The sequence below is a fragment of the Thunnus albacares genome, chromosome 3 (genome assembly GCF_914725855.1).
Source record: "Thunnus albacares chromosome 3, fThuAlb1.1, whole genome shotgun sequence".
Taxonomy (NCBI): Eukaryota; Metazoa; Chordata; class Actinopteri; order Scombriformes; family Scombridae; genus Thunnus; species Thunnus albacares.
Genome location: NC_058108.1, coordinates 4,704,692 through 4,839,295, shown reverse-complemented (window position 1 = coordinate 4,839,295; position 134,604 = coordinate 4,704,692). Strand labels below are relative to the sequence as shown.

At 41.2% G+C, this 134,604-nt stretch overlaps 1 protein-coding gene across 6 annotated transcripts; it reads right to left on the bottom strand.

The window, feature by feature from the left end:
* Positions 1–27,189: 27,189 nt before the first annotated feature.
* On the bottom strand, positions 27,190–133,492 carry add3a (adducin 3 (gamma) a). Of its 6 annotated transcripts, XM_044345912.1 has the most exons (17): positions 133,340–133,492; positions 112,546–112,583; positions 60,318–60,564; positions 50,741–50,879; positions 49,946–50,097; positions 49,249–49,329; positions 43,840–43,989; positions 43,556–43,699; positions 42,795–42,893; positions 41,240–41,416; positions 39,597–39,854; positions 38,817–38,921; positions 38,351–38,437; positions 37,673–37,696; positions 36,324–36,447; positions 32,685–32,777; positions 27,190–30,244 (listed from the first exon to the last, which is right to left on the bottom strand). In XM_044345912.1, the coding sequence occupies exons 3-17, from the start codon at positions 60,510–60,512 to the stop codon at positions 29,994–29,996; spliced, it is 2,079 nt and encodes a 692-aa protein (XP_044201847.1). In that variant the 5' UTR covers positions 60,513–60,564; positions 112,546–112,583; positions 133,340–133,492; the 3' UTR covers positions 27,190–29,993. The 6 variants fall into 6 exon arrangements, with proteins under 6 accessions (XP_044201847.1, XP_044201845.1, XP_044201846.1 ...); XM_044345910.1 differs by lacking the exons at positions 112,546–112,583; positions 133,340–133,492 and adding an exon at positions 98,838–99,227; XM_044345911.1 differs by lacking the exons at positions 112,546–112,583; positions 133,340–133,492 and adding an exon at positions 67,692–68,111.
* Between the last annotated feature and the right edge of the window lie 1,112 nt (positions 133,493–134,604).

Below are 134,604 nucleotides of genomic sequence, written 5' to 3'. Positions count from 1 at the left end.
GGCCAGCTTCTCCATTTCAGGTTACAGGGTGCAGTTTTGTAGACTGTGCCTTTTAGATCGCATTCATCTCCTGCAGTGCATAACCTCAGAGCAAGATTCCCCCCAATGCACACACACTTTACGTACCAGCAGCGATTAAAAGTATACCATGAAAAGCTGTTGAGGCTTCATAACGTTTTCAACTTCAGGAAGGGTCACAGGGGGTCACAAGCCCAACAGGTCACAAGCAAGCGTTGAACCCATCAGGTCACGTGCTGCAGGAAGGGAATCGAGGAATGCTGCAAAGCAGGAGTCATGTGTCGGTAGGCAGCAGTGGTCACAGTGTGAGGGTAAAGAGTTGTGAGACACTATAGCTCAGGGGTATGGATGTCCTACAGACACATTGTTTGTCGCCTCCCCCGTACACAGACAGGTCAAACAATTTCTCTTCACGCTATCATTCTGATTACAGGCCGCCCCATGCTCTTTTAATTAAAAGGCAACACCCATGTCAAAACAAGGGGACAAGCTTAGTCATAAAGCCACAGAGAGCTCAGACTTCAAGAGGAGAGACGGGAACAAAGGTCAAACATTTTCAATAAGACAAGCTCATTTTTTCCAAGCCTAAGGGGCAAACCGCAACAACAACAAGTTAATCCATAAATTAAATGGGGAAAAGGGGTTGAATGGCAAAACTAATGTTGAATGTCTCCCAAGTTGAAATGAAATGGTATGCTGCAACAAGGGTTCTCCTTTAACTGATATGTCCCTTTATCATCTGTTTAATTTGTTGATTATTTTTTGATTAATTGTGTGTGAAGAAAATAGTAAAATATGCCCGCACCAAGTTCCCAGAGGCTTGGGTGATGTCTTCAAATTCTCTTTTTTGTCCAGCCAAAGCTCTAAAACCCAGAAGCATTTGTGAAACACAATAGAGAAAAGCAGTGAATTGGAACTTGAAATGTTTGGCATTTTTAGCTACACTAGCGCTGCAGCTCAATATTTGACAGTGTCAGTTGGTCTATCTAACACTTTGGCCCAGACTGAAATATCTCAACAACTATTAGATGGATTGACATAAAATGTTGTACAGGCATTCATGGTCCTCACGGGATGAATCATAATCACTATGGTGATCCCCTAACTTTCCTTCTAGCACTACCAGCAGGTCAAAGGTTCCAGTCGGTCAGTCCATTACTTTGGTCCAGACTGAAATATCTCAACATCTTCTCGATGGATTGGCACAAACATTCATGGTTCCAGATGATGTATCTACATGACTTTGGTGATCCTCTTTTCTTTTCCTTTAGTGCCGACATGGAGTTGACATTTGTGGTTTTGAGTGTAATGCCTTGACAGATGGATTACACTCAAAAAAATATCAGATGGATTGCCACGAAATTTGGTATGGACACTCATGTTCCTCTCAGGATGAATTGTAATAATTTTGGTGGTCCTCTGACTTTTCATCTAACACCATCATCACAAGGTCAAAATTTTAATTTTTCCAACAGTTTGGTTTGTGATCAAATACCTGCAAAGCTAATGACATTCCCATCAGCCTGGAGTGTAGTTTGTATTCAGTGCTAATTAACAAATGTTAGCATGCTACTGTACTATACTAAGATGGTGAAAATGCTGAATATTACTCCTTGAAAACATCAGCATGTGAACAACACACCACCGTACCTCAATGCAGCCTCACAGAGCTGCTAAACTGGCAGCAGACTTTTGTTGTGTCAGTGACTTACTTAAACAGTTATTTTATCATCAAAATTGCTGCAGATTAATATTTAGGTGATGGACTAATCATCTCAGCGTAGCTAAAATGACCTCTGGAGAGTTTCAATGGAGAGCAGTAGTGGAAATGCAGCTGACAATGATGAGGATCATAATGTGATGATGACGACAATGCAAGCCCATTACTTATCATATGTTTTCAGAGGATGTAAAAACATTTTAAGGCTTATTGAAAACTGATCTAATTGCATTTTGCCCAGGAGAAATTGTTTCACTGGAGCCATTTTGCATCATCCCTGAGTCAACATCATCCATCCAGTCTCTGCGGATTGAGGACGTATTACAGAACCCGGCAAAATGAAACTCTCAAATCTTCTGAAGGCGGTATCGTAGGGACGGGAGAAACATTGACACAATAAAAACGCTCAGCTATAATGGGTCTCTCTTGCCCGTTATTGCTTCCTCTGAAAACTCACTGACATTTTCGTAAATGTCACCGATTTACATCATTCTCAGAGGACCACTTCAGCTGGTGGTGTTCATGGGTAATTAGGCAATGTCCACGTGAACCTCCGCACTCATTGAGTCAGAGTGGGAAGACAGGAAAGAAACAAAGTGGGACTGAGTGATATAAAGAGGAGGAAAGAGGGGTTTAAAGAAAGGGAGTGATAGTTGAGAGAATGTCATCAAATCTCTTAACAATAAACATGCGCAGCTCTCCAGTATGACACCTTTGTCCTGGCAGCGGGGCGTAAGAGATTTGAAGAGTGGCCATTCATACAACTGACCTTTTTACAGCCTTGTATTCCTGTCTGTTTAGCTTTCCAAAACACCAGAAGCACCCTTCTGCCTCCCATTCACCCAGTCGGCCTTTTGACCTCGGCCTGCACTTTGTCCACAAGGTGAATGCATAAAAAAAGTATGAACTTTAATTGTAATGGATGAAATCAGAGATAAAGACAAACAGCAGCAGTAAAATGTAAAATACTGTAAGCATGTCATATTAAAAGATGCATATTAAAGGACGTTATAAATGATGATTTCCAGAGAGTAAAGATTGAGCGTGTGAGTGTCAGCTACAGGGCCCTAAATCAACCCTCTTCTTTTGTTTTGGCCTCTGTCCACTGGTGTAGTTAACAAGACCTCTGAAAGAAACCTTCATCCTTAACCTTTATGTCCTCTCCTCATCAGCGACAATAGGTATTTGTTCTCAGTGGGAGGTCAAGCCTAAACACACAAACACTGTATACATGTCCTGCCTGCTGTTTTTCCCTCCACAGATCAATTACTGTAATTCCTTGGTTCACATGTGAACCGGCGGCCGTGGTGGTTCTTTGCATTGACTCACACACATCTGCAATTCTCAGGGTGGATAGTCCTAGCTACATAACAAATAGCTACCACCTTGTTTCAGTTACATCTTATTTACAAAACTCACTGTGCAAACTGACGGCAAGCTAACACAGGTGCCTGTGCGTAATTGCTGCCTCCTCAAAACACCGTCCATCAGATAGTGTGAACGCTTGTTCAAGGAAAATGACTGGGTGAGAGTGACGAAGCATTTTTTTTCGTGAGAGCCTTCTCAACTGACCTCATGTTGACACCATGGACTACGCTACTGTCAGTGTGTGCTTATTTTCCCAAGGGCCCCTTAGCTGTGTGGTTCTCTGCTTTGTCAGGGCTTTCTAGCCAAGATACTAATCTGTCTTCCATCAAGATTGCAGTCAGGCTTTTCTTTTGTTTGGCTCAAACCGTGCGGCCGCTGGGGAAAGGCTTCCTGGGTATTATCTCCATTTCAGGATATTCTCAGCCCTTCCTTGTGATACAGTATCAAAACAACACATTATACAGCTGCACCCCACCCTGTCCCTCAACTCGGTGCTGCTGATGCGGCTACTATTGCACCTCTCAATCTCAATTCTCACTTCCTGTCTCAACATTCTCGCCATTTTTTAAAATTTCGCTTTGGCGTCCTACTGTTAGAGAAGACGTTCAAAACACTCAGAGCAGCCATTTGCTCACAAACGCTCTGATGAGATGACAGGGTGGGTGAAACATAAACCTGTTAGACGACAGACTGATGTCGCCCCTCCTCAGGCGCTTGCCCTTTGGCTCTCAGTGACCATTGTTCGCCCGTGTTCCCAGGCACTGACATCTGGTGACAATGGCCACGGTGGGAAAAGAGGGAAGAGAGCCTGCGAGTGCACACATGCAGAAATGCATACATACAAACACACACACAAAGAAACACACAAACACACTTGCTGACATTACAGAAACAAACAAACTTGATATGATAAATATACAGAGCTGAAACAAAGGGCGTAAACTCAGTGATTACACACACACACACACACACACAAATGCACACGTGTACAAATTTATGAAAACACACAGAAGAGGAAACAAAAATCTCTGCGCATGAACTCAGAGCTGAACCAAAAATAAATACACATAACACACATAAACACACTCATATTTGTAGATGTTTACACAGTCCTCTAAGCATGGGAGTGGCTGAGAATGACACACACACACATACACACCCTTATATGGGTACATGCAGACTAATCAGACGTGTAAATGTATATTAAGAGTTTAAGGGATTACACAAAATCAGTACACACACACACACATAATACACATGTTTCTTCCAGTTAAAGGGGAAAGTTTGGCAGAGTGGGGGAAACACACACATGTCCTTTCTCTGCTGTCAGTGGAGTCAACGACGACGCACAGTCAGAATATTGTTTGCTTCAGGTCCCTTGCTAGCCCATCATTTAGTCACGGGGGCCTCAGACTGCTGTCTCTGTGTCTCCGGAGCTCCACTGGAGGTGTGGCACCGCTCTCCCCTAAAACATTAAAACAACTCCCCCCCCTCCAGCCACCCGCCTCTTCCCTGTGCCTCTGATGTGGGATGCTGCCAAATTAGCCAGGAGGGCCTTGGGGCAGTGTGTCTCCACTGCAAATTAGAGAGGAGAGAGAGCAGAGAGAGAGAGAGAGAGGGCGTACGCAGGACAGAGAGAGAGGAAGACAGAGAGGAGAGAGGGACTGCAGGTTCAAAGGCTTAATGACCTGCATAGGAGGGGAGCAGTAATGGGGGTCTTGTAAAGGGAGTCGGTGGAGGGATGGAGAAATAGGACGAGAAAGACACATGATGTCATCCACTGCTGGTTGTTTAGCCTGGTCGTGCCAGAAAGTGGTAGGACACGATTCATTTGCGTATCCTTGCAAAATAGGTGGGGCTGGAAGCTCGGTTTCATGGTGACCGCTAGCTCACGGTCAACAGTTAGTTACAGTAAGTTAACACAGTTATTCAAGGGAACATATTCGCACCATCCAGTCCTGTCTCACACCGGACTGCAAACCACCCCACACCTCTTTTGTGGAGCAGGTTATACTCCGGGAGAGCAGGGTTGCACAGCTAATATGATAGCTTCTCCCATTTTGGACTTTCCGGTTCCCTCTGTTCCTGGTATTAATCTGGTTGAATATTTTAATGATAGTTAGCCGTCCAAATTAACTGCTGCTCAACAGGGAAACACCGTCTACACAAACACACAGAGGGAATCAAACTGAAACTTGAAAGATATACAATTGATTTGACTGATTTGGGTGGCGAGCGCCTTAAATAAGCTTCAGAAAAAACCTTTCAACATATTTTTGCACAAAAACGATGACTGTGGATTTTGTCACCCAACACTTACATTGAAAGCGCATCAGGAAGGGATGTTATAATGACCAGTATGAACAAGAGGAATGATTACAGCCAGCAAAACCTGTTCCAATGTTCATTTGGGCTCCTGATTATTGTTTTAGTACAGACTTGAAAAGTTGTGAACCTATGCTTTAAATTTGGGTGGACATTTGACAGTTCAAAACCTCTGAGACTGAGTTGCATTTGGCTAGTAAATAATCATGCAGAGTTGATCTGCATGACAAATGTCTCACTTTGCTCTAAAGTGGACTTGCTGGAATATTGTCTAAAAAATGCCTGTCAACCAGAAAACTTAGATGCTTCCAGTGTAACTTGCCAGTTGTGGTTGCATAGTCATTACTTTGCACATTAAAGTACTGCCAAGTGCATTTCTTTGTTTTGTGTCAGCAGCTGAAAGTATATAACATGGCCAGTATTAGCTGATCCTCAAAAAAAACAAAAAAAAAACCAAAACTCAGCGCTAACACACAAACATGGTTGTGGTCGCCAACACATGCACACACAAGCATGATAATTACACTCTCGCTCTCATTTTTCTTCTAGTTGTAGACGAGACCCCTGGAGACGTCACGGTGTGATATTGTGTGCACTCAGAGAAGATGAAGAGGAGGTGAGAAGAGGAGCCAGAGGAGAGGAAGAAACCAACGAGGAAATAGAGAAGAGGAGATGCTGTGAGAATCCTTCCTCTGTTGTTTTCACACTGGCTTCCTGTTGTCATTGCTCCCATTTCCTGTCCCAGAGGAACTCCTCTAGTCCTCTATTGCTCACACATCCCACAACTCTCCTTTTTGTTTATGTACATTTCCACACCTGGTCTGCTAAAAACATTTTTATTTTCAGGGGTGAACACCTCCTTTTTTTATTTATATCTTGATTCATGTGATGCAAAAAATAGAGGATTTTCAGTTTCTGTGTCAGTAGGCTGTGCCTTGAAGGAGCTTCGCTGATCACAAGATGCATATGTTAAGTCTGACCTTTCTCTTGTTAAAATCCTTCTCATGTTTACCAATCCAAAGGCCTGGCCATGCAGGATCGAACAAATGACTGATCTGATTGGGTCAACACACTCAACCATGCACACCCCCCCCCCCCCCCCCCCCCCCGTATCTTAGTTTCCCTTTGGCTACCTACCTTTGTCTATCCACCCTTTTCTGTTTTTTGTTTTCCCAGTTACTTCTTCCTTTAGCACTCCTTCACCTTCCTCCCCCCGGGGTCTGTCTGCGAATCTCCTCCACTCCCTCCCCTCCGTCTCCCCTCTGTGGTTTTCTGTCTGTTTTCTGAGGCGGAGGGGAGGGGGAGAGCGTGCAGTCTGGCTGGGGATGCTGCCTGCGAGAGAAGCAGTAACCTTTCTTTGGGTCCTTGCTGATTTCATTATTTTCATTACTGGGAGACTTCCACCGTGGCAATCCCATTAGGATAAGACGGGGGCCCAGCAGGAGAGGGCGCGCTGCCTGGGTGTCGGGTGTGTGTATGTGTGTGTATGTGTGTGTGTGTGCGTGTGCATGAGTATATAGCGTGGGTGTCCCACAGGATAAGAGACTAAACTTAAGTATGGCTGCATTTACCCGGATTGTCAGGGGGTCTAAATTGCAAATGTCTGTTTTGATATTTGCCTGCTCAACTGTAACACCGCTGAGTCGAAAAGAGAAACATTTTACGTCGTTGATCAAAATAATCTGTGATAACTTAATTAACATTACTTTTTCAGAGTTTAGTCGAGCACCACAAGCCTGACACATATGTGTAAAATTAGCTGACAATCCAAAGATTTTCCATAAACTACAACAAGCAGTAATAAGTAATAAAGCTGATTAATTGACCATATGTGCTATCATTCAGTAATACCCCTCAGATGCATAAAAAGAAATCTGTATATCTGTATATAATCTGTCTGTAACGACTTTGCACCTGATGTGTTTTATTTGCCTTCAAGAAAATAAAACTTTTACATCTTGGGGCATCAATCTTATTCACTTTTAGAGTGTACGTGAAGTTGCAACCATTACTTCTCTGCCATTTTCACACTCGTCTCCGTCCTCTTTCTGTGTCTGGTAAGGTCAATTGAGAGCACTGTGGAGCGTAATCGTCCATCAGCCTTTGCAGACTGGCCTGTTGGTCACCCTGCTTTCACACTACGAGCTACATAGGTTATGGGTAATCTCTACTGCATTCATTTATATTTATTTTATTTATTCCACGATATATGCAAAGTCAGATTTCCGTTAATGAATATAATATATAATATAATGTTCAGATATCTGCCCCTACACACCCATATCCACTCACACAGGTGTTTTCATATGTTGCCTGACCAGACCTGTGGGCGGGTTCTGACTGGGCTTGACTCTCCTGTTAGGGTGGGACAACATTATCATTCTTATTAGTACATAGAGTTTTGTGACATTGTGTAATACCCACCATAGCGCCATCAAACTTTAACCTGACGAGAGCCTTTAAAGGGGGTGTGTCATGCACATGTCCAGGTCTATATTAATATTCTGGGGCTGTGCTGGAACATCTTTGCATAATTTACAGTTTAAATACTCTCAAACTCCTTATTTATCTTCAGTTTTGTGCAAGTTACTGAAAATTAGTAAATAGTTACAGTTATTAGTTACTTCTCTCAAAAAGTAATTGAATTACTTTACCAATTACCTGGAAAGCAGTCTGTTTAGTTCTGGCTGGCTTACAAACTGGGCAGACCAATTTTTCAGTTTAAAATCATCCTTGGCTGTTTCGATGGAGTGGCTCCTCCTTGGTCAGAAAAGGCCCCGGCGCTAATGCTACCATTAGCGCCGGGGCCTTTCTGTGATTAGCTTTGTAGAAGCACAATGTTTAGCTAGATGCTTCAGAAGAATGCTAGTCTTTGATGTGAAGTTCTCACACCTGCACATAGACGACAGCTCACCTTTATCCTTGATCTCGAGGAGGGAAGAATGATGTCTGTATTTCCAGGGCAGCGAGCTCACATTGCCTGAACTGTCAGCTATTTTCTGGGCTAAGTTATCACACTAGTATTGATTGATTGATTGATAAATTTCAGTATTTGTAATTGTGTCATTTAATTTGAAAAGTAATTAGTTATATTATAAGTTACTGCCAAAAGTAGTGAAATTACACTGTTTATCTTATACTGGCTCTTTCTGAAACAGGCCTTTTTAGCTTCTGTTTCTTTAAGGCCCCCCTCCCAAGGAGCCCACTCTATTCTGATTGGTCAGCTTCCAACTTCTGGGAGGCTACGTAAACAAACAATAACAGTAGGCTTTCACTTCTTTTTCTCGTTCTTTTCTTGAACTTCTTAGATACATCTGTACATGTTCAAGGCTGAATGCTTTCCAAAATAAGTGAGTGGACAACCCATGGAAAAACCTTAGCAACAGAGGCTGCGGAATAGACAGCCGTTTGTGGGCATGAGCGAACAATCTTATGTCATCACAAGGAGGAGGTAAAGATAACTTTGCAAATGAAGCATTCAAAGCAGGTTGAAGCCCTGTGTTTTGACTTTCATGGAGCATTTTTACGTACATTCAGTTTTTACTATTTTTATCATAGACATCCGACATCATAACAGTATCAAAATAACAGAAAATTACCAAAAGCATGATATGTCCCCATTAAAAGAGAGTCCATAGCTTCTGTTCCTTTCAGCTTAACTTGTGCATTTGATGAAGCCCGTTGAAAAACGGTGAGGATCATGTATACTTTTCTTTAGTGGTTGTCTGAATTACTGCAGGCAGGCACAGTGACTGAAGCATGACTTGAGGTTTACCGGCTCCAGGTGAAAGGCATCGAGGTTAATTGGATAAGACTTACACCTGGTTGTATATATCCTTACTTCCTCTCTCCTGATTGAGAAGAACTACGGTCTCAATGTATGCGAACAGGTGTGAGTCTAATCCAATTAACATGAATGAACTTTTGCCTGGAGCTGTACAAGAAAGTGCATGTGCCTTCTTGTCTGTCATCTGATAAGTAAAAAAAACGTTTTAGCTAATAAACAGAGCTATATATTTATACATCACAAGTGTTTCGCCTCCTTTTATCTTCCTGCTGGCCCATATTTCTTGGCAGCGCCTTAATGTCTCTTGCTGTTTGAGCCCAGACTTTTTGAATCTTTTACTGAAGGAAAGCAAATTTCACAGTGCTGCACTTTCATAAGACAACTGAAGTTCTCTAAATTAATCTGGGAGCGTTGTTTTTACCATTTTCAGACAAACAATGTTAATTCCTCACTTAGCTATTATTTATGGTCACATCCTTAAGCTCACTTGTATCTCTGATGAGCCTCAGAGGGAGCCGGGGAGCATAATAGTCAATGAATCATCATGAAAGTGAGGGGGTTGAACCTCAGCGGCCTCCTTACATCATCATCTGGAGCTGAACTCCCGCCATGCACTCATCAACATGACAGCTTAAACGCCCCATTTAGCGCCATTCTTGTAGAATGTGCGTGTGTGAGCGTAAAAGGGGAGCAAGAGGGGGCGAAGGGCTGAGGGGCCTTGTTTATACCAAAAGGGAATGTGGTCACATATGCATATACATTCATACAAATATACACATTCACATACTACACAGCCACCCGACCCTTTGGCACAAACAGACCCCAGCCCCCCTAAACTCATGACTGCAGCTGCTAAATCCTTATAAGTCTAATGCTTTGATGTTTCTGTCAGCAAAATAAATTCTCTCCAAAAACCCTCCTGCCCATGAATTTGGTATTACAGGGTGTCTGGGTCATGCAAGTTCTGATCAGAGGAGATGTACTGTACGTACAGCGGTGCTCAATCTCTAATCTGATATTTGACGGAGAATCTGAGAGAAAATACAAATATAATAGAGAACAACTTAGAACTTGCATGCAGATAAAAGCTAAATAATGAAATTAGAGTTGAGACTGCAACATGCTGTTTCTTATCCTCTTGGTAACCACGGAGATTAAGATCAAGTGTCATCGATGCATGTGCAGACACACACACACACACACACACACACATCTATCCTTCTGAGGACCCCCCGCTGACATTCATTCCTGAAATCCCCTAACCTAACCGAAACCATCAGCACTATATGTAAAATCCAAAGCCTTCCTCAAACCTTAATTTAATCCTTACTCCAAACCTCACCATAAACACTGGTTCTAATTGTAGAATAATTATTGAAGAAGTGAGCCACAGCGATGAGCAGAGTGTCACTTTCAACAACGTCATTTAAAATATCTCCTAACTCTGTACTTCCCCTCAGCTCTACAGAGCATTTTATTGTCTTTCAGCCAATTGTTTTGGTTTTGGTCTGAAACTTTACTGTTGGTTCACTCTCTTCAATGTCATCTCCAGCAGCAGCAGCAGGCGACCATTTTTCAGCAAAAAGCTGTTATAAACCAACTGCTACCTGCCCAGCACCAAACAGCAGACAGACAAAGTTAGTGACTAGCTGGTGAACAAAGTGGAGCATTTGGCAGCTAAAGAGCTACAGCAGATATTTCCTTCAGGAATTGGAGGAGACTAAAACAGAGCTAATAGTTTTTTTGGACTTGCATTCATCAGGTGGACAGTGCTCCATGTCTACAGGATATGTAGGCAACTGCTTTAAAATGTTACAGTGATAATATGTCAATGTTTTCTGCACCCATTCAACCAAAACAACAACTGATGCTGCTTTAAACAATTGTGACTTTTGGACTGCAGGTTGATCATGACATGATGTCCAATGTGAGACTTTTTGGTTGTTCAGTCTGTGAGGTGAACAAATACAATGTAAAAGTTTTAAGTAGAGAAAACCCTAACCCACAAACTAAAATAAGCCATTTAAATATTAGCATTCATGTAATTTATTATTTACTTCAATTATTAGTAAATCAATTGTGTTACAATAAAAGCTACAGCCAATGGTCCTTATTAATGGGCCAAAATGGCTACAGGAAGCTACAGGACCATATAAAGTTACACCTAACATGTAAACTAAGGTTATGTAAAACATTTCAAGAGCATTAGCTGTATTTCTATCACTGTACATTGCTGGCATGTTTCAAAATTCTGTGAAATCTCCTTCAGGACTAAGATACATTCTGCTCTAACACTGACCTACAGTGGAAATAGGGTGACCTTAGCAGTTGGCTGTTTCTGGGTAAGTAGGTCTGGGATCGGCCTCCAGCGAGGCGGAGGCCCAGCCAAACAATAGGAGCCGAAAGGGGAAAGAGTGGCGGAGAGGGTCCTTCAACCTCTCCAGCCAAAACTAGGTCTTCCATTCACTGAGCCGTCATACACAGACAATGGGGCTGGATGGGGGTGAGTGACTGAGTGAGTGACTGAGTGAGCGAATGAGTGAGTGACTGAATGAGTGAGTGAGGAGTTTATGGATATGCTGAGATTGCTGGTGATATAGGCAAGCACAAGTATAAGTGTGTAACGTGTGTGTTCTGCCTTCTTTCAAAGAAACCGATCTACATGAAGTACACACACAAACACAGGCAGAAGGAGCCCCTATAGCCATGCCTTGCAACCCAGTTATGGGTCCTCTGCAGTCTAAATATGTCTCCCTATTGAACATCTGTGCCTTATCAAAAGCAAAGGGCTCTCCTCTATTCATCTCCCACTCTTATAGCCCCTGAATGGTGATTTGATGTGTATTGTTCAACCCTCTGGTCATGAACCCTGCTCTGTGATATTTTACTCCCAGGGAGGTTTTTTTTCAAAAAATTGGAATGGGCCTCTAGCATCCCATTTCCATGGCTGATTACATGTCAGATGTCACTTTTTCACCCTATTTCATCCATTCTGCTTCTCACCGGACATTAAAATGAGTTATGAGTTAAGCTGCGTCTGTCGCTGAGGAGGCGTTTCTTTCTTCTTCTTTTTTTTTTTTTGCCTTTGCATCACGTTTGAAATTCAAATGTACAAATCTTAATCCACTGTTTGGTGAAAATGACTTTTGTGAGAAGTTATTGCTCCGTTGAATTATTCAAACATTATCTTTTAGGGGGGTGTCTGGTCTTTTTCCCCAAAAAAAAGTCTGGGCAGAGACAATGAGCTATGTGAACAACTTCGGCGAGTCAATCGGCAACTCCCAGGCAAACACAGCCGCTCATTGTGTGCCAGTGCGATGGGAGAGACTGAAGAGAAGAAAGACGAGGGAAAAGTTGATATTTCATACTGAGTGAGTAAGAGGAGGGGCAGAGCTGAACAGAGCCAGCTGCAGAGGAAAAGAAATGACTCTCAATATTCTTTTTCTTCTCTTTCTTTCTTTCCAAGATGGAGAAGGATGTTGGAAAACAGATAGATAGACAGAGAGGGGTGGGATCTCTTCCACCTTGAAGAAAATCGTTAATTCTACCCCGCTCATGTGGGCTGTCCTTCTCGTAGATGTGTATGGGGTTGTGTAGGGGTGTGTAGAAAAGAAATGGGGTAGCTATCCCCCTCCTTAGACAAAGGGCGCAGATGGCTGGCCCTTCTCAGCTTTGGGGTGGGGTGGTGTGAGCAGACGCCTGCGACGGAGCGCTGTGCCCTCCCATGGAGCTCATTTCAGTTCCTCACTGAAAGAGACGGCAGACAGGGGGGCCCTGCTTATAACAAGAAGGGCTTAGAGACCCTGAATTCGCCCCCCCTCCCCTCTTCAACACCCCAATGCCCCCTCACTACTGGCCCATGACCCCTGCTCCTCACCAGGTCACATGCACAGTAACGAAGGTGGGAAGAATGCCAAGGCAGAGGAGGGGGTGAAGGAGTGACTGGGAGACAGACAGAGAACACAACCTGCCATAAAACAGGAGAACAGAAACTCATTTTAACTGTACTGCTAGAGACATATGAGCCTGACAAAATGCATAAAACATACTGTAAGTTTCATTACCTCCCCCAGTCTTTAAGAGGTTCCTTATTTATGTACCAAGGTAGCAAAACTTTCTGATTGTTATTAGAATAATCTATTGTCTGCTTCAATATAGGGTTAATGTAAAGAATAGGGGTACACAAAATAACATAAATATGTTTTGGAAATTGACTTTAATTCTGATGTAACTTCATCACAACAATAAATGGTGGACACATTTTCTTGAAATAGTGTCATTACTCAGCTTTAAAATAAGTCTAGCAGTTAGACAACTAGCATGAGACATGAGACAACTAGCAAAGCTCCATAGAGGCTATTTGTAGGTGCATCACTTTAAAGTAATAGTTTGACTTTCAGGGAAATGAAGTTAGATTAAAGTTAGAGTTAGGAAGTTAGATAAGCGGTATCAGTCATCTTATCTAACTCACCAACTCTCTCTGTACCCTAAATATAAAGCTACAGCTAGCAGGTGGTTAGCTACCAGCTTAGCAGCGCAGGCCTAGAAACAGTTCTAGCACAAACATCCTGTAGAAACCATAAATTGTCATTTTTACATTTTGATTTTTGTGTGGATTAAACAAACAAGATATAATGGGTTATTTAGTGAGCTTTAGATTTTGGACAGAGCCTGGCTAGCTGTTTTCCCCTGTTTCCAATCTGTTGCATGGATGTATAAAGAGAACTGGATACAGCATTGGAAGTGGAGCCTCGTTCATTCCCATAAAAGTTGCTCAGCGGCCTATGAAGCCAAAAAAGCCACTTCCCGCTGTAAAGAAATTGCCTGGATGAAAACATACTGCGCATGCTCTATGGGCCCTATGTGCCCATAGAACGCGCTCACTACAGACTTCCGCCAACTGAAACAGGTCATTTCCAGTTTAGCCCTCCAGCTTACTTGAATGGGGATAAAACAATTCATTTGTGTGGCTCTTCTATACTTTCAAAATATGATCAGATCAAATTCTGATAGTGAAACGAGTCATTTTGCGGGGTTGTGATGCTCAAAAAAATGTATCTGCTGATTTACAGACATCACTTGCACAATGTAAGTCTATGGGAAAAAGTCTTTTTGAGCCAGTGTGCATCACGTGATGGACACAGAAGTTGTAATTACACAGTTTGGCCACTATGTCAAATTGGTTTCAAAGCCTGTTGCTGTCCCCAGGGGCTTGGTCTGTCGCCTCAGCTGTCTGTAGCCTACACTAAGCTAAGCTAACCATCTGCTGGCCGTGGCTACATACATATCCACCATACTGACATGAGAGTGGTATCCATCTTCTCATCTAACTCTCAGCAAGAAAGTGAACAAGTGTATTTACCGAAATGTTAAACTATTAGCCAACATTTCAAGAGGAAAAGTCTCAGAAATGAATGAATGAACAGCATCAAAAAAGAGCAACACCAGCCACCAGTTGACAGAGAAAAAAGCAGAGACAATAGGCAGAAAGACACAAAGATGATGATTATACTGACCCAGAATTATCAGTCTCCTCTACTATTTTATCTTTAGAGGAGGTGGTTTGCATGTGTGGTCACGTTCTCTGTGGTCAAGACTTTGTTGCACAGTCATCCTCCCATAACTTGACCTAGACTAAACTTGGCTGCCTTGTTTTGTTAGTTTAACCCACTTCAGATAGCTTGTTCTTGTTTTGGGAGATCTCCCAGGTCCACTGGGATAACACGGTCAAACTGTTTCAACATGGCTGATTAGCGGTGAGCCAATCCCACTCATGTTTAGGCTACACCAAAACATGTCAACATACATCATCTACTTTCCCTAAGAGGAGTTTGATTAAGGGCAGCATTCGATGAAGGATAATCTGCAGGTGATTATCTGTGGTAGATACGGAAGAAGAGAGGGAGGCGGATTCATAATTCCTATGTAATACACAGCACTTAGTCCCTTTGACCCAATGACCCATATCCTGTCTTGTAGAGGGGGGAGGCTATATTGTGATACTGAAAGGCTTACAATGGCTTATCTGGAGGGACCTCGGGCACAGTGAGACGCTTGTCAGCCCACTCCAGATCCAGGGGGATTTGACCACAATGTGTGCATTATAATGGGCAGTGGGATGTATGTAGGCACTCTGGCAGCTGCCCCATACACTGTACAAAAAGTATAGTCGTTGTGTGTGTGTGCTTATGGAGAAAGAAAAGGGAGGGATGGAGGGAGGGAGGACTGTTTGCAAGTCTAAGTGTGTGTGTGTAATAAAGACAGAAAAGGCAGGCATATTGTTTGTCAGTTGGGGCATGGGTTGTGTAGCATATTGTGTAAGTGTGTGCCTGTGGGCATCTGTGTGAGTCTGAATATGTGTGTGTGTGTGTGTGAAATGTAAAGAAGTCCTAAGTGTACACGTGTGCATCGTGTGATTTCTGAGAACATGTCTAAAAGCTTAAGTATGCATGTGGAAAGAGTGTGTGTGTGTGTACATGTGTGAAGCTTGTTTAAACCAGTTCCTGCTGAGGCGAGAGTAGGACATGCACATACATATTAAACATTTATGCATATGTAGACTCAGCAATTGCAGTTCTGCGTATGTACAGTATCTGTGCATTGGTGTGTGTGTGTGTGTGTGCTGTAGAGTGAGAGAGATAAAGGACGGATTGTTTTCACGGTTGTATGCATAAAAACATTGTGTGTGATTGGAACGAGACAGAAGAAGTGCATAAGAAAAGGTTTTGTGTTGTAGTTTTGCAGTGCGTATGTGTGTGTGTGTGTGTTTGTGTGTGTGTGTGTGTGTGTAGAGTGTAGCATTACAGTGAGTAGGGGTGGAGTCCTTGTTAGTAGCTGTTGAATGGAGGTCAGTGTGACTCTTGAATAGAAGGGAAGAGAGAGGAAAACATGACAGATAGAGGATGAATCAACAACTACTCCTCGTCTCTCACTTTCTCTCTCCCCCTCCCTTTTCGCTTCTCCACCCTTCCTCCTTTCAAATCCCTCCGTTCCCAGCTGTAACCACCATGTTTTGAAGCAGCGTAGAGTGGAACTAAAGTTATTACTACCATTCACATTGCAAATCTGCTATGATAATGGTGCATCCCCAACAAAAGACTCAGCCCAGCCATCAACACTGGTTATCTCTGGTTTGCAAATGACCACACAGTCACCGTAGGGATGATATCTTTGGTCAGCGTTGCTATGAAGCTGTCTCTCAATAAACTCACTGTTGTCAGAGCTTGGAACATATCCTGGTTGACGTTACATATATGCACATGCCTAATCAAAGTCCTGCAGACTCTCATACCATTTTCTGGCCAGTGCAGTTACCCAGGATTGTTTAAGTTTGTGTGAATGAGTCAACATCTAAACTGACTCATGCTCCACACCTGGGTTTGTTGGGGGTCAGAAACAGCTCAGCTTTGGTATGAAAGGGTGAACAGATATGGGGATTAGTTAGACGTGGGTTAATATGTAGCTTGTGCATTATGTTACATCAAACACAGTGTTTTTGTGCTAAAGTGGTATTAGTCTCATCAGCAAATGAAGATGATTTCCCCTGTGGGAAGCATGAAATTGGGCAAATTCTGCCAGCAAATGTGATTACCATCCCCCCCCCCCCCCCCCCCCCCCCCCCCCCCCCCCCCCCCCTTTTTTTTTCCAATCTACAATAAATCAGACATGAAGCTTTCCTTCTATTTTATATATTGGACAACAGTAAACCTTTTTACCTCTCTTTTTAGTTTTCATATCATAATATATTTTTTTGTTTTATATATTTTGTTAAATGCCTATATTCTATGTATTTGTATTGCTGTTGAGATGTCAGCCTGCATATTTATTATATCATGAGTCTCTATATTGAGCTCGATGTCAGGTTAATATACATGCAAATATACTGGACAGGAAAATTGATTGTGACACATTAACATATGTTTTTCAGCGTTTGGCTGACAAATCCACTATTTGAAAAGTGGCAATCACAAAAATCAATTAATTAATTTATATAAACACAAAAAAACATTATTTGCCTTGGATGGAAATCTATATCTTTGAACTTCTCAAGTGCTGTTTTCCCCAGAAAATAGAAATCATCCTTCATCTTGCTGTCTCTCTCCGTCCTGTCTCTTTATTTCTAAACCATACTCTGTCATAACGCCTCTCACATTACGAGTAGGAGTTCAAATTCCTTGATAGCATGGAGATATAACTGAGCAGAAAGTTATATCCTGATCCATATTCTCAACATCTCACATCTCTCCTCTATCTGCTACCTTTCCTCCCCCGTACCCTTCACCCACGTCTCCCTCCTCTTTTTCCCTTTCTCACCTCAGCAGAGGGACGGTCGCTGGGGAGTCACACTTCTGTCTCTCCTCCCTCCTCCCTTCACAATCCCCCCTGTTGTTGTTGTTGTTGCCCTCCAAATCTCTGCTGGCAGACTATGGAGAGAGCAAGAGAGGCACCCAGGAAGAAATAGACTTCTGTGTCTCCCCCCCCAACCCTCCTCACCTCGCCATCCCCCACTGTTGTTGTTGTTGTTGTCACCCCTCCAAATCTCTGCTGGCAGGCTAATGAAAGATAGAGAGAGAGAGAGAGAGAGAGAAGGTAGGAGTGGGAAAGAGAGGTTTGGGAGTCTTCTCAACAGGGGTATAGTTCTCAGGATGGCAGGAAATTACCCATGTTGTTTTTTGGTAATCCTTTTTTAATATCAGGTTTTGGGACAAGGGGGGGGGGGAGGAGGATACGAAGGCAGGAATGGGGAGAGAGAGGAGAAGAAGAGAGACAAAAGAGGGATCCAGGCCAGACAAAACGATTGGCGGCTCCCGGGGGGACGATATGGTGTCTGTGTGTACATAACACACATCTCAAGTGGTGGAAATGAATAGCATTATGAGACTCACACAGCATGTCTTTGCTTCTGAGTAATGCCATCGCTATCTGCTGCAATGAATAACATGAATGAGCTTTTAAGTTTTTCTCTGAGAAGATTTTTTCCCCTCTTTTTTTTTTTTACATTTATAAAGCTCCGTTCACATTGCTTTGACTCCAACAGGACAAACACACTACTGAATGAAATACAGCCTATACTGCATACCCAAATAATTTTGCGTGAAAATCCACTCAGAGGGATGGCTTGAAATTTTCATTATTGTTGGCTTTGCTCATGAGGCAAGAATATCATAGACATAGTGTGTATTTACTGTTATTTCCTTCGATTTACTAGTTTGCGTTCCACATTTTGCTGCATAAAATCTTTTTTTTTTACCTTAACAATACATCAAATGGCCATGTATAATGTAAAAGTTGTTCACAGTGAGAAACGCAGGAGTTATCACCTGTCTCTGCAATGTGCCTTAGCTATGTGGAGTTTTTCAGCCTCCTTTCGCTCATTGTTCTGTTTTTTCCGGCCTGTGAACTCCAATCTCATCAACCTCATTTTCAGCAGCACAACCAGCAGCCCAGAATCATATGGCAGACACTTAATTAGCATCAAATCTGCGAAAAAGTTCAACAATTTGCCTTGCTAAAAGATTGCATTAAGGGGTAACGGCGTAGCAACAAAGTTAAAACACAGTAGTGGTGTCGTAGCAGTCGTGCACCTCCTCAAAAATGTAACAGCTACAGTTGGGGCTACAGCAGCTACAGAGATTACACATGTAGACTGCAAGAATTGTGATTGATCAGCTCTGACGGCGTGTGTTTTCTCATTCAAGTGTCTGATGCAGGTGGAGATGTTGATAGTGAAGACATTAAGTAAGTTGCATAAGGCTCAGTCGGTCATGACAACTTTACAAGGTGATAGTTAATATGCCAGTTGTTCCACAGCTCCCAAGTAGCCAACACAACAGTTAATGCAACAACATGCTAAAAGGCTAAAAACAAATCTTGCGATCATGGTTTCCTTTCATTAAAATAATTCCTTTTTTTCCAGAACTTTAAATAAAATTAACTTCCAAAAAGTCAAAACATTCCACCAAAGGCGCACTTCACTTCAGACTTCAAGGCTCGATAAGTATGGGCTCGTACTGATAAGGGAAGAAGGATCTGCCGACATTCTCATCCCATTAATCAGTGTCACTTAGGGAAATCCAAGCCTCCCATTAGCGTTCCATTGTAGAGATAGTGGCTGACACAAAAGAAGAGGATCAGCCCACAAGACACAACTCACAGTAGCCTGGTTGTACCTTATTGACCCCCTTTATGACAGACGCACCCCTTTCGCAAGGGAGTTTGGCGTCTGTCTTAGCCGTCTTCCCCTTCCCCCCTATACCCCTTTCTTCAGTGGGGTGTGGTGGATAGAGAAAAAAAGGAAGGACGGGAGAATAGGAAGAAAAAAGAAAACGATACAGTGTCTCTATTAAGGCATTGTCAGCAAACATGTACATCACCCTCTTTTCAGGATGCTTCGTGACCCTGGTATTTAGCACAGGGGTGATATATAGCCTACCCCATGCAACACACACACACACACACATACACACCACATGTGCACATTATTTATCTAGCAGGAGTCGGACAATTGCTGCCGTTCCTGCAGGTCAGGGTATAGGAAGAGAGAAAGGGGGTATTTGACACAACTCAGTGCAACACCGGTCAAAAGAGGTTTTAGAAGTCAAATCCAATTCATCCCTGTTCACCCTGCGGGCCTAGTTGGTTCGTAAATCTGCCTCTTAACAACCAGGTGCAGTGATGACTTCTTGCCTTATCTGATGTGTCCACTTGAAGGGTCTTTGTTGACGGAAGAGCAGCCAACTTTCCCTTAACTGTGACTTTTCTCAACTGAAATGCAAAAGGTTTAGGAGGGTTGTAGATGAAGTGATATTTTCAGTAGTATTAGGGCAGAAGTGTCTGGTATATATATTCAGGTTGTGCTTAGATCTTAGGCTTTATGGTCTAGATCCAGTTTAGATGGTTTACCGATTTCACAGCTAGAAAAAAAGTGACTTGAGTAACAAGCAATCCCAGTATTTCCTTAGTAGGTGAAATGCAATACACCAGGATTTTGATCTAACAATGTGTCTGAGAGTGGATAATTCCTTTAAAGGTAGCAGACCCCAAATTAGCTAAACCTAAATTACCACCTAAGCACATTTCAGCTCAGTCAAACTCATTTTAAATCAGCTTTTTCCATCAAAGTTGTGTCTAGTCCAACCCAGTCAATTTCAGCTCAGCCTAGTCCAATCCAACATTCTTTGGTTAAATTTCATCCAGCAGAGTCATGCCCAGTGTAATCACACCCTGTGCTATTTAGCCTACTTTAGCCAAGTGCAACCTGGCAGTGTGGCCCAGTTCATCCCATCAACTTAACCTGCGTGACAAAACAAGCCCAGCTTAGATCAACACACTTCAGGCCCTTCTCTGTCTCTTCCTTCCTGGATCCCTGGTTTCTGGTGATAAGGAGGTTAAAGAGTGGCGTGTGTGTGTGTGTGAAGGAGCTGACATTGGACTATACAACACAATGAGTACCCAACGTTCTTCCACTTTCTGCTGAGAGTACACAAACAAACCCTTCCATCATCCCCTCTGTGAAGCAATATTGATCCCTAAAACAGTTTATGGTAATATTAACAAATGATCAGGTAAGGTTTAGGTTTGCACTTAAAAGGAGGTTAACACATCTACTAAATGACACATGTGCTTTAAGATTGCTCTGTTTATCTAATACAGTAAATCATCATATACGGTTTGGTATCCAATAAATCCTGCATTTTTAAAATATGGAGCAGAGGTCCAGCCCACGCCAGTATTCTATTGAATCCTTGACAAGCAATGAGGAAATAGGATGCTATTGATCTCCAATGGAGGATTAGATTTCCAATAGCAAAAGGATACAGGTCTCATTGTGCAATGGGGGGAGCATGTGACAGAGTGGCCTATATATAACCCATAGCAGAGAGTCAATAGCCAGGAGAACAAATGATACTGTGGCAATAGGCAATCTATGCCTCTAATTCCTCTCTGCAGTCACTGCATTTGTCACATGGATCTCTTGATCGTAAGAGACTATAAAGCAGGTAAAGCAGTCAGTGGGAGCTCCTGCATGGTTTTTCTTTAAAGGCACTTCAAATCCATCACTATTGGTTAGCTCTAATGTACAACCACTATTCCTCTTAATTGGTTTGTTGGGTGCTGTTACTCTGTTATTTTATATTCTTGGTGCTTTGCACCATTGTGCATTCTTGATTGTATTTGTATTCTTGATTGTCATTACTATTTTTCTACTACTGTAATTCTATTATTGCTACTCCTGTCTATACTATACAAGCAGAAGATATTACATATCAATCTGTTTTGTTGCTCATCCTGAGGTTTCTCCCAATTTCTTATTTTACAATTTTACAAATTTTATTTTTAAATCGTACCTCAAAGGATAGCGGGTGTAGTATGCTGCACAAACTGTTTTGGGTTTATATTAAAAAAACTTGACCCCTGTTATTGTCAAAAAATACTTGATATGTGTTCTTATATTATCAGTCACACACCTTTGTGTTCTGTGTAGGCAGAAATAAACCAAGATATTTTTTGTAATGCAATTTGGCCAGTTTCTGCTGTGTTGTAGGTACATTGTGAGGAGTAGATCTAATCAGTTGTGTTGTTTTTATCAGTCTGTAGTTATGAAGTGTTCTCCACAAGTGTTTTCTTCACATTGCATTGTTTTAAAGTAAGGAGTTTGACAAACACACAGAGAATTATCTCCAGACTCTGCAGTTCCCCTCAGCTCGACAGAACATTTGAGTGTCTTTCAACTCATTGTTTTATTATGACCCGCAGCTTTTCTGTTTGGTTCACACTCACATCTCACATCAAACACCATCTCCAGATGCAACTGGCAGCAGTTTTCAGTGAAAAAAACTCTCATAAATCAATGGTACCCTTTCTACCCAGCATCAAACAGCCAATAGACAAATTTAGTGGAGCATTTTGTTCTTAATGTGTAATGTGACCTTGTGTCTATGTTTGTTATACTGACTGCTTCGCTATTTCTTTCTTGTAAGAATCATGCACAGTGTGTCTTCATGTTTTGGTGAGCCAAAGACAATTTTTCATCCTGGTGGACAATTAAGTTCTTTTCTATTCTATTCTATTTCACAGCTAAAAAAGACATGCAACCTGGCAGATATTATAAGATATTTCCCAGAGGAGTTGGTGGAGACCGAAGAAGGGGGTAAAAGGAGAGTGAATATTGAACTTACATTTGTTAGATGGCCAGGAACATGACTCCAGGTGATTGCTAATGTTGCTCCTTGTCTGCTGGATGTGTAGGCAACTGTTGGCTAACACAACTTCATATCAACTTATAAGCTAATAATATACAAATGTTGTGTTTGCAGCTTCTTCTGCTGCCTTCAAATGTCAAAAATATCAATGAATATTGCTTTATGGAATCAACACAGTTTCTGTAGATAAATGACTATTGTACACTGAAGAGGACATGGCCCGAACATATGTACATTTTATTCCCCTGTGGTGAAGATATAAACTGAAAGAATTAAAAGAGAATTTTATTGATTTGGATGTGGAAACTCTATCTGGAACTTGCTGAACCACTACTTATTCATGAAACTAAATCATATCAGAAAATCATGGAAATGTTTAGCTATACTCAACAACTCTAACAAACTTTGTTCAAGTGTGTAATAAATGAAAATAATACAATTTTTTCATCATGTTGCTCTATTTAAATGCAGAGTCTGACTTTCTTGGCCAATTTAAGCATTCAGACCACTGACATATCAATCATAAGCTTGTTTCTCTCGCTAACACGCAATTGTTGAGGACTCCATTGTTTCCCTGCCCTTGAATGTCGATGCTAAAAATGGAACTGGCTTGCCTGTTGCAAAAACAGATCTTACTTGTTAATTTAACACTATAACAGGCCTTTGTGGCAAAAGGGACTGGGTAAAACTAAGATGGTAAGATGGTTTTAAAGGAATATTTTGACATTTTTAGAAATTAGTGCTAATTGGCTATCTTGCTGAGAATTAGATGAGAGGATAAACACTACTGTCAGATAAATATGATGTTACAGCCAATAGCCGAATAGCTTAGCTTAGCATGAAGACTCATAACTGAGGGGAAAACAGCTAGCCTGGCTCTGTGCAAAGACAACAAAATCCACCTACCAGCACCTTTAAAGCTCACTATCTGATACATGATATCGTGTATGTTTAATCTGTATGAAGTCTAAGTGTAAAAATGTCAATTTGTTGTTTTACAGGAGGTTATATGCCAGACTATTTCTTGACTGGGAGCAATGACTTGCTGGAGTCTTGTTGTCACAGTGCTATGAGCTAAGCTAGGCTAATTGGCTGTTGGCTGCAGCCTTGTGTTGAACAGACACATAGTATTATAAAAGTGGTATCGTTATTCTCATCTAACTCTTGGCAAGAAGGTGAATAAGCATAATTTCCCCAAATTTCAAAATACTGCTTTAAAGAGGACATATCATGATTTTGTGATGTTCTGTTATTTTTATACTGTTATGATGTAGGATGTCTATGTTAAACAGGGTCAAAGTTCCAAAACTTGAGGTGAACAAATGTAAAAATGATCCCAACAAGTCAAAAGCCCAGGCTTCAGCCTGCTTAAACACTTTGTTTGCAATATTGTTCAATGGGTTAATCACGTTGTCCACTTGCAAATTTCAGCTCAGATTCAGGCTTGAACATGTATGGATGTATTTGAGAAGTTTCCATTTCGAGTAAAGAACAAGAAAAAGAAGTGAAATTCTTCCACTATTGTTTGTTTACATAGCCTCCGGAGCTGGTGGAAGTCTGACAAGAAGTAATGTCCATAAGCTAACCAATCAGATCACACTTTGGGACAGGGACCTTAAAGAGACAGGAGCTAAAACAGCCTGTTTTAGACAGAGGCTGAACTGAGGGGCTGCATAAAGGGCCAGTATGAGATAAATAAGGAGTTTTTTTAGACATTATATCATGCAAACATATTCCAGTAGAGCCCCAGAATAAAAATATAGACCTGGAAGACCTGGAAATATGCATAATATGTCCCCTTTAATTCACATAGACACCACCCTGCTACAAACACATGTACTCGGTGTACTGCATGTTGGACAAAGTGCATCTACAACAAACAACTTACGTCAGCAAAAACGGATAAAATGATACAGAATCCAAGAAGAGCAATCTTTTGTTGGTGATGACAACCTGATGACATGTTCTCTCTCACACAGAATGTACCTCAGAAGAAGAAACTGTACCAGCAGCTTGTGTGTGTGTGTGTATGTGTGTGTGTGTGTGTCTGTGTGTGGGTGGTCCCATGGGGTGTGCATTTGGGCTCAGACCTAACTGACCCCTTATGTTGTTTATCAGTCCTTAATTCATCCCAGTGGCATCTGGGCATCACTGCGGTCTCTGGTAGCTGTGAAGCTTGTGGAGTGGAGGGGTGTCCAGAGGGTGGGGTGGGGGTGCTAGTGTGTGTGTGTGTATGTGTGTGTGTGTGTGTGGAGGTGTGGGGGTTGCCCCGAAAAAAAGGCCTATCATGGTTTCCACACTAGCAGAGCATCCATCTGGACACAAGTAGGCTCATTGTTTTGACACTCCCAGCGTGGTGCTGTCTGGAGGAGAGGAGAAACTCTCCACCTTCTTAATTGTACTGAATATGATGCAATAGGACATATCTGTGTGTAATGAACGAGTTTGTCATCGTGGTTGGTTCGTGATCAATTTGAAGTGATTCAGCCAAAAACTTGAAAGAAAAAATTGGAAAGAAATCAGACATTGTCTTACAAAGTTCCAAAATTGAAATGTATGAATAATCCTCTGTGTCTGATTGCATACTGAACCATTAATTTCATTTTTATGAACTAATAGATAGTTTGGAAGTAAACTAATGAATACACATTTTCCATTTCTCTTACGTTCCCTTGTCCTGCTATAAGGAAAGAAGGGTACATAATGAGAAGTGAAGCATTATAGATCCCCAACCTAATTTCACCAAGGTGATCAATATTAAATTGTTATTTGTCTTTCCAGATACCAGAGTTAAAGAATGGATACAAACAAATCAAATGACCTCAGAATCAGCGCTTCGCTTCAGCTGTAAGTCCAGCGAATGTTTGCACACAATCAACACACACACACATAAAATGCACCGAGTCACAGGATCACTCATACGCTTTTATTGTTCATATCAGGAACGCTGCCAAATAAAGTGCTGTATACTGATATCACATTCACTGACGCCAGGACAGGATTACAGTGTTGAAAATGCTATATATGGAAGCCACACTAGCAATATGTAAAACATAAACGATCCTAGATAAAAACATGGAAGTGAGGAGAGAAAAAAATAAAATGGGGCCAGTCCAGTTTCTTTCTCGTTCTCTCCGTTCACTAACACACTCCCTGATGTGTCTCTAATCTGGCTTCAGTGGAGACAAAGATCCAGTCAAACAGTACTCGATGATTAGTGTTTGTGTTAACATGGATGTCATAAGTTTCCTTTCACTAAAAATTTCAGTGAAAAAAGTTGAGTTTGACAATTTAATGAATGCTCGAATGCTTGGAGGGAAAGTAATTTCAGTGTCAGGGCATTCATTAAACTGTCAGACTCGAGTATATCTGGTGTGTAAGTAGCCTAAAAATACAGATTTTGCTTGTAGTGGTGGAAGATGAGTTGTATTGTTTTTCTCAGAGGAGTTGTAGTGGCTGCTATCGAATCAGTGAAGTGTTAATAGAGTGGAAATAGGCCAAAATGACAAAGAGGCGTCATTACTGTTTAAATTTCAAATCTTATCTAGAAACAGACATCGTAAGAAGTGATGAGGTGTTATCTCCGCCACTAATGTGAGTAGCAGCTTGGTCTCGTAAAGCTGAAAAATCTAGAAAAAAGAAAATCTAATTGTTTTGAGGTCAAAAGGGCAAGGACGAGTTTGGGGGGAAAAGTACTGTAGAACAAAAAAACTAGATCTACGTCAGAATATAAATATTCAGTCGATTGGTAGATACTGAAAGACCAGTGACAGAGTTAGACATCTTACAGGGAAGCTAGCACACCATATCATGAGGTGGGTTTTGCATATTTTGTTTTGCATCTGAGGATATAAATGCAGTCAAGGCACATTGGCTGCTCACACCAACACAAAGTCCCCCCAGTTACTTGGATATTGGACAGTTTGTGCTCACTGTGCAATACAGAGGCCATGTTGTGTCCGGCGGTGACGGGGTTTGCACCAACAAGAGATAGTTGTCCCTGTTATGGCGGTACAGGGTTGATTTGTATATTAAGAGCGAGACAGACTCCAAAAGTCACACCTACTCATACAAAAAGCTACAGCGCGTAACCACTGATTAAAGGATACTCTGAAACAGGAATTGGCAGGTTTGAAGGGTAAATTTCAGGTCATGTGTACTTTCTGAATGGATATACAATGTTTTTAAGGAAAGGGAACCTCTCATATACAACTCTCTGTACATTCCAAAGGCAAAAAAAAAAACCTCTTCTCATGGCTTTAGGGTCAATTTGCTCACACAAAGCAATGCATATCTTTATATGTGAAAGGAAGCGTCAATGTGCTCCACTTGACAGCAATTCTGTCAAGTACTTCCGCATTTCCTGTGCCTCTGTTACACTGTCACATTCTCACTTGCATTTACTCAATCATTACCACAAATGTGCCATAACGCTCTGATTAAGCTATTCACACACATAGTATATTCATTCTCATCTTTAAAACATCATAAATAAAGATTTAATAAAAGGCACCAGTTACTGTTATTTCCTGCTCATATTGCACCGAAGCGCTTTAGCATAGATCCTTCTATTTGCTTTTCTGCAATACTGTAAAATGATCATTATGGATGCAGCATTAAGTGTTTCAAACTTTTGAATATGTACACTTTGTCTATGATAATGGTTTAAAGTAAAATGAATGTGTATGGATTATGCTGAACACAAAAAACCAATCTGGAGAAGGATGTGGATTATAATGCACAAAGATGAAAAAAAAAATGAGCTTCCGTTTCTTAAAATACAGTTTATTTGTGAATTTACACTGATTAGCAATACATCTAAAAGCAACTCCATTAGATAACCATTTATATAGGATTTCACAGGTCACAAAGTAGCTTGGCTCATTCTGGCATGCCAAAGCAAAACTCGTTCTCTTTTAAAAACAGAAAAAAAAAAAAAAAAAAAAAAAAAAAAAAGTTGGATAAAGAGGCATTAGTAAAGCAAGGTGCAAACAGTCAGAAACAGAAGAGGAAAAATAAAAAGGATGCAATGCACATTCAGTTCATCTGGGAGCAATTTATGCTCATAAAATGGTTAATAAAAAAAAGCCTAGTGCTCTCTGCAAACTAAAAGAGAAAAAAAAAGAAAGCATACTGCGATACAAATGAAGGATGAAAAAAAAAAAAAGAACTTTTCAGGAGGAGAGATGGTATGAAAGAGTGATAAAAACATGGTGCGTTAATGTCAGGTTGTCTTTACCCCCCCTGTCCCTCTCTGCTACACACATATGCACTTTCATTTCCAAACTCACACCTCCCCTTCTCCATCTTTCAGTTGTGTGACCTCAGCTCTTTGCCCAGAGCCAAAAGCTATCGTTTAACACAGCTAAAGATGTGTCCTAAACCCTCCCCCCTCCCTCCAAATCCAATACTTCACATTGCTAGCTGGGATATTGGTACATCTGGTTAAACTGCAGGGGGAGGATATATGGTAACCCATCCCACTTTGGCTTTGCAGAGTTCAACTGTGGGTCATCTGACAGTTACGACACGATCGCGTTTACGAGAGAATATTACATGAGGGAGGCTTTAGAAACTGAAATGACGACCGGGCTCGCAGAGTGATCAAATAAAAATAAAACGTCCATATGACCTCCTTATAATGTTCCAGTTCGAGGAGGAAATACACGGCAAATTAAGCGAGGAAGCGTAGCTGCAGTGAATGTAGCTACTGAAAATAAAGTTTTTTGGGAGCCTGAGGGGTGTCGATGCAGTCACTGGGGTGATTTAACAGAGGTCTTGTTAGGGTCCTTGATGCCCGAGCAGGCAGACGAGAATCGCAACCCTTGTCTCATCATTAAAATAATGGAGGAAAAAAAAAAAATTACAATATGGCTTTAAAAAACACACACATAAACACACCAAACAAAGACGTCACCGCTCCAACACTCCAAGAGCCATGATTCTCATTTCAGCTGGCGACTGCAGATAGTTTGACTTAGTATTTTGGCACTACACCTCCTGGTTTTTGTTTTGTTTTTTTTTTAGTTTAGCTGAGTAGAGATAGTTTCTCATGTGTGACACCAATGAAAGACGTTTCTTTCTTCGTACGACTCACTTTCTGGGTCCTGACCGCTCTCCGACACCATGCCTCGCTTGCTACTTGCACAACTTTTACCGAATACTTCACAATCTCCTTCACTGGTGAAACCACCTGCAACTAAAATGTGTTATATACCACAAGAAAAGTGCAGCACAATAAAAATAAAAAATATATAGTTAAAAATCTATAGCCAACATATCCAGTTTCCATATATCTGTGTTATATAGTAAATTTGTGTACTCTGAAGATTAGCAATCAGGCATCACGTCAGCCATATAAATTCACTTCTTGCAAAGAGAGAAAACATGCGTAACATCTGTATTCTCTGTAAAAGCTTAGAAATGAGTACAAAACAGAGTTGACTAACACCAAATTTGTGTTCAATAAAAAAAAAAAAAGATCAAATTTCATGAGATGACATAAACTAGACACAGTGACACATCACTAAAATGAGATTGTTTCTTTCTTTCTTCCTTTTAGTTTGGCAAAAAAAAGAAATTGAGATGAGGAGGAGAAGACAGGAAAATGCTACATAAATATTCAGAGTGGGTTGACGGCTCTTTGAGTTTATGTCAACTTAGTCGTGATAGACCGCCAGCCTTCTTCCTCGCTATCTACTCCAGTCTAGTAACCCTTTAACTCGTCTGTGGTGCGGAGATTCGACCACGACCAGCTGAAGAGAAGGTTTGTATCAGAAGCCTGCGCTTAAAGAAGCTTGAAGAGTGTGAGAGAGCGAGGCAGAGAGGAAAAACTCTCTCACAGTAAATAAATCGACACAGACCCTGCGGCTGTTTTGTCTGAGACCGGTTTTCCAGTGTGACTTCAAATTTCATGTGGCCTCTTAGTTCCCTATGCAGAGTCAGGTGACCAAAAATGTAAAAACAAAACCTTAAAAGACCGGGGAGTCTCGGCAGAGTAAAAAAGGTTTAGTTTCAACTTGTGCAGCTTTACAACGCTCACGTTGTGATCCAATCATTGAATAAAATTGGATTTTTGCAGCAAGAAATACGCAAGGTGGTTTCAAGTTCTGTTTTCAGCTTGGGGAACAACACAGGAGGATCCAGTTATTCAGGATCTAAATGGCCTCAACTGACTCTTAAGGGCTTGTAAGGAGCCCTGTTACAGTACTGCATACTGGTGAGCAGGTGTGTAGACGACATACACCATGTCACCTCATATCTGCTGCAATGTTAATTTATGGACCCACATATCTACCCCAAAATTTCCCAAAACATTCCTGTCTTTTTGCAGAATGAGAGACTTTTTTTTCTTTTGTTACAAACCAATTCATTTTTTTTTTTGTTAAATCCTTTCTTCTGCCTTTTGCACATAAAACCTTCTGTTAAAAACTTAAAATAAAATAAAAAAACAGAAATCATAAAAGGACATTTAAAACAGGACAAAATAAAAACACGGACATTAAACAGAAAAGGTGGCTGCCGCCCCTCTCTCTTCTTCTACGCCTGCCTCGACCCTGCCGCCCATTCGCCCTCAGGCCTCCGTCTTCTCTTTCTTTTTGTTCTTCTTGAGGAAGGAGGGGGTGCGGAACTTCTTCTTCTTCTTGGTGTTGGGTGATTTGGAGGGCGAGCTCTCTGGGGAAAGCGCCTCCTCGATTTTCTCGCCAGGGCGCACCGTGATCTCCACGCTCTCCACGCTGGTGGTCAGCTGGCTGACGCGCTTGCACAGCTCCCCGTCCACGTCGCCGTGGTCGTCTTTACCGTTCATCAGGCCTGTGTGGTTCTCTGAGGGAGGAGGAGAAGCGAGAGACGGGTTAGGTGAGGACAGGAAGCGAAAAACATGAGGTAGATATATCACTTAATTCTGCAAGACACACCCTGATAACACCCAAAACTAATACACAACCACACGGCTTGCAGTATGCTTAATGAGTGCAAAGTACAACATGTACTCATTTCATTTCTTACTCATCTGGAAGAGTGAATAATTAGGGAAACAATAAAGTCTGCAGTCCTGTGCTTAAGATAAACCACTGATGGAACCAATAACACATTATCTAATAAATAATAAATTCTTATGTTGGCACTATATTATTAACTATTTAGAAACAGTACTAATTTGAAAAATGACTCCATAAATAAGCATTTTATATAATATTCTTTAATATGGTAACATTCATAATGATGTATGTTATAAATGTGAAAAGCTGTAAAAACTTATTTAGACCTGGTGATAAATAAATTTAAATATCTAATAAAGCTCTGCCTATTTGTCACTAATTTTAACTAATGTGTCTTTTTATAATCCATAATAAAAATTAGGCTTATGTCCATTATACAAAGGGTGGGTGTGCCAAAATGTCAACACTACAGCCTCAAAGAGCACCATAAAGTTGTATCAACGCCTCTCTGATACAGTCTCAATATGTTAGTATGTATGTATTTATTGCAGGAACTTTATGTTTGACTTCCTTATATCTTACAGGTGTTTATTTTGTCAGCTGTCTGATTGTCTCATATTATCCTCTTGTAAATATGAGACTCTGCCGTCTCTCACACACTAATTCCATGTTGAACTGTGTGTTGAACTTCCACTTCACACATAGAGACACACTGTCCCTGTGCTCTACATATTTCGTAATATCCCTGCGTAAAACCCCAGTGACCTGAGTCTGTCCTCCTTTCACCTTTAAAAAAAAAAAAAACAGGCTTTGAAGAGTGAACAACACCCACTCTCTTAATGACTGTTCACGTAACAGGCCTGCTAGTGTCACATCTCTTTCTCCGGGCTGCAAATACAGGTTAGGGAATGCAGGGCAGCGGCTTCATGTTACTACAATGAAACACTAAAAACAGTGGTGACCTCCCATGTTATTTTCATCTTTGCACAGAAAACACAGAGGGCGACATGTAAGTGAAGCTCGAACAACAATTGACCTGATTTCAGCACAACTGGCTGACCTCAAAGCCGTGGCGTCAGAAAATATGGGTCCCCTGAGCCAATGTGCTGTCGCGGGTTAATTGTTACTCATTGTGTGGTTTTGCGTGTTTGTGCTGGAGGGAAGCTGACAGGAAGTCAATCCCATAGTGACATTATTTACAACGCTCTGATCTTTGTCTCTCTTGGAGGTGCACCAACTGGCTTCAAATGTCAAGAGACAGGAATAATTTCTGTGTTAATAAATGAAATACTTTGACAAATATAGATCCAAAGAGCGAGCGAGAGGCAATATTTCAATACCCAGAAATCATGTGATGTGACGTCACAGCACGCTCATGTTTCCAAACCAGAAGTTATACAACAAATGGGAAGAGAGAGGGAAAAGGTCCCCAAGAACCAGGGTCTTTTAAAGGAAGAGTTGACATTTTAGGAAAAATGTTTTCTTGCCAAGAGTTAGACGAGGAGGTTGACACCACTCTCATGTCTGTACTATATCAATAAAGCATTCAGCTAGAGCTAGGAAGAGATTAGCTTAGCTTAGCAAGAAGACATAAGTGCTGGGTGGACGGATATACTATTTGTCATTAAATATATTTATGTTTTTGTAAAGATGAAACAAACCAGATTTAATATGTTAGTGAGCTTAACAGGTGTTGATAGATGGATGTTTGAACTTCAGACACAACCAGGCTAGCTGCTAAGCTAGGCTAACTGTCTCCTGGCTCTAGCTCCATAATCAACACACACAAACATGAGCGTGGCATTGATCTTCTTATCGTACTCATGGCAAGAAGGCATATTTCCTAAAATGTTGAACTATTATCAAACCCAGAAGACAGCGATAAGCAAAAACAGTCCGCAATGCAACTGAATAGTCACTGTGATGGATTACATTTCTCAAAAATGTCCCAACAACTTGATTCTCACAAAAAATAATTAGAAAACAGTGACAATCTGGAAGATAAATAAAAAAATCTAAATCGTTTCTGTTGGGTGGGGAGTCTCTTTAACCAACTCCAGAATTTAACTTGTGCAAATAAGCCTAATTGGGTCTCAAATGGGGGAGGAGGCAGGTGAGTTTTCATATTAAAGATCATCAGTGCAGCATAAATTTACAGCGCAGATCAGTACTTTAAGCACCGCATATGGACCTCAGTAAATTTCAGTTAAATTTCCACCAACATGCATACACACAGAAACACGTATGTGATATTAAAGACACACAGCAAGGCAGCGAAGATCACTGTGAAAAAGTCTCTCTCTCTCTCTCTGAGTGAGTGATACCTTCTTTAGCTGGAGTGCTTTGCGGGGACTGGGTGAGAGACAGAGACTGAGAGAGAGTGGAGCCGTCGTCGGAAGTTAGCTCGTGCTCGCCATCTGCGGGGAGGGTGGGGAGGAGGTCGGGGTGGGGGGGGGGGGGGGGGGTTGTGAGGGATGGATGAGAGGATTGCAGGGTGGTGTAGGGGATTGAAGTAGTGGGACGACAGCAGTGGTTTGAGAGGTTGGGGAGGGGGGGATTGGGATGGAGGGTCAGAGGGGGGTCAGGGAGTGGAGGGGGGGGGGGGTTCGAGAGATTAGTGGTAATACACACATGTTAGAATCAGGCCATGCACAGCTGCTTTTACACACAATTTCCAAAATCCTTGTCTGTTGATCATCAGGCTCTCGGATTGCCATCACTCATTTGTTCTCCTGGTGGCTGAGCGTGCACTGTAACATTATGTTGTGCCTTAATATCCTGTGGACAGGACAAATGTCCTGTAGGGCCACTGGTTGGATCCCCAAACTCAACCGGCTAAAAATAAGGTGAACATTCATAGATTTTGAATTATATGAGAGGAAGAGATTCTGCTAAAATTCTTAAGCCACTGTTATGAAGAGCACGATAAATTCAAATCTACAGCCATGACTGGGCAATATTATGTAAAAAAATAATGTATAAATAAATATAAATACATACCAATACAATTTCACAGAGTGGTGAAAAATGGCTTTATATATATGTATATATATTGTTTTGTCCAAACAGTCCAAAACTAAAGATATTCAGTTTCCAATTACATAAACGCAGCAAACGTTTTGGTATTTTTCCTCAATAAATGACTTCAACAAATACATTATTATCAAAATTTTTGTTGCTTCATTTTCTCACAATTGACTAAATTGATAAATCACTAATTGTTTTGGCCCATATATCAACCAGATGTTATCTTCTATCATTGTAACCATAATCATGCCTACAAAATAAGAGCTTTTAATGCTCTTCATCTTCTTGCTCTAGGTGACTTTAGAATTTTTTTTTTGTATCTCACTTCCTGTCATCAATTCTTTTCTGCTTAAAGAGCAATTTACGGTTCCTGAATCTTAAAGCAGAAAAAAATGATGCACTCTGCTTTTCATATCTCTTAGTTCATAAAAAATATCGTTTGCAGCAGCTTTTAAAACAATTTTTGTAAGTACAGTAAATGTTGTAGTCCAGCTCAGCATTAGTAGCTTCATTAGTGTTAAACACTGATAAGTGTGAATGAATTCCCATATAACGTTAACACATTCATTAGCACATTCAGAGTTACACATTCAGTGGCGTCATTCACAACTCGTTCATGCACGGTCTATAGAAACGTGGTTGTATAACAGCCTGTTCGTGCAGTGAAAGTGCTCCTATGTTCTGGGATTATACGCAGATAAAAACTGTACAAGCACAAATCATCAGGAACGAACTGCTGTTGTCAGTCTAAGGCCTGTGTTTTTATTTCAAAATGTAGAGAAGGTTGCATAAGCTTGTCATCCTAAAAAAAAAAAAAAAGATTCACCTCATTAAAAGTGGATCTTCACCACATGCAAATAAAGTAGGTTGGTGGCACTTTATACTTTTCAACTGCTCTTCAGTTCAATCAGCTTTGACATATTTAACATTTTTTGTAAAACATTAAACAAACTTAAATTAAAATGAATTAACATTAAAATTATAATATCAACCATAAATCTGCACAGTGGACTGGACACCACTAATCACAGGCTAAACCTTTAATTGTGTGTGTGTGTGTGTGTGTGTGTGTGTGTGCAGCCCAGGCATGTATCAGGCCATTCCAGACGGTCTCCAGCTTGCATCCAGATTGGTCACCGGGGATTCATGGGGCTGTGGGGGCAACAGTGTCATAGCAACAAGCTCTGCTCATGCGGCGGGCGTGAAGACCTGCTGTCTGTTCGGTCTGCCATCTTAGTCATACCGGCCTCTCACACATGTGCACACACACACACACACATACACATTAACACTTGCACCATGTTTATGCACATAAGAACATTTGGAGGATCCTATTGACATGCATGAACACATGTGCATGCTGATGCACACATGCATGTGAACCAATACACACATTAATCTGGTCCAGCGTGGCCTGAGTGGAGCCCCCTTCACTATCTGTTCACTATTGATTTTTCCCCCTGCCTCTCAGAAAGGCAGTGGGACAGAGGGCTAATATGATTAGCATCGACTATCCTGTGTGTATGTGTGTGTGTGTGTGTGTGCAGACACAAGGTTAATGCAGATGAAGGCAGCAGCCGAGCCCATGGGGACAAGTCCTCATGTTGAAAGGTATATAGGTGTGTGTGTGCGTGCATGTGTGCGTGCGTGTGTGTGTGTGTTGATACTCCAGGCAGTGTGTAAGAATATGGCGACGTCTCCTGGGACTGCCACTAAGGAGACGGTGCTACAGACTGGGATAATATGGACGCTTATTGACGACAAATCGGCTGAGAGAGCACTGAGTGATGATCGAGACCCACTGTAATCAATTTCAAAGTCGAGATTTGAGGAAGAGGAGGGAGAGAGATTAGTAAAGGCAGAGCATGTTTTTCAGAAAACTCAGATTTGCTTCGAGCTCAGTTTGAAATCTGCTCCAGCTGTTTTTCGCCAATTCTGAATACTTGAGAATGTCAGACGGTGCTTGTTAACAACTTTAACAGGCTTCGGTAGGACGTGACCATATCTGGTTGTTAGGGTCATATCTTTTTCACAGACAGAGAAATGAAAAAGCTGATGGAGCACACTGGGGAAGCAGCCTGACACTAGTGAGAAGGCGAGGAAGATCAGACTTCACTCGCGAGTCAAATTCAACAGATTCTACTCTGCTCTCGATGCACGTTTTAGGCTGATACTGATATCTGATAATAAAAGTCAGATAAGCAAAGATCCCTGGTTATTAAAGGGTTGTAATGAAGATATATCTAGGGCAGTATATATATATATATATATATATATATATATATATATATATATATATATATATATATATATATATATATATATATATATATATATATATATATATATATATATATATATATATATACACATATATATTTATTTATAACAGATATACTAGATGCAGCCTTAAAAACCTGCCTTGCTGAAAGTTACTGAGCTGCATATCAGTCGACATCTACGCCAGTATATGTGTTTGGCTGATAGACTCTGCCCTGCTGATACATCAGTTGGTCTATAGTGAAAACTGCCAAAATTGAGAGCGTGCAGCTAAGATACCAAAGCCCTGCTACCTGCTAAAATGTAGTGCCAGCAAAAACTAATCTCTCCCCATGTGCTCTCATATTGTGACTTAAAGCTTGATTATTGATCAGATTTGTTTTAAACCTGCTCAATAATTTAGTTGAATGGCAGGGCTGTTTACGGCTAACACTAAGGGACAAGAGTTTGGCTTTGAGCACATGTCACTATGTGTGTGTGTGTGTGTCCATATGTCTCTCAGTGTGACTGAGCTCTTGGTGTTTGCAAGTTGAGCGTGAACAAGTTCAGGATCCAGTCCACACACCTATGAACATTCATGAATTTACAAATTGGTGTGTGTGTGTGTATGTGTTTGTTTGTTTAAGAGTGTGTGTGTGTGTGTGTGTTTGTCGTACCGTTGGGGCCCAGTTGCCTCCTCTCCACGTTCTTGCGGTACTCCTCCAGCTCTTTTTCTGACAGCTCACTGAAGGGGTTGGGAGGCAGGGGAGCCATCTGCTCCTCCTCTGTGGGCACGTATGGCTGTTGTAGGAGACGGGGAGAGAGGTGAGCATGGGAACACACACACATACACACACACACACACACACACACACACACAGATCATGGTCACTTTTGGGGACATTACATAGACTTACATTAATTTCCTGAAAACTTACCCTCACCCTAACCTTAACCACTGACCCAAAAATCAGCTTTTGCCCCCAATTGGACAAGCTGTCCCCAATTAACTGGTCCTAAGTCTGAAATTTGTCCTCAAAAGTAGCTTATGACAGACAACACACACACACACACACACACACACATTTACTTAAGTCACTTTTGGGGTATTTAAATAGACATGCATTCATTTCCTGGAGACTTACCCTAAACCTAACCATAACCACTACTTGCTTAAACCTAACCTTAACCACTGACCCAAGAATCAGCATTTTACTGATTGGGGACAGTTTTTGTTGATTTGTCCCAATCAACTGGTCTTGAGTGTGGTCTGTGTCCCTGAAAGTGACATAAACAAAATCTCTCTCTGTCTCTCTCTCTCTCTCTCTCTCTCTCTCTCACACACACACACACAAATACCGTGCACACTCACTGACTGAATGAAACACTCAAATGAAAAAAAAAAACTAAACAAAGCAGAATTCATATACACACTCCTAAAGGCAGACTCACACACCCACTGTGTCTGAGAAGGACAATCATTCATTATAGCATAACCGAGGCTGCTCATATAAAGATAAAAACAGAGCGTCCACCACATCACACAAAACTCATCTAATCACCGACTCTACACAGAAATTCGCATCCAATTAGTCTGCAAACCCCAACATCTTTATGACAGACTGGGGAAAATAAACACTGCACAAACAAGGAGACACACACACACTAATGCAATTTACATTACGAGCATCATCGTATCCACAAAACAAGACACACACATGCACACGAGACACGTGTGAGATAATAAATCTTCTCAGGTTTGTGTGTAAAATTACATCTCAAAGGCCGTCATGCTCCAACACGCCATCAAACTTCGACATCTCATAGAAAAAGGGAATGAAACTTAGAAATAAAACTGATGGAAATGAATATAATTCTGTGTCAATCTTAAAAGACAACACTAACAAAAACATGCAGTTTTGTGCTCTGAACAGGCAAAAACTGTCAAAAAACAAAATTATAAAAAAAATAAAATTAAACCATCACTGCAAACAGAAACAATTAGCATACACTTGTGTATATTTACCAGAACTTTTATCTGCACCACATCCTTCAAGACAAGATACCAACCACAAGAAAGTCAGCATCAAAATGTCTATATATATAATTTTTTTTTAACTAACTATGTCTGTATTATTTTCTGTTTAATTCTGTCTTGCTGAATAAAAATATCAAACACACTGAAATTAAGACTCATTTGGCATTTGCAGCATCATGTGTTCACATGTCTCCACCTTGTGGTCAAACAGTGTAATAACTGCCTGGTACATTAATAAAATGAACGGGTCATTATTAAAACCCAATAACATCCACAGTTCACCCACACAGGTGTGTTTATTTCACTGATTAGACCTCTTATCAGGACTGTGTGGGTGTGTGCAAACTGTGCCTGTGACTTTTTTTTTTTTTTATTGCACCTGCTGGGTTGCGACAACGTACAACTTCATGATTCATATTAGTTCATGGAGTTTGGTGACATCACATAGTGAACCTTTCACAGCAGGCTTTCTGACTTGTAATTGCATGAAAAGCTTAAAGGTGACACTAATAGTATGAATGATGGCTGCATTCAGAGTAGGTGTACCAGTTCCAGGTCTCTTGTACCGTGTTTGAACAGGAAGATTTAAGGCTATTATGCCAGAGAATCAAGTGAATCCGGACATTTCCATAAATTCTGAATATCATCGAGAGCTCTCAGTCTCACCCGTCGTGGTTCGTCGACAGGGATGCCAGCGAGGTGTTGAGAGCGGGGTCCTGACGTCATCACATCAAACCGGTTCTGCTCTCTGATCTGTAACAGGACAAAACACACGATCATATAAACCTTTTGCTAATCCAAGCGTCTCCTCTTTATACCAGCGTGAAGAATAAACAACGTCTCAGTTCAGTTCAGATTTACTCTTCTAGTGTTTCTATCAAAGAATTCATATAACAAAAGAAAACCCTCCCTCTGTTTCTTTACTCATATCTAATTCCTGATCATTCACCTGATCCCTAACCTAATAATATAACACTTTAAGATGCTCATCATCTTGATGATCTAACAACTTTAGAAGCTGATATAATGTTTGTCACTAGTGAGAAACTGCAGTTCAAGAAGATGAAACTTCATCCAGCTTCCGGACTGTAACATGAGTCATGCAGAGCGAGAGCAAAAAGTCAAGACTCACTTGGTTCCTCTTCTGCAGCACCTCGCTGGGGTCTGTGTTGAGAGGGACAAACTGATTGGGGTCCTCAATCCGGATCGGGGTTCCTGTCTCCTCCGCCTTCATCCACTGTATCAGGAAAGCAGGTGAGATCAAAACAGTCCACTCATAAGAACAACAAAGCAGGAAAAACACAGGTGGAACCAATGACATTAATGATGGCTGCGTTGCATTTAGGTGAGCTAGTTCCAGCGCTGTGGTATTGTGCATGCTTACTTACTGCCATGGCATACTGGGACAATTAATGGAACGGAGGTATCGTTCAAATGAGCGTCAAATGATAGTTTTGCGTTCTACTTACTGACGTGTATCACAGTATCTCATCTATTCTCTAGTCTATATAGTCTCTATATCGTCTTCATATTTGTTATCATAAAGCCTAGCATACAACTTACACTGCATCACTGGAGTACTCTTTGAAGGTTTGATAAATTATTAATCACTAAGCTAAATGCCTCAACACTAAATAAAGTCAAATAGTGCGACTGAATCAAAATGAATGTAGTTCTCAGTTCAGCCAATAGATGGCGATCTAGTACCAAGTTGGGAAACGGCTCCAGTCAAAACAAAGCACTCAGCATCAACTGTACATGAACTGCATGACAGTTCAAGCCATGAAATATACTTTGTCACTTCATGTTTAGCTTTATTATATTAAATATATTTTTTACTTCATAAATACATACTCAATTTGTTGTGTTCCTTTATATTATCACAACACACACACACAGATACTCTGCTCACCATGGTTGTCCTGCTGTTGTAGCGCTCCTCTCCGACCTCCACGTTGACCTTGGTGTAGCTGTTGGGTGAGTTGAGCCAGCGCGTCTTCTCCCTCTGCTGCCGCTGCTGCAGGAACTTGAAGGGCAGACGTGTGGCGCCACCGTCCCCGTCCTCCTCGAACATGAACGCTGTGACGGTGGCGGGGATCTCCACGTCGCTCTTGTGCCTCGGCTTCTCCCGCACGATGGGGTGCCGGTAGGCATAACCTGTCCTGTAGCCCTGCAGCAGGACACAAGATCACACAAGTTCACACTGACTGATTACAAGAAAAACCGGGCCTGTTAACATAAACCACATGTGCTCACATAGAAGCAAAGTCATGTGTCTGTACTTGTTTGTTGTATGTTTATTTAGTCCCCATTTGTCTTCTATTCCAACTTTTACTTCCTGTTTAACCCATGAGGATCATTAAATGGCCTTAGATCATAGCTCACATCATCATACATACTGTACATAAAGTGAATGTTAGACTATAACTGAAATGAGCATTTATTCCGTGACTTTTCCTTCCTGTAACGCTAGCAGACCTGCCAGTTCCACACTTAGTCAAACAGAGAAGAGAGACAGAAACAGCGCTGTGACCACAGGGTTTCTGGCAGCACAGAGGAGAGTCATTCAGAGTCAGTCAGAGAGCCATTTCCTGTCTGACCCTTTCTCTTTCGCCTCTCTCCTCTTTATCCTCATCTATCCCTTTCTTTCACACTCCCATTTCCCCCTCTCTCTGTCGCTGCCCTCTCACAAATGTTTTTCAGACATTTTTTCCATACTCGACTTGACGCTTAAGTTCCGTTCTTGTCTGCTTTTTCCTTTAACTTTTCATCTCAGCCCACGTGGTTAAAGCTGACCTTTCCAGTTGACTTGATCCCCCAAATGGCGTACTCTTTTCATGCTTCGCTTTCAGACATTTATACGCATTCACAGCTGGAAGCTTGGCATGTTTCTACATGTGGAGAGTGACCGGTTTATTATCTTCCCGCTCATTCTCATTACTGTTTCTGGGTTTTAAACTAAAGAGCTTATCTGATACAAATGCTGTGTTTATGAGGTGTGAGAGAAGAGAAAGATGGTGGGAAAGGAAGGAGGGGGGTTGAGATGTTCAGAGTCTCGACAGGCTGAGAGGCGATGACTCATCGAGAGGGGGAGAGAGCTGAAGACCTAGAGGATAGGAGGGAGGGAGGGAGGATGAAAAGTGTGGGGTGTGAGAGCTGAGATAGGGAGACAGACATGGTGATACAAGGAAAACAGATACAGACGATAAGAGCAGCTCAGACAGAAAACGAGCAGAGGAAAAACCTCTACATTTACCAGATCTCCTGCACTTGATAGTCGTAAACAGTAGCCGGCTGCTTTATGCTGTGATTCAAAAGGCTTATTTTTTTTAATGCCTGCTCCATTGCTATCTTTTGCCCCAAATTTCTGAGAATCCCTCCTTGAACTGTTGCAGGGATCAGTGCAGGGATTTTCAAAATGGCAAACGTGAAACCTAAATAAAATGCTTATAGGTTGCGTCACTGTTGTGTTTTTATTAATCAATGACAAAGAAAAGCCAAAGAGACGTTTGGGTATATTAAAATGTTGCATATCATTGACGTGTGTGCGCTCACCAGGTTATCCAGCATCCTCATCAGAGACTCGAACTCCAGCTCGCCAACCTTCCACTTGTATTGACTGGCCATGTTGACAGCAGCCGCTGCAGCCACGCCATGCACTCGTGACTTGTACTTCTCTTGGTCCAGCACTATCAGGTTGTCCACGCCGCCGGCGCACGAGATGGCATTCACCTAAAACCACAAATAAACACAGAGGGAGAAGTGTGTAAGCTTTCACTGACATCTGATGACTTATGCAACAGAACATAGACATTACTAAACATCTGTGTTTGGCATTTTGTCACTAAAATCATCCTTAAAAATATTTCTGCTTGTGTGCGGGAACAGTTTCTCCCCACGTGGGAGAAAAACATCATTTAGCAAAACCTAGCTAAAGCTATTACAACACCAAGGAATATACTGTACATGACATACAACAAACATGGTTGGGGGATTTATTTATAGAAATTAAGCTGGGCTTTGCAGGATGGATTAATGTTTTCTTTTGCTCGACCGGGGAGAGTCAATCAGGAGATTTGTATGCCTGTTACAGCGGGGGAGACAACAACATCTCTAAAATCCACCGTACAAGTGAACACAAAGACACGCAAGAACCCGAGAATAAAACACCAGAGAAATCCAACATGTAGCACCGACTTCAACCATTTATACACCTAAAAGTTTCCTGAGCTCACACACATGCACACATACCGTATATACACTGTTTTTTTTTCCTCGGAGAGTCTATAAAACTGACATGTCAAATTTAAAAACTCAATATATCAGATGATCGTATGATAGTTCCCAGCCTGGGAGATAAATCTGGGGAGTAACAAGATGATTAAAGACATAAAAAGGCAAAAATATTTCTGTTACACATAATGGTATTTATTCTGTTCTCTAAGTTTTGCTTTTTTATGTGAGATACTCGATACTTTCACCTCTTCAGGCCTCTGAAAATCCTTAAAATGAAACAGGCTCTAGACAATATGTGTGACGTCAAACTAGAGAATACAGATATTCTAGATAATATAATTTGTTGCGGTCTTCTCAGGTAAGATTTTGCTGATACAACACACCTACTAGCTGCTACTTAACGCACAATCAATAATCAGTCTAACACTAATTTCTCCTGGCTGGTCCGGATCTCATGGTTTCCCCTCTTCAGCTTTCTTCTTGACTCAATTTAAAAAAAAAAAAAAAAAGAAAGAAAAGAAGGAACACCACCCTTCTCTAAATGCTGCTTTGGACCGACATCAACAACAACACATCAGCTTGTCACTCCCCTCATTAAATTCCTAATAGCCTGGCTGCGAGACGGTGTTTAGCCAACATATTCCACAAGGTAAGAGATTATGATTTACAGAGTGTTGTTAAAATAGGGTGGGGGAAATGTGAAACTACTGTAGAAAGATCGGAATTATCGGGAAAGCTGCTGCCGTTCTGGTCTAATAAATGAGTAGAGAAGCTGAGTGCTGCTGGAATGTGCTGGGTACCCAAAACAACAGCAGTTAGCTGGCGCTGGCGTGTGTGTGTGTGTGTGTGTATGTGTGAGTGTGTGTGTGTGTACCTGGATTTCGCAGGCATACTGGGCATTGTAGATGTAATGAAAGGCCTCTTCGATGGTCTCCCCGAGAGCAACCACACCATGATTCCTCAACACCAAAACCTGCAACACACACATTAGGAGCAGCCGAACAGCACAATGAAACACTTTGGGAGTATTCAAAAGGTCCGCTTGTCTAACTTTATTTACTTGTGACTATATAATTAAGTGACAGGTCCTTTGATGAATAAATAACAAATGAAAACATGTTTGATTTCATGTATTAATAAGGGTTGGGCCGCTGGATGATGACAGCAGGATGTGGCAACAAACCAGTGGTGGAAATTCCCTCAAGTTCCCTGAATTTTTGCCAGTTTAAATTCTGTTGATCTCAAACAAAGCTCAGTGCAAGAAACATTGGGAAGCACATAACGGGGATAAAAAATGACAGCAAAGTACATTTAAATGATCTAAAACTTGAAGGTAACCTAAACACAGCTAGATATTTCAACAGGATGTGCTGCTTTGACTGTCTTGCTACTGTTTCCTATTTAAAATACACCACACCCTGATAATTAGCTCATTTCTCTTTCTTGACTGCAAAGTCAAATATAAAAATAGCTCTTCCTTGTGGACTTTAGAACAACCTCAAGTCATTGTGTCTACACCTCAGGGGTTAATTGTTCTGAGCTTTCAGAAATATTTGTTTTACTTCTTTTTCATATTTTTGCGTGCCGTCGGGGGTCAGGGTGTGGCTCAGTGCCTCGTTTTCTTGGTTGTCGTACCTTCGCTGTAGGGCCCAGGGCCTTCTGCAGCTCTCTGCGCTCCTCCTGATCGTCTAGGCTGCCCTGGTAGTTGTAGTACGCGATATCACCCAGGATCAGTGCCTCCTGGGAAATGGGCAGGATGCCACACTTCATAGATGACACCTGAAGCAGGAGAGAGGGAGAAGACACGTTAGAGATAAGAAGCCTGGACAGGTTGTTTCATTCATCCCTGTCGGCAGCTGATATTTTCCCAAGATGTTTCCTTGCGGGTTTGAAAGCTTTCTGGTGTGAAGTGAACTTACAGCAGCCATGGCAGGAGTGTGCACGTGTATGACGCAGCGGATGTCCGGACGCATGGAGTAGATGGCGGCGTGGGGGCTGAAACCGGCGGGGTCAATCCTCAGGTTGGTGGAGCCCTGGTCGATCACATCCCCGATGATGTTGACCTTCACCTGAGGAAGCATAGAGAGGAGCTGGAGTCAGTGGAAGGTTCACTGGGTTTGGATCTGAAACTGGTAAATGTGAAGCTCCCAAACTTTCTTTTTTTTTTAATTTAATGGTACAAAAACACTCAGACACAAGCTGGAGGAGAGCACAGGGAGACGTATTGTTAAACTAACCACGCCAAGATCAGTGAAATCAAATATGTGCAGGCCTTAAAGCACATCCAGAGACTGACACACATAACCAGATCCACCCACCTCACCCGCACAAACACAGAGCTGATAAACCACCAGCATTACTCAGAAGACATAAACACAAGTCAAAATCAATGGGCGTGATGACAGACATCACATTATCAACGATTACCTCTCTCTGTCCTGCTCCTCTCCAGGAAATGAATTGGACCATTACTAGGAAACATATAATATAATAATAATATAGATAATATAGTCGGAGACTGGACATGACGTCCCTCGCTATGACAACTTCATTACCAGCCAGTTAGCAGTTATTAGATTACAGGACGGGGGAGAGGAGAGATGGAGGGGAAGATGGAGGTATAGACCTGGAGGGAGGAGAGTCAAATAACCAGTAAAAAAAGAGAGAATAAAGACAGATAACTGGTTAGAGAGAGATCGAGGCATAAAAAACGGAAGGAAGAGCAACGACAAAAACGACTGCAGATGTCAGAGCTCGCAGTAAAAGCTAATAACAAACAGAAAACACATCTTCGCCTGCAGACCTTGTACGCTGCCATCACCGTAACCGCATGTTGTTCTTGGATACAAACCAGAACCTGCGAGCGCACATTTCTCTTTCCAACACAAAGTACAAGCGTGTGTTATCACAACAGGAAAGGGCATCCATCATCCAGTCTGAGACTAATGAAATACACCCATTTCAGCTGGAGCCTGCTGAATACTGACTGAGCCTTATTTTCTACTTGTGCTTCTGCTGCAGTTTGAGAAAAGTTGAGTGTTACAGGAGTTTTTTTTTTTTTTTTAAAGAAAAGAGGCACTAGGGAGGGAGTGCTGCAGTGAATAACAATAGAAAACAGTGTATGACTCTGATACCTTCATCCTAACCTTGCCAAAAAACTTCTACGAGTGCAGTAAAGGAAACTATAAACCTGTATAAAAAGTAATTGGTGAGTAAAGAAAATAAAAAAGGTTGACAAACAAAACATTTTACATCCAGGCTGCTTCGGGCCTTCACACCCAAAACAAAGTTGAGAACCAACTTTTTTGTATTGAATTGTCATTTTTGATACATTATTAGTGTATTTAACCATGATTCAGATATCAGCCTCTCTAAAACAAAATAATTCATCGATGTTCAGCCCCACTTAGGACTGATCTTGATTTAAAATGGTCCGCGTGAGGTCGACAGCTTGCCGAGTCAACTCAGGCTGAAAATCCTGAGACCTGTCCTGAGTGGTGCTCAGCCTTTTGTTTAGATGAATGACCGTCTATTGATCTTTCACCCAGCAGCAGAGGAAAGTGAATAGCACCATCCGAGCGTAACTAACCACCTCCATCTTTGTCTACACACACACAGCAATCGCCAGCTGTCAGACGATCGAACATCGATTAGGTTACATCACATGTCCAGTACAGTATCAGTTCGCCCTCGCATGTCCTTCAATTCGCGGCTCCCTCGCTTTGAGGCGGCCTGTCAGTCAGACGGCTCTACGGCTGAGAGGCCTCTCTGATGAATGCGCGCGCTTCGACGACCACAGACGCTAGAGTACGGCGGGGCCTCCTGAGAAGGTGCAGCTGAGACTTGAACATGAATTCCCAGAATCCTTTCAAGGATCATTCAAGTTAAGCTAATTTTAACCTCTGATTTGAAGTCGATAATGGCCCGGATTACATTTAGAGCCGTCAAACCTCAAACTCTGCAGCAAAACCCTGATAGATAGACCAATTCCTCTCTGAACTGAAATGACCCCTCCTTCATCTCAGAGCTTAGAAACAGACATCGAGACGTTGAGGCCGATGGAAACTGACCAAAGCTAACTAAACCTCAGCCTTTTCTCTGATGCCAGAACCTCCACCCAGCTCGACCCCTAACAAGACCTCTCACACTCATTCATCCTGGATGACTTCCTCTTAATCAATCTCTTCATGTCTGTAAACACTCAGCTGTGTAACTATAGAGATCAGTGGATCAACAACAGACCGAGGGAGAAGAAAGGGAAGACTAGAAATCTGAAAGTGGCAGACTACATCATTTTGTTCCATGTCCTGACATCTGACGTGCTGTGGTCTCAGCTCTCATACAGACAAACTTTACCGCATGACCTCAACAAATATGGACGCGGTCTAGACACAAACTAAAAATATTCCATTTTAAATGATGCTGCTTTATATACTTCTAAGGCTACAAGCTATCCTCTAAAGCTACTGAGTCTGCACTTTACTCTGCTGTCTTCTAAACTACACTATTAGTATAAAGTGGCAAAGTTTTGCAATAGCTCAACACTACTTCAGCTAACACATTCAGACAGCCTTTTCATATGTGAGTTCGACTTTTGAGAGCATCGGGGTTCATGATGTGGTCAAATCATTTTGGCAGTGGTGCAGTTCTTTAACTAAAACAGTGCTCTCACTTACACTATTTTCACTTCCTGGACTTGACATTTGTAGAAGCTTTGCAAATGTTGTGAATAATCTAGAAATGACAACTATATTATAACATTTAGTTAAAAGTAGAATAAGCTAGAAAGCAGCTGTGTGAATCAGTGGTGGATTGTATTTCACACCAAAAGTCAGCGGATATATGCGAGTGTGCGATTACAGCTCAGATCTGTTTGTCTTTGCAATATATTTTGTGAATAAAATATTTAATCTTTCTATGCATGCTGCACACAGAGAGCTAAGCACTTACAGAAGGGAGTATACAGCATCTGGACATGTTTGTCATTCGGAGGCAGCTAACTACTGCAACTACAGCTATTTGGTGCTGTAAAGTTAAACCATGTTACACAGACAATTCATTGTTTTCTGAATGTATTTAACAGAGTGACCCATCTCACTATTCTGTGAAGAAACGAAATGAGGTAATTTAGCTTCAGAAATGTTGAACTTAAAATAACTTTGTACGTCTCAGACAAGGTCATTTGTTTTGTGCTCAACATGTAGATCTTGGCGTCATATTTTCTGCGCTTTATGTTACATTAGAATAAAATTTAACAACATTTTCTTCTGCCAGATGAACCTCTGTAGTGTACTTTCTGGAAACAAATGCAGCTATGTTTCCTTTGAGAATAGCTTGTAAAAGATACTGCTCTGAATGTAGCTTTGGTAAATGAAACCACTAAATAAACCACTCAGAAATGCCAACAAGGTGAAGCAAGAAAAAAAAAGTTTAAAACAGGTTTGGGGAGTAATAAAGATTAAAATAAGTTATCAATTAATTTGCCTCAAGGTCATTGCAAACACTGGTAATTTAACTCAGGCGTTGCTATCAGGCACCAGCAGAAATCAGGTTACCAGCTGGAACTGAACTTCAGCCCAGTTTTATTCGATCCCTCAGCCTGCCAACCACTCCAGCAGGTCAAACAGTGAAATCTGCCTGTCAGCAGTACGGCTACTTTTAATCTTTATTCTTCATTAAATACATGCATGTTAGGGTTTATAATCCTGTCAGTGCCCCTGACCAAAGCACTGGCAAAAACAACCGGACTTGGTCCCGGGGCGCTGCACTGCAGCTGCCCACTGCTCCTAGTGTATGTATATAAGATGTGAAGGATCAACTTCCCCTCCGGGTATCAATAAAAACGACTTCTTCTTTTTCTTCTACTACATCCAGCTGACAATCCTCACCTGCAGCCACATTACACAGGTGTGTGTGTGTGTAATGTTTGCACAGGTGTTGAAGAGAGGTACACCAAAGCCAGAAAAGACAGAAGATATGATTCAAGCGTCAAGTGCGTTTTAAGCAAAACTTTTGCAATGTCACAAAACATAAAAAGCTAATGTAAGTGGGGAGTTATGTGGATTAGTTTTGTTAACAAAAATAAGTAATGCTTCATAAAAATCAAACAAACCGCATCCACTAGAAACCTGAAGAACATTCCAGAAATGTATTATCTCTGGTCAAGTTGATATTCTTGTTCTTCAGTGTCAGTTAATGTTTTCCATGTTTTATATTTGATGGATTAAAGCAGAGACAATGTCCTAAAAGCACAAATGGCCACACAAACATGACTCCTGTTCTAAATACGGAAACAACTGAGAGTTTTATAAATCTCAGAAGTTGTGGTGGACAGATGCTTTTTAAGGAAGTTGTTAATGCTGAAGTGCTTTTTGTGTATAGAAGGTAAAGCTTTCACCTGGCTGATCATACCAAGCATCAGCTGTCATTTTATCCAGGTTATTCAGTATCTCTGAATCACTATTTGTCACATACATTCACCAAATATCTGAGTCTCAAGTGTGTAAAATCATAGTTTTCAACACTGAGAAAACCTAATAATTTGTTTTTTTACATTGGAATAAGAAGAAATAAATGCTCGGATGGAAACGAGAGCAAGAAAAAAAGAGGGAAACAGAGACACAGACAAACAGACGGAAATAGACACTGAATTAGAGGGAGTTTAAACGTAAGGCGGGAAGAAAAAGGGTTGCCAACAGATTATTACACACATTATTACACATCTATTGACAGGACACGCCCAGCACTTTGACAACATGTCCACTCTTTGAACCGAAACTAGGCGGACAAACAACCTGTACCACTATATTTGCTGACTAGAAACAGGCAAGCCTGGAGGCAGACAGAAGAGGACTAGTGTCAATACGAGAGGAGCTGATGAAACAAAACATGAACGAGGAGCGAGAGAGAGAGGGAAGGTGATTGTTGTGTCAACACTGACATGGAGTTCATCAACTAGTTTTCCCGCTCATGCAATTCAAGGAAGTAAATTAAAGGTGATAAATGGCTGATGATGCAAAGTGGGAAAACATTGGGCTCTGTTAATACTCAGAGCGATGTTAGCACACACGCAGCATCACATTTACAACCTATTTTATTAGTTTCAGTCCAACCACGGGATTGTTAAAGTCAAAGCTTAAAATAGACGTCTTTGTGTTTCTCTTACGAAACTACAAATAAAAATGTCAACTGGTTTTATTTTTTTTAACTACGTCTCTCTAATCTTTCACTGTTTAAATAAATAAAACAATTATATTTTTATCCAGTTAAATGAGATTAATCTAAAAAAACCATGTTGGGACGAGGCCACGGTGGTTCACGCTTCTCACCAGGTTTGCTGCGGACGCCTCGGCGAACGACAGTCCTCTCGGGATGATGAGGATGTGGTCTTGCTCTTTACTGACTCGGCCCTAGAAAGAAGAAAGACAAATAAAATCACTTCTGTTGTTCCGATATCAAATGAATTCCAATATTTGTTTTTTATTCTTCTTGCTACCTTGAATATTGAACAATGAAACTTTAGTGATCAAAGGTCAAGCGTGCGATATTTTAAAAGAAATACTGCCTTGTGTTTTTTGGCATGCTCCTTTGTATCAAAGTAACATGAGAATACGGACAATTCACTGATTAAATCTCAGCAAAAGAAACAGTATATCCACTCTTACTGCAGTCAGCAACCGTGGCTATGTCTGAAATCTCTCCCTTTTCCAACCAGTCACTACTCCCTACATAGTGAGCACTAAACTGACAATCTCACACTTATGAATCCTCATCATTTTGTGGCATCTTTCACAGGCGTAGTGTCACACCACTGTAATTTTCACATCTATAAAATTGGACACATTGCATCGTGGGATTGTTAGAAGAAAGTATGTGCAGGGACGCTATTTCTGTTCCATTGTGTGAGTTTTTTAGAGGGAACTTTGTGGAGCGTAACGCTCAGAATAGAGAGCGATTTCAGACACAGCCCATAACTGTCAACACTTCGACTCTAAATACAGTGCTTCTCTTTTTGTGGCGTCTTACTGTGATGTAGGAGCTGGCAAAGTGGGCCCAGCTAAACAGGTCCACCAGTCTGTAAAGGCTGGCCAGTTTACAGCGTGTCAGCTTCTCTCCTTTCACCATGGTGGTGGATTCGACTCCGTACATGTCGTTAATGGGAGTGACCATCCCCAGACCTGGAAAAAAAAAGAGTTTTTGTTGATTAGTTTGGATTAAAAAGATAAGATGTCCTTTACATTTAAGTCTACAACAACAAATTCAGTTCAATCACTTTAGTATGTATGCCACACTCTGCCATTTAGCCACTAATGACAGCCGAGACAGTCACACAGGACCACGACCCAACATCTGTCTTTTTATCTAATGATGTATCTGACACATCTGGCTCAAACACTCCATCCTGCAATACTTTGTTTACCGCCAAAGACTACATGCACGTATACATTACAGGTATATTTTAAGGAAGAGCTGAACTGAACTGCTGTTTTGCCTTTGACGTGTAATTCAGCATTAGTTGTGCATTCCACTGCTGTGATTGGAAGCAGACTTCACATATGGACTTCTGGACAGAACTCTAGGATCAAAACCCAGTGAAATATGCACGGCTCTTCCGGAGTCTGGGGGTAGAGTCGGTATTTACGCCCCTAAGCGAACAAAGCTCGTGTTTGGGTATGGATCTCCTGTCTTCAAATACCGATGCCGTGTTTTGTTTTTGAGAGCGGTTCAGAGTGGTTGCACCCCAGGCAGGGATGGCATGTCCTGCTGAATGTTAGTGTCTGGTTGCCCGGGGTAACGGGCCACGGCGCTGCGAGTACTCACTCAGGGGGGAAGTGTTGAAACCGGCCACTGAACTGGCCATGAAGAAGTCAGCGATCTGTCTGAGGGCCAGCAGGCCGGTGGGGTTGTTCCCCTTCCGCTGCTGCTCTTGGATCAGACTCTCCAACTCCTCTTTGAAGGCCTGAGAAAGAAGAGGAGACAGAGAGACAGAAAGAATTAAGAAAGGAAACATTTGACCGAGCGGCAATGTGCTAAACGCTTATATTTATGGTTTAAGGTTATAAATGTAACCTTCAGATTTCCCTAAAAAGGCTATGTGGTAATAACCCTTTACCATCATTCAAATCAACACACAAGCCTTTGACAATTTTACTTTGACTTATAAGATTGGACATTTCAGTTATGTATAATGCAACAATAACAGTGAAGCTGGATTGATTTATCTCACTTCGCCGACATCATAAACTTTCTTGAACTGCAGTGAAATCACAAAAATGAAAAGACAAGAGAGTGATGATGATGATGATGATGAGGTGATGAGGTTACAGTAGAGGGAAAGAGAGAGAGAGAGGGATGACTGTAAGAGTAAAAGAATGTGGAAACATCAATAGAGACAGGAAGAGCGGGAATAAAGAGAGGAAGAATGAAGGAGACGTGCTAATCACAGATTAGACGTGCTCCTCGTGTGTCCATCCGAGTCGTTCTATAGGCGCTCTATGAAGCTGAATCCCCATAGGTTGTCTACTTAACAACATTAATCAGGATTGGCTGGCTGTCTTGTGTTACGATTGGCTGCTTGGTGTGACTGGGAGAGAGTGTGTGTGTGTGGCTAATCCTCATATCCAGACATACAGTCATCTGTTGAATCCACAGACACCATATAGTATATGCTAACATGCTTTAATGCAATACCACATACACACACAGCTGTCCGGATTACATCACATTGAGTACAGTATGATGTTATGCTTTTATTCGCCTTCATCTCGCAACAGCTCGTAAATCAAATGTTCAAACAGAAATCACAAGACTTCTTGGTAAACATGAACATCACAACAGAAAAGTATCAGATCAGGACAGCTACAAGTTGCAGGATATGTAACTTCTCCAGACATGTCACATTCCTCAAGCAGTCAAACTCAGGCTGGAGATGATGAGGAGGATTTAATACTGTATGTGTAGCTGCTGATTATCTTAATAAGGTTGTTGACCTCTCAGGGGGCACGCTCACCTTTCTCTACCGGCTAATGTTATTAAAGCTGTGACCAGTACAGAGGATTGTCGACACCCAAGCAGACGACGTGAATACATAGTGTACAAGTCGTGGTCCTGCTTTTTGAGAGTTTGTGATGTATCTGTCTGTTTGATCTCACTACAGCCAGAAACAATGGTTTTTAGTTGTCATAGCTTCATCTGTCATCAAATTAGCCCTATTAATAAACCTGACATGGCTACATCAGTCGAGTTTTACCTGTGGAACTTAAATGGTATTAACACATGAAGAAGAAGTACTGTTGCTGTGGTTATCTGTAGTTTAATAATGATGTACTGGGATATCTTTACAGCTGCCTACTAACCAATTACAAATTAGTATTTTTTTCTCATGTTTATGATGTGAAACCTAATATACAACGGCAAAATGAAGTATCAAACAGCTCCGAGCTTGACTAACATCTTATAACATCTTATCATCTATAAAGGATGTATGACATGAATGTTTTCTAGGAGTGTCTTCTATCATGCACAACAAAGAATATCTATGAAAAGCCCTTGTATCTCTATGAACTGACTCCTGAATCCTGTGCATTCATGTATTTGATGTTTAAGCGTGTGATGTGAATCTTCTGCTGGTATCTATATTGGCGCTTGAAAATCTCCTTAACGATTCATGTAAAAGGTTTGTACACTTCTGCCTGTTCTGGTTGTACGATCTGGATCTGATCTTGGCTGTGAAAAAAAAAAAAAAAAATCAGCACACTGTGAGAGTGAAAATAGGTCATGACATTTCCACATGATGACTCTCCTCTAGTAGGGCAAACATTCAATATTAATGCCTTTATTTCATCTCGGTGCTTATGCAACAGTCAACACACTCCCAAATCGAGCACACAAACATCTGACACTTAGCTTCCCCTTGTCTCTGCCCCCCCACATCCCCTCATGTCACCCCATGGGATGATCCATTAGTGTCCGTCCATTAGTGTCTTTCCATTCTCCATTAGGGCCTTTGGTTTTATGCTCATGTGGGGGTGTTTTTGTTAAAAGTGGAGCAGCCCCCTCTGTCAGGACACATACAGTCCCGGAGCACCGCTGGTTCTGAACCCTGGCCAGACATTCCTCTGTCCCTGGTGGCGAGGTTGCTGTGGCAACCGGCTTGTTGCGGATGTCTGACAGTGGTGGATCAGAGGGTTTTTTTTTTTTTTTTTTTCAGTTGTTGTTGTTGTTGTTGTTGTGCTGGGCATTTCTGTTTCAGAGACTGTTGTGCCATCACATTGACATTGGAGTCACAGTGCTTAAGGCACAGTTTACTGGAGCCAGAGCTGGATCAGGCGATCAGACAGATCCCAGTCAACTACAGAGGTCTTTGTTTTGGGTCTGTGCTGAAAGATTCTTGCTAGCTTGACACTGTCTCTCTGTTTTTGGTGTCCGCTAACCACTGAGGGAAATATCTGGGCCTTTAGCTTTCCAATGCTCCACTGTGTTCACCAGCTAGTTGTTAACTTTGTCTGCTGTTTGGTGCTGGACAGCGTACAGTCAGTTTATCAGAGCTTTTTAACTGAAAACATCTGCCTGCTGCTGTCGCAAACAAAGCTAGTGAGAGTTAACCAACTGTACAGTCGATGGTCAAAAAAAGGAAAACCTCCCTTGTTAATAAACAAATATTGAATATAGACACTTTGAAATCATTCATTTTTTGCTAGAATTCACCATCCAGGTGCCGAATCACCTGTGTTTTTTTTTTAAAATACCGTCAAATTCGTTTCAGATGACAAACTTTCTCCACACTGAACTCGGAGTATTTTTGAGATGAAACCTTTTAAAAAGCACATGCACACACACACACAAACACACACATCCAGGAGCCACAAACCAGCAGGCATCTGCTCTACAATTTGTGTATGTGCATTCCCAAGAAGATTATGACAGCAGGGATTTGATTCCCATCATCTAAACAGATTAATCCCTGGGGGCCTAAAGTGGATCGTATCATTAATATTTCGGCAAAACCCCCCCCCCCACATCTGCAGCGACAAAAATAACATCACATCAAGTATGTTTTTTAGCTGCTGTGGCATGCCTGCTCGCCTTATGAACACAATCCCTCCTTAAGCAAATGACAGGAAGTTAAGTGAACCTTGAAAACTACGTTACATCATTAAAGTTACCTCACATTCACCTCTGGAGTGCACAATAACACAAATATCCATCATCGACCCTGCCAGATTAAAATCACAAACAGACAGCTGGGATAAGCAGGTTCTCCACTTACTGGAGGAAAAATGTGATCCAATCAGAGAAATGAGGAAGTGTTTCCGTGACTACTTCAAAATGAGCAAAAGCTAATCTTTCAAAATGGGACTGCAGTGGTCTTGAGAGTATTAAGTCGACATGCGGATTGGAGCTCGTCCAACTCTTCGTCAAAGCCTGTAGCGGACGAAGTAGTAAAACATGGCCACTTACGTAAAGTGAGAAAAAGCTAATTTGAGAAATCTAACGCAGGTCAGTCAAGCTCCACCGTCAAGCACGCCACATCAGGGCAGATGCTTCCTGAAAAGGGCACTTTATTCCCAGTTTACTGTTGGGTGGATGGTGGACAAAAATACATTGTCACTTTAGACCATCTGGGTCAAACTCTCCAAGTAACAAAAGGTTTTCTTCAAACTCTTACTGTCACAGGAAGTTTCTAGTCTTCCAAGAGATTGTGTCATCAGACTTCCAGTTGTTGTGATTCTCTCGTTTCTGCTGCACTTATTGTTTCAGATACAGGTGACACTGTTGAAACTTGTTGTACGTCATCCTGTGGGAAAGGAAGACAACTCCTTTTATGACTTTGTTGGAGGCCGATCCTGCACATCTGCGCTTGTGGCCTGATCTAAGAAGTGCGCGTCACTCCCGATGGTTTCAGCATTACCTCACACGCTTGTGAAATGAAACTATTGTGTTTGATTAAGTGCATTTTAAAAAATCTGGTCGTTGTTTAGGCTTGAAAATAAGTCACTACGGGCTCACAAATATCTTTTTATTGGACGGAGCTTAAGCTAGGCTATTGTACTAAACATCAAATGTCAACTTTCCTTTTCCTATACCCATAAACACTGTGTTTCCAGGTCATTTCCTGCAGCTGGATAAGATTATGTTCACCTGGAAGACGTCTTGGTGATGCCCTCTAAGCTCAAATCCCATTAAACAAACTAAACCAGATTTTGAGCAAAACACTCCAAACATACTTGATGTGAAAAGACTTAGGACGCTACCCAAACAGGCAAACACACACACACACACACCTAAAAGCTTGCAGACACACGCAGAGACCAGGTGAGGTCTGTAATTTCAGCCAAACACTCAAATAGCCTCTGCCCGTTATGTTAGCACAATGCTGTTCTTTCAAGCCGCCAACGTGACAGTGCTGCAAAGCAGGAGAGTGCCTGCCTGCAAGCTTGCCAGCGCTATTGATTCCCCCCCATCTAACCTCAGAGTGTGTGTCAGTGAGACCGGTCCCCCCACTGCGGCTATGATGTCTCACTACTGTGCATAAACTCTCTGCCCTTTTTCTTGAGAGATGCACTTGTTCACCCCGACACAAAATGCAGCACAAGAGGAAGTGTGCCGATACAAACGACCAATCTGATACCAGAGCTCTAGTTTTCCCCTAAATTTAAAATCTGTGCAACGCTACCACAATGATTCCTCACTGGAGTGAGGGCTGGGCAATATGTTGATATTATATTGATATTGTGATATGAGACTAGATGTTGTCTTAGATTTTGGATATAATAATATGGCGTTAGTGTTAATCTTATCCTGGTTTTAAAGGCTGCATTACAGTAAAGTGATGTCATTTTCTGAACTTACCAGACCAGTTCTAGCTGTTCTATTATAAACCTTCACCCACGTAGTCATTATAACCACATTACTGATGATTATTTATCAAAAATCTATCTTTTGTGAAAGCACCAGTAGTCATCCCTACAATAATATTACAATATCAAGGTATTTGGTCAAAAATATTGTGATTTTTCCCATATTGCCCAGCCTTAACTGGTTAATTTTATTGTTGGTTAACAAGAGGCCAGAGATCGCTGTGGTACTAAAAGTTACTGTGAGTCAGCGGCTCATTGTGGCTGAATGAATGTAATGGATTTCATGACAGTAACAAAGAATCACAATCAGTATTTAATGTGGATTGATCATATCATGGCTGATACTCGATCGGCTTAATAAGGTCAGTATCTGCGCCGATATCGATCTGGCATATTGGATTGGTGCATCACCGGTTGAAAATGTTCATGCACCAGTTTCAACACACACAAAAAAAAATCTTAACAGTCATTTTGCTTAGAGACAAAAACATTTCTGTCTGAGCTTCCAGAGAGAGAAACTAGTGTAAAGCTTCTGCTCTAAGTGCCAAGAGGATTCTTTTGATTTTTGGCCTATCCCCTTTGAGGTTGCACATTATCTAAAGTGGACTTGGTAACATTTCACTATGTTACCCTCTAATCCTGAGGGCACCGCTCCACTGTTAAGCACCCAAGAGATGATGCGAAATGCCAAAGTGAAACACATCTGCTGAGACATGGCTCTGAGGGGAGAGGCGGCGGTTTAAAAAAAAAAAAAAAAAAAAAAAGAATCTCTGGAGTGAGTTCAACCACTAATGTTCTATCAAATGAGACCTTCGGGACTTTAAAAAAGAAAAAAACATAATAGAGAGCAGCCGTGACATTTGCCTCACACGAGGGGGGTTCTCGACAGAACCGGCCAAAGCACCATAAATTATCCACTTGTGTTTTCTGGCAAGTGGCGGAGGAAGAGGAGAAAATGTGTACTTCCTCTTAAAACCACAGAACTAGCGCAAATGAGGCTGAGTAAATTTACCACAAGGTATTGGTAAATCATCTCTATGAATGATGAGCAAACTGTGCCACATGCTGGAAAAGCGCAGAGGAGAGGAGCAGAGAGCCTAATCTCGGAGGCGAGATGAGAGAGCGAGATGAGCCGTAGAAGACGCAGAAAATAGAAGCAGCATGTGCAAGTACGACTCAAATTCAATTTCATCTGATTTAATCAAGTGCTTCTGAGAGCTTTTGACCTTTTGACTTTCTGGGTCGCACACAAAGTCACGAAAACCTTCCGAGGCAGCCGCAGAGAGTCAGAGAGAACCGCAGAATTTAACACTATAATAAATTAATATCATCCTTTACCCACCATGACATCATGAGACTTGGATTAGCTGCCAAAATCTGTATCCAAATGCCTTCTTGCAGATGGAATGCAACAAAAAAACCCACCTCAGTGTGGCTCACAAATCACCTCGAGGCAAATTTCAATCCTTGCATGTCAACTGACATAACCACCAGAAGCCTCCTTTAAAATTCTTCTCTTCCTCTTTGTTCTTCCTTCATCATGTGACTTTTAATAATCAAATAAATCAAGTAATGTCTAAAACAAAGCAGGATGCGTTAACCAGATGTTTATTGCACTGTGTTTTTCCTGCATGTTTAACGTGACATGAAACAGCATGAATTTACACATCCATGCAATACCCTCCATCTCTTGTTTTACATCGCCCGTATGCATAATGTTGTTGTATACAGACAGTATACTGTAAGTGTTCATATTGCTGTAAATCCAGACCTAACTACCTGGTAAAAAAAAAAAGCTGTAGGCTTTGACTTCCAAAGGTAAACACAGATGCATGAATGAGACGGGTGGATGAAGTCAGCTGAGTTGATTCAGTCCCGCCTGGTCTATATTGGTCCGACTTTAAATACAACCTACCATCTGAGTGCTAGAAACATGTAATCTGGTGCTGCCACTAGGGCCCATAACACTGGAATCAAAAACAAACAGAGAGAGGAGAGGAAAAGAGGGAAGGAAGACAACAAAGTGAGACAGAGAGGCGGTGACACACATGTTGTTTGTTCAGGCTCAACATGAGAGAGAGAAAGAGCGACGGACTGAGGAAGACGGAGAGAAGAAATGTGGACGATAGGAGAAAGAGAGTGCACGTGTCCGCGTCCAGCTGGTGACACACACACACTTGTTATTGTTGTTGTAGTTGACTAAGAGTAAAGCAGAGCTGAGAGGCCGACCGTCCCTGATGTAAGAGCTGGAAACACTCTGCGGCTCACGGGGAGACCACCTGTTACTGCTGACTGAGAGCCGGTTGGCTCGCGTTCAAAACCACATGAAGCGGGAATAATATACATACCGCTGCATGACCACAAGTGTGACACAGGCATGCTCAGTGTGATGTAGTGGTAAATAATGATGGTGGGTTTAACCTATGACGTCCGGCCTGTGAAATCAGCTATCACTGGTGATAACAAACAGCTTTTACAAGTCATAAAACAACAAGGTGCTCAACGTAGAATGGTTTGAAAGAAAGAAATTACAGATAAAAATGATTTTTAAGGCGGTATTAATTGATTTTGCTACTTTGGAGCAGCGGGATAAGCTGTAAATTTTATTGTATTTTACTATGATATTCATGATGAGTTGAGGCCATGAAAACCAACCAAGAAGGGCTGACAAAAAACTAGAGCATGTCTTAAAAGTGGCATTAAACCAAACTAAACAAGACTTTAGCCGATGGTCAGCTGGTCATCGACATAAGCGTGTGTTTGTGCAACTATCTCAGAGGAAATAACTGGTCAGTAGTTCGTGTTTCCAACAAAAACATCCCGAAAGGACAAACAAAACAATCTAGCCGATCCTCTAATTACACAGATACACATACACTTATCTACGCTCATAATAACAATTGAAAATATGTGATAAAACATTGAAGCTGGTAAAGTTTTGCTTTTCAAGGGAGTTATCAGCCTGTAGTCCTGATTTCTATACACACACACACACACACACACACACACACACACACACACACACACACACACACACTCACACACAGAGTATCAAGTGGAAACCTGCATCAGCAGCACTATGCTCCTGCCCTTCCAGACATCTGCCACAAAACACGGGATGCCAAGAAAACCACACTGGGCATGTGCAGAATGCGAATCACATTTAAAGCTTAAAAAAAGAACGGGCCAAACCACCGCAGCCACTACCCAATATCAATCTCACACACTTCCAGGCTTGTGTTACTCTACTTGTGAAGAACATTCATTCATGACATTCACTACCCGAGCGACATCTAACCTTATCCGTTACCTTACTTTACCATAAATCTGCTGCCTCTAAAGCCGACAAAGTGTCCTCGCTTCAAAAGTAATTCAAAGTACAAACGCAAACGTCTAAAAATGTAAAATCCTATTGTAAACAGTCAGGAGCACTTCAGTCAGAGACTAGCCTTGAGTCAATAGAGCAGAACAAATATTCCTAATACTATGCGGGCTGAACTGAAAGACAGGGGGCTTGTTGTACAATCTCCACACGAAGTGATGCAACTGTTCAAAGGGCACGATTCAAACAATGTGTCGTCTCTACATGCGCCTGTGAGCTTGACTTTGTCTCCAGTTAAATTAAAGGTTTGGTGTTGAGTTCCTGTCAGGGAAGCAAATTTATTTTGGGGTCAAAGAGGAGACAAACCAATCCAGAAACATGATTTATATTCAATACATCGAAAATACTATGGTATAAGATGTTTTTGCTCTCTTTGCACAGGACTCTGATCCTGGCCGAGGTTGCGGCCTACGGCAAAGTCCAGATACAGTATCCTCATGCATTGTCTTTCCTAAATATTTAACACGTGTGGTCCCAAATGGGCTCAAACCTCTAACTGTTCCTCCAGCACTTGAGTCAAGTTTGGCTAGCGGAGCAAAAAGTAATGCTCAACAATCCAAACCTCCAAAGACAGAAAATCAAAGAACGACATTATGTGTGTTGGCTGAAATATGCCTTGTGCTCACTGAGTTGTTTACTTCAGCAAAACCTGACCCAACATAAGAGCGGCTGGCCTGGAGGGAACTTGGAGAGCCGCAGCAGTTAGCCTGAGCGAGGGTGTGGCGGCTGGTGGTTATATTAGGGTTTTAGCGGGTCGCTGACTGCTGTGATTCTGTTACCGGTGTCACAACATCAGTAACCGGGGACACAAGCAACAACACACGTACACATACTGATGTAACTTCATTAGAAATCACGGGGTTGAGGAATAGTAACTAACAGCCAGAGAAAATGGGAACTGACCACCCAAAGTATTAGTCAGTGAGGTGAGAAGGTCTTTGCGTGCAGCAAGTTCTCCCTTGGGTGTTCTATTAATACTCAGCTCTGATTTTAATAAGCAACTTCTTTCTATTTTGGCAAATGATTATGCTCCATCTTATAATTTTATACAAATGTGGTATGCAAATTATGCAGACCTCTCTTGAAGGCCAGCAGGAAGTCTTGCCATGTATAAACACATATTCTCTGAATGGGACATTTCTCTATTTTAACTTACAGGGCTTTGTAAGATCTGTGTGACACGTTTCTTCTGCTCCAGAACGTTGAAGTCCTGCCGGAGGTCGGGCGACATGTTCCTGGCTCTGATGTACTCCGGGTCGTTGACGTTGACCCTGTCGAAGTAGCGCTCCTTGGTCCCGCCGCCGGGTGGGGGAGGGGTGGTCACAACCCCCTGATGGTTGTCCGCACTCATGCCTGCTTCACCTCAGTTGCACGCTCTATGGCTGCCGCTCTGACTCTCTCACCTGAGAAGTGGAAAATCAGAGAGAGAGAGAGAGAGAGAGAGAGGTGGATCGGTTAGAGTACAAATCATATCCTTCAAAAGGCAAGTGGGAAAGGTTTAATATTTACATTTGCACTCAGATGTTTTGCGGTATTTCACAGCACGAAAAACTGGAGTGTGGAGAACAGAACAGCATGTACCAGTATTCAAACTAAAGCGCTTGTGACAATGTGGTATGCAAATAATGCAGCCATCAGGATGCAAAACAGATTCGCCTGTAGAAGGTAAAATGCATGTGGGAAAATTTAAGAGTTTCACGATGCCTATTTTACTCAATTAAATTTTTATGATGCATTATTCTGAATTAATATCACAGGAACAACAAAGCCTTCGCTAATGGACACCACTGATGTTTAAAAGGCTGGTTCAGATCAATGATTCGCAATGAGACTGAACTTGCAAAAAAATCCAAGATGTCTGATCGTTCTAAAACTGGGCCGTTCACATCAAAGCAACACACATAGACACGATGACCGTTTCCATAGCGACGGCGCCTCGGCATACCCCTCTACTTCTGCGTTGATACGTCGTATTAAGTCGATTTGTTTGATTATCTGTTTGTGTTTACTTGGCGAGAAAAAAGAAAGAAATGGATGACAGCGACTTGCTCGCAGTGTTCGCAGTAACACTTATCAATAAACGGCGAAGACGGCGAGCTAGAAAACCGAGGATCTGGAGCTGTCTTTGGCTACCGCAGCGGCAGAGATAAGGTGCCTACGCCCATCTATGTAAGGAGTTGGAGCTGGTCCTCCCTCTCCTCTGTCCATGAAATCCGACATGTTTTCGTACTGGCCTGTACTGTTCTGTGATTGGCTGAAGGGAAATAGCGATGTCCTAATGTTCTAAAACTGTACTGACAAGGTAGGTCATTTGATACCCCGGGCAACGGCTTCAGACGCTCTGCAACAAACCAGTTCACGCTGCTGCAGTTTTCTCTGATCTGAACTAGGCTTAATACGTACAGTATTTCTCCCCCTTGCACAGGGTTGAGTTAAATTGTTATTGTCATTCTTTCAATGCAAGTAGTTATTCAATAGGACAAACAAAAAGTTATTTATTACTTTCACTGATGTGAAATGTCTGGCATGAGGCAACCCTGCTGACAAATAAAATAATGACTCTTCTATTGTCAGCAGATGACAGGCACACAGTCACAGCATGAGTTTGTCAAACATGTGAAAACATGCTCATGTTTTTGTGGATTTAAGAGGTGCTGCTCTTTGGTTTGACGCAAAAAACAGGCTCCAACACATTGTGTCACACTGTAGACACTGACAATGGACACTACTGCACGTAGGCAGTAACCAGGACACACTGACACACCATCCGACAAAGCGTACGAAGAGGACAGAAGCAGTTTTGTTTGAACGTCTAGACCTTGACTGTTGAGGCGGTTTACTCCCACTGCTCATTTTCAGGTCAGCTGGCATGACGACAAACACTTTGCAGGATACAGTCGAAGCAACAAGTGTGACCGACTGTCTCCAGGACTTGTTGTCATGCCAGGAGACGGCCAATAAAAGGCAAAAAGAAATAAATATGAGAATAAGGCACCTTGTGACGAGAGACGAATTTTGGAGACGTCTGACAAACACATCTAATCTCAACTAGAAAGCATAGATTTCCTTTTAATTTATGGAAATGACCAAAATCCTCAATCTCCTCACGCTAACTAACAAACAAACGTGACCGAACATAACTTCCTTGGCAGCGGTAAAACATCGAAGACTCAGGGAGAGGGGAGAGAATGGAGAGAAGAGACAGACAGAATACATAAAACTGCATCAGCGGTTGCAGTAGCGGAGGATAAGCTGGTGGTGTATTAGGGAGGGCGGAGCTTATGGGACCAGATGGTGTCTTGGCTTTGAGGGCAGAGAGGAATGAGAGAGAGAAAGCAAGAAAGAGTTTAAGAAAGGGATCCCGCTGCTTTCTGTCTTCAAAAAGCCCAGTGGCCATCTGACAGCAGGCAGATTGGAAATTTAGGGGTTTATGTTGCCAGAAGTGACTCCCTCTCTCTCCGCTTTTGACCTTTTTCTGCTATTCAGTCATTTTGATGGTGAACAGGGGGGGTTGGAGAGGTGATTTGGTTTGACTCATGCCGCTAAGCTACTCATTCAGGTCAAATGCCACTTAAAAAGATGGTCGAGATTAGCGGAGGGACACACAGCTCGGTGTATAGAAGAGTCATCCTCAGACCAAACAAAACAGTATGTTAAAAGAAATCCTTTCAAGAGGATGAATGTGTATCTGTGGCATGAAGTGACCACAAATATCCACTTGTTGACACGTACAGTATCGCTACCGCCTCAATTTAAATAAACAAGAAAGCAACACTTCCATTACAAAGTATTACTATTGACTAAAATCATGACTTTGAGGCTGTAACAATTAATTGGTAACTATTTTGATAATCGATTAATCATTTAGGTAATTTTCCTAGCAAAAATGCGGAACATTCATTGGTTCCAGATTCTCAAATGTGAAGATTTCCTGCTGTTATGTGTTTTATCTCACTGTAAACTAAATATCTTTGGGTTTTGGATCGTTGGTTGGAGAAAACAAACTATTTGAAGACATTGTGACAGGTATTTTTCACTATTTCAGGACATTTTATAGACCATTATTACACTATTTCCCTCTTTTTTTCAACCACAAGTCTAGCTGATATTTTTTATTGAACACTTTTGCAGCAGCAGGTGATGTTATAAGCATAGTTCTTCAACTTTCACATAAAAGCAGCTATGCAATATTACTTATATACTCAGGTTTACCCCCATACAACCACTGCTGCTTCCTCTACTGAACACTAAGCAGTAAAGTGTTTAATGTTAATTCAGTTGTGGACGATCAGTGTGCTTATCACTATTTTACCTAAATTTCCTACATTGGGAATTGGAACCGGTAAGCCACAGATATGCAGCTACAAATTTTAGGAGAATAGAACGTTACACCCCTAATTTGTTTTGCTTGCTTTCCCTTGAATATGCCGAAATATCTGTTTAAACAACCGGCATTTCCTATACGGTGTTATCTCTAAACCAGAGAATCCATAGGAACGCAGGGAACCTCTCTTTCCCTCTACCTGATCCCCCCTACTAAAGCTGTGATTTATACTATGGAAACGAATAAAAGCCGCCCAAAAAATCCTCTTTAAGTGAAGGCAGCTGGGCAGTGAAGAGTTATGTAACCTGATATTGAATTCATCCTCCTGCTTTGCCTTCACTGTTCTGCTTACTGAGTAGTTGTGCACAGGATGGGCTGAGATAAAACCAAAGTCTGAGAGAAACCTCCAAATGACTGGTGATGAGAGCAGTATCATGATATAAAAATGAAGGTAATTAAAAGAAGGCAGACCCATTCGCTACTGTGCAATCTTTGTATCTTGTTTCCTTCATTTCTTGAACTTGTTCTTCTGTTTGCTGTCTTGTGGCTTTACTTCCTCATTTTTTTTTGGTGTTCCGAAGACCCCACTGCTGTACACGTGTAAAAAAACAATATTGCAAAATCAACTAAATTTGTTCCTTTAAATACTTGCCTGTCTCCTGACTGTAAAACATAGTTACAACACCAAAAGAGGAAGTGTCTCATGTTTAATATGTCATATACGTTATGGATGAAGAAAACTAATTCATTTTGTTTGCCAAAAAGCCACAGACAAAGAAACAGTTCAGTATATTATCTTAAAAACTAACTTCCTGTTATACTTTTAACAAGTTAAGTGTTAAAACTCCAATGACAGGAATCCAAATTGACTTATTTTGGGATTTGAGAGGAGTAGTGTTGTGTACAAGAGTACTGTCATTAATCAATTAGTTGTTTGGTCCATAAAATTTCAGAAAATGGCAAAAAAAAAAAAAGAGTTGATTACTGTTCCCCAAAACACAAGATGACGTCCTTAAATATCTATATTTGTCCTAACCAACGGTCCATAACCCAAAGATATTCAATTTACTGTCATAAAAGAAAACAGAAACCAGAAAATATTCACATTTGAGAAGCTGGAACCAGAGAATTTGGAAATTTTCTTCTTAAAAAAATGACTCAAAGAGATTAATCAGTTATCAAAATAGTTGCCAATTAATTTAATAGTTGGTAACTAACCAATTAATCGTTGCAACTCTGTCACCACCTATCGCGGTAAATGCAATATAGTGTATCAAATCACTTGAGCACAGAAAACATATCTGAGAAGGTGTGATTGACGGCAAGAACGAATGCCTGAAATTTGTCGAATGAGTGGGATTCTGCGTGGTCGAACGCAACAGCTGTAGCCTGACCAAAATAAAGTTACACACCCCACTCTAAGCCCCGCCTCTCCTTCCACACACACAAACACACACACACACACACACTAGTGCACCAGCCCCAACCATGCTCTGCAACAAGACACACAACTCCAGCAGTCCCCAGCATGAACTGCCCCCATCCCTCTGTCTCTGTCAATAGATCATTGTCCCTGTCCTGAACCCTCTCGGTGTGGTCACATACACAGAGATCAACGGTTGAGGGTGAGTGGTGGTGGTGGTGGTTTTGTGTTGTTGTTGTGTGTGTGTACGTGAGAGAGTGCATAATTAATCCAATAAGAATGAAATACGATCCTCGCATTACAGCATCAATGTTTATAATTCAAATTTCATGCTTCGCAACAGATGCTCTCTCTCGTGATTCATCCAAACACATCTTGAATGAAACACGCTGAAGTTACACAACAATGCCAAAAGTTTAGACTGAGTTCAGTGACTGACCGGCTGGATATTTGAGACACAATTGCCCTTTAAAAGATATGGCATTGGAGGACAGCGGTGTATTGTAATTGATTTAAACTCCATTCATTTGTGGCAGATAGACAGGGCTGGCTGTGTTTATTGCAGGGTGCTGGACCGCTACCGCAGCCTGAGGCAAGGTGACCACAACCCCTCACCCTGTGACCTTTAGTGACCCTCCCCCCTCGCTCATTTTCAGCAGCTCTGCAGACATAAGCCGTCTTCATCTGTGGGGAAGCCGTCCATGAAAACTTTCTCATCTAGAAAATCTAAAGGTTGCTATAAACCAAAGACTGCTTAACATGTTTTTTGGTTACTAGGAGTTACATGAAGAATGGTGTGAATCAGGGGTCGGTAACCTCCATCTAGCCTGGCCTTAACCTCCACACAACAATAGGCTGTTAATGAATGAGAGGTAAAGATTTTAGGGATGTCAGACATATTTTAAAGGATTGGTACTGGATAAAATAAAGCCCATCGGTGTACTCTACTGTGTACTCTCTGTCTGCCTCAGCCTGCTAGTGTTGCAGTGCTGCTAGGCTCTAAAGTGTGAACATTCTGCTGCATAAGCAAGTGAAAATTAGTGAGTTAATGTGACAAATTATTTGGGTGCACCACTGAGTGACTCTGAGGCAAAATGCACAGATTCACTACGCTAATTATCATACAAAACATTTCAGTAACAGATTCTCATTTTTTGTGCCAACGTCGCATTCGGTGGTTAAAATGACAAATGTTAGGTGGCGGATCACAGCTGTCTCTAATTAACGTTAAATCCGTAAGTAACTTGACAACAGGACTAGATTAAACTTGTCTGTTGTTGTGTCAAAGTGCTCTCTGTAGCCAGTGTTTGCACATTACATATTATATGACAAACATTTTCTGTCATGCAAGACCTCAGTGAACGCACGACTGCATTCTCATCTTCTTTTAATTTGAGATTGAAAGAATGAGTTCCCTCTTCTATCTCTATTATGGGAGCTTACTGTACATCTCTAAGACAGAGTGCTGGCCCGTAATGCCAAGTACTCCTCTGACATTTGAAGCTGGATAAGAGCCAGCGGCTCAGACAACACACACACAACTCTCCATCTTCCTCTGTTGACAGGCAGCTAATCTGGAAAGCTACATCTACCCATCTCTCTGTCTCTCTACTTCGTCTCCATCTCTATCTCTCTGTCCATCATCCTTCTCGATAACTTTATTTCATTTTCTGTCCCTAAACATTGTGTACTAGATGCTTGTCACATGCAAACTCAGTGAAACCAAGAAAAACAAACTTACGCTAATGCTGATTAAAGTCTTAGACAGTACACACATGCATAAACAAACACACTGGACAAGACACTCAGCAGCACCGCCACTGAATCATCCAGTCGCTCGCGCACACAAACACACCTCATATCATGCCTGGGGGAAGCTTCAAAGCATGGCTGCTTGTGTATCTACTAACTGCCACCCCTAAAAATAAACAAACTGCCTTTTGGGTTGTGTTACAACCCTTGCAGCAACAATACCAGGAAAGAATCTGTATGTTTGCTAATTATATCCACACTCACACACAAATCCGCACACACTGACCTGTAGCGTAAACCCTGTAAAAGCCACACACATGCACAGACACACACACACACACACACACACAAACATAGTGGGTGAGTGGGTGTGTTCCTTGTCTAAACACGCCTGCATGACATATCTAGTGGTGAAACTGTGTGAGCCAAAGCCTCAGCAGCTTACAGATCCTGCAGCGGCTTTACTATGAGATGGAGAAAACTCTTCTCCGGAGGCCACCGACGTGCTAGTCGGTCTTTTCCTCTGTGACGGACGCACGGCGGAGTCTGGTTGTAGTTTGGAGAGAGTTGCATTCCTTATAAATTGTTGATGGATGTTTTTTAGATTCTTGCTGCTGCAGTGACCCTTAAACTCTCTGTTGTGTCTTCCTTCACACACACAGGCTCTACTGTTCTACACATTAGAGATAATAACCAGAGCTAATCTTCACTGCTGCTCACACTAACTGCACTGTTACTGCCGAGCGTGTTCATAGTGCAGGAGTGTGTGAGCATCCGACATGGAATTCCCCTAAAATTATAAATCAAGTTTTAGGGATTGGTAATTTTTGGAGTCATGCTTTGGCGGCTAGTTTGAATACAAAAAAAAAAAAAGAAGCTTGACTCTTATTAGAGAAATGAAAGGGACTGTGTATCCTCAAAAGAACAGATCCCAGAGGAATGAAATATCTGAACGCTATATTCCAAATGGCTAACCAGGTGTAGTGACACAAGAGACCAACACATAAACAAATAAGCCAAGCCCAACCAACCTTGTACTTCCTTCTTGGTCAGTGAATGGGAGAGAACAGGCAGTAGTAGTAGGCGGCTGAGGCAAAACACATGTCTCTATTTTCCCTCCGTTGCTCGCTGTCTGCGCTAAAATTCCAACAACCGAGTCCCAGACAGAGATCGGGAGAGACAAGAGAGAGAAAGAGCGGGATATGAACAGAAGGAGAGTGCCAGGCGCCGATCAAGAAAACCAGTCAGTCCACTTGTCTGTCCAGATTTTCCATATAGATGCTCTTTGGTTGAGCTGCCAGCAAACAGCAGATATGCTTTCTCTCAGATTCCTGCGGGCTCTGCTCCTCGGCGTTCATCAGAGGGAGAAGTATCAACAGCTGTGAGTGTGTGTGTGTGTATGTGAGAGGATCTGAGTGTGTGTGTGTGCCTGTGTGCCCTCAGCGAATGAGGATGTGTGTTTGTGTGGAAAAGAAGCTAAAGGAACCACGTGATGCAGGCTTAATCCCCCGCCCACTGGCTCCAAGCATACACACACACACACACACACACACACACACACAGATCCAGGCAAATACACACATACAGCCTACTAGACCAATCAGAGCTCAGGCTCACACACTAATCACCCCCTCCTCCTCCCTCGCCCGCTCTCTCTCTCTCTCTCTCTCTCTCTCTAGTCTTTTTTTTCTTGTCTCTCTTTTTTCTTTGATCCATTCACTTTCTGGTCTCTCTCCCACATTCCACAATCCTCTCTCTCTCTCTCTTTCTCTCTTTATGTCTCTCATTCACACCCCCCGACTCTCCCCGCCACCCCCTTCTGGGCGACTGTACTAAAGGTCAGTGTTTATGAGTTCGGCTGGCAGCCGTGTAACTGCAACCACACAACCTGCTGCAGCAGAAACTGTGTGGCCTTTACCGCCACCTCGGCCCCTTCCGAATGAATGTAATCTGGATCTGTGGTGAACTGAATTACCAGTGGGCTCAAAAAGACAGAGAACACCGCGAAAACTAAGATACTGAAACAGAAACATCATAATTTAATGATTCTTGTTCACATCCCAGGTCAGGGGTCAGCCACATAACAGCTGTTTGCGATTTAGTGTCTCGCCTGAAGCAAACCTCTGATTGTGCAATCTTGAATTTTAACCAGGCCTGTTTTTTTTTTTTTCCTTTTTTATTCTGATCTATTCTCACAAAAACTGCTTCTCTACTGACCAGCTACATACAATTTTGTCAGATGATGCTTGTAATAAGGTTAAACCAATGTTACTATACCAATAAAACTATTTTTTATGATAGCAATATGTAGGATTACATAAGAAACATATGCAAAATCACATAAAAAAATAATCACATTAATGGTTGTTGCAATGAACCATGTTCCATTTCAGCAGACAAAACTAATTGTGTTAGTTTCAAATGACATCCTGATTAAAACCATTAATATGGATGATAACATTCTGTAAAACAAAAACATGATATGATCATATTGACAGAATATGATACCACTGATAACCAATATAAGCTAATTACTGCCCAGCCCAATTGATTACAGAGTAAAACAAAAGACATGTCTACTTTTAGAGTTGTTTTTTTGAATGGTAGAATGCAAAACTATCTGATTATAGGGATAAAAAAACAGACAAATTTGTTCTTTAAGGACACTTTAGTATGATGTACAATTAGAACTGGGAAGTTTGTACTTGTGTGCTCCAGTTGAGAGACGGTCACATTACTCTACTCTACAACCTGTTGCATCATCAAGACAGGAAATGAACCACAGTTGTAGTTATAAGACCGAGACGCAGACGACTGAACCGCCAGAGAAACACAACACACATTTTCTCTTGTAATACTTAGATGTGGTCCAATGCACAAGTCATATATGCAAAAGACAAAACAAACAAGCCAAGCAGCCATCAACCTGCCAGCCAAGTCATGACTGATGCGGTTTAATTTTACACCTCAGTTGCTATGTAAATTTACATGTGTATCACTTACAGATGCTATTTTATACTTGCTCTGATAACTTCAGATTTAATACCAAAAGGCTTTACTTATAGGTGTGATACATAGAAGTTTTGAAAGGTCAGCCATAATCTAATAACATCTAAATATCTAAAAGATCCAGGATATAGATAGTGTCTTTCCTGGTTTAGTGCAAGTGGTAAAGTACGTGAATTACCAACTGTCTCTTTTAGTAACATTAATTTTTAACTTTGAACTGTCTTGTAAAAGTATGTCATTATCTCATTTTGGCATAAAAGTCTCGTCATAAAACATAACTTCCAATTCATGCAGGTAGAGCTGTAGGTTTTAGTGCCAAAGGTTCTTGGCTGAGAGCTCTTGGGCAATAAAGAACAGAAGTGCCTGCTGACTGCTATCACCTGAGATGATCAGTAGTTTTTGTTTAGGCTCCTGAAACTGTAACAAATCTGCTGCAACAGACGCCAAGCCAAACCTATCTGCTGGTTATCTGCTCCTAAGCTGAAAACCTGCCAAGATGACAGTTTACACATAATCCAGCATTGTTTTTTTTGAAATCCTGCTATCAGTTTAAACCAGCTGTTTGACTGTGATGTTTTCAATGCCATAGTGCAAAGTGGTGATTCGTGTTCAGACAAGAAGAGAAAATAATTAGCAAAATATGTATTACATGATTAATGTTGGTGAGAGGATGAGTGATTGACATTATTGATTATTGTAAGTGTTCAGGTATGTATGACATGTCTGTTACTCGCTCTAAGCCAACACTTAAAATGAGAGGTACTCTGTGATTGACAGTTAAGACACGTTGACTATTATCACCTTCGCCGTGAACCTGTAACATACTGCAACTTTCTCAATAAAATACTGTTGAGCTTAAAACCACAGCTGGGTGCAATAATACTAAAATTATACACAAAAGTTATAATTTGAACACATTCTATATGGTGATACATTGCGTTTTAATGTGCTCTTTTATGTTATGAGTTTTGAAGTTTAAATGTTTTAACTCTTTTTATTGAGTTGAAAATTCATACATACATAATAAATGCATAATAATAACCCATTGTTATTATACATTAGATACATTATGATGGGTTTACATGTAATTTTGATAACCACATTAGTCTAAAGATACTAAAGAGTAAATGTTTTGTGTTGTGATGTGTTACTGCACCATCCATTACCTTTACGTTGTACTGTGTTATGCGTTAAACAGACATGGGCTGGGTACTGCTGGTGATGTAAAATAGGTTGAGCCCTAAAAATGGCATCACATGCATATGGAGGAAATCAGTGGGGGGGCTGCAGCTGGAAGTATCACCCTGCCGTCACCACATGACCTACAATACTGTCTCTTCCCACAGAGTTTGTCCTCTGCACAAATGAAGCTCTCTTGCGAATTACTTGCTGGTCTATGAAATCATTTTAGAAGCAACGCTTACGAAATACAGGCAATGCTTATATTGCCTGGAGGGACTGTTTATTTCAGATTGGGGTTCTTGAAGTAAACCCTTTTTTCAGTGCAATAAACATTCACTTATGAAAGTGGAAAAAATATACTGTAGAGTAGAAATGCACAACTGATGGAGAGTCTGCAGATTCTAAGCCAAATGCTGACAGCGGATTTCACTGATTAGTTTTTCCAATCTGGATGAAGGCAAGATGATGACTAAAATCTGCTGCATCATGGCTGACTGGAATCAAAACCTGCAGATTTTTACATGGCACACCCTTCACAATAAAACGTATTGTAACTCACTGAATGAATGTGTTCAACGTTTACGCTCTGGTGATAATTACATAATTGGTAACAAGCAGCATTTGTGTTTTATAGTCTTTTTCATGTTTTGCTTTGGGCAACTTCTCTGTTGATGGTTTCCTTTCAATATAGTCATTGCGTAAGCTGTAAATGTTCTGCATACAACACGCATGTTTTGTCAAAATAAAAATATTAATTGTTATTGGTCCAATATTAGGTTTTTCTGTATTGGTCAGCCCTGTGTCTGCATACAGTATTCTCATCCGCAGTGCAGTGAATATGCCAAGTATAGACTGGCATAGAGAGGAGACTGATCCCCCCTCTACCTCCTACCACCACCTACACCCCTCCTTCTGGATGTTGGTGCATCACTCAGCACTTTAAACCCAACTCCCCTCTACACACACACACACACACACACACACACACACACACACACCATCTCCCTGCTGCCACTGCCAGGACTGACTCAGTGAAACAGAACTTCCTGCACAATGCTGAATGCTGCCACTTAATGCAAGACAGATCCCAAACACAGGTCATTATATGAAGACGATATGCTGCTACTATAGATTGTGTGACACAAGTATGTTTGGTAACACCTGCTGCTTAGGTGCTATACAGTTATGAGAGGGTTAGCCTGTGGTTAGACACTTAAAAACATTCAAATGACTCATTTCTGCATGACCGATAACTACAACAAAATAAAACATCTGGAGAGTGAATCTTGTGCTCCAGTATTACAAAACCCTCCTGTCTTTACTGGGAATTTACACAACTGTTAAAAATTTGTAGGCAATAAAGTCAGAAAGCTTGAAAATCTTGACACTGCTTTACGGATTCAACTCCCTCTTTGTTTTGGCAACATGACGAGCGGGAAGAGCGCTGGAAGCAGAGACATCCCATCAAACCGGGACAGTCCCAGCACAGTGTCCAAGCAGCAATGTCTCACTGATAACTGTAGGCTTGTCTCCTAACGATAGCTAATCACGGCCTTGTAGCAACCCAAATTACTGTTGTTGCTTTAGGTTGACTCATGTGACACGTTACATTAAGGTTAGACTAAACCCAGGCGCTCGAATGCGTGCTTGAAACTCCGCCGTCTCCACGCAACTGTTATCATGTCTGATGATTGATGAATCCTTCGCACACCGCAAGTGCTCTTAAGTAATCCCATATTTTTGCTGAAGTCACCCCCTCCTTGACCCGTGTGATAAACTGCGGTCAAAAACAAAACACAATGGAGAGGAAGACCTGAGCGTCTGCTGGGCTAAATGCACGCTGGTCTCCGTTTACTGCCAAAACTCTGATATCAGTGTTTCCCACCGAACGCTGAGCAGAAACAGGAGAGGAGAGAGGAGGCACGTTCACTGATGCTAACTTTTCAGGAATGCACAAACACTTGAGCTCATTATTGGGACGTCTGTACTTTTTTCTCCAAGAATGAAAAAAAAATGGCTGACTGGTGTAGAGATCCCACAGTGGGGGAACTGACAGATGTGGTAATGCTAAAGAAAATACAACTCATTCACAGTTAATGCTTGTGAGGCAACCCCACTGACATAAGAGAAGTTTTTTTTTTTTTTTTTTAACAAGGCTTGTTTTGACTACTTGTACTTCAAACGACATTTTCCCACATGACAAGGAGGTCAAGTTGATCCCTGGAGAACAGCATGGAGCCATACGGCGGCCTCCGAAATAACTCTTAGTGACAGCTTGTCAGTCCATATATGACAACATTTAGCATTGTGAGTCAACCTACAGGAGAGATATAGGACAAACAAGCCTAAAGAGCAGATTGAGACATTTGCCAAAGAGGATTGCAACTTCATGTCAGTGGGTGTTTAGATCAAAACTGTGTTGCAAGGGGGCTGCATTTTTAGGGGGCATGTTTTCTACGGGTAGTGGTGAAACGATGATATACAACCCAGGAAGGCTGGTTACAGTGATAGATCCAGGAGTTTGAGAATTATCAGATGGCAAAACAGGATTTTACAACACAATCTGTCAATCCTTTATCTCAGTGACCACGAGATAATTCACATTTAAAGAGTAATCTACCAGGAATGTACGCATGCATGTCTTTGATTAGTCAATGCAAGGCGTGGCTGGATGATGTCATATCGCTGCTTAACTTTATTGCCATATATTTTTTTTCTTTTTTTTTTTTCTTTATTTAACCTGGTAACCAAGTCTGGTTGAGATAAGACCTGCAACAATTAGTCGATTTATCAATTGACAGAAAATTAATCAGCAAATAGTTTTAGTTTTAGTCATTTTTAAGGAAAAATGCCAGATGCAGCTTCTCAAATGTGAGAATTTGAAACTTTTATGAGTCATACATGATAGAAAACTGAATATCATTTAAGGATGTATTTTAGCCCCCAAGAAATTACAATGGGCATTTCTCACTATACTGAAAACTATTTACTTTTAGACCTTTTATAGACAAAACGATTAATCCATTAATTGAGAAAATTGCTGGCAGATTCATCAGTAATGCAACTAACAATGATCTGAATTATCATTTCATCTGCCATTAATTTTCTCAATGAATCATTGGGTCTTTAAAAAAAAAAAGAAGATATTCAACACTGTAAGACGAGAACAAATTCTCACACTTACAAACAAGAACAAGGCCTGTAAGGATAAAAAATTAAATCAATGTGTTTAAACAACAACAAGGAATGATGACAAGGATAAAAATACTTAAATGAAACCGATGTGTTTGGGTACACACAGATAATCATACAGGGTTGGAGGAGGGTTGTTTAAACTGGTGTTCAGCAGAACTTCTTACATCTCTAAAAACACGAGCAGACTACAGTTGAGCTTCTTGATCACTAATTGAACAAAAGTGCGGCAACAGCAGGTGGAACAAATACCTGTGTCCCCTTTTATCTTCATGAATAACAGAGTAGCAGATGTAACAAAAACAACCAGGTTCACAGCTTCTTTGTGTTCTTGTCATCAGCCATTATAACTAATGGTACAGTAGTGGGTGTTGTAATGTAGCAAGCTGTGGCCCTCATCATTTTTTAAAGCTGCACGGCTGGAAGAAAAAAAAAAAAAAGAAGTCTAGGATCACCTGGTGTAGACATGCAAACACAAACGCACACCCACACACAGAAACCTGTAAAACCGTCACTCAGCTGTTTATCCAACTCTTAACAGCCTGTCTAGTTTTACGCTTGCATGGGAGTGATCCTAAGTAGCCACTAATCCACGTTTGAGAGCTGAAGAGGCATTTAGAGAGAAGCTAATGTTTAACGCACTGAGACGCATTCACATTCACTTCCTGGAGCGTGCACAGTGTGAACAAAGCTGTCACTGTCTGAGAGCTGCTGTGTTACTTAGCATATATACACACACATATAGACAAAGAGGACATGCATGTAAACACACCATTCACAGGGATGTATTTAAGCGTGACCGGGGGGGGGGGGAGTCTGCCTCTGCCTCAAGGCTCAGGTAGAGAGATAAGAGACTTCTACAGAGGAGAGCGAGTGAGGAAATAGAGTGTGTATTTGTAAAAGAGTCGTTGTTACTCCTTCATTTCCTCTGTTGATGGAGATTAAATGAGTCCTGGAAGTGACAATAGGAAGTCGCCGCCCAGTCCTCACTTCGGTCAAATGTGCTATTCTAGGTCAAGTTGAAGATTACTTAGGAAATACAGTGTTTGTCGATAGGAAATTTAGAGCAGTTAGCTCATGGACACTCATTCAGAATCTAAAATTAACTCAACTGCTAAGTGCTTGTTAGTAAAACGGAAATAAAAAATGAAAACAGCTGATAATAATGACTCACTTTTATTTGTCTTGGTCACATTTGTCACTTGGCTGGACAGTTTTAGTTTTAGAAGGTTTTCACAAGGACATTTCCACAACAATGATCCTATGACACAACACCCTGTAAGTTGTTCACTAGGTGTACACATTTATTAAAACCTACGTGTACACGTGACATTTTAAACCCAATACGCTTCATCAGATCTTCTATATAGAGAACATTAGTGTCTCGACTCATCAGACCAACATTTCACACTACATCATGTCACTTAACTACGTGACATTTAAGTACTGGATGTGTGAGAGCAGCAGTGTTTGTGCATTTCCTCAAGCAACTAATAAAGTTTGTCTTTTCTTATCTATCTTGTGGGAAAAAAAAACCTAAATGGACTGAGATAAGCCTCTGTTTAAATTCTGATAAAAGCATAATTTGTTTCCTGTTAACAAAAATGGACAGTGGAAAGATTCAGTCAAAGCTTTATTTATATGAACTTTTCACAACTGCACAAAGCTTTAGCTTCCTGTAAACAGTGTTGGATCACATTTCCATGACTCAGCATATGTTAAAATAAAACAACAAAAAAAAAACAGGTGGGAATTGCATTGAAACTCAAACATTTCAAGAAATGTTTGGGGATCCAACAATGACTTACGGTGTTGAGGTTCATTGACGACAACGCCTGTCATGAAGTGCAGGGATCAGGTTTCCAGTCAGTGTTCATTCAGGTGCATTGTAATGTTTTTCATCTGTGCTGTTTATCACATAGAGAGGCCCTATAGGCCCATTCTTAACATAGCCTACCATACCTGTGCACTGCTGTCACTCCCAAAGCAATCAGAGCAACCCTCCTGTTTGTTTGCATATCAGATAACCACATACTGCACATACACACACCTTTTCTACTCCCTGTTGACAACAGAATGCCATACAATAGAAAAGCAGAAAAGGGGATTTCATACATTTATTGGAGTCCATGTTGACCCGCAGAGGTCAGAGTGTGGGGAAAAAAAGCCAGCAGGACCAAATTTAACACACGTCAAAAGAAATTTCCTGTCACGTTTTATTCCGAAACGGCCGGATACACCTTGAAGCAGCAGTGAGCAATGACTGTAAATGAGTGTGGGACGGTTAGCACACATTCGATCTCACCTTAGAAGTTCAAAGCAGATGTTACAGTTTTGAAAGTCTCTCTCAAAGTCCACGCTTGGCAAAGAACTGCAACTCGCACAAACTTTCAGGAGACAATAAAGCGCTTTGTAGCTTCACGTCCCGCGGGCCAGTTCCTCTGAATCAAAGCTATGAAAGGAGGTGGTCGCCCACTTTTATCTTTGGCACTGAAAGCCGCTGAGCGTGCATGAAAGCAGCCAACGACCTTCAAACCTGGAGAGAGCGTGCGCGTTTTTCCTGTGTGCACGCATGTTCAACTGTAAGTCTATGTGTGTGTGCCAATACTAACAACACAATAAACAGCACCGGTCAATATCTTTTAGCTGCGGGTAGTATATTTATGGTGACACTCGGGGCTATTAAGGTTCTCAGTAAGCAATTAGAAATGCGCCGGTCATGCTGTTTTTTTCCTAAATGGTTTGTATATGAAGCATGAAGTCCTTGCACAAAGCGGAAATAGGCAAATAAGTGTGAAAAGATGATAACAGTTACAGTTAAAAAAAGCTTGATTCTTCTCCATCAAAGGTCATTTTGTGGGAAAGTCATACAAACAAAAGGCACAGTAAAGCTTTATCCACTAGTAGTACCACTGACACACAAACTGGGACTGTGGGACAAGTCTGAAATCACTATTACAATGTTAATAGGAATATTTTTTAGAATATATATCATGATATGGCAAATGTGTGCACAATTACATGGAAAGTCAGCAAGAAATTGTGTTCAACTGTCTGGCTCTGTTGCAAATAACAGTTAGTGAGCACTCGGTTGTGCTCGTGATACTGAATATCACTAATATGTTGCAATATCGTCACCAAAACAAGGCAATTTACTACTGTTAAGTCAGTATTAATTGGTCTACTAAGTAAACCGATGCTGACATTGATGTTACTCCAATCTAGGACAATTTAAAATGGATTACACTAGCGAAATGTAGAAATAACACACACAAACATACTATACACACACACTGCGATCCCGCTAATCACCGTATAATTATAGCTGGTAATGACAGAGCCATCCACACAGTTTAACAAGCCCCTGTTTCTTCAACCACGCAAACAAAAACAATCCATCTCCGGGAGTCGCAGCTGCTAACTGCTACCGTATGTCCTCACTGCCAGACGCCAGTTGGGCAGAGGCTAAACAGCTAAATGGCCCTCGCTGCTCCATGGCTACACAACACAATATAGTTGAACAGGAGAGCTGTGTTCTGAATTCACTTTGGTGTGAATTACTTGACATTTTCTCAAAGCTCTCGCTGACATCAATGCCTGATTGAGAGAGACTGGGAAAACTACATGGATTCTTTTAAGTTGACTCCACTGTTTTTCGTCTTTAATTATGCTCTGATGGTACTACAAACCATGACTGTTTAAGATTCAAATCACAAGCCGGGGCCGAGTAAGTCTCTCTATCACTCAGATGCACAGTCTCGGCTTCACGAGTTCGCTACTGACCACTGATAAAACACACCTGGATGAGCCGCTACTCACAGGGAAAGCGGGATTTAGTGTTACAGATGTTCTTGTTAACTCTAAATAACATTTTTTCAATGCTGATCAGGCTCTTCAAATCATTAAAATCAACTTCAATAAGCCTGCGAGCAAATCTGCTACCTAGCATGCTCAAATTACTCACACATACAGTACAAGGACTGTCTTACTTATAAAACGTGTTAACTCAATCACTCTGCTTGTTAGTTTAGTCATGTATAACGACGTATGCCATAAAATCAAGATCCAGTTTTAATGAACCAAAACTGCAGTTACTCTTTGGCTGTGAGCATAAAGGTAGTGCAGAGGAACCTTTTATAACCTTTTTTTTTTTCCATATTTACAAGATCCCCGGAGAGATGTCTGTGCTGCAGTAGCTCATGCAGATTCCCTGCAGTAGAGGGCAAGAATACATTCCTGACCTGGATTTCAAACAGATAGTTGAGTTATTTTTTGAAGTGGCAGTCTCAGGGGCAAAAAGCTGCAGAGTGAGGTACTGAGGAAGACTATGTCACTATTACAGTAACAGTGAATATTTCATTTTGGAAAGGAAATTTAATTTGTATGTTGGGGAATAAATAAAGATGTGGCTGCAGCAACTTTAAGGAAGCTAGATTGCGGCGCCGTAAAGTTTAGTGGTTCATTTCCAGGCTAGGCAAATGTTTTCCATGCTGATCCCTCTACATCAATCTGTGCCCATGTCAGCACACACTTTGCCTGAATTTACATGTGGGAACTGATAGGCAAATTATCCATCTAGCATAACAGAAGCTTTGGGGGATTTGTGTACTATGCGGCTTGAGTTGCCTGAAACAACCTTTCAGAAGGGACTATTGTCCAATATGAAAGATATGCTATTAATCAGACTTGTAGAGTTGCATGTAACAGGATTGGTCGTCATGTGATCGATACTGGATGTTTAAGACCTATGCCGAAACTGAAATTAGGGAGTAAAATAAAAATTAAAAAAAAAAAAAAAAAATAGCATTGGCACTGACTGAGGGGTCTGTCATCTCAAGCATGTGATGTGGCAATGTTTCTGAATGTGCTCTTTTTACAGTGAATACGGTACTTTTCGTGGAAGACCACAGTCACATAGCAGATCAATAATTAGGTCTTTAATAACTGTGTACATTTATGCTTTGGGGGAAAATAGATCTTCCAGAAATCTTTGTGAGATGAAGCAGGACTTTTCCCCCCTCTCGGAGAAAGCAGCATTCTTTTCCACATGGAAAGGATTTCTTACCACTGACTTGACTCTTAGCTATAATAAATGCACATCAACAGATGGGCTGTGTTCCACATTTTCACACTATTCGAGATTAGCAGCTGAGGAACGTGAAGTTTTTGACCCCGGGTGATAAGGTGGGAGTAGGAGCACTTTTGTAACATGAAACGTTGGAATACAGCGCATACATTACATGAAGAGCTCTAAAGTTCGAGGGTTCATTGTCAGTTCGTGAACTCTCTTTCCCCTTTTCTTTAAGAGACGTCTGATACCCGAATTCCAGTCAAATAAATCTAATTCCACACTTACGCATGCACAATATGAAATCAAATTATCAAGCAATCATGCATTGTTCCTGTTGTGAAACTGAGATTTACTATTGTTGCTGAGCATGTGGGGCCCCCGTGACTTGTCTGTGGTCGAGCAGCGACGCGCAGCACTGATGGGGCGTCGGCCAAAGAGCTGGTGTGTGTTTGGGACTATTCATTATACAATCCGAGGAAGCAGTCGGATTCGATATGTCGGGGTCTGTGTCTGGATGAGGTCATTATGCAAGAAGCAGAACTACAGCCCCATCAAACACACACACACACACACACACACACAGGGCCATGAGCTCACCAACAGTCACACACTCACATGAGTTTCTATAGCAACTCCAAACAAACAGTGTGTGCATGTGGTGACCCCACCCCAGCGAAAAAAGCGAGAAAGCAAGACTGCGAGGCAAAAAGTGACATAAAAGTGGGACGAAGGCAGCGGTATGGGACATCACATGAGATTCTGTGGCAGCATATGCTTCACTTTATGCATGCTCCATGTGGTAGTAGAGACATAAAAAATAAAACCACACACATCAAGCAATGTTAGCATTCTTGCCTCCCCATAACAGTCCTAAACTATGTTAAAGCTTTAGCCTAACCATGCTTCGTATTCTAAAACCAGCCTCAAAATTTGTAACAAACCTAAAAACAACACATCTGAAGCCAGAGTCTCTTGTTTAGACTTGATTTCCCAAGAAGACAGAGGAATTGTGAAATAACCTCATCCAACCAGTATCCCATGGGCCTCTTCTGTTGTTACACCACACAGGTCGGAGCCTCAACAACACAACCCACCGCACAGACACCAATCCCACCAAAAAGGCCTATTCACTTCAACTCTGAGCTCCAGAAACAGAAAAGGGAACAAACCAACAATAGACGAGCTGCTTTGTATCAAAGTGACGGCCGGTTATTGAGGCTTAGCGACATCCAGGGTCAATCAACGTTGAGGCCGCCGACATCCGCACATTAAAAGGATGCTGGCATTTAGATGTTTTGTTGGTTGAAGAAAGCTCTGACCGCTTGGACTTTTGGTATTTCCCTCTGTGTTTTGTAAAGGCCTTCCTGCCCAGATAAAACGTGCGACTCCGCTGTTGTTGGTGAAAGGTTACAGGTTAACCTATGGGCACTTTTTAGAAGATGAAAAAAACAAAACAAAACCCAAATGTATTTCACTGCTTTATGGTTGTATGAAGAAGGCAGGAATTAACCAGGTTAGACACTGGGACCACAATAAAAATCATTGTCTTTCCAGCAGACATTATAAATTAAAAGGAATGTTTAAATCGTGCCAATATGTTGATTGACCCACCACTTTGGTCCAGACTGAAATATCTCAACAACTATTGGATGGATTGTCGTAAAATTCTGTGCAGACCTTTTATGGTTCCAAGATGATGTTTCCTGCTGACTTTGGTGATCGCCTGACTTTTCCTCTAGTGCCACCATTAGGTTGACATTTGTGGTTCAGAGTGAAATATATCAACGACTATTGGATGGAATGCCATAAAAAATGCTTCAAACATAATTTCCCCCTCAGGATGAATTGTAATAACTCTGATGATCCTTTACCTTTTAATCTAGTACTATCATCAGGTCAAATTTGTACTTTGGTCCATGGCAAAAACACCCATAAAACCGCCATTCCAATCAGCTTCAGCTTTGTGTTTTGTGCCAATTAGCAAATGCTAGCATGCTAACAACCAGCATGTTAGCATGCCAGCATTTTGCTGCCTCACAGAGATGCTAGCATGGCTGTCAACTCCTAGTCTTGTTACATGATAGAACAGTTGATTGTGCAGCCCGATGCTACCTTAAGATATGCTACTTTTCGCCTACAGGCATTTAAGGCATTATGTTACTAATGTCACCCTCTTCCCACTCGGTTACGTCCCTGCCATAACAACTGTTACTTATCTTGATGAGATTTCTACCTTGACACCTGAGCCTGAAAAGTGGGTAACCAGTATCCACAGAGCCACTGAAGCCTTATACATGATGACAGGTTTTTTGAGGTCCCTGCACTATGGTAACTACCTTAACATTCAACCCAGATCAACATTGCCTACTGCCTATGTTGATATATGGTGTGTACAGTACACCTGACAGCCAGGAGCTTTGTAGTAATAAGTAATAGGTAATAAGGAAGCTGCTGAAGTGTGACTCCATCTTTCTGAGAAAACAACAGTATCAGCTCATTCCCCATAACAATAGACCATAAAAATGACTAATTTACTAAACATTTTGCGGTCAACCAGGATCTAAGTGTACATTTATTGGATTAATCTACAACACTTGGGTAGATCTTAGCTTAGACATTTAGGAAAAATGATAAGAGTAAAAACACCAACAGTTGTATTAAAGTCCCAAAAGCTGCTCTCTGTGCAAGACTTGCTGGAGTACAGCATGGATCCATGTGGGGTGTAGATCAAATGGGTGGTCTCAGCAGACTGGAATTCGGCCAGAGGGCTTTGACGAGTTTTTGTTTTATTTGAAAGGAAATCTCAGCATGTCTCTTCCATGACAGGAAAGGAAACAAGCAGAGTTGTTCTCAGTGAGTCACTGTCACTGCTCTGTGCTTTGACCCCTTCTATCACATCTGACCGCTCAATGACACGCTTTCAGAACAGAGGGAAGAGAGAGAGCCTCCGCACTGTGTATGTGTGTGTGAGTGAGTCCCTCCATGTTTCCGGGCCTGTCAAGCTCAAGCCTTGGGGTTGCAACACAAATCCATACAAAGCATCCATCACGGAAAGGAAAGTGGCAGCAACCGATGCTGATGACATCCAGAAGGTCAGGCATCTTGCTGCATCGGCTCCTGGGGTTCTTCCTCGCCTCGTCAACAATTCTTTCACAGATCATCGCCATTACGGAGAGTCCCACAAACATGGCAGAAGATAAAAGAATTTCAGCTTTGAAGAGGAAACCATTTAACTGGTTCTTGTAAGTAGTAGTCAAAAGTTCAAGTGTGTGTCTGTCGTGCTGTCAGTCACAGTGGTGAGAGATCATGGCATCAAATATTTCTTAAAAAGCATTGCATTTTGAAAAGTCGATAAAACAATGAGTCGTTCGAAATAAAGTTTATTTGACATTTACCATTTTTACAATCAAATAATAAGTTGTTTATCAAGAAAAAAATGCCTGAAATTCTATTTTTGGGGTTCCCAATCATTTTTTTCTTGGGTTTTGGACAAAACATGCACTTTAGAGATGTCACTTTGGGTTAATGATTGATCAATTAATGAAGAATATAATTGTCAATTGCTAGCTTAAAGCAGAGGGATAAGGTCAGCTGTCATACATATTTCAAAATAATTTAAGACCTTGATGAAAACATTGTTTCCGTGACCTCTTCTGACTGGTAGTGTCAAGCCTGCTCAACTTGTCAGGCTGTACAGACCACACCATGAGCTCACTTCTACCTCACAGCACCAAGGTGAGAACTTTAACCTTTGGAAAATCAGCAAAAACAAGATTTGTAGCTGGTGTTACTCACAGAGGAATTACATTTGTGGGACATGAAAATCTGAATCAATTGGCCTCTAGCTTTGTAACCCTTGGAGCAAATAAGATCTTGATTCTGTTAGAAGATAGTGGTCCACAATAAGTGGTATGGAGTGATGTTTTGGGGATGCAAGGCACTCAACATGGGGTCAGAGCTCTCTACAAAGAGGTCCTGGTGCAATTTAGGCATCATTTCCCCCCATTTGTGGTCTGTGTAATTAATTCTATTCATGCTTTTTCATCTCTGTCTCCTTATCACTGTTATTTTGTGGTTGTCCGATTGAGCATCCAGCAGAGTTTCAGTGCTTTTTTCCCCCCTTTTTAAACTGCCACACATACAAGTGTGTGTGTGCATAAGTGTGTGTGAAGGAAGGACAAGTTTCCTGTCAGGATGTGGGATCCAGCAGGGGGACAGTGGCACAAAGCCAGAAGTCACAACTTTCAGTTGAAACCAAGTGTGTTGGAGAGTGTGTGTGTGTGTGTGTGTGTGTGTGTGTGTATGAGTCTCTGTGTGGTGCATGCATTCATGTGCAATTGTCCGCGTCCTGATTGCTCTGACCACTGAGCGAGCATACTTCATTTCAGAGGAGTCATTTCATCGACTGTAGGAAATTCTTCTTCAACATCAAAGAGATTTCAGCCTTATACTGCTGCGGAGCTTTCATTCATGAACTTGAACAGTGTGAGTTGAAAGAGGGAAGTGGAGGATGGAGTTCGGTTCCAGATGAACCTGAATAAGGCCAAATATCAGCATCGCTCCTGCACCACAATCATAGTGGAAGGCTTCACTGGTCTATATGGACTCAAGATAATTAGACCACCAAGGAGGAGAAAAATACTCCAGAGCCTGGGCCTCATAGATACCCTTTCTTCCTCTCCTTCTGCCTCTCTACTCTTTCACATTCTTTCTGTTCTCTCTCATTCATCCCTCTCTTCATCTCACCGAACTCTGCACTCTCTCTTCCTTTCACGATTGTTCATCTCTGTATTTCTACAACCCATGCAAAATGAACAGAAATCATTCATGCTTTATCGACCAACAAACGTCATGCTGAGGGAAGAGCGAAGGAAAGAGAGAAAAAGTAGAGAATGATTTATATCAGGAGACATTAGGGACTTAAATGACACTGTGTCAATAAACACTATTGTTACCAAATCAAATGGAAATCTTCCCACTATCACATGATGTCTCAAGCTGTTTTATGTAATATTTTCATTGGCACAACTGTACTTTTAGGCCATAATAGCAAAGACAAGGTGGCAAATAGACAAATATTTTGTCAAAAAGTCTTTTTCATTTACTCAAAAACATTTGCAAAAAGACCCCAAAACTGGTACAATTTCAAGGATCCAAACACAATTCTGCATAAATATATAAATGACCTTCACCTTCATTACCAACTGGGTGCATGGATGTGGATGAGTGTTTCTCTGTGTGTGTGTTTGTACATGTGGGTTCAGCTGTTTCCTTCGTATTCCCACTCACACACCAGCGCACATACAAACTGCCATCCTTCCCCATCAGGAAGAGCTTAAAGGAAATCCAAATAGTAGCAGTGTATCATTGTGGCAATGCATTGTTCCTGACAACCAGCGTGCTATATGACTCACGATTGCCATGGAGACGGAGACCTTGTGATGCAATCAGGAAGGAAAAGTTTAAGGCATGGATGAACCGTATGTCAACCGCCACAGCTGAATGCCGAAGCGAGCTGCTGCTGCTCCCCTGAAAGCTGCTTCGCTGCCCTAAAAGAAAAGAAACTGACCGTATTGAAGTGGCTTGAGAAACCTCCCCTTCCTGTCGGGGTTTTCACAGGTAACTGCACTCCTTCTGTTGTATGTCTGGTGGTGTCCTGTCTTGGCTCCACCAAGTCTCACCCCTTTTTTTCAAAGTGTCAAGATGCCAACAAGTATTAACTCCAAATCCAGCTTTAGAACAACCCTTTCACAGCTTACGGGGATGTCCATATCTTTGTGTGTGGAGTGAGCCGTTCAATAAACAAATACTGTGGTTTTGATGTAACAGCTGGGAGCTTAGCGCTATATTTTTCACAGCAAAGCTCTTTTCAAGTTTACAATGAGGGATGCAACTCTGAACTTGCAGAAAGCTAAAACGTATCAATAGTGCTTACTCATGGTATTCATCTTGCTTGTTTTGTCTCAAATGCATTCTTGCTTTTATCTAGGCATCCTTACAGGAGGATCTTTACATTCTCCGTAGTCGGCTAGCGGCGTCCCTCTACCACCATCACATGTGTCACTGCCAACTAAAGACAGACAGGGAACATACCAAAGGATCCAATGACAGATATCTTAAAGCCATGCTAGACGGTAAGACCTTTGAAAAGGCTAGAACAAGAGCGAAGCAAGCAAAAGAAGGATTACACAACTGATGGTGGATCATAAAGCAAGAGGGATTATCTTTTCAACCTTCAGGCTAAGATGTCTGATCATTTCCCTGCTGGGATAAATATCACTCAGATGTTAATTCAAGAAAAACTCCTGCAGGCTAATGGTTACTAAGAAGTACAGTGTGTCACTGTGCATCAGCGTCAAATCAAATTGGCTCAGCCCGCTTGTCTGGGAATTTTATATTTCAAACCCGAGATAAATCAGGAATTACTTTGTGTGACAAAAGGACTTTGTTGAGACCAAAGTCATCTAGGGCCAAATTTCACTGGAAGTCATTACACCTGTTAAGCTCAAACCTTTATCTACAGTGTATTACAATGAATGAATTAGCAGAGTAAGCTTAACTGTGTAGATTACTGATAATACAAATAACCGATTGCTAGTGCTGAAATGCCCAGACAACAGATCTGATTAGATTCTTGTGTGCTTTTATGTATGACAGAGGCTGACGCCATGCAAGCAGTCACACAAAATGACTAGTAGGAGCTGAAAACATCGAGGAAGCTCAATAATCATGGCTTTAAAGTTAATGGCTCAGGGATACATCGGCAGTAAGGAGTGTTTCTCAATCACTGCCAATGGTTCAAGGTGTCAAAATGACATGTCACCCAACCACTTTTAAAAGCAAGTGTTTATACATGCGTGGCATGTATAAACATGCTGGCATTTTTGTCTCTGTAGTCTCATCGTGATGAATTGTACAAATGAGGACAGTCGCACACGGTTTCGGAAAGTCTCTCCTCAAAGGCACTCAGGGTTTGAACTCAGTGTTACTCACATACAGTAACATAAGTAGTTGTGTTAAGGATGAGAAGAGTTCAAAGCCGCAATCCTGGAGAATTGCTGTGTAAAGACAGCATGACTGTTGGATGTTCCTTTTCAGACAATTCCACTATTGGACAGGGTATTTCAGACACAAGATGATCCCACAAGGAACACTTTCTCTTTGACCTCATAAACTTTAAAAACATGGAAAAATTGAGAAAAAACCTTCAGGGGAATGGCTTGTCTCTTTTGACTACACATTGCAAGGCTCGTTGACAGATTAACGACTACATTGTTTTAGGAACTTTAACACATGAGGTGATTTTGGCAACAGACGTAGGAAAATTGATTTTTTTGCATGCATACAAGATGAGCTCTGAAGAAGAAAATTTGTTAAGATTTTTTCAAACACTACGTCATGTCTTTGATATGTAGACATACAGCTGACCCGAGGTACTGATATCATGTCAGTTCCACGTAATGATTTAAACTGGCATCCCAGACATGTAATCCGACACTTGGATCTATGTCAAAGGCCGCTGCCTTCTAGGAGGAACATTTAGGTGGGAGGGAAACGCAGGTTCTCATGTTACGTCTCAATTAGCCACCGATTTGTTGGAAAGGCAGGTAAACGCAAGGATCGCCCCCAGGGTCCACATTGCAGTGTCTGTTTCAATTACAATGATCAAACGCAGGGAAGTAAGAGAGGGGAGAAAGAGAAAGAAAAAGAAAAAAGAAGGCAAAGATGGAGAATGACCTCAATGGAGGTCTGTTGCTGCAATCTACATCTCCTGGCCCTCAATGAAGGGAGTATCAACAGTAAGAAAGACCACTTTTGATACATTTTTCAGCTGCTCAAGGCGATACCGCAACTATGCACCGACAATTCCACAACTGCCTTCTTTCTCTCTCTCCCCCTCTTCATCCTCCCGGGCTGACAGTGCCATCGTCATCACCCATACCCTCGCCCCTGCGGTGTCCTTTCGATCTCCTAATCTATCATCATTGGTTATTAGATAAGAAAATATGAAATACGATCAAGCTACTGTTAGATAAGACAGTAGGCGGAGTATCAGCAATGGACAAGAAGATAAATGTTGAAATTCTTCAAAGTTGTGGCGATTATTTAACTCGGTTCACGAGGTGCTTGATGGAACATACAGACCGGTCATTTCTGTTTTTGTCTCCCACACATTGTCTTCCCCTAGGTAACACTCTGCATCAGTACAGTATCCCTTTCAAGTCCTCCCTTCTGTTTAACCAATCAGAAAGAACGCCCACCACTGCAGCAGCAGGCTGCCCTTAGATCTGGTGTTTAAAGACAAGCATGAAGGGATCTTTCCACATTTAAAACTAAGGCAAGGAAGATTTATGGCTAGTTGGTGGGCGATGTAAAGCATGAGCGTGTATTGCGTATGGAGGAACTAACTCGTCACAGAAAATGAGACGAGCTCTGAGGTCTCTTATTAACAGCCTGCAACACTGGATGGCTTTAACAGAGGTGTAGAGTGACCAATGAAGGAGCTGCAGGAGGAGATGGTCTGATGGTCCCATTAGCTGCTTCTGCGAGTCTTGTTTTGTTACAAGTTCGTGAGAAATAATTTCACCTCGTTGTTGAGCGCAGAAGCAAAAAAGCAAAGCAAAGTAACGTGGAGAAGTGGAGCGTGTCTTCTGATTCAAGCCCTTGAAATCTGTTTTTAAAGACTGACTTTCCTTTGACTGCCTTTCTGTGCTTCTCAGCTGTCGGTTGGGTTTCCGTCAGATTGCTTTTCAAACCAATTAGAAAAACTGGAAAAACACATTTCAATAAAATATCATCAATATGACAAAAATGTTATTTGAAATGGAATATAGGATCCTTTTATATGATTCTCTTTTTTGTGACATTTTAAAAGTTTGTGTAAACTTCACGTGACAGTCGGACAGAAATTATATCTCTGTCCTTCTCTGTGTCCCTGCCTCTCTTCACTCCTCTCTCGCCTCCAGCCTGTGTGTGAATCCATCCGTCTCTAATCCTCTTCCTGTACGGTTCACTGAAACCTCAGCGTTCATTTGTCAGACTTTTTTGTTTGCCATCCAGTAGAGGGTGTCTGCCTCTCCCCCTCCTCTCTCTCCCTCACTCTTCATTCATCCCTCCATCTTCCATTTCCCTCTTTCAACCACTTCCGCTCTCTCCCTCCATCCCTCTCTGTCCTCTGCTTCACTCATTTCCTCCTTTCATCTGTCTTTCATCTCCTTTGTCATCCATCAGGTCCTCCTCCTCCTCCTCCTCTCTCGCATTGTCCACTCTTCTGTCTTGCTGAGAGAAGGACAGTGCAGCGTCCTGGCAGTGCTCAACTCTTCCAGCTTGGGCGGAAAAATAAACAAGCGTCCACATGTTCCCAAGGAATTTTAATGACTTCCATAACTCTGGCTTCTTTACCTGCCAAACCCCAGGCAGCATGAGGGAAGTAGTGGACTTGGGACTAGCCAGTTTAGCGGCACTGATGACGAACTGGGAGCCTGAGCCAGGTTGTACGCTTTGAAGCGCGGAGCAGCTTTAAAAGAGGCTGGAGTTTCTCTCAAATGAGAAGACACACGGACATATCGATGAGCTAATAATGCACTGGTTCGATATAGCATAAATTAGATGTGCCAGTGCAGCTTTACAGCAAGGGACAACTGCATTGACCCATGATATAGTGGTCCTGACCATGGCCGTCCACTGCACTCAACTGACTGGATCAACATTTGTGTACAAAGCAGGAAACTCCATTTATAAAAGTGTCCCTCAACTTCGAGGCTAGGGTTGTAATTGCTGTAAATGATGATGATAAAGTGTTTAGTGTTGTATGATCATCTGACCACGTCTAAAGCTTAAAGTGTTATAGCCGTTCAGAACGCCTGGGCTAAAAACCTGCCGTCTTAGCCTCCTTCTGGATGCAAACCTTTACCTCCCTAAACTCTCTCCAAGAATTCTGTCTCATTTGGGGACAAAAGAGCTTAACGGAGAAGTTGACTGGGTGTGCTTTGTGGATTATTGGTTTCAAAAAAGGTACAGAAATTGCTGGAGGGTGTTAGATTAAATATTAGATTACCCGACTTTGTTTAAAGCATACTGAGGACTTTACATAAACTAAACACTTTGTGCTTCTGCTACTTCACATTAAAAACGTTTACACTGCCAAACCACTGGAAGGCTTTTATTATGAGGCAGCTCTGACAGCTGTGTAGAGTACAACATGCTGCAGATAGAAAAGCAGCAAGATTCTTCACCCAGTGCTGGATAGTCTCAGGTGTATATTCTTGCATACATGAGTTGTCCGTGAGTGTGTGTTTGTGTGAGAAAAAGGCCGCCAGTCAGCAGTTATTGGTTTCCAGGAGTTGTCAGGTGTGAATACCCTCAAAACCCTTGTTGGGAGTATATTTTAATGGTGCCATGACCCACAGACTGTCAGGTCAAACTCCAGTGACCTGACCTGAGGGTAGACAAGGGGTTGATGGAGGTCTTTGTCCAAGGCAGAGCAATAAATCTGTGGAAGTACTCTTGTCAGACTAAATACTGAGACCTATTTAAGAGCACTAGAAAAAAAAGAGAGAACCAACTGATGCGTGAAATAGCTCAGAAGTAATTAAGACCATTGTAACTTTGGACTTGTGGTTATCTACTTCCTGATGCACTAACTTAAATATAATTCAGAGCTGCAACAATTAGCTGATTCATTGATTAGTTGCCAACTATTAAATAAATTGCCAACTATTTTTATGATTGATTTGAGCCGTTCTTAAGAAAGAAACGCCCAAATTCTCTGATTCTAGCTTCTCAAATGTGAATATTTTCTGGTTTCTTCAGTCTTATTTGACAGTAAACTGAATATCTTTGAGTTGTGGACTGTTGTGCACAAAACAAGACATTTGAAGATGTCACCTTGAGCTTTAGGAAACACTGATTGACATTTTACCAACCGATTAAGCACAAAAATAATCATTAGTTTCAGATGTTTATCCATCTTGTACATTAATATCATTTTTTGTTACATTCTTTGTAAATACCTGATCCAAGACACTGATGATTTATCTAACATGAGGGCTGTGTTTCATTTGTGCATTTTTCTCCTTCCTGGCCTTCTCTTCACCTTCATTAGCCGCACATTACGAAATCAGACAATGTGTTTTATTACAGATGTGTCAGCGGTGGGGAACACCCAGCCCACTGGCAGGACCACTGTTTAGATTTCTGATCTCCTCGGTTGTGTTTTTCTTTCCCTCTCAACCCGGGACCAGCTGCAGAGGAAATGACAATATGGGGAAAACAACAGAGATTAATAACATCTCCTCCCACCTACCCGCACTCTCGCTTGCTCATTTCTCCCTTCATGTGTCCCAAACCAGTCTTTTTCTGTCTATGCTGCTTGTTTGATGTCCCAACGCACTTCTCAATCTGCACTTCTACTCCTTTCATCTATGGGGTTGCGACCCTTGACCCATGAAATTGATACGTCACTCTGTCTTGCATACACTCAGGAAGCTCACACACAAGTAGATTTAGTTTCTCCCCTCCTTTTCCTATTTGCACCCCATCTTTTCTCATGCAGAAAGAATCTGGGATGTGTTCTCCAACTTGCAGTCCACAATGATTAGTAGGCCTTAGGGTGTGGACCGCCAGAACTCCCCCTAATTTGTGATGTTGAAGCCCTATAGCTGAACCAAATTAAGAGATTTCATTATCTATCAAGCACAATTCATATTTTAATCTACTTCCTATTCGTTTTATCCATTTACATTCCTTCTTTTAATTCCTTTAGTCTTTCTTCTGTAGTTCTCACAGCTTCAATCGATCCCTCACAGAGATGACAAAAGAAGCACAAAGGCACAGCCTGTCACAACCAATACTGATGCATCTAAATAGCATCTAGTTAACCTGATCACAAAAGGTCAAGATGAGTGAGTACAATGACAGTACAGTATCTTCTAGGTCTAATCAAGTGTGTGTGACAAACTTAAGAAACAAGAGGAAAAGACACAAGTTCAAGAATAACAGGATTCACAGAGGATGGGGACCAACATAAACAGAAAGAGGATGAAAGCTTGGAGTTGAAACACGGATGTTCTCTGAGAACTTTTCTTTCCTTTTGGAGAGTACTTTGAGTGACAGATTTATTTAGATTTGATCCCTTCAATAATGACTCAATGATCCACTCCTTTAAGCTATGCCCAGAAAGAAAACAATGGGAGCTGCCCATTGAAATATCATGTGTACACACTGCTCAACTAAATTGCTTAAGTTAAAACTTCAAAGTCCATACATCTTCTGAACATCCTGAGCTTAAACTTTCACCTTCTAGATTCACTTCACTTACTTTAGTCGGACCCATAATACAATGCAATACAGCCTGAAAGTAAAAGGTAATGGTGAACTGTGCCAGTACCCAATTTCCCATCCCATGCTCCACACTATCTTAGCACAATGTCTCATAACCAACGAGACTGGCATAAATTCCAGAACTTGTTTTGCACTTAGTAATTTTGGGGAAACTGTGACTGTGGTAAACACAACTTCTGCTTTAGTAACTAGGTTTGGTTACAGCACTGAGATCCCCAGCTCCACTCTGACGCAATTCCCTTGATGGGAGGTGTGGGACGTCAAACTGGAGTCCCTTACTCTCTGAGCTCTACTCACATATCCCACTTCTGGACAAGTGAAACCCCATCCTGACTTCATAAATGACTTCCAGGTTTTAGTTAAGAAGCAGGGAGGGAAGGCATGAAGGTAAAAAAAAAGAACAAAAGAAAGAAAAAGTAAGGAAGATAAAAAGATTTAAGGGGAAATTGGAAGGCTGTGTGCTCAGTCTCCTCACCAGCGGAGTCAATATTTGCCAGGACAGAGAAGCTTCCCACTGAATGATGAAGTCACTGTTTTTGGACTTTAAAAACAAGGTTCTGTGGGGCTTTGCAGTGGATCCCAGGGATATAGTGTAATAGTGTGTCTTTGTGTTTATGCTGGTTGGTCGGTACGATTCCTAGTTATGTAGGAGCTGACAAGGCCGGGGACGAGTAAAGCAATATCCTCCTTCCTGTTTTCTCCGCTCCCCATTTATCCAGCTTCTCAACCGATGACACATCACATTACACTGAGCTGCAAATACCTGCACACAAATGTCACATCTGGAACAAACTCAACGTTCTCCATTTTTCTTATCTTTCTTTTTGTTAGTCTTTACTTGATCGTCTTTACTTTTGACGACTTTTTATGCGAGTAGATTGAGAAATTAGCACTTATTACCTGGCATTTGTTAGCAATTATAGTGAAAGTCAATGGGGCAAAACCATTACCGTAAAAAAAACTCATAAAACACCTTTCAAATTGTTCAAACACCCTTTTTTGTTTCCACTTACCACAGTTACCAAAAAGCCAAGAATGGCTTCAGTTTTGATGTAGTGTTTCTTACTCAACTATCCTGCATCAGCATCTACTAACTAATGCTAATAAAAGGCTTTTACGGGCTTTTATACAAACAAAAACTCTGGAATTCCTCCCTTCAAATAGCTGAACTGGTGTAAGACACATGATAGCCCCTGTGACTCAGCACTCGTCTCTGCTGTTACCACTGCCAAGACAAGGAGAGACACTGTCCTTGACGATAGGGAGACAAGAGAAACTGTACATATCAGATGCAAACAACATGCTAATCTGCAGGCAAGCATCTTAGGTTGACATTCAAATACAAAATTTGGTCTAAAAGAAATTAAAAACAGACAAAGAGCATTTGCTATAAATGAGTAATCTTTGCAGATGGGGATAATCAAATTGGATGACATGAAGCCAAAAACAACTTAAGCATAATGGAAAGTTAAGGTTGGTCATAACTGTTGGGGAGAAATGTCCTGTTGCATCGTGTCCCCAAGGCCTGACTTGTCTGGTGGTTTTGGTGAATATTGCCCAATCATTTTCTGGAAACTTTTACTCATAACATTTGGTAACTGTGTTCGTTCAAAGTATTTATCTTCCCAGTATAATAGCCCCTTCTCTGTAGTATGGGGGGGGGGGTGTGTTCATCTAGCTTTTAAAATAATGGTTACCTTCAAGTATGACAGGACTGTTATAGACACAGCTGTAATATTCACATGATATTTGGCATTTGGAAAGTCAGACAAGGCAATGCATGAAGTTGCTCATTACATACGAGGCAAGAAATAGTTTCCTTGATATCTTATCCTCAGCGTGAAGGGAAAGAAGTTCTCTCATTTTGGTGTCAGGCCAATTTTCAGCCACTTTTACAAGAGTAGTGTAGCTAATCTCTCCAGAATCACATTTTCCACTTTGACCTGATCTACAGTGCATGATTAAGACGCAGCATTTAGGCAGCATTCAGACAGACCAGATCAGCTCTGCGTGAAAAAACACAGCCCTCCCATTAATATGAATGAAGTGCGTTAACACAAGGTGGTGCCACCATAGAGGGCTCAGCAAACATCCTGCAGTAGTCGTCCTGCAACAAGGTTGAACCCAGCGCAAATTTTGCCGCAATGTGATGTAATTCCGGCAAGGCGCTACATTAGCCAATCGCATACATGCAATCCATATTTGACAGTTTACCTTGCGATTGTCGCGATAAAACAGTTGCTGTTGTGACTTGATCTGCTAAGACAATATAACAGAAATGTTGATTGGTCCTAAGCAGGCAGATACAGAGTTTATTTCTATAGGTATTGAACAGTTTATTGAGCAGCTACTGTACGTCTAACAAGAGCATATTGATGAGTCAATAGTCACGTTCATCAAAGCTCTCCCATGAACTCTGACCCGGACAGAGCTATCTATAAAAAGTATTGGGAGAGGTTCAAACCTTTATTGGTTTGACCCTACAAGCCTCAAGTCACTGCGGTCAAAGCTGAGGAGCCCGGGGTTAAAAGAGCAAAGAGCAGAGCGACCCTGACAGTTCAATCAGCATTTAACGGATATTATTATCCAGAGGAACATTCTGGATACTATGAGCGCAGTTCTGTCTCACCACTCTCTCCAGGAATCTGATTAAGTATACATGACTGTTCAAGGTGGGAATGTTGCGCCGTTATTCCGCCTTGCCGTTGTGTATAAAAGGTATGAACACAGAATGAGGGGGCATTGTTGTTCCGCCATTAAACTGGCAGCGGAGGTAGTCACATTGCTGAATAGAAGTCTGTGTAAAAGGGAGAGCCGGCATGACGGGACAGTCAACACTAGACGCCGATGTTGTTGTGTTACACGTCACGCCTCTGATCCTGGAACGCCGGCATGCTATCTAAAAATCACACACATGGGCGGCGTTATGCTGGCATAATGAGGGGTCTTCTTGACGGCGATATTGTGAGATGTCGGTTTAAAGGGGGCTTGTGGGAGAAGACATCAATGAGTCCAGCTTATGTCAACAAAATACTACATGTAAATTTAAGTCAGAGGAAAACAGAGGATCAGTTATCCTTGTCCATGAGAATATCAAACTCTGAAAGACCTCATTGCTTACAAAATAAAATCATCTTGACCGTAAAAAATCGTCAAATTTCGGTTCAAAGATGTTATGTTCTTGCTTTGCTTTTGCCAAAGAAACCTGATCACAGTGAATTTGGGCCCCTGCGTGCGCACCTGCATTAAAGCTGAGATCCTTTTGTTAAAGCTCATATTTAAGCCCCTCTGTGGGACGCGGTCCAGATACATTTGGTTTAACTTAAGAGCTGGACCGCAGTGTTCAATCAGACCCAAATCACAATCATCAAAAAAAAAAAAAAAAAGGTTCAGAGCTTTCATCAGCCAGAATCTGACAGCAATTATTTTTTTTCGCTCAGCGGCCAGCAGATAACGCCCCGAACAGTTTATTGAGTGTGCATTTTTATGCAAACAATACTAATTTAAAACAAATTTAAAAAGCTACAAATGTATACAGTGTATACACACACATACACACATAAACAACACAGACACACACACACACACACTGTGGTTGGGGATGACTTTCTTGAAAGCAAAATTAAATGCAGCTGAATTGGACAGCTGGAAACCATGCTGTATGACATAATCACAGGCAGGTTCGCCAAGCTATTTAACACACACACACACACACACACACACACACACACACACACACACACACACACAAAGAGAGAGAGAGACCCATTACATAAACTAGTGATTTACAACCCAAGTTAGAAGGGAGAGTAACACCCATTTCTTGGATGATAAGACACCCCTTCCTGTCTTTTTGTAAAACACACACTTATCCGCTCACGCACACACACGCGCACACACGCACATGCACACACATACATGGTCTATCATCCCTCCTAAAGTGGAAACATAAGGAGAGGAACTAGAGACGTGCTTTGGTCACTGAGGTTGATTGAGACAACAGGACAATAGTTCATCATCGCAGCGCTCTGTGTTCACCTCCTCGGCCTCAGCATGGGGGGAAGTAACTCTTTTTGGCAACTTTTAAAAGGTTAAAAATGTTATCGAACTATATGTCCAAGGCTGAAGAGCCACATGTAACACTGAGAAATCTATCTTAATTTGCCACAAAGATATATCTCTAAACCTTGACCCGAGAGCAGGCATGTGGTGTTGAATTCAGACGGATACACAAACGCCTCAGCAGAGGAAATCAAGGCCAGCAGGACTGCAAATCATTCGGCCTGAAGCAGCAATATTTTCTTCAAGGGCCTGACACATCAATTCATTCCTGAAACAATGAGGAAAAACCTTTAGAGAATGGCCAAAAGATGAAGACCAAACAAAGCCTGTTGAGAGGGTCTTCTTTTATTACTTCTCTGAAAAAGAACTCTACAAATATTTGATTTGACATCTCAGGATTCCTTAGAGGACCGAGGCCATCACCATGGCAGCTGTAGACAGAGTTGATCTCAAAGCAGAGTATTCTACGCTTTGGTTAAATGTCTACTAACTCAGACAGCATCTGACATTAAGGCTGTGATGATAACTGCATTACCGCAGTCATGTGATGCCTACTGCTGGGTTGAGCTCATTACCATCATCGCCAATTTTTTTTCTTTAAATGTCGACCACAACTGTCATATATAGTAGTTTAATGTGCTTGCGCATATACTCGGCTCGCTCCAGTCACCAGGCTGCGAGACCTCGGCGTCGCCCCACGACCGCACAGGGGGGATGCCAAAAGCAGTGCGGAAGGAAGAGTAAGCACGGCAAGTGAGCCAGCACCCAAGCTAGGGCTAACCCCAGTGGACCAGCTCTCCCATCAGTCTTCCTCTCCAACGTTCACTCCATTGACATTAAACTACCTCGCCTCCCGGAGAGAAACGGCTGTGCCCTCATCTTCACCGAAACGTGGTTGCACGACAGTATCCCAGACTCTGCTATCCAGCTAGCCATAAACCGCCAAACTGTGGGGATACGTTGCTTTTTCACCACGGTAAGATAAAAAAATCCATACTGTCACAGCCCTATCTGACACTGCAGTCCAAACAGCCAGACATGTTTTCAGGGAACAAGATCCAATTTCCTCGTGTATTCTGCTTGAGTAAAAAAATCTAATTCAAAATGTTGTCTATATTGTATAAACATATACATTTATTATTATCTTGTTGTGATCTTGTTATAACCATTATCAGAGGACTGATTGGGGGAAGCCAACAGACAAATTAATATGACAACACAGGAGGAAATTAGGGGAGGAAATAAACACGTATGAGTGTGTGACAAGGTTATTGCCTTCAGGAGGAAGCATCACGGACGTAGGTGTCTGTGATGTGAATCCATCAGACATCATTATTTCAGCACTGAGAAGACGAACTTGACAGCAAGTCAGGATGTATTTGGCTCATTTAGAAGCATTTCAGCTGTGCTTGTCATACGATATGGAGAAGGAGAACTCTTTCAGCCGGTTCGCGTGAACAAATACACAGGCTGGCTTTGAAATATACATCCATAGCATTTATTCTATATAGACATGAAGTTGACATTTTAAAGCTTTTCCAAATTCAACAACAAAATATTGTTGGTCAATGCCTTCCAGAACGAAGCATTTTGTGATGTGGCGTCACTACTGACAGGATGGCACGGGTGTTTATGATCTTACCTCATTATGGTTGAGGTTTAGGCACAGAGCGAACTCAGTTAGGGTTTGGAAAGATTATGGTTTGAGTTGAAATTACTACTCTCTTAAGGTTAGGGGACTTTCACCGCCATGGTTGAAAGAAATTACTGTGATTGTCTGTAAGAAACAAACCCTGACCTCCTCCCTCTGTGGACTTTGTCACTCTTAAATAACGCCACACAATTTCCTGCTTTGCTCGCGACAGACAACAACTCCTGCAGCCCCTGGAGGGCTCGTCACTTGACCAGATTTTGCAGACATTTGCTGACATGATTGATGCTCCTGTTTTCTTCTTGGGAGGACGGTCTTGTTTACTTGATTGCCCTGTAGGATAAGCAGGTGGTTTTACAGTAGAAATATTAATTTGTGCAAAACTTTTACTCCATCCTCAAAGCAACTGCAGCATCAACAAGATTCAACTTGGCTCCTAATCTCCTTCATATTTCACTCCCTAATCCTGTGACCATTCAGTTTGCTGTCAGATAAAATGCACAGCAAAGGGGGAAAATCTGTGGCAAGAAATCTGTTTTGTTGAAATCAGAGAGGCTCGAGCTGAACAGATTTCTGTGCAATAGTTCTTGTGTTGAAGGGAAAGAAAACAAGCAGAAATGATTCCATAACCTTAAGGTCTGGAATGCAAATCTTCGATCATGCAAAACACCTCCGGCAACATAAAATCGAATGAGATGCAACGACTGTCAGCAGCGAGTTCAGGGGGCTGGCAAACAAATAACAACGTGACGCATGAGCACAGAGCTAACCAGACCACAGACTTTCCCATCAGTCAGTCAGTTATCCAACTGTGAAAGGGGGCCTTTCATAGGAACACCCAGAAAACAACAGCCAGAAATAGAAACAAGAAGCTCCCTAATGGCTCCTTATCATTGCTCTCTGAATAGTAAACAGACACCTATGAAAGGACAGTTTGACGAAAGCACTTGTCTGTATCACTCCTCCTTTCCCTCGGGGAGGGGGGGGGGGAGTAAAGAGCCGAAGCACAGGAAGCAACATTAGAAATACTGAGACTCATTTTATAACAAGTGGACGACTAAACACAGGTAAATAGCTCGTCTTGCATCAATGTAGCCCAGATGCATAAAAACCAGCCCCCTCTGCAAACTACAAGCACATCCGACCCCCCCCCACCCCTCCCTCCGCCACCCACCCGCTAAGCATGCTAACACTTGAGAGGGCGGCACCTCTCTTATGCACACAGAAAGCCATCTCAGGCCCATTCACAGCTCCCAGCTCTATTCTTCTCCACAGTAAAAGAACTCTCAATCTGAAAGGAGGGAAGAGGGCCTCTGCTATTTCATTTAGCACGCTGAACCCACTCAAGCTCCCGAAGCAGAGAGTCTTCTGTTCTTTTTTCCCGGCATAAAAACTTTCTCATGTAGTGTGAAGTTTAGTGCAAAACAGAAGCAGAATCCAAGCCTCAACCTTGAGTTTATCACAGATTCGAGTTGTTTTTTTTTTTTTTCCTGGTACTGTCAGCTCTGGGAACTGTCACAACGAGAGTGGACGGCAGTGAGATAGCAGCCCCGATTGTGGAGAACACAGCATCCATTATATCAGTCATAGAATACACACACACACACACACTATCTTTCTCTCTGAGCACAAACCATGCGAGCATTGTAAATAAACAGCACTACAAACCTGTAGGTCAAACAGCCAATTAGAGTTACACCCCTGCCTCCAAATCTTCCTCTTCAGCAGACGGCTGAGATCCACCTGCACTGCAGTGAGTCCTCTGCCTGTATGCTGCTGCTGCTGCTGCTGCTGCTCACTCTCTCTCTCTCTCTCTCTCTCTCTCTCTCTCTCTCTAACACGCCTCTCCCATTTTAGCTGAACGCAGTGTAAAACTGTTGCTCCAGCTGCCCTCTTTCCTTCACGCTCCTCCTATCTCCCTTTTTTTTTTTTTTTTTTTTTTTTCCTTTAGTGCTCTTCCGTCTCCCACTAAAGCGGGAGCTGTGCTCTGCTTTATCTGGTTCTGTGCAAAGCAAAAACACAACTTATCAGCAGCAGGGGCTGCGGAGGACTAGCCAGCATGCTGTGCATTCAGTGGGTGCTTGTGGTGGTGGTGGAGGGGGGTTGAAGAGGGGGAAGGGGGAGGGGCAAACCTGATTTAAATTCACACGTACTGACATGCACACAGACACACAGGGGTGAGATGACAGGGTCCCTTTTCCCTTCAGGGTGCTTCAGTGATCTTTTGTGAAAAAGCAGGAGGACGTTCTTTTTTTTTTTTTTTTTTGCAGTTCCCTCTTTCAAAAATATTTATTGATTGTCACAAAGTTCAAGGCAAAGGAGGGAGGGGATCAGAGTGAAATTAAAAGTTTGGTGAAATAGAAATACCTCTCAGTTTTCCTCCTTCCTGCCCTTGTTTGCTTTCTTAAATCATCTTATCCACCCCCTCCCTTCTTTTCAGACCAAACTTTTAATATAAATGTCTAATCTCTCATTTTCTGAAGGCCTTGGCACAAAAGGCACAAAAAAAAAAGTCTGACAAGAGAAACTTCCCTTACTTTCCCTCCATTAAAAAGCTCCCTCCCTCATTACTCCCCCAAAAGACATCCAGCACTTGCCCTGATAGCAGCTTGACAACCTTCTCGTGAGGAATCTGCCTCCGCACAAAAACATGTGAAGAGAATTTGACCAAAACAAAGAAGCTGGTCTTTAGAAACGGCTGAATTGGCATAAGACATCTGAGGATTTTGTGAGCTTTTTTTGTGTGTGTTTATTTTTTGAGTATAGTGGACAGACAGCCTGGCAGAATTAGAAGCTGTTTTTTAAAGGCCAGCTCAAAAACACAGATAAATGGTAAAATGTTGACTATATGTTGGTAGATAATGTGGAGACTGTATTTCCATTAAAATATTTACAACAGAGGAGAACGCGGATAGCAAATCTGTTTTAGTGTTGTCACATCGTTGTAGTTAGGTCAATTTGTTAACTGGGGTGCTTTAAAAAGAGGCCAGGGGAAGGACATTAAATTAGCATGTGAAAGGCTCACTTTCTGACTCCACACTGACTGGGATGGCGACATAAAGCTCAGCTGAGGGAGCATCTTTACGCTCCTTCACTCCATGTCTCCTGCTTAGTGTGTTTGCACTAAGCAGACAAACAAAGCCAACGCTGCATGTTACATGCTTTTATGAACATAATTTCATTAAGACAAATTTCTCTAGACGCCTCCGATTTCTCCGAACTTTGTTTAGAAGAATTAAAAAGCTCATTAACTCAAAACTTCCCTAAAGGCAGACTGTTGGTGCGGTTATTTATAGACAGTCAGAACAACAAACGAATCTCAAATGATTTTTTAATTGCTGCTTCCTCAAAAAAGGCTTCCATTTGGAGGGTAAAAGCTTTGCTTTATTGCTGACTAGCACAGAAACAACGCAGACAATAATTATAGGAAGCAAAAATACATGCTAACTGAGCCTAAGATGAGCCTAAATCAATTCAGAATCAATTATTCAAACTGAGAGAGGGGGATTATGGGGAGACACAGTCCAGCCAAGCTACTGTACACCAGCTGTCAATCTCTAAGTGGCAGGGATTCCCTGCTTACTCTGTCTGTGTGGTGAGTGCGGTTTCATGTTTTTCAAACTACGTCTAGGATGAGAGAATCAATCCCTCGTTGGGGCTGAGAGCAGTAAATCTCCCACACTGGAAACTATTTAGTTGTGGTGTGTTCAAACTGCACTGGAATAAACAGCATCCTCGGTCTTGTCGGGAATAATTTGTCATTGACAGATAATGCTTCTTCTTCAAAGAGAAATCTCAAACCTCGGTAGTCCTGCGTTGAGTTTATCAGCCTTACTGATGGTCAGGACTTCAGATAAAAAAACACTTCACATGTGCCAAAGGACGCAGCGCCACATGCAAGTCTCACGGTCTCCCTCCAGTTCAACATACCTGTCCCAGAATAAACCTCGCCCTCTGGCCTCCCGCAGCATAGCTGGAGCTGGATGCCTGGTCTAACATTAGCACATATTTAAGTGAAATGTGCAGGGGCCTGGCAGTCTCTGGGTTAAAAAAGGATACACATCTAGATTATTTATGAGCAGGATTGCTAGTTGCAACTTTCTACAATACCTCTTTTGAGGAGCTGTGCACTTTGCAAGCTATGCATACTGTACGTTAATAAGCACTCATGCTTGTAGGTAATTATAGGGTTCAAGCAGAGCAGGGTGAGCTAAAGATGGTACAAAGACATAAATCCACAGTAGTTAATAATTCTATACGTGTGTGTACATATGAGCTACGCATAGTAAGATTACTCAACAAATCATAAAGTCCATATCTGTCAGTATCCTTCCATTAATAGATTCTGACATACTATTGCTTAACAACTGGACAGTAAAGTGTATTTACATGTGTGTTTATGATCTTGATAGTGTTATCTCACTGAATCTGCTGCTGAATGTCACAACTTTGCAGATCTGACTTTAGAAACAGAAACCTCAGGCTAGAAGACTTTGAATCTTCAACAACCGACAAATAGAAAAAGGAAACCACACTTTTTCTCCTCTTTCATTTAGCAAACAACAAAAACCTGCATTATAACAGGTAAAACCTGTGAGAATGAATATGGATCAACAACAACAGCTGTATTGTGTGATCTGCTGTGTTACATTTAAAATAAGTGATCTCAGAAAGAGTAAGGAGATGTTACTAAGTTGGCTTGTTAACATTTCTGCACAGAAATACACAGCAATACAGTACAATTCTACACAGCAGCATCTAGCAATAGCGATATTAATAGTATATTCATATTAATAACAGTAATATTTTATTATCTATTTTATCTAGAGACACCATGGATGATTAGTGTAAAAGGCAGTTCTTTCTACTGTTACAAATACTGAGTGTGATAAATATGTAATGTTTCCTAGTCACACACACACACACACACAAAAAAACAAGTCCACGGCTGGTTTTGAACTGCCCGTGGAAAGTATTTGTTCCATTTTACCTGCATAACTACAGTCATTGTTTATTGAGATCTGAGTGCTTCCAAAACACGAGAGACCTACACTAAACAATGTACCTGAACGCCTCCCCTGTAGTCACTCGCTGCCGCTGAGCTGCTAAATGTGCTGCTAGCGCTTTCTGTCTAGACACAGAGTAAGAGTGTCCATTCTTGATTAAAAGCTCTGTCTACATTTCTCTTTTTAGAGGACTTCTTCTTCTCTGACTCGTGTCACGCCTCGTCTCTGGTCTCTCCCTGAAGCTCCGCCCTGCCCCTGTACAGAGTGGTGCAGCTCTTTATCGCTGGTTTATTCAAAGTTTATTAATTGTAAACATATCACACGTTCAAATTGCACCAAATTCCACACTGCACTCCCTTGAGCCCACTGCCAAACACCCGCCAAACACCCGCCAAGCACGGAGTCGATCAGATGAACGATTTAAGAGATACGCGAAGGACATACACACATACAGAGATTCCTTCCTTAAGTAGAGTGATATATCCTTCAGAAAGAGAATAAAATGTGACTGAAAGTCAGATGAAGTGGGTAAAAGAAAGAAAAAAAAAATTTCTCTATCCAGAATCCAACTTTGTGCATGCAGACTGAATAAACCCCCTCTACTCCACAAAAACGTGAGAGGATAGCAAGGCAAACGCAACTGCTGACGTAAGTTCAAATCCCCTGCAAAACCCAGAGGAAGTATTGGGATTCACCTGCAGTGGCTTAACTGGCCAGCGTCCAAAAGTGGGAGTAAAGTATGCATGTGGAGTGGAGCAACAGTGAAGCAGGAAGTCCTACATCACAGTGACCTTTTTATATCGAAATATGAGCCACATGTTGTCAAACTGTACAGATAATGCAGAAAGCAATATTAAGATTTAGAAAAATTAAAGTATTATTTATTAAACTACATCAGGAGTCTATATGGTTTCATATTTCATAGCTGTGCATGTTTATGAAATATCACATTTAATAAATGACTCATTAGTACATGTCATTTTTTTTTGGAAATAACTAAATGTGATAAAATTGCCCCAAGCACTCTGCTTTGTTAGATTTATTTTTCCTTGTTTATTCACATAATTTGGTCGACACGTGTCCTGAGGCGACCTCCCCTCCCACTGTGGGGTGTGGAGACTCTTGGCCCATGTGTGATTGGGTGGGGGGGGGGTTCTTTTTAATTGCCTATGTTGACTGTAACCCCATGTGACAGAAGTAAACATGGTATCTCAGCTAATGAGTCCATGTCTGTCTCAAGGTCAGGAGATGCTCATTACAGTCACAATGCAAACTTTGAAAGGGACTTTGATGCACATATAAACCATGTGATAGAACATGTTAGCAAGGGTTCATTTTCAAGATTTTATAATCCAAATTCTGTTGGTAGCTTTATAATAATGATGTCAGGTTTAGCACGTCGTAAAAATATGAAAACTCAACCTAATCTCCCAGTGCCGTCCAGAGGGAGCATTTATAACATGAAGTAAATCTCATATGTATCTTGAGGAGGGCCGAGGGGGGGGGGGGGGCTGTTGGGCTGTGAGAGCCCCTCGTCGACAGGAGGCCAGGGCTTTAAGTCTGCCTGACTCCAGTGGAGACAGCGAGGGAGAGATCCAGACAAACACAGCTCGCTGCCAAGCGTCGTTACTTACAACACCCACTACACTTCAGAGCACATTTCCATTGCTGGCTGCCAGATTCAGTAATGATGATGTCCGATAAAAACAATCTCCTTTAAAAAACAAAACAAAAAAACATCTCCCGCAAAGAAGTGAAATTATTTTGGGATGAGCTATTGGAAAGAGTGTATTTATGTTATAGGGTAGAATGACTGAAGAGTGTAAATATTTTTGAATCATTGTGTGGCTCCATTGTGAGTAATTGTGTGTAACAGTTGCTGTCAGTACCCTCTAAATTTGGAGTTTTTTGGTGAACCAGGCAGTAAAATAAAGCAGAGTAATTTTTGGATGGTGCATTTTCATGAGAGTTAAAATGATGCTAGTGTTATGAAATTCTCGATAATATATGTTGACCCTCTAAGCAGAGCTGGACCACTAGATGGTCCCAGGTAAAAGATACAAAAAAAGAATCAAGAGGATTACAAGAAGAGATCAAAATTTTATTCTAGTACACATAAATGTCACTGAAGTAAACTGCCATTATTTACCTGATGCAGGGTACGAGCAACGTTTATGCCGACCAGCAGGAAGATGAGTCATCTTAACAAGTTTTTCTTTACTGCAAACAACTACAAAAATACTCAACTTCAAGAAACACCGAGGTAGAGAAAGAGACCACTGGAAATGATACTGCATGACTTAATGTAAGATTCCTCAGTGAATGCAGCAATTGCAAAAAGCTGAAGTGTTACCAAAAACATTCTGAAAAAGGTCAAGTAAAGACGTGACAAATGGTTTCTCAATAAAATGTACTGATTTAATCTACACTGATAAAACTAATGCTGCTGATGTTAATGCGTCTGCCCACGAAATTGCATAAATGACGTCTAATAATCTCGTCTAATATGATAAGAAAACAAACAACAAAATGCAAGTTGAAAATGCAAGGCTCAACTTTACTCATTATAGTCAAAAGAAGCATTTTAAGAGTGTGTTTTTCCTTTAAGACTGACCTGAATGACCTGACAGTGGTCAGGTCATTCAGTCACAGAGTGCTGAGCTGAAACACTCCTCATCCTCCCTTTACTGCAAGTCAGTTTTCTCATCTAATGTCATGAGGAGGCTTTAATGAATCAGTCTATTGAGCCGTACAGAACTGTGCACTGGCTTGACACTGCCAAAGTGTGTATATGTATGCATGTGTGTGTGTGTGTGTGTGTGTGTGTGCAACTTTCCCAGCCTCCCTGAACACAAAGCTGTCGTTTGTGGCCTCTCAGCACTACAAAAGCCCCACAGGCCACTAGAGCTAAAACTGAACGTGTGCCAGTTAGTGTGTCTTCGACTGTACGTGTCTATATGCTTGTATACGCATACACCATGTGTGTTTGACTAAATATGTGCACATGCATGTTTATGAGCAAAGGAATCAAAAGAAAATCTGCATATTTCTTCACATATGTATGTGTGTGTGTGTGTGTGTGTGTGTGTGTGTGTGTGTGTGTATGTGTGTGTGTGTGTGCAGGCGTTTGCATATGTGGTCAAGATGTGGCCACATACACCCTGTCTGCATTTCACTGGGATGTGCCTAATGATTACAAGACACATCATGTGGCCCACAACCGAGTCTAACACAAACTCCACCACGAAACCATGGCACACAGACAGATGGCCATAAAGCTTAAGATGTATGAGCGCTGCAACAAGTCCAGAACTCTCTGTTCCATCTTGACACAACTACAAACAGAGGGCAACAAATCATATCAAATATGGCTGTAAAACACAAACCAAATACAGTACGTGCGTAATCAGCCATAGAAAGAAAAACACAGAGATCAAATTCTTCCTCTGGATGCTTTCAGGTCTGACAACTCGTTGAGGAGACGCCTGTTATTTATCAGGGAAACACCCATTCTGATTATAATTAAAACAGTTTGTAACTACAAATCAGTGGGTGTCAGACCCTGGAAAGACTTAAAATCCATGTGCATGGTCACCACAAATCTGTTTGTGTGTGTGTGTGTGTGTTTGTGCGTGTCCCTGCAGGCCTACAGAGTGAGCACTTAGTCAGAGTTTGACCTTGACCTTTTCCAGATTTATCTCCATCTAACTACACTGTTATCTTGACTCACTAAACAAAACTAGAGCTGCAACTAATATTTTCACTACCGATTAATCTGCTGATGATATTTATATAGTTGCCACTTCATTTTCTGATTTTTCCGTCAAAATTGACGAATCATCAGCTCTAAACCAGATTCTATATATTTTATCCGTTTAGATGTGAACATTTATTCAGTACCTCAAAATGAATACGTTTGACATTTGACAGTGGACGAGATTAAAAGAATATACTTGTAATGAGCTCAGTCCATGTTATGCTGGAGGGTTGGGCTGAACATCATTACACCATGATCCATGTCAGATGTGCCTGGCCTTTTATCATTTACACCAAAGACTTTCTCTTACAGTCCAGAACTGCACGCCTTTTATTGTTTCCACCCTAAAATCCATCACTTTGGCCGACTGCCTGCAGTCTTTTTATGTTTCGGTATTACTGCATGCGCCCACCAACAGCTGCCCATCTCTGTAGTAAAAATGTGTATAATTCAAACCCTCCTTTGTCCGACAGATTCCCACAGTAGTCTCTAAATGAGAGCCAGCTTAGCGTGTGTGTATTCACTTATCATTGAGTTACTGAGTGTAAGGCAAGAACTTGTCTGACTGTGTGCATCTGTGCGAGAGACTGTACATTTCGGTATGTGTGCAAATATCATCAACTGCACCCATCCTTTAAAAAGTATAGTGAAACTCTGGACGAATCAAAAGCTTTAAATGCACCAGAAAGTGTCATTTTTATGCTGTAAATTATAGCTAAAAACCACATGGTCCAAAGCCAGCGATTGATATGTTGGCATACTTTCTGGATTGGTTTATATTGGGTTTTTAATCATGTTAGGTCAATAATATAGCTTGTATTTGGCCAGTTGTGAAATTTCTCTTTCTGTGTACATTAAGCAACAGCTTAGTATGTTAAAAACAACTGTCAAATTAGCAAAGAATAAAAATACAATGTCTGTCTTCCCATTCAAATGAAAGAAAAATGCCCAAATATATGACTGGTACTGTATTTATAATAAAAACTTTACCAAAAATACAGATTGATATCAGTATCAGTTGACATATGGACAAAAATATCACACAAAAAAACATTGGTGTGTGCATCCCTCACTTACTTTCCACTGTAACTGATCCCTGATGAATTTACCTTACTCCACAGCATATGTGTGTTTTATACAGAGACAGTTATGCATGTGTGTGTGGTTTGGACCAGCAGGGAGATAAGAGCGGTTGCGATGCCATGCTGATGACTGGAGGAGATGGCGGCCGACATCAGTGCCAAGTCAAACTAGCATCTCAGGTCACGGAGCTGATTAACTGCACCAAACATGGGGAAGTTATCTGTGGTGACGGCAGCCTGGAGGTTTTAAAAAAGCTGCATTTTGACCAGAGGTGTGCAGACTCCAAATGTTCTATTTTATGCCCCCATCATTTTCTAGCTGCCATCAGTGCTTCCAAACTAGCAGAGCCAATAAGAAAAGGCGATTTACTGTAAGTGACATTATAACCAGGTGCATGACATCATCAGGGTGCGACAGAGGGAGACGAGAGGGCAGGGGGAAATGCTCGTGTCACTTTATTGCCCTCCTGAGTAGAGGAGTGCTTGTCTTACTTTAGGAAATGTAATGAAAGAGAAGAGAGACGGCGAGGAGGGAGGCAGTAGAAAAGATGACCACAGAAACTGAGAGGGGCATGTACTGGAAGTAGAAATATGAAAAAGCAGAGATAAGAGAAAAGAAAAAGACAAATAAATCAGGCACTTAAAGAGAGAGAATGAGCATAATAAGATGAAAGAAAATGACCGATGGAAAGTTTTAACAGTTAAGCAGTCATGTGGTTTTATATCTCTATTCTCTTCCTTTGTTTTCTCTCAACTTGTCTTTTCCAGCCATCCTTGTTGTGCCCACAACACCCTCGAAACCCTCAGGAAAAGCCTTGTCTTCTCCTTTTTTTCCCCTACCACTCGCTGTGTCTTTGTTACTTAGTTACATGGGCATCTTGTGTTGCTCTTTCACTTTCAAACTCACTCATAAGCATTAGTCACATTAGGCTGGCTTACAGGAATGGTTAGCTAACTGGAAAGAAAGAGAGAGAACAAAGGACTTGTGTTTTTGAGACATATTGCTTAAAGGTGCAGTGTGTAGAATTTAGTGGCATCTAGCAGAACGGCCCAGAAACGGAATATAATGTTCATAAGTATGGTTTAATTAGTATATAATCACATGAAAATAAGAATTGTTGTGTTTTCATTACCTTAGAATGAGTGCTTTATATCTACATAGGGAACAGGTCCCCTTCCATGGAGCCCGCCATGTTGCACTGCAATGTTTCTACAGTAGCCCAGAACGGACAAATCAAACTCTGTCTCTGGAAAGGGCCTTTAGCATTTTTCGCGTAGGTTGTCCTACATGCTTGGAAGGGGGGTGGGGGGGTATTCAGTATGTTGCAGTCGGCAATCTAACTGCTAGAAAATCCTACACACTGCACCTTTAAACCTGCATTAGCTGATTTTTTGCCCACTTGGGGGAAACAAGCTGTGAACACTGACACATCATAAGTCAATACAGCAAACTTGTTAGCAAACAGCTGCTTCTTTACACATCTCTACTTTCTCTGTAGGTTCATCACTACAAGCAACACCTCTGACATTACACATTTGATACATTGTAAACATGAAAAATATTGATTATAGTCGCTTTAAGGGAACAATAATTGATCTTTTGGCCACTTGGAGGCAGCAGAACAAGCTGTAAACACAACATTTCCATATTAAAATCTTACAAAATTGTTATGGCGCAACATTAGCATTCATTTGGGTTTGTGTCACTATCCACTATTCCCTAGCTCTGCTTTGCTCACTACCAACTCCTGAGAGAAATATCTGGCTGCTAAAAGTTCCACTTTAAGTTCACCGGCTTATTGATAACTTTGTCTGCCTTTCGGTGCAGTCACTGTGCCATGGGTTTATTGGAGCTTTTTTTTTTTTTTGCTGAGAAACAGACATGATGAGAGTGGTGAGACAGTAAACAGTAAAGCTGAGTATTGTAAGACCAAAATCAAAAGATGCTACAACACACTATAAGCAACTCCTTTACCATTACACTTTTAATCCACTGTTAAAACAAAAACACTGATTATTGCAGCTGCAAAGAAAGAGGAAAAGCAAAAGCACTGACCTCATTTTCATCTGTTTACCACTAAGTTTCATTATTACTAGAAAATACCAACATGTCAAACAGACCAAGACACCTAATTCGGTTCATTAGTAGTATGTATTACTCCTGAACTCTGCTATCAACGCAGGATAAAGTGAATCACAGAAAGCACTACGATACTCATTAGGGGATTACATCAACAGCTGTTAATCCACTTTCTATTGTAGTGTAATTTATAAATGGAGCATTAGGAGCTTAGCCAGATGGCTTAGCTGTCATTTGCAATCTAAATGGCAAACATGTCCGAATCACAAAGCTGTCAATGCCAGTGGGAATCCTTGTTGATAATAACACTGAATCAACTTGCATGAAAGTGAATGTGACAATTTTTGAAACAAGATTAGAGTTAGTTATCGAAATATGAACATCCTCATTGTGGCAATTTGAGATAAGATGCAAAGATAAACAGACAGACAATATAATAACACAGCAGTTTTGTCTAGAAAGTGTCAGAAAATAGTGAAAAATACTCTTAATGATTTCCCACAGTGCAATTTGATGTCTTTAAATGTCTTGTTTTGTCTGATCAACAGTCCAAAACCAAAAGTGATTCCCTCAAAGAAAAAATATAAAAAAAACGTATAAAAAAAACGTATAAAAAAATAAAAGACGTATAAAAAAAATAAATGAGTTTCTGTTGGTATAACGCCTAATTAATTACTGGGCTAATCATTGCAGCTCTACAAATGTCAAAGGCATAGATAGATAGAATTAGTTTAGAAATCTTGATACTACTTCAAAAATCAGTTTTTGCCTTTGTTTGGTTTGTATTTAATTGTATATTTTCCATAAGCTTGAAAAAGATGCTTCATTTGTAGGCAGCATCACCCCGTTTTTAGCCACTTCAGGGCTGCTAATTACCTCTATTATCTGAGGAAATGTGTACATGTATGTATCTCTTTAAAGACGTGTGCAATATCACCATTCGACATACTGATCTAAATATACAGCGCACCATTATCAACCTTACACTAGTAAGAGTCTTGAACACAACTGTAACACCTAGGAGCTAAACTTAGTCAGGGTTCAAATGGTCCCACGCAAGGGTGAAGTACACAGATATGAGGACAACAGAGCTGCATTGTTTTTTTTTCCCCTCCCGTGACCTCGCGAAAGCTTGGACCTGGGAGTTCTGCCAGACTGGGACTGGAAGGATAAGAGAGATGCTCCAAAATTATCTGACTGAGAAAGAGTGATGAACTGAGAGACGAGGCAGGTAAAGAGTGAAGCAGGAAGGACAGAGAGACATGACTCGTCCCAATATGAATCCCTGTGTTGCTCATAACACATTTAAAATAGTGATATCTAATATACAAATTACAGTGTTGTACCTGGCTGTCTTGAGATGTTAATTCTCTTCATGTTCTCCACAAGGATACAAAGATCAACTTGGCTTTTTTCAGTTATGACAATCATCAAGAGAAAAAAGAAAAGTAAACACCAGCCTCAAATTTTGTTTCATCAAATATATTTAAATACTTGGAACTAGAGAATCTCCACAGAAGCAGAGAAGTTTGTAACATTTATCCAGTATCATAAAATCCTATTGAGCAAACACCTCTGTATAAAAGATAATGACATTGGCTTAGTTATAAATGTAATTTCCCAACAATTCACGGGTTCAAATGTGTCCTTGGATCAGAGATCTATCATCAAATATTTGACAACGCCTGACAAAGAAATGTTGCTCTGTTAAATTTGCTGGGAGCTATCGGTGCACTGTGCCGATCTTTTGTCTGACTTTTGTCTTCAGTTTGTTTTTTGATCCAGCAAAGCAAGTTTTTTTGGATGTGCGTGCCGTGCGCTCTGTTTGATGTAAAATATCTTCAGTGAGTTATACTTCTGGTAATGTTCCCATGTATGTTGCTGAAATATCTTTTTGCTGGGTGTTTTTTTCTGACGTACAAGAAGCCTTTTTTATTTGCTTTAACACCTTGAAACCACCAAACACAAAATTTGAATTTCCATCTTTTTTAAAGTTTACCTAAAATTTGATTAACAATTGGAAGGGAACATCCTGATGCTGAAACAAATACAGATGGACAGGGAGAGACAGTTAAGCAGAGAGGCATTAGGGAGGAAAAGAAGGAAGAAAGAACGACAAAGATATAATAGTTTATAATGAGATTCTTTGAGTCTGTATGGGCTTCAAGTGAATCTGTATAAAACAAAGAAAGCACCATTTCTTAAAAAGGTGAAAATGAAGTATGGCAGCTGTGGTCTGTGCAGCAAAAGCTATTGAATGATCAAATCCTGAAAGTCTGACAGAGAAATAAACAGGTGTTCTTCTACTTTAGAGTTGGTACAATTCATTTAAAGCAAGACTGAGCGGACAAGTGTGGGAGTGCAAAGATGACGCAAAGATGTTGGAATGAAAGACTGAAAAAAAACTTAGGCAGAAGAGAAATCTTTACATGTAGTATTAGAGGTGCTTTTAAAGTTAACTTAAGACACCAAAGGTGAAAATAAAGTTAGATAACATCCCAAAGAGATGTCAAAGGTGTAAATGCTGGATCTGATGGTATGTGGAGAGAGGAACCTTTGCAATAGTAACAGCATCATCAGGAAGTGCTGCGTAGTGACAACACAGTGACATGCTCTGCTTTCAACAGGGAATTCATCGACAGCACAACTGTATTATAAATTAGCACATTCAGAGACTTCTCACTGTTTCTTTTGCTAAAAAGCAAAGTCAAAATCATTAAAATAAGTGTTTGTTCCATTAAATTCACCAAAACAAAATTCAACCCATATCGTACTTGGCAATTAAAACAGTTCAGATGCTGATTCTTGCTCTTTCCACGAACCACTGACAGAAATTCTAAAAACGAGTGCCAGAAAGTTTGAACAATGACAGGAAAGTACTTGAATGGCTCTGCTGATCAGGTACATCACGCAGGTTGAAAAAAAAAAAAAGGAATTATCTGACAAGACTGAATGAGCCAGCCAAGCTATAAGGGGATCAATGACTGTTAAGTTCATCATGCGAAAAACAAGATCCTAGTAAGTTTTCCTCACCACGAGTGGGCAAAGAGACGAGGGAGAAATATATATATAGATAAATGGTCTGTCAGTTTTTCCTTTACAGGATAACATCCAGCAACAGTAAAACGTCTGGCCAGAAGCAGTTTGTAAGCTTACCACTGAACAAAGCCCTGTCATTTATTCAAGGCTCTCGAAAAGTATTCACTATTACTCTCCGTTTACCTTCTGTGTCCTTGAGGAAACCGTGGAGAAGGGCGGAGGCGTTTGGACGACCAAAAACTTTCCAATTCAGTCAACAACACATTTGACACTTTTTTCATTTCACTTCAATTGTGGCTCCGATGGTGTAAAATAATACCCAAAACAGAGTCGCGCTGTCGATGCAATCAACAGGTGTTTTGAAAGCTTGAGCAGGAGTTGAAATGTTGCGTCTTGATGTAGAAATTCTTACCTCTCAGGAGACCACTTGAGTTAAGGACGTCTCGCCAACTAGGACAAAAACAGACACAAACACATTATTACCTTCTGCATCCAGTAGATATCTGAACCATATTATGTGTGAGGTGAAGAGATATGTCCCAATTAGAAGCAGACACATTCATTTGCTTAAATATTATTTACTCGTCGTGTGTTTTTTTTGAAGCCTGTAATGCAAAGACACAAAACACAGATTAGCCAGGAATGACTGAAATAAAAACCTGAAATGAAAGGAAGACAGCTCCCACAATAAAGTCTCCTGAAGCCTGAAACCTTTTCATTATCCTTGAAAACTGTGTATGCTCTGTAATTCAGCATTTCTGACATACTCACGAAAATCAAATCAAAAAAGAAGATATCCAGTGTCAACCGATGCCTGTAATCTTTCAGAGACTTTTCCATCAGGTGACAGACAAAAAGTTACTCTTCAATCTTAAACGTCTCTTAAGTGTCTCCTCTTTATTTTGAGATACAGCAGACCTCATAAATAGCCAACTTCCTTACAAAGGAAATGTTAAATGCGTTTCTTCCTTTCTTATGAATCATTTCCAGGAGGGACGACTATGTCGGGACAAATGGACATGGTCTTACAAGTATTATGTTTATTTTCACTATGCTCTCCCAAAGGTTTCAATACCACAGGAACCTCTACCATTTCTGGATGCGGCTCAATTACTACCCATGTATGCAGTATGTGAGCGTGTGTTTGCACTGGTGAAATCTCACGCAAGTCTATAGACCTCAACATGTGTGCTCCTCGGTCACAGAGGTCAGTAGTTTCCACTGTGCCTTTGTACTGTAAAGGCGGCTACAGCGAGTGTCAGGCGGCCTGAGGGACTCGGTCTGCCCTTGATAGCCATCTATATCATCTGCACAAACACCAACTGTGTCAACACCAGGGAGCACGGCTCAGCGTACGAGAACATGAGGGCTATTGATAGCATGAAAAATGTGTTATTGCAGAGGGTGCTGCGCCTGCATTCCATTATAATGATAATTGGCTACTGGGAATTTTGGGATTGGCCCAAAATAACACATCAAAATATTCCAAATCTATGTCTAAAAAAATTATGGAACAATGTGTTGAAAACAAGCTGCGCAATCATGAATGATTAAGAGATCAAGCTTGTCTGAATCCACAGGTCTCATAATAGTTTGTATTTAGCAAAACGGCTAACAGCTGAATCTTGGGGTGGACAGTGAGAATTACGTAACTGCAGCCACAATGACTGGAAGTGTTGCCTGCTTCTGGGAGTTGTGTGAGATGTAGGACACCTGAAATTTGAAAAGCCCCATGCGGCACTGCACTCGTGGAAACACACGTCTGTCCAGGTTGGCTGAATGAACAGGAATTGAAACCAGCTGCTGAATCTGGTGGAGATGTTTTTCGAATTAGTGAAGGTGGAGAAATGAATTTTCCTTCAGTACTCGGGTGTGGAATGACAATGAAAAGTGTGAGAAGCATGAAGCAGGTTGACAGCGAGTCTGCATTCTTACGTAATTCAGATCCATCTAGCCGTATAAAAAGCATAAAACAGTCAGCAGATCAGTCAGCTCGTTGGTAATCTGACAGAGAAATGACAGAGAGAGAGAAATACAGGGCTGAAATTCCAGTGCTGAAGTTCACTACAAATTTTGCCTTCTCAGTTTAGTTAGCTCAATTTTTTTGCATTAAATAAATGCAAAGACCTCATTTCTAACCAAATAAATTTGAGACTGCTCCAAGATCAAATTGAAAATGGACTGTATCAACTTCCAGGTCAATCTCAACAGCATTCTTGTCACTGATTTTGCCTCCTGCTGTATGCAAATAACAATGTGCATCACCTATCCTCATAATTTGCCTATTTTTATTCCCAATAAAACCTTTCCAGAAAATTTCCAGGAAGTCTTGAGTGAGGTAGGAGCTCATTAGCAGTAGCTTAGTATAGTTTTTTTTATATACATGAAGGTTAGAAGTTAGCTCAAATCAACATTAGGATATTTTGATTATGCATTTGTCAGTGAAAGAGTCTGACACAGTCAACTAGTTAGGCTAAACTACAATAAGAGTGTGGTCTTATTGTAGTTTGAGCAAACACCAAATCTCGAAAAACCAAAAGTCAACCCAGTCAATGCCTTGCATTGTACCTAAACCTTCAGATTATTAAAAACACTATGAGTCAGTTTGTCATACAAATAGTGAGAGACATCATCTCAGCTTTCCAAACAGGTAGTGCATAGTTGTACCATTTGGAGCCCAAAACTGTGTTCCTGGGACCCTATAATAGTTGCATTATGGTACCTTTTCTTGACCGTTTTTGCATTTTGACCAACATTTTCATTACTGCTAGCTCCCACATAAGTAAACAAGTACTGACAGACCAACCAAATGGAGTTAATAGTGCTGCAACAAGAACATGATCCCTCACCAGCTTCCCACCCAGTACAACTACCTGTAGCATCCGAAGCCAGAAGGCACTGCTGCAAAAGATTCATGCTGGGTCTCAGTGGTGCTGCACCATCTTAACACCCCAGTACCTGGACTGACTTAGTAACTTGTATTTCAAGCTGAATTGGTGCATATTAGTACCATAAACTATCAGAAACTACTCAGTACCTTCATGGTGAATCAAAAAGGTGAGCACATGCTCTCATGAGGCTCCATTATGCACATTTAATGGTACATACTGCATGTGGAAAAAGTCACTTTTCAGCACAAAAATGTGCTCTGCTGCAACTCTGTTTACTCGTCTATTCTATGTGGAACTGCATGCAGCTTGTGAATTCAATACTGATTGAAGTCCCCCAACATCCACACATATCTTGGGGGTCAACCACCACTTTAACATAACGCGGGTGTTCTCACCGTCAGCAGCAACTTGTACCAGAGTAACTGTGACAACCGAAACGAATCCTGCTTCAAGTGATTAACTAAGCCAGGCACCACACTTGACATAATAATATTTTTTTCTTTCGGCGAGATGCGGAGAGACAAGGAAAACCAGCACAGTTACATAACAACCTTTTCTGCTGACCGCCGCGATGGCCTCAGTGATTTGGTGGATGTGACTGTCCAACAACACAGCATGGCCCCCTCTGGCCTCATTATACAAAATTAAAACAAATTCAAAGTGTTAATTCTAACTAATTATAGCTTTAGCCTGATAAGGATGTGTGAGGTCACTTCTGATAAAAAGATAGCACCTTTTGGCTCTTAGAGATTAGGTTTGAAACAACTCAGGGACTAGAAGAGAGTCGACTTTGCTTGCTGTCTTGTTAGTTTTGCCACAGTTACACAACAATCCCAACATCTCATTAATCTGATTCTGTCAGATGGGTTTAGAGAGACGATGTGAGAGCTGCAGTTTCCAGTCTGTTCAGCTCTGTCATTTTCTGATGGTATGGCAGTTGGAGACTCGGTTAATCCAGAGGTATGAAGAGGATAACAGGTGATCCTTTGACTGTTGATTCTCTCATTCAGCTGATTTGTCTAACTTGTGACTTTGAAATGTAATGAAGGTAAGCGAGTGAGATGAGAAGACAGCCAGAGGTCAGTATACAGAGGAAGGTCAAAATAGAGAAGCAAAGGTAACATCAGAGCAGAGTCTGAACTGAGAAGCAAAATAACTTAGTTGAGCCTAAAGCAAAAACAGGGCTTTGTTAGAATTGGTTTATCTTCACATCATCCTCAGAACAGATGGCAGCTGAGACAGTCTGTGTTCATTCAGCAGGAAACATCATCAGACTCACATTCTGTAAAATGCTGTTCGAGTGTGAAAATCAACCCATTTATCAAAGTAATCATATGTGCACCCAGCAGCATCCCACTATAATAAGCTAAGATAATTACAGCATACAGGCGATAGCATGCCTGCTTCTAGTTTAGCTAAAATACCTTGAATCAGCCTCTATTTTGACACAGTTACAGTATGTTGGAGCAAGACTAAACAAAAGTGAAAACAGCCAGCTAGTGAGATGTGAAAGTTGAGTAAATATACAACAATTAAATTGCTCAACATTGACTCTTCGTTGTCTCCTCTTGAGCTCTGACTTGGAAAGTGAATATGAACTGTATAGGACCTTGTAAGAATAAGTAATTGAGAAAACTTTATTTATATAGTGCCTATAAAACACCAGAGTTACAAGGTTCTTCATAGGTGTGCAGAAAAATAAAAATCTGTGACAAAAAAACTTTGCTGTCTAGCCTGACTGGCTAAAGAGCAGCTCGCAACAAAAAGCAGAATTTCCAACCGGAAGCAGCAGTTTTTCAGATTGTGTGGACACTGTCTGTGCTGCTGTCCACTATAAAAGCCCCTTAATCTGACTACTGTTGACTCTGCTTTATAGGCGTGTGTGTGTGTGTGTGTGTGTGTGTGTACTGTATGTGTGGCACACTTCTACCACTATGCTACCACGATCCATACTTCCTGTTAAAGTAGACAACTTAACAAACTGCCTGAATAAATGAGTCACTTGTCACGATTGACTAGAAAGTAGTGGTGTGCCTGCATACAAATGAGTTATTTGGCAAAGCACAGATAGTGGGTTTTTATTGATATTTATTTCATACAAATATTTTTTTAAATTATTTGTTTTCAGGAATTAAAAAAAGAAAACATGTCTAATACCAGCACACAGGCCAGTTACATCAATATCTCAGTCTCTCTCCTCTGCTCCGCTGTTACATCTATCAGCAGGTCTCAGCGAGGAGAGTCACATCCACCTGCTACATGACGCACATTTCCTAATTTAGACATCACTCCCAGAGTTTGTGGTGCTCCCAAAGGACTGTTGTTCCCCTTCTCCTTTCCACAAAGTTAGGTTGTAAAAACTAGGCAATAAATGAGAAGTAAAAAAGGAATAATCACCTTAGAAGTTCTTACCTACACATTACACTCTGTGCTGTTTCTGTGTTATGGGTGTATAAATACCTACAGGTCTATCTGCGCGGTAGCAACGCGCTAGGTTTTAGCTGGGGGACCTCCTTGTTTATTCATGATCACTTATTCTAACACTTTAATTTTCTAAAATTAAAAGCGTAATAAAAACAAAAACAGGATTTTTGAGCCTATTTCCACTTTTATTCGAATACAAATAATTTTGCTGCCTCAACAAATACAGATACAAATACAAATACTGAGCCCTCTGCACATCCCTGCTAGAAAGGCGAATATAACAAACTATCAAATCAAGATGTGTTGGACTAGGCTGCAGTAGAAGCGTAGTGAACCATATATAACTAGGACACAGGAAGGAAACAATTGTTTAACTTTAAACTATACCTAACATGACAACTCACTGAGGCAAAAAGATGCGAATAGACTGAAGTTGTGTTCATTGCTTAAAAGGTGAACAAAGACATTAACAACATAGTAACCTGACTAGAGGGTTGGAGTGGCTTCAAAATCCATTATCCATCCAGTCTTAACTGTGTGGCTGCAGACACCGGGTTATTGCGTATTGCTATCGAGTGCCCTGCCAAATCTGCAAATTGACTGCACAGCTGATGGAAACCCCAGATGTGCGGTGATGAATTTGTGAGATCTTGTCTTGCATTAATTTCACTGGAGAGAACGGCAGTAAGGAGGAGACGGGCAGGTCAGCGATACTAAAAAGGAGGATAAACAGTTGCTCAAGTCTGGAACTCTGCACACAAGCGTGCACACATGCACGCAGTATGCATGTGCAAACAAGTAGATGCTTTAACAATGCACATGCAAATATCAAATTTAAGCTCTTGCACACATACAGGGCACAATAACAGCAGCATGTGCAAATTATAATCCAATGCAGTGCAATTACCATGCAACACACACAGCTGTATCTTTGTGACGCAATTGTGACACAACACTTCAGTAATCTATGAGGCAGTAGTTCTTGGTGTTGTTGCATTAGACTGCATTACACTAAGGTTTGGTTTCAGTTCCAGCCTCCTCTATGATAGACAAAATAATGGAAACACCTTATACCACAAACAATAGCCTTTTTGGTACTGTATTTACGTATTCTGTGAGTTTGAGGCAAACATGAATTCTAAATAATTCTATGATTTAGTTTGCATTTCTGTGTCTTTCTTCTCTTTACTTTTCACTATTAGTGTGTTTAAATCTTTATTCCCCACCATCTTACATCTTGGTCCTTCACAAGCTAGATCAAACAAACAGTGGAGGTTCTAGTTCAAAACTATTAGGTCTATAACCTTAAAGTATTGATATGACAGAATTAACTGGGAGAATCAGGGAGACACCTGAAATTGACGTGACATGATTGACTACCTCACACTGTTGGTGTTGTGGGAACTACAGAAACACTCAGATTGTACAGTGGTGTAACAGAGTGGAGGTTTTTCCCCTCACAAATAAAAAAAAATCTTTGGACAAATACATTGGCTTACAGAGAGCAACCAAACCCAACAAAAGACTACTTTACTTCAGGCCTTCCATCAAGTTACTCACAGAATTATTATTATAAAGTAATAGCTGATACCAGTGAAAACTTTAGTGTTGGCTAAAAATGAGAAGCTGCTACCTGAATGTTTTGTACACTGCTCTTAATAAGAGAGAGAGAAAATATTTGTGAGTGAATCTGTGTATTTTGCCTCTAATTAAGAGGCACATTCATACACACACTCCAATTTCCACTGCATAAGGAGCAAAATTCTTGCAGTGTAGACTGTTGTAAAGGAGAGCAGCGCTGCAGTGCTAGCAGGCTGAGGTGGGCAAAACACAGTAGAGTACAGTAAAAGAAAGGATCCACATTTGATCAATACCAATCCATTAATATAGGCCTGAATAGGCCCCAATACTGATCCTTAAAACCCTCCTTAACATGTCCCTTCATCTTTGATCCCCAGCACAAAATATAAGTCTTCACTTCATACTGCTAACAGTCTGATTTTACGAGGGAAACCCCACCCATAAACACACACAAAGTCAGTGTATAACATTTTCCACTGTATAACATCTGGGTACACTCATACACAGCCTGTGAGAGTTTGTCATGATGGAAACTAAAACTTTTAGTAGAATATTTACATTCACAAACCAAAAGTAATGGTCAAGCGTATTGCGAATGTAGAAACCTTAAAAATCACCATTAGTAACAATACATTTCCTGAGCTCAGCTGATCAATTTGAGAATGATCAAAGACTTTAAACCAGATTTAACTTCTTTGGTAGTAGGGAGACAACATTAGGACCTTGAAGATACACACACACATACACTTGTTTCACTTAGGAAAACATTGCATACTGGAGAGCATTATGATCTTAATCCTGCACACATATCCCAAACACTAACTTGAACCAAAAATCAAGTGTTCATCCAAAAATATAATTGTTTTCCTTGTGGACGCCTGCTTTTTGTCCCCCAAATATGTGTGTCTTTGTGGCCAGACTACTGTCACCACAATGTGATTAAGGACAGACCATCGTATGCACTCACAAATCCAGACCCACAGAGACCCCAGCCCAGCAGGAACCTCCTCATCCCAGACCAGATAAAAGATAATCCAATTTGGATGATTATCCGAGAAACAACTTGTTCGGAGGAAAACAACAGCTATCGAACTGCAGAGAAACACTGAAGTCATGCGGATTTGTGGTTAGAAAAACAAAACTGTAACAGTTTGACCCCTGAAACAGATAATATTGTGTTGAACTAAACTTTTAATCAGTGCCAGTGGGTCTGAACAGCATCCATTAAATACAATACGCAACTGAAAATGTACCCTGACATACATTTGGAAGCTAAAGAAAACTCATTGCTAATTCTACTAATTATATCTTTTCCATGTGTTTACATTCATAATACAAGAGAAGCATTCAACACTTAAGGCTAACACTGTGTCTACACAGGATGCATTCAGGCACAGTACTGACTGTAGGTCATCTGCATTTTGCCAATACTCTGAGCTATAAGCAGCAATAAAAAAATTACTTCGTGTCACGGTTACACACATAAGTGAAACATGAGCAGATCCGCAGCCTGTGTAGACAGCTGTATTGATTAAAATAGTTGCGTATCTGTTCCATGAAACGCACCTGGGATGGATGACTGAAAAGCTTTCTATGCAGACACTATGTAAGATGTTGTCTGTTGCTCTGGCGAGATGACACAGTCCCCTGCTGTTCTTTTTCTCAGGTCTATCTGTGTTCAGTCCTGGCAGTCGTCCACGCTCTACAAAGCCTTTCTGAACAGATCACCCAGACAGCTGTATTAACAGGAAGAGATCTTCACTGAAGGATGAGTTCAGGCGAAGTACATGACACAACGAGCCTGGATACAACCCCACACTCAGTTTTGTTTTCATTTGTTTTATTAATAATAACAACTTGGAAAATGTGATACACTATTAATCCCAGCAGGCAAACACTCCTCCTTCAGGGAGGTCGGGGGGTTGAGGCTCAGCTATACAGCAACGCCTCTGGAGCTTGTACACATTCTGGGTCCAGCTCAGAGACGCTTCAACTGGGTCGGTGCTTGATGATGTGAAATGAGAGTCTGAACATAGGCTGTGTAGTTGAAGGATACAACGACCCAACCAGGCTGCCAAAAATGGTTGGAAAGAAAGCTAAAATGTCTACTATTGATGTACAAGTATTTTAACTGTTACTGAAAGTGCTGATTGTTGTAAAAAAATATTTAGACGTAATATAAAATCGTTAATTTCAAATGTATTGGAAAAAACGTTTTGTCAACTTGTTCTTTTTAAGAGAAGAAAAAGCAGCTGAACGCATCTAAAGTTAATTTTAGTCTATTGTTTCTTCTATTTTCCTAACCTTGACATCATCTCTTAACCATATTTACACCAATCAATTACAACCACAGTTGTTGTAACCTCTAGCCTGGGAATAAACTATAGGAATTAACCTTGTCAACAAAATGATTAAACATGTCTTTACTTTGGCACTTTTCCATCATTTTGTGTGCTCTTCATGACAACCGAATGCTTTCACAAAGATGGAAGAATAAAAGCTCTCTCTCTCTCTCACACACACACACACACACACACACACACACACACACACACACACACACACGCCTGTGAAGTTCAGATGTAATTGTGATTTCCCTCTGCAGCTGGTTGTGAAACCCTTCAGCCCCTACATTTATCACTCTAATGCACTTCTATTAGTCTGGATCAGCCCAGGCTTCCACTGCAGTTCTGGTTCATTTCCTCCCTGCAAATGGAAATAGCACCGATATCACTCAGACTTTGCATGACAGGAACACTGACACAAGCATGTACGATGAAAGAATGTACAACCATAGACTGTTAAAAATAACGGACATAGCCACCGTGTGACATCACCCGTTGGTTTGTGGTGTTTTGAAGCTTCAAGTTTGCATTTTGACCGTTGCCATCTTAGATTTTTGGAGCCAGAAATAACCATATTTGGACGAGAGGGTGGAGCTGACCCTAACGCTAGCTGCTAGCTTGGTTAGCACGGTGCATTTACAGTCTGTGGTTTACTGTGATAATGCTAATGCTAATTTTCTCATCTATTTTACTCTAGACCATAAACTAAGTAGGAAAATGTTTACTCAGGTAATAAATCAAGTCAGAAGTCAAAGAGTCATTTTCTCATAGACTTCAATACAATCAGACTTCTTTTTGGAGCCGGTGAAGTCGCCCCCTGCTGGCCGTTAGAAAGAATGCAGGTTCGAGTCACTTCCGCATTCACGCTTCAGTTTTCAGACCCGGAACTATCTGCTTGCGTACAACGCACCAAATGATAATCCTATGTGATTTATAGAGCGTTAAGTGTTATCACAGCCAATAACCCAATGTCTAATAAAAAAAAATCTTCTATTCAGTCCATGTTGGAGCATTTTAGACTTGAAAAACTTTTAGTACACACTGACACACACACCACAAGCCTATTTGTCATCTTTCCCCTTATTGTCACATGCCGGAGGCCACGAAACAGATTTTTCCGGAACAGGACATCAGACTTAGGCCCAAACTGTTGACATCATCTTTAGGACACAACTCTGCGCTCTTTTTGAGCACAAGATAGATGACATCACTCATCCGTTATCCACAACAATTGATCTTGAAAGATCGTATCGTGTCATCGGCCCACAAAGGGTGCAGAAACATGGATATCACATGGCTGTGTGCTACATGATGTGTTTGTCTTACTTCCCACCCGAAGCATATCAGCGGCCGTCCTGCAAGGACAGAACAAAGATGGGTCCTATCCAGTGATTTCCTTTGCTGAGGTAAAGGAAACACAGCCTTCTCATACTTCCCATCCTGCGACAAGAGTCCGAGAGATTTGAGACGACACCATACGTCTGACACAGTATCTCTCCCCGACTACGTCCAGATACATCCTCAGTGGAAACTGTGTGTGTATATGTGTGTGTGTGTGTGTGTGTGTGTGTGTGTGTGTGTGTGTCGGGTGGGGTCATCCATAAGGAAGGGGAAACTGATAAGACCATCTATTTGTATTTAATGTTTATTGGCTAAAAGTTAATGATATATAAAAGCAGCCACTCTCAGGTCCATTCAGTATAAAACTCTTCAAATGTGAACTTAAAAACTTTCTGTCTCTCTCCTCCCTCCTTTATATATTTATTTAAAATGGTTTGAACACATCAACCCATGCCTGTCAAGTCGACCCTCTATCTAGCCACACCAACATTCTTCTAGCAGCATGATTGAAAATCACTTTATAAAGATAATAAACTGAAATGAAGCCTTCTGTCCCTTCAGAACATATGTTTCTTCTAATGTATGCATGATAGAAACAGAGTGGTGTATTTTTTGTGCTCCTAACTAATGTTTAGACAATTAATTTAGAAATTCAGCAGAAATTTAGTGCTGATTTGACCATTTTTATCTTATTTTAGTGAGATGGAAATCATACTGCGTATCTGCCTGACACACAGGTGATGGTTTCAGATCGCTAAAATTTAGTTAGCAGATATCTGTAATGCAAGGTAATGTTTCTTCCTCACAGTACTTAAATATTTCAGGGTGGATCTTCCTTTTAAAGGAAGGGTTGAGTTGCAGTCTGAATGCACAGGATGTAACGCAACATCACTCCTTGAGTAACTGAAATTGGTAACAGATACGAAAGACTGGGCGTGACGGGCAATCTGTTATCTAACATAACATCTAAGAATCATCTTGTCCATTTCTGCTCAGCCTCCACAGATTCAACTCAACTAATGACCAAGACATTAATGTGAGGACTGAGCTGCAGAGGATGAGTAACAGACAGCGGGAACAGAGACAGATGGGGAGGCTTGGCAGTGTACCTGAGCTGCAGTACAAACACAGATACATACATTCTGTTTGAAGGATTTCATTTGTCATCTGGGTTTGAATGGAGCAGTTTAGAGTCTTATAATCATGTGTTTGATAGTTTTTTTTCATGCTTTTGATAGATTTTAGAGGAATGATACATTTAAGATTAGAAATTATAACAGCCTAGAAAAACTCTCTCTCAAAAAACTGGGCAGTGAATTCAAAGGGAGCACACTTGATTGCACATCAAAATGTTAAGACCCTCAGCACAAAAACATCTAAAATTTTGTGTACTGTGCACAGAAACAAACACACTCTCAGACTCACAGACTGCTGTGCAATGCCCAGCGGGCTACTGCACAGAATACAACATGCATCACTAATAACATGCATTGGCCCTCCAGCAGAGGAGACTCACAGCAATGTCAACAACGGCACAGACAAACTGTTCCTGAGCATACAGTGGAGAGAGTTATCTTGCAGAAATATTAATACAGGCTGAGGCTCATGGTTTTAGATGTTGTTTCTGTTTACATGTACAGCACAGAAGACGCAGTAAATGGCTCTGAGGCTGAACACATAAGAGTTCAACATCATTTGATCAGATCTGCAGAGCTGGGAGAAAGGTTTTAATGGTATCCTCAGGTTCTTCAACCTTACACTCTGTAAAGGAAACCTGCAGCTACTTGTCAGGCTGCATGTAGAGTAAAAGCTTCGAATAGTTGTCCTTGTAGCACATCGAGACACGCCAGGCCTCTGGACATATGAAAATGTACCATACTAAACAAGAAAACGCACTAGTTCTAAACAGGTCAGGTGTGAAAGCATCCTTAATGTATCCAGTAATATATTACTGAGATTAAAATGTGTTTTTCCTTCTTGTTCCTTCAGTCGGATGTTTGCGCTTCACTGTGCAGAGTGATGCAGCTACGTGTACTAGAAGACCTGTTTTCACATTCATCTACTGGAGGAGGAAAGTTTCTCTGTGGTCACTTTAAATCTGACTTTAAGACATATATGCCATGTATTTACAAGCTTGATTTGTGACATCGCAACTAGTGTGCAGCCAATCATGGTCCAGGTGTGATGTGGAAACTTGAAGCCTCAAGGGCACATTTTTTTTTGAGGAAGGAGGAATGAATGTTTTTCTAAGAATTTCTAACCAGGAAATTGAACTTTTTTATGGAAAAATATTATTTTTATGTCTTAAAACATGTCTGCAGGGGATCTTTAACCAATTATACTCAAAAATAACACACTATGACCAACGGTGCATACTTAGATGTGTCCTCGGTGATATTCTTGGACATGCCTGCAAGGTCATATTAGCAAATGTAAACGCAATAAACACATACAAGGGCAAGGAGACTATTTGCGATCCGGCAGGAGAAGAAATAAACAAACTGAGTATTAGCGCCATGGCGGTCCTGCGATCAAATAACACCACAATACCGTTTATCCACGTATCTTTAAATACACCCTATCTCTATGGTCAGCTCTGTCGGCATGCTAAAAACACACACACAACTGATTAACAAGTGATCTCTGGAACGCACAAGTGCAGACTGAACAGCTTTAATACCTGTGCGGTATCTCAGATGTCATCAAAATTCAGAGCAATAACCGCTTTGATTGTGTGCCATGTGAACGCCAACTCTGTTTCATAAGATGACATTTGGCTTCGTGTCTTATTTTGTCACGCCTCATCACACCACACATCCAAATAAAGCATACCGAATCAATCACAACACCAAATCAATTAGAACTCATGACTAAGAATGACAAATAACTGCCAAAACTCAACATTAAGGTCACACTCAGCAGTGCTGACACAGCGTTTTACTTCAGAGGATGAGAATCATTTAGTACACGAGCTGACCCAGTTAAAGAAGAGACAACACACACTACATACCCACAACAACACCAGGATCCAGCCAGCCAGGTTCGCTGCTGCCAACTGTGATTTGCCACTGGGTGTATGATGTGACAATACTATTGTGAGTGTGTGTGTGTGTGTGTGTGTGTGTGTGTGTGTGTGTGTGTGTGTGTGTGTGTGTGTGTGTGTGTGTGTGTGTGTGTGTGTCCACAAACAGGAACCGAGGCCTGGGTGTGCCTGCTAACAGTGGCAGATGATGAGGTAAATGTAGATGTTTGGTCAGAGAGGCAGTAAAGCATGTTTCCTGCAGCAGAGAGGCCAACAAGAGTTCATATATGCAAATAAACACATACGGACATGTTTCCATCACTTCAGGGGAAATTACACAGACGTACATTTCATGGAGATTTACCCCAACTAGAAACACTTCTTACCTAACCCTAACCTTACCTTCACATTAACCCAAGTCTTCATCACAAAATGTAATGATTTACGTTACAGGGACTTATTTTGTGGACTTATTTTGTAATTTCTACTGAAGAACAATACTCCTGAGGCCAGAACTAACACTTATTTTCTTTACTGATTAATCTAATGATTCTTTTCTTTATTAATCAAAAAAGTGAAAAATGCCCGTTATGAGTTCCCAAATTCCAAGTTGACATGTTCAAACAGCTTGTTTTTGTCTGTTAGCCCAAAACTTATTTAGTTTACCATCATATACAGATGACTAAGAATTGAAAACCATCATTTTTAGGGCATATTTGACCGTATATGCAAATGAACACATACGGTCCTGTTTCCATCTCTTCAGGGGAAATTACACAGACGTACGTTTCATAGAGATTTACCTTCACTAGAAACACTTCTTACCTAACCCTAACCTTACCTTCACATTAACCCAAGTCTTCATCACAAAATGTAATGATTTACGTTACGGGGGACTTACTTTTCCCCACACAGTGTGACTGTAAACAGATTCATATCCCCACAACATGATTTATTACATTATTTTGTGGACTTATTTGTCATTTCTACTGAAGAACAATACTCCTGAGGCCAGAACTAACACTTATTTTCTTTACTGATTAATCTGAATGATTCTTTTCTTTATTAATCAACAAATTGTTTGGTCGATAAAATGTCAGAAAAAAGTGAAAAATGCCCGTCATGATTTCCCAAATTCCAAGTTGACATATTCAAACAGCTTGTTTTGTCTGACAGCCCAAAACTTATTTAGTTTACCATCATATATAGATGACTAAGAATTGAAAACCATCATTTTTAGGGCATATTTGACCGTATATGCAAATGAACACATACGGTCATGTTTCCATCTCTTCAGGGGAAATTACACAGACGTACGTTTCATGGAGATTTACCCTCACTAGAAACACTTCTTACCTAACCCTAACCTTCCCTTAACATTAACCCAAGTCTTCATCACATAATGTAATGATTTATGTTACAGGGACTTACTTTTCCCCACACAGTGTGACTGCACACAACATAATTTTTATTTTGTGGACTTATTTGTCATTTCTACTGAAGAACAATACTCCTGAGGCCAGAACTAACACTTATTTTCTTTACTGATTAATCTAATGATTCTTTTCTTTATTAATCAACAAATTGTTTGGCCAATAAAATGTCAGAAAAAAGTGAAAAATGCCCGTTATAATTTCCAAAATTCCAAGTTGACATATTCAAACAGCTTGTTTTGTCTGACAGCCCAAAACTTATTTAGTTTACCATCATATATAGATGACTAAGAATTGAAAACCATCATTTTTAGGCATATTTGCCTAAAAAATTGTGTAAACATCAATTTTTCTATCAATCAACTAACTGAATATTTGTTGAATTATATGCATGCATGACATGTGTGGTCAATTAGCTTTTCCATTCAGCCATAAAACCCTCTCACTCACACACACACACACACACACACACACACACACACACACACACACACACACACACACCACATTCAAGCACAGACAACCAATAAAACCATCCACATTCAAATAAAGTGGTAAATAGTGACATGACAAAAAACACTATTGTTAGAAATGCCAAAATTCACCAGCTGGTAGTCAGCCAACCGAGAAGGTAACTGGTGCATAAACTGCTACCACATTTGATTTTATGGCTCAGAAAGACCAGAAGGTTTTTTCCAACAGCCCGGTACTCACATCGACATGTTGTGTCCATGGTTAGTAAGAATTCAAACTCCAGAATGTTTCCCTTTTGCGATGCACAATGAAAACCTGCATGCTCATTACCCAGAAGGTCAATCACAGAGTGATATATCTTTATCCAATGCTATGATGACAATACAAAGGGTGCACTCAGTGAAATGAACAAAGCAGGAGCTGAATGTCGCTGCAGGTCTCATGCAGGGTTTTAACTGTGTGTGTGTGTGTGTGTGTTTTATGTGTGTGTATGTATAGAAGAGTTATGTTGCTTAGTAGGACTTTTATAGCTGGGTGATAAAACAGCGGAGAAACATGGCACAATAGAGAGAAGAGAGGAGAAGAGAAGAGAAGAGAAGAGAAGAGAAGAGAAGAGAAGAGAAGAGAAGAGAAGAGAAGAGAAGAGAAGAGAAGAGAAGAGACACAGCTCAGTTGGCAGTATCGTAGATTTAGATATGGTGCTCACACGAGCAGTTTGAGCTTGCCATCACACTCAGAAATAGTGACAGTGCATCCCCCGAACACTGAGGGGATCAACACCCGTAATGAAGGCATCCATGGAAGTTCCTCACGTGGCCAGACACACACACACACACACACAGCCTGGGCTATAAATGAACAGAATGAACTTCACATGAACGTGCTGTGAGGAATGGATTCACACTGGCTGATGAGTACAAACCCCAACGGCTGCATTCACTGTACTCGCCAGTCTTTTTCCTTTGCCAGTAAATATGCAAAATGACAGTCAGTTAATTGAGTAGATTAGGTGACCTGGAAGATTTCTAATCTAATCTCCATACTAATGCGGACCCCCGGGGGCCCAGTAACGGGGGTAGTCCCCCCCCTCCCCCTCCACCCCAACCACCCACTGCACACTCATGACTGGCAAGCCGCCCAGCCAAAACAGCATACCAAGGCAGTGTCACTCTCCGCTCACAATGGCAGCGTTTCATTGGTTATCAGCGGTAAAATCGACAATTGAGATTGACGATATTAAGAAGTCAAGACTTCATGGATCTAACCTTGCGAGGACAGAATTAATAGATTGTTCTGCTTATATAATCACAACCATCTGATGTTAAAAGACCAGATCATTGGTATTTCCACATGACGAGACTTGATGATTCTCAGCTCACATCTGCACATGTTCACTGACTGGATAACAAATGTGAAATGTCAGACAAGAGACAACGTATTCACTCTCATCGCTCATGGACACACAGAAGATTAAAAGTCAGACGGTCCGGTGAAGTCGGGATTCCCACGTCAGCTCCGGACTTCAATGATCTCAGATGTTCAACCCTTTAATAAGGTGACGACCGCGGGGATCAAAAGAGACGCTGTCTGCCTCAAAAAGCTCATTCGGCCCAAAACTTGGCACCTCTCCTTCTCCCATGGTCGGAGGTTGACCTCGTCGCCATGGTTACTCCACTCTAATATCTATGCAAACGCCTTCTCGCTGCATGGGAAGACCTACTGCTGTCCGGAGCTGACATCTGCCCCCTCGCACGCAAACAGAGAAAAGGCCTGTAAACATATTATGAACTCTGTGTGAAATACATACATATGCAAACATACATGCAAACACACGCACATCCAACGCGACGGCATACGGATGCTCATATGGACATACGCACCTCCGCGAGGTGGACAGAAGTCAGCTGTATTCCGCGTCAGGCCGGATGCTTTCAGTAATTCATCCACCCACAAGTGTATAATAAGGTTATTCTAACCACCCACCCTGCTGGGACCTCTAGCTCTGGCAACCAAACAAGTCTGGAATCTAAACACTCAGCCCACACATGTATCATATCAAACAGCACCCTGACTGTGGATGTACAATAGCATGAAACAAGAGACCGTTCAGCTCCGCCTGACTCTTTCAGTCAGAGAAATCGGTGCATAAAAAAAATAAAACACCGAAGCTGCGGATCAGTCGTGCTGCTCAATGCAACTTTATCGAGATACTTCTTACTCTGCAAAACAAATTCATTTCTTGGTGCTTTTCTTCTAGGCTTTACAGGGATTCCTGTCTATATTTGCACAATTATCCCCAGTATGACAGCTGGCTCTTTGCTAAACCTTCAAGTGTGACTGTTTCGATACAGGCACGGTCTAAACACTTTTCCCTTTACACACGGTCAGCCCTGAAAAAATGTTACAAACTAATTATATCTTCCTCTGGTGTGTAGCATCAGAAAGTCATTTCACCCAAACTAAGTTGCAAAAGACAGGAGAAAGATTTGACTACCTTCTCTGTTGTGACACATCCAATATTAACAGTATTTCAACATGTCAGTCAAAACCTGTGAAATTTCAAGCTTCATGGAGGCACTGTATTGTATGGTTGTTTAATAACAGGGTAAATAAAATGTTATCCCTGTTATGTTTTTCCTCTGGTTTCATTGGGCGTAACACACACATACACATACACACACACATACACAGCAGCTCTAACGCTCTGGCGTATAAGTCCAACTCAGCCCCGTCTGACCGAACCCAGAGCTGCAGGTTTAAACAAGCCAAATGAACGACAGATGAAGTCCAAACCCAGAGAGAGAGACAAAGAAAATCCAAGATAACAAAATGAGGCCCGCTTGTGCACAAACACACACACACGTCCTCTGACAAAGGAAAAACATTGGAGTCCAAGACTCAATCAATTTGCAGTGTGTAGAGAGAGTGGAGCCACATGTTTTTGATAAGTCCTCTAGCAGAGCAGGGTGAGGTAATGATGAAGTCATCTCTGTCCTCTGGACAGGTTCAAATTCACAGGGCCGTGCACATTTTAAATGACTCACCAACACAAAGACTTGCATTTCCATTTCTGGGAGGGGGGGGGGTACTACGCAGTAAAAAAAACAAAAAAACAAAAAAGATTCTGTACGCAAGCTTTTATTTTGCAGGAGGTATCAACTGAGGGAGCTGCAGCATGTGAGTAAGATACCTCATTTTCTTCTATACACCTGTCACTCAAGACGCTCCTCTTTCAAGCTGAAAAAAACGTGCTTTCATCAAATATCTCCCTCTCATCCTTCAGTTCCTGTTTTCCCAAAACGTTCCCAAGAAAATCAAGTCTTACTATGGACGCACCTCATAAACAGTCCCTGCACCCGCTCAACTAGTAGCCGCCGATCTGTTATTAGTGTCACTTAACTACAACGAGGCGGTCGTGGTGGACGCTGTTCTTCTTGTGTCTCCACATGGATCTTAGTATTAGCTGAGCTCAGAGGTGCCTCAGGCTTAAGTTATTCATTAAGAGAGAAAATAAACAAAAGAGAACAGCTCAGACAGAGAGACTGCAGCAGAAGTGTTGAGACAAAAGATTCCCCTCTGCTTAGCTAAATGTTATTTTACAAGCACTGTAAAGATCAACACAAGGCCTTTTACAATGACGGTACAGTACGTCCGTGGAGAGAGCTAAATTCAGATTCTGGCTGGTGCAATATTATCAGCTGCACAGATGACAAACAAAACACAAATATCAAAACAAGCTAGAAGGCAGCGAGAGATTTCAAACTGTTCTATTATATCGAGCTTTCATGTCAAGCGTGAGAAATAGGTACCGTTCCTCTTCTTCACTCAGACTGGCGACAAGAGCCAGAAAACCTGCCGTCTCGCCTCCCTGGAGTCCCAAGCAACTGCAAAATTCATGAGGACCTTACGAAAGACTCGGAGCAAAATAGAAGCAAGAGAGAGAGAGAGAATTGAGTTCTCATCAAAGAGGATGTGCAGAGGTGGAGGAAAAATAAATACGGACTATGTTTGCATTTTTTACCCGTTCCGTCATTGGCTTTGGGGTTAAATATCTCACTTATAGAGAGTCCCAGAGGGATTTTGAAATGTGGGAGCCTTCTAACCAAGTAAATCAGAGGATGAGGGGAATTCCTTCTTAGATTTCAGATCCATATGGCGAACATTCACAATTTTTTAGGGAGGGGATACTCTCCAGAAACAAAATTAAGGAGGAAAAAAAAAAAGGAAACAGAAATGAAAAATCAAGTATGTCAGGGTAGAGGCCTTTTGGATACGATAAACATATTTATCTGAGCTCTTTTTAAGAGCCCGCTGGGCTTTGATGTGGAAATGGATATCCTCAGAGAGTCATTACAGGTTGAGAAATATCCGAGAGCCAGAGGTGCTTGAGGAGGTACTCGTGGGTTACATGCAACCTGAGGGAGGGAGGGAGAGGTAGAGGGAGGGTGTCTGCTAGACTTTTGATCTGCAGGACTTGGAGGCATGACAAGAATGACAGAATGAGTCGGGGGAAGAAAAAAACTAAACAAACTGGGGGAAAAGGCGGGAAACAGAGAGGACATGACAGATAGAAGGAGACGAATGCACGCACAAGGTCAGCCAGCTGTTGGCAATTTACCAGTACATGTTTTCTTCAGAATAGTGCCCCGTTGCACCTACAGCGAGAGAGTATCACTATAAATAAACCTGTTAACACAAAGTTTTTACCTGCGTGAGGTGACTGATCTGCAGGTGAAAGAATCACCCAGCAGACCACCAGCTTACCACTTTGACTTAAAGGAGTACTCCATCAATTTAGCATTTAGCAGAGCGTTTATGAATAACTGTCAGTAACTCTCATGTAAAAAAAAAATCACTCTGCATGCTGATCAGACACCGTAAATTAACCAGATTGAAGATCCAGTTGAACCTAAATATAACTTAATACTTCATGTGAACTTTTCCTTCTCCTAGCCATCACAATACTTTGGTACTTTCAAGAGACTTTTTAACCTTCATCACTATACATTGAAATATGTGGAACACTGTAAGCTTTTTTGACAGGTTAGAAATGTCAGCTGATAATAAGAAATAAAAACAGTAAACTCAAATAGTGCACTTTTTCCTTTAGCACATACATTTTTCTATCAGTATAGTAAAGGGGCGCTGTGAATCCCTATACACATTGTATCTTACCCTGACCTTTGACCTCCTTAGACAAGTGCAAAATCTTGAAATATTTGTTTTCCCTTCAACAACCAACATACAAAAAAAAGAAATAACAGCTACTAAAACTGAGTAATGCGGGTGTATATTCATGTCCAGTACTGCGCCTGTAATTCTTTGTCTTTCACTACAGAACTGATGCTTATTAGTGACTAATTGCAGATAAGAAAAAACAAAAAGGCGGGTGCAAATATCAATAGCAACTCACACCTTCAGAGACATGCTCACAATAAATAATATCACAGCTGTTTGGAGGCACCGATAACTTGTAGTGTGCACGCGATAGCACATGATCATAGGCTGATGAATGAAACGTTATTAATGATGGTTATAATGTATCAGTAAAGGTCACAGTGACATCATTTGTTTCACTATTATTTCCATTTAAACAGCAGTAAACAGCGTGACTACAGGCGATGGCGTAAACTTACAAAGCAACACACGGAAAGTCGTTTTATTCACAAAAACATGTATAAAATCATCCGCTTACCTGCAGTGAAGAGGTCATAGAAGGTGACGACAGACCCGCAGAAACATTCAAAACGTCCTCAGACCCTCATTCACGTTTGAATTCAATGGTTCCGTTCAAACACGACGTCGTCCGAGAGCACTTTCACCGATGTTCAAGCAGTGTGATGGGATTAACTCGCTGCCGGCGGACCGTACGGGAGGTTCACATGTTGTGTAGATCTGATATGCCGGCTGCAGCGGAAACACTGGCTCACAATATGGCAGGAAGTGGAGTCCCGTTCACAGCGGTCGGCGACGCATTTTTTTGCAAATCCCTTGCTTTGGGACGGAGCACACGTGACTCAGGCGGACTGATGTTGATGTGTATTATTTATGTTTGTCCCCAATTCATGCAGAAAGAGTGTATGTGATCCTGAGCTGTGGTTCACCAGACCTAGACAAAACTATGTCTCACAATACAGGCTTTAAACCTTGCTGATGCTATGTAGGCTACATGCAGGATAAAGTATATTTTGGACCATTTAAATGGGCGAACAGCTGACATCATATCATTCACAGTTTACTGCATGTCAGTGTATCAAAAACATAGCTTGTGGGAATGACTGTCACACATCCAAACAAGCTACAACTGTACTTACTGTTTAATATAGATGTCCCTTTTCATCTGCTATCTATACTGTTAATGTTGCCTATACATTTGTGGCTTAACACATATTGTCATATTAAGTGTACAAATGTATTTTTGTGCAAAGACTGAACCAGCAATCTATATGGTTATCACAATACAACTCATACAAATATGCTGTGCTACCTCCATCTAGTGGCCGTGAAGGTGGTGGTGTACAGCCTAAATGGGCATTCATAAAAATGAATTATATGGACAATTCTTTTTTATAGAGAAACATAAATCTTAGTGATTCTCCTCTGCAAGATTTTTTTCTCAGTTGTGTGGTAAATAAAATGTTTCTTTGTCTTTTATGGATTTCTGTAAAGATGTGTGTTTGAGCTCTGACAGACGCAAACTGCGGGTGGATTAAAAATAAAAGATGAAAGCTGAGCCAATTACTCTATTAACACTATATAATGCATTCTGTAAAAAAGAAAAGAGAAAAAACACCCACATGTACACACACACACACACACACACACACACACACACACACACACACACACACACACACACACAAGTGTATGTTTCAATATTGCAGAGCAGATTTTATTCTTACAAACATCAGATCAGCCATAAACTATGTTTTTGTGTATTGGTCCGTTGAGCATTGTAGA

What these genes read in the sequence shown, in the direction of transcription:
- add3a (XM_044345912.1), bottom strand. Translation starts at nt 60,512, where the DNA reads ATGAGTGCGGACAACCATCAGGGGGTTGTGACCACCCCTCCCCCACCC. An exon ending in TGGTGCAGATAAAAGTTCTG is followed by an intron (nt 36,448 to 37,672) that starts GTAAATATACAC and finishes CTCCTACAACAG; the next exon opens with CCATACGTGCCCACAGAGGA. An exon ending in GAGGCAACTGGGCCCCAACG is followed by an intron (nt 32,778 to 36,323) that starts GTACGACAAACA and finishes CCCTCCCCGCAG; the next exon opens with ATGGCGAGCACGAGCTAACT.